Consider the following 144,179-nt stretch of genomic DNA (forward strand, 5'->3'; position numbering starts at 1 on the left):
AGAGTTTCACCTTTGATGCTCCTTTACCAGAGGTCAGATCCTGCACTGGTTTCCATTCTCTACTTTGCCTTTTCCTGCTTACGGTTTTTCTGAGGCCTCATCATGTCTTTGGATGTAACAGACCACTCTTACTCAAGTGTCCTGTGCCAAGGGCTGGGTGAGTGTGTGTTTACAATATTTGGTGTATGGTGTCTAGTGAGAGCAGTTTGCACTTGTTCTCTTCCTACTGGGCATCGACAAATCAACACATTTCACAAATAATTCACAGAAATTGGATATTAGTTTCGCTCCTTTTTCTTTACCGCCATGGACGGATGATTTGTCCTAAGACTCCAGCTTTGACATTATATTGATAGGACAGTTGCAGTCTTTAAGAAGGTTAATAGAATCGATTTACGTATTTTGGGATTTATATGAAAGTGAAGTTAGTTTTCGAAAATAACCAAATGAACCTAGAAACCAGACTTGACAATTTTTGTAAGATTTTGTCAGCTCTAAGGAAAAAACAGACAGTCTCAATGTAAAATAGCAGTCCAAATGTTTGAAGGGGACATGCCAACTCTTTTCTCTTGAAGCCTCCAACAACAAAAGGAACAATGAAATACCTATTGGAACCATGAAATAACCCACAACATTGTTTCCCTTGTGCACCAGGTGCCCTTTACTCCCAATGACACATACTAGGCAATGTTGTCATTTAAAAGGTATAACATTCCTCTCTAGGAATATACAAGAAAATCTAAACAGAATATACACATTTAGGCTTGATTCAAAAAGCAATTAGAGGCATTTAACTATGAGAAACCTGCTGCAGATATCCTAGGCTATAGAAAACCAGGTGCTTTTCTATCAGTGCTGAGAAGGCTTAATCATCCGATCATGTTGGGTAAAACAATTTAACACAACCAAGTCTGCACCTCCAAGATATAGTGCACCCGGGGCTTGACGGAAGTGAATGACTGTCCACATAACCTGTGTCTATAATGTGTTTTCGACTTTTACAGTACAGTTCACTATCGGACTTCTAATATTATCCTGTAGTGTCTTGAAAAACTGAGGCCTAATACATATTCAAGTTCATTCAAAGATTCCCCTCACTTCCCACACTCCTTTCAGCCCAAAGAATACATAACCCCAGCATTTCCTTAATCTAGGGGAAGGTCATCATTTCTTTGTGTGAGCTAAGTATTCAATTCCTATCTATTTCAATCGAGAGTATTTGAATATTAAGGAGTTCACAGTTGTTCACCGCGTGTGAATGAGGAGGAACTCTGAATCTAGTAGGGGCTTGCTCTCCTCCTCCTGGATTCATTGCAGCTCAGGTTCTGATCCTTTGAAATGGATGCCTGAGTGGAGTGGAGGGAAGAGCATGTGATTGATAGCTAGGCACAAACGTGGGAATAGGCTTACCTGTGCTTGGTGCATTTCGGTCTGAATGATTCATAAATGCCTATTTGGGTGTGTGGATTCTCACGACCTCTTCCAAGAATATGAGCGCTTTATCATCTCTGCCATCTCTTCTCTTTTAGACGTCAGGAATCTTGGACCCGTTCTTGGAGCAGAGAATCGAGTAACTTTCTCAAGGGCACGTTGACTCTCCGTATGTTTCTGCCAGTATCAGCGAGGTTCAGTAGGTCTCATGAAAGTCTTTCGAGCCTGGTATTCTCTAGAGATGTCTCCATGCCGATATTCTCCACTGTGGCAGAACAACTTTCATCAATGTGTCCGCACATCTCCTCAATCCATGCAGCCAGTGTTTCTGCCAGCTTCTCTTCGTGTCTCCCATAAAGTCCACGTCAACAGGAATGGGCAAGTCTGAAGATACTTCGGAGCCTAACCAGTAAGCTGATGACAGGCAGATCTTCCACTGTCTGCCCTTTCAGATTCTGGAAACTGACCCGTGAACTCAGGTCTTTGGGCAGCAGCAGTATCTCGAACTTACTCAGCTTCCCGAACAAAAGACCTAAGCCAATCTCCACATAGGGCAGCAGACCCACCATCAAACTGATCCACCCACAGAATTCTGTCCAGTTACCTTGGATCCACCAGCCGCAACAAGCCTCGTGATACACACCAACATTCCACCTGGAATCCAACCGGTAACTGCCATCCACAGTGGTTGATGCATCAAGTCAGTGTTGGAGGTGATGCTGCATTAGACCAGAGTTTCCTAAGGGAAATGTGATTCTATCCACAAGGGTCCAATTTTCCTTTTCTCTTCCCTGTTTCCTTTTTTTCAAATCTATATACACAGTACAAACTGAGGGAAGTGTGTCCATGTTCAGTTTATGGATTCACACCTATTTAAACTTTCTAACAATTCACATTACAAAGACACCCACTCAAGGAAACTCATGTTTGTGTAATATCCATTCACCCAGATTACATATCCTTCTGTTGCTTTCTGCTGAAACACCCACACTCTCAGAACATGGATCCATTTGTTTCATGGGGGCTGAAATTCCTAGAAATGAAACCAATCCCAACGTGCACTTTCCAGTCTGTCTCTTTTACACTTAGTTCAGTTTTGCAGAGCTACTTGTCTTTGTTATAGGCTTATGCCATTTCTTCTCTACGTAGGGTAGAATAAGGCATTCGTTCATCCTGTTTGAAGACTTCTAAGACTATATCCCGTTCTATGACCCACTCTTATTCAAAACCGTCATATGGGTTGGCTCACGATGTGCACTTCTGGATCAGTATCTATGAATACTAATGCACGCGTCTGTTTTCTGAATACAAGTGTGTTGAGTACATGCTAACAGCGATAATAGGTCGATGCGTGCTGAATGAAACTTGACATCACTTTGAGTATTTTGTCTTGAATAATCATGGTTGTTTGGTATATGTCAGACAACTGTAACCTTTTGGTGTATGTCTGTTTGTCTGATTGTTTATTTTGCAAACACATTAGGCCATGCATCCCTCCTTTTGCTTCAGACAGACAGTCATGTAAGCTGATTCACTTAAGATAGTGCTTAAAATCACCTATGATTTCCTGCTACCCTCTCCCATCTTTAGGATTTTGATGTCCTCCTTGCCTTCTTCTTCTTACTTCTTTGCAACTCAGGCTCTTCTTGCATTTGCAATAATGGTTTTGTTATTTCCATTTCATCTTGCTACTTTTCTACTCAGGGTAGGATTCTCAATTTTTGTTTTAGGATCAGTCTCAAACTGCTGAATTCTTTTAAGGTTTGCCGGTCAGTGAATTTCCCTAGCTCTGCCGTTGTTATAAATGGCGGTCATTTGGCATAGGCTACCCTAGATTGCAGCTTTTTCTCATTCAGGATATGGTCGATGTCCTGGCACTCCTCCCCTTGTTGCAAATTTTCTGCCGAGATATCAGCTGAACCCCCTCTGGAGGTACTTTTGTGACTAAGTTTCTTTCCTCGAGGTGAATTTTACATCACTGGGATGATCATGAAATTTGTTTATTTGAATTCTACTGCTTCTTGTTGGTCTATTGGTATTCCACCTCTTTTGGACGCTGTGTACTTCCTGAATTCGTATAGATGATACTTTCTTGGATTTCAGCAAGTTTCATTCTGATTTTTCTACAAATTCCTTTTCAGAATGTACTAGTTTATCAATTGTTTTCCATTTGGGAATCCTATCAGTCCTATTCTTACCTGTTTGGCCTTAACCCAGGATTCAACAGTGATGTTAGCGTTGGTTTGCACTCGCTTTTCTGTGTCTTCTTCTGATGGAGGGATTTCTGTTCCCCTGTCCTCTAAGCCATTCACGATTCCTTCTGCATTAATTAGTCTGCTTAGGATTGACTTTAGCCCAGTTTTTATCTCATCCATTGTGTTTTCTTATACTATTGGTTTCTTCTTTAGAGTTTCTCTTCCCCTTTTCTGGTATTCTGCCTTTTGTGATTCTGAGGCACTGTGGTTCATCATTGTTTTCCTCACCTCCATTTTCAGAGCTTGCTCTGGTAACGTTTTGCCGTCTAGTTGTTTGAAAGCTTATTTTTTGGGCCTTCAATCTCTTTGGAACTGAAAATGGTACTTCCTGTTTCTTTTACTATACTTCTTTTACCCTATAGTTCAGGTAATATCATGTATCTAATATAGACAAATTGGGCTTGGATAAGTGCAAACTTTAGACTTTTTGGTGTACGCATTTCCAAGGTATTTCTGTGAGGACAATTTTCCCTAGACCTTGATGCCATGCCCTGTTCCTGTGTGTGTTGTCTGGTATATCTCTAAATCCTGGTGTTGTCTTTGTTGTGATGAACACACCATACTGTTTCAGTTAGTTGATCCTCTTTTTTATTACATTTATCTCACAATTCTGAAAGTGCGCAGGGCACTTCCTCTAGTGGAAATGAAGCTTCTATAGGTTTTCAGCTCTGCATTCTTCTGTATGTCATTTTGAAGTGTCTCCAAAACAGCCAACAGAGAGTGCGCTTGTACTTTCTACTGCCATGGGAATGTCCCAATGTTACCAGTTCTTCCCAGAGCTTCTGTGTCTACAAAAACAACAGTGGAAGCATATGTATGGATGTCATACTTCAGGGCCTGCTGGGATGATCCCGCAGGCCGACCTATGTGTCCTCGGTGCAGTACCCTGTCAGTGCCGTCCAAAATGTAGCATCTGCATTTGGGTGATAATGCTGTAAGAAATGCTTCATCTTCTCGTACTGTGGACTTTGACCACTCTTCCTATTTCGCTCATTCTTGAGTAATGGGTTCACGAAGGCAACCACAGAGCTGTTCCGCATCCTCTGCCTCAAACCAGAGTGTAATCCCTATCCAGGTTTGGAATGTAGCAGATCCTAAATCTTTTAATACTGATTTCAAACCCAACGCCCCCTGGAACCCTCAGTCCAGATGCATGATACCTCTGATTGAGCCCCACGTGTGCTCTATTGGCAAAATGTCAAATTGGACCCTGGTCCTGCAGATGCAGTGGATGTGGCCATAGGACATATCGATAAACTCAAACTCACGTGCCAGTGCTGTTCCTGTCTCACTGAATTCACAGTTTCCTTTGCTCTCTTGAAAGAACCCACCAAAACCCACAATGCATTCGAGATCCCTGAGTTCTGCGAGAGCAATCATCCTTAGCCCTATCCCTCTTTTTCCGCTGCCTCTGCTAGCTCAGATTTGGCAGCTCGGATCTTGGTCTCAGATTCAATTGTGGGGATATTTTGAACTGATTTCTTTGAGTTCTGTCAGCCAAGCTTCTGCTGTGCACTCTTCTAACACTCAGCACATCACCTTCAATCCCATGCCTGCTGCCCGCTTGAGAGTGTGCTTCCACGGAAAACAGAGTTTCACCTTTGATGCTCCTTTACCAGAGGTCAGATCCTGCACTGGTTTCCATTCTCTACTTTGCCTTTTCCTGCTTACGGTTTTTCTGAGGCCTCATCATGTCTTTGGATGTAACAGACCACTCTTACTCAAGTGTCCTGTGCCAAGGGCTGGGTGAGTGTGTGTTTACAATATTTGGTGTATGGTGTCTAGTGAGAGCAGTTTGCACTTGTTCTCTTCCTACTGGGCATCGACAAATCAACACATTTCACAAATAATTCACAGAAATTGGATATTAGTTTCGCTCCTTTTTCTTTACCGCCATGGACGGATGATTTGTCCTAAGACCCCAGCTATGACATTATATTGATAAGACAGTTGCAGTCTTTAAGAAGGTTAATAGAATCGATTTACGTATTTTGGGATTTATATGAAAGTGAAGTTAGATTTTGAAAATAACCAAATGAACCTAGAAACCAGACTTGACAATTTTTGTAAGATTTTGTCAGCTCTAAGGAAAAAACAGACAGTCTCAATGTAAAATAGCAGTCCAAATGTTTGAAGGGGACATGCCAACTCTTTTCTCTTGAAGCCTCCAACAACAAAAGGAACAATGAAATACCTATTGGAACCATGAAATAACCCACAACATTGTTTCCCTTGTGCACCAGGTGCCCTTTACTCCCAATGACACATACTAGGCAATGTTGTCATTTAAAGGTATAACATTCCTCTCTAGGAATATACAAGAAAATCTAAACAGAATATACACATTTAGGCTTGATTCAAAAAGCAATTAGAGGCATTTAACTATGAGAAACCTGCTGCAGATATCCTAGGCTATAGAAAACCAGGTGCTTTTCTATCAGTGCTGAGAAGGCTTAATCATCCGATCATGTTGGGTAAAACAATTTAACACAACCAAGTCTGCACCTCCAAGATATAGTGCACCCGTGGCTTGACGGAATTGAATGACTGTCCACATAACCTGTGTCTATAATGTGTTTTCGAATTTTACAGTACAGTTCACTATCGGACTTCTAATATTATCCTGTAGTGTCTTGAAAAACTGAGGCCTAATACATATTCAAGTTCATTCAAAGATTCCCCTCACTTCCCACACTCCTTTCAGCCCAAAGAATACATAACCCCAGCATTTCCTTAATCTAGGGGAATGTCATCATTTCTTTGTGTGAGCTAAGTATTCAATTCCTATCTATTTCAATCGAGAGTATTTGAATATTAAGGAGTTCACAGTTGTTCACCGCGTGTGAATGAGGAGGAACTCTGAATCTAGTAGGGGCTTGCTCTCCTCCTCCTGGATTCATTGCAGCTCAGGTTCTGATCCTTTGAAATGGATGCCTGAGTGGAGTGGAGGGAAGAGCATGTGATTGATAGCTAGGCACAAACGTGGGAATAGGCTTACCTGTGCTTGGTGCATTTCGGTCTGAATGATTCATAAATGCCTATTTGGGTGTGTGGATTCTCACGACCTCTTCCAAGAATATGAGCACTTTATCATCTCTGCCATCTCTTCTCTTTTAGACGTCAGGAATCTTGGACCCGTTCTTGGAGCAGAGAATCGAGTAACTTTCTCAAGGGCACGTTGACTCTCCGTATGTTTCTGCCAGTATCACCGTTGTTCAGTAGGTCTCATGAAAGTCTTTCGAGCCTGGTATTCTCTAGAGATGTCTCCATGCCGATATTCTCCACTGTGGCAGAACAACTTTCATCAATGTGTCCGCACATCTCCTCAATCCATGCAGCCAGTGTTTCTGCCAGCTTCTCTTCGTGTCTCCCATAAAGTCGACGTCAACAGGAATGGGCAAGTCTGAAGATACTTCGGAGCCTAACCAGTAAGCTGATGACAGGCAGATCTTCCACTGTCTGCCCTTTCAGATTCTGGAAACTGACCCGTGAACTCAGGTCTTTGGGCAGCAGCAGTATCTCGAACTTACTCAGCTTCCCGAACAAAAGACCTAAGCCAATCTCCACATAGGGCAGCAGACCCACCATCAAACTGATCCACCCACAGAATTCTGTCCAGTTACCTTGGATCCACCAGCCGCAACAAGCCTCGTGATACACACCAACATTCCACCTGGAATCCAACCGGTAACTGCCATCCACAGTGGTTGATGCATCAAGTCAGTGTTGGAGGTGATGCTGCATTAGACGAGAGTTTCCTAAGGGAAATGTGATTCTATCCACAAGGGTCCAATTTTCCTTTTCTCTTCCCTGTTTCCTTTTTTTCAAATCTATATACACAGTACAAACTGAGGGAAGTGTGTCCATGTTCAGTTTATGGATTCACACCTATTTAAACTTTCTAACAGTTCACATTACACAGACACCCACTCAAGGAAACTCATGTTTGTGTAATATCCATTCACCCAGATTACATATCCTTCTGTTGCTTTCTGCTGAAACACCCACACTCTCAGAACATGGATCCATTTGTTTCATGGGGGCTGAAATTCCTAGAAATGAAACCAATCCCAACGTGCACTTTCCAGTCTGTCTCTTTTACACTTAGTTCAGTTTTGCAGAGCTACTTGTCTTTGTTATAGGCTTATGCCATTTCTTCTCTACGTAGGGTAGAATAAGGCATTCGTTCATCCTGTTTGAAGACTTCTAAGACTATATCCCGGTCTATGACCCACTCTTATTCAAAACCGTCATTTGGGTTGGCTCACGATGTGCACTTCTGGATCAGTATCTATGAATATTAATGCACGCGTCTGTTTTCTGAATACAAGTGTGTTGAGTACATGCTAACAGCGATAATAGGTCGATGCGTGCTGAATGAAACTTGACATCACTTTGAGTATTTTGTCTTGAATAATCATGGTTGTTTGGTATATGTCAGACAACTGTAACCTTTTGGTGTATGTCTGTTTGTCTGATTGTTTATTTTGCAAACACATTAGGCCATGCATCCCTCCTTTTGCTTCAGACAGACAGTCATGTAAGCTGATTCACTTAAGATAGTGCTTAAAATCACCTATGATTTCCTGCTACCCTCTCCCATCTTTAGGATTTTGATGTCCTCCTTGCCTTCTTCTTCTTACTTCTTTGCAACTCAGGCTCTTCTTGCATTTGCAATAATGGTTTTGTTATTTCCATTTCATCTTGCTACTTTTCTACTCAGGGTAGGATTCTCAATTTTTGTTTTAGGATCAGTCTCAAACTGCTGAATTCTTTTAAGGTTTGCCGGTCAGTGATTTTCCCTAGCTCTGCCGTTGTTGTAAATGGCGGTCATTTGGCATAGGCTACCCTAGATTGCAGCTTTTTCTCATTCAGGATATGGTCTATGTCCTGGCACTCCTCCCCTTGTTGCAAATTTTCTGCCGAGATATCAGCTGAACCCCCTCTGGAGGTACTTTTGTGACTAAGTTTCTTTCCTCGAGGTGAATTTTACCTCACTGGGATGATCATGAAATTTGTTTATTTGAATTCTACTGCTTCTTGTTGGTCTATTGGTATTCCACCTCTTTTGGACGCTGTGTACTTCCTGAATTCGTATAGATGATACTTTCTTGGATTTCAGCAAGTTTCATTCTGATTTTTCTACAAATTCCTTTTCAGAATGTACTAGTTTATCAATTGCTTTCCATTTGGGAATCCTATGAGTCCTATTCTTACCTGCTTGGTCTTAACCCAGGATTCAACAGTGATGTTAGCGTTGGTTTGCACTCGCTTTTCTGTGTCTTCTTCTGATGGAGGGATTTCTGTTCCCCTGTCCTCTAAGCCATTCACGATTCCTTCTGCATTAATTAGTCTGCTTAGGATTGACTTTAGCCCAGTTTTTATCTCATCCATTGTGTTTTCTTATACTATTGGTTTCTTCTTTAGAGTTTCTCTTCCCCTTTTCTGGTATTCTGCCTTTTGTGATTCTGAGGCACTGTGGTTCATCATTGTTTTCCTCACCTCCATTTTCAGAGCTTGCTCTGGTAACGTTTTGCCGTCTAGTTGTTTGAAAGCTTATTTTTTGGGCCTTCAATCTCTTTGGAACTGAAAATGGTACTTCCTGTTTCTTTTACTATACTTCTTTTACCCTATAGTTCAGGTAATATCATGTATCTAATATAGACAAATTGGGCTTGGATAAGTGCAAACTTTAGACTTTTTGGTGTACGCATTTCGAAGGTATTTCTGTGAGGACAATTTTCCCTAGACCTTGATGCCATGCCCTGTTCCTGTGTGTGTTGTCTGGTATATCTCTAAATCCTGGTGTTGTCTTTGTTGTGATGAACACACCATACTGTTTCAGTTAGTTGATCCTCTTTTTTATTACATTTATCTCACAATTCTGAAAGGGCGCAGGGCACTTCCTCTAGTGGAAATGAAGCTTCTATAGGTTTTCAGCTCTGCATTCTTCTGTATGTCATTTTGAAGTGTCTCCAAAACAGCCAACAGAGAGTGCGCTTGTACTTTCTACTGCCATGGGAATGTCCCAATGTTACCAGTTCTTCCCAGAGCTTCTGTGTCTACAAAAACAACAGTGGAAGCATATGTATGGATGTCATACTTCAGGGCCTGCTGGGATGATCCCGCAGGCCGACCTATGTGTCCTCGGTGCAGTACCCTGTCAGTGCCGTCCAAAATGTAGCATCTGCATTTGGGTGATAATGCTGTAAGAAATGCTTCATCTTCTCGTACTGTGGACTTTGACCACTCTTCCTATTTCGCTCATTCTTGAGTAATGGGTTCACGAAGGCAACCACAGAGCTGTTCCGCATCCTCTGCCTCAAACCAGAGTGTAATCCCTATCCAGGTTTGGAATGTAGCAGATCCTAAATCTTTTAATACTGATTTCAAACCCAACGCCCCCTGGAACCCTCAGTCCAGATGCATGATACCTCTGATTGAGCCCCACGTGTGCTCTATTGGCAAAATGTCAAATTGGACCCTGGTCCTGCAGATGCAGTGGATGTGGCCATAGGACATATCGATAAACTCAAACTCACGTGCCAGTGCTGTTCCTGTCTCACTGAATTCACAGTTTCCTTTGCTCTCTTGAAAGAACCCACCAAAACCCACAATGCATTCGAGATCCCTGAGTTCTGCGAGAGCAATCATCCTTAGCCCTATCCCTCTTTTTCCGCTGCCTCTGCTAGCTCAGATTTGGCAGCTCGGATCTTGGTCTCAGATTCAATTGTGGGGATATTTTGAACTGATTTCTTTGAGTTCTGTCAGCCAAGCTTCTGCTGTGCACTCTTCTAACACTCAGCACATCACCTTCAATCCCATGCCTGCTGCCCGCTTGAGAGTGTGCTTCCACGGAAAACAGAGTTTCACCTTTGATGCTCCTTTACCAGAGGTCAGATCCTGCACTGGTTTCCATTCTCTACTTTGCCTTTTCCTGCTTACGGTTTTTCTGAGGCCTCATCATGTCTTTGGATGTAACAGACCACTCTTACTCAAGTGTCCTGTGCCAAGGGCTGGGTGAGTGTGTGTTTACAATATTTGGTGTATGGTGTCTAGTGAGAGCAGTTTGCACTTGTTCTCTTCCTACTGGGCATCGACAAATCAACACATTTCACAAATAATTCACAGAAATTGGATATTAGTTTCGCTCCTTTTTCTTTACCGCCATGGACGGATGATTTGTCCTAAGACCCCAGCTATGACATTATATTGATAAGACAGTTGCAGTCTTTAAGAAGGTTAATAGAATCGATTTACGTATTTTGGGATTTATATGAAAGTGAAGTTAGATTTTGAAAATAACCAAATGAACCTAGAAACCAGACTTGACAATTTTTGTAAGATTTTGTCAGCTCTAAGGAAAAAACAGACAGTCTCAATGTAAAATAGCAGTCCAAATGTTTGAAGGGGACATGCCAACTCTTTTCTCTTGAAGCCTCCAACAACAAAAGGAACAATGAAATACCTATTGGAACCATGAAATAACCCACAACATTGTTTCCCTTGTGCACCAGGTGCCCTTTACTCCCAATGACACATACTAGGCAATGTTGTCATTTAAAGGTATAACATTCCTCTCTAGGAATATACAAGAAAATCTAAACAGAATATACACATTTAGGCTTGATTCAAAAAGCAATTAGAGGCATTTAACTATGAGAAACCTGCTGCAGATATCCTAGGCTATAGAAAACCAGGTGCTTTTCTATCAGTGCTGAGAAGGCTTAATCATCCGATCATGTTGGGTAAAACAATTTAACACAACCAAGTCTGCACCTCCAAGATATAGTGCACCCGTGGCTTGACGGAATTGAATGACTGTCCACATAACCTGTGTCTATAATGTGTTTTCGAATTTTACAGTACAGTTCACTATCGGACTTCTAATATTATCCTGTAGTGTCTTGAAAAACTGAGGCCTAATACATATTCAAGTTCATTCAAAGATTCCCCTCACTTCCCACACTCCTTTCAGCCCAAAGAATACATAAACCCAGCATTTCCTTAATCTAGGGGAATGTCATCATTTCTTTGTGTGAGCTAAGTATTCAATTCCTATCTATTTCAATCGAGAGTATTTGAATATTAAGGAGTTCACAGTTGTTCACCGCGTGTGAATGAGGAGGAACTCTGAATCTAGTAGGGGCTTGCTCTCCTCCTCCTGGATTCATTGCAGCTCAGGTTCTGATCCTTTGAAATGGATGCCTGAGTGGAGTGGAGGGAAGAGCATGTGATTGATAGCTAGGCACAAACGTGGGAATAGGCTTACCTGTGCTTGGTGCATTTCGGTCTGAATGATTCATAAATGCCTATTTGGGTGTGTGGATTCTCACGACCTCTTCCAAGAATATGAGCGCTTTATCATCTCTGCCATCTCTTCTCTTTTAGACGTCAGGAATCTTGGACCCGTTCTTGGAGCAGAGAATCGAGTAACTTTCTCAAGGGCACGTTGACTCTCCGTATGTTTCTGCCAGTATCAGCGAGGTTCAGTAGGTCTCATGAAAGTCTTTCGAGCCTGGTATTCTCTAGAGATGTCTCCATGCCGATATTCTCCACTGTGGCAGAACAACTTTCATCAATGTGTCCGCACATCTCCTCAATCCATGCAGCCAGTGTTTCTGCCAGCTTCTCTTCGTGTCTCCCATAAAGTCGACGTCAACAGGAATGGGCAAGTCTGAAGATACTTCGGAGCCTAACCAGTAAGCTGATGACAGGCAGATCTTCCACTGTCTGCCCTTTCAGATTCTGGAAACTGACCCGTGAACTCAGGTCTTTGGGCAGCAGCAGTATCTCGAACTTACTCAGCTTCCCGAACAAAAGACCTAAGCCAATCTCCACATAGGGCAGCAGACCCACCATCAAACTGATCCACCCACAGAATTCTGTCCAGTTACCTTGGATCCACCAGCCGCAACAAGCCTCGTGATACACACCAACATTCCACCTGGAATCCAACCGGTAACTGCCATCCACAGTGGTTGATGCATCAAGTCAGTGTTGGAGGTGATGCTGCATTAGACGAGAGTTTCCTAAGGGAAATGTGATTCTATCCACAAGGGTCCAATTTTCCTTTTCTCTTCCCTGTTTCCTTTTTTTCAAATCTATATACACAGTACAAACTGAGGGAAGTGTGTCCATGTTCAGTTTATGGATTCACACCTATTTAAACTTTCTAACAGTTCACATTACACAGACACCCACTCAAGGAAACTCATGTTTGTGTAATATCCATTCACCCAGATTACATATCCTTCTGTTGCTTTCTGCTGAAACACCCACACTCTCAGAACATGGATCCATTTGTTTCATGGGGGCTGAAATTCCTAGAAATGAAACCAATCCCAACGTGCACTTTCCAGTCTGTCTCTTTTACACTTAGTTCAGTTTTGCAGAGCTACTTGTCTTTGTTATAGGCTTATGCCATTTCTTCTCTACGTAGGGTAGAATAAGGCATTCGTTCATCCTGTTTGAAGACTTCTAAGACTATATCCCGTTCTATGACCCACTCTTATTCAAAACCGTCATTTGGGTTGGCTCACGATGTGCACTTCTGGATCAGTATCTATGAATATTAATGCACGCGTCTGTTTTCTGAATACAAGTGTGTTGAGTACATGCTAACAGCGATAATAGGTCGATGCGTGCTGAATGAAACTTGACATCACTTTGAGTATTTTGTCTTGAATAATCATGGTTGTTTGGTATATGTCAGACAACTGTAACCTTTTGGTGTATGTCTGTTTGTCTGATTGTTTATTTTGCAAACACATTAGGCCATGCATCCCTCCTTTTGCTTCAGACAGACAGTCATGTAAGCTGATTCACTTAAGATAGTGCTTAAAATCACCTATGATTTCCTGCTACCCTCTCCCATCTTTAGGATTTTGATGTCCTCCTTGCCTTCTTCTTCTTACTTCTTTGCAACTCAGGCTCTTCTTGCATTTGCAATAATGGTTTTGTTATTTCCATTTCATCTTGCTACTTTTCTACTCAGGGTAGGATTCTCAATTTTTGTTTTAGGATCAGTCTCAAACTGCTGAATTCTTTTAAGGTTTGCCGGTCAGTGAATTTCCCTAGCTCTGCCGTTGTTGTAAATGGCGGTCATTTGGCATAGGCTACCCTAGATTGCAGCTTTTTCTCATTCAGGATATGGTCGATGTCCTGGCACTCCTCCCCTTGTTGCAAATTTTCTGCCGAGATATCAGCTGAACCCCCTCTGGAGGTACTTTTGTGACTAAGTTTCTTTCCTCGAGGTGAATTTTACCTCACTGGGATGATCATGAAATTTGTTTATTTGAATTCTACTGCTTCTTGTTGGTCTATTGGTATTCCACCTCTTTTGGACGCTGTGTACTTCCTGAATTCGTATAGATGATACTTTCTTGGATTTCAGCAAGTTTCATTCTGATTTTTCTACAAATTCCTTTTCAGAATGTACTAGTTTATCAATTGTTTTCCATTTGGGAATCCTATCAGTCCTATTCTTACCTGTTTGGCCTTAACCCAGGATTCAACAGTGATGTTAGCGTTGGTTTGCACTCGCTTTTCTGTGTCTTCTTCTGATGGAGGGATTTCTGTTCCCCTGTCCTCTAAGCCATTCACGATTCCTTCTGCATTAATTAGTCTGCTTAGGATTGACTTTAGCCCAGTTTTTATCTCATCCATTGTGTTTTCTTATACTATTGGTTTCTTCTTTAGAGTTTCTCTTCCCCTTTTCTGGTATTCTGCCTTTTGTGATTCTGAGGCACTGTGGTTCATCATTGTTTTCCTCACCTCCATTTTCAGAGCTTGCTCTGGTAACGTTTTGCCGTCTAGTTGTTTGAAAGCTTATTTTTTGGGCCTTCAATCTCTTTGGAACTGAAAATGGTACTTCCTGTTTCTTTTACTATACTTCTTTTACCCTATAGTTCAGGTAATATCATGTATCTAATATAGACAAATTGGGCTTGGATAAGTGCAAACTTTAGACTTTTTGGTGTACGCATTTCGAAGGTATTTCTGTGAGGACAATTTTCCCTAGACCTTGATGCCATGCCCTGTTCCTGTGTGTGTTGTCTGGTATATCTCTAAATCCTGGTGTTGTCTTTGTTGTGATGAACACACCATACTGTTTCAGTTAGTTGATCCTCTTTTTTATTACATTTATCTCACAATTCTGAAAGTGCGCAGGGCACTTCCTCTAGTGGAAATGAAGCTTCTATAGGTTTTCAGCTCTGCATTCTTCTGTATGTCATTTTGAAGTGTCTCCAAAACAGCCAACAGAGAGTGCGCTTGTACTTTCTACTGCCATGGGAATGTCCCAATGTTACCAGTTCTTCCCAGAGCTTCTGTGTCTACAAAAACAACAGTGGAAGCATATGTATGGATGTCATACTTCAGGGCCTGCTGGGATGATCCCGCAGGCCGACCTATGTGTCCTCGGTGCAGTACCCTGTCAGTGCCGTCCAAAATGTAGCATCTGCATTTGGGTGATAATGCTGTAAGAAATGCTTCATCTTCTCGTACTGTGGACTTTGACCACTCTTCCTATTTCGCTCATTCTTGAGTAATGGGTTCACGAAGGCAACCACAGAGCTGTTCCGCATCCTCTGCCTCAAACCAGAGTGTAATCCCTATCCAGGTTTGGAATGTAGCAGATCCTAAATCTTTTAATACTGATTTCAAACCCAACGCCCCCTGGAACCCTCAGTCCAGATGCATGATACCTCTGATTGAGCCCCACGTGTGCTCTATTGGCAAAATGTCAAATTGGACCCTGGTCCTGCAGATGCAGTGGATGTGGCCATAGGACATATCGATAAACTCAAACTCACGTGCCAGTGCTGTTCCTGTCTCACTGAATTCACAGTTTCCTTTGCTCTCTTGAAAGAACCCACCAAAACCCACAATGCATTCGAGATCCCTGAGTTCTGCGAGAGCAATCATCCTTAGCCCTATCCCTCTTTTTCCGCTGCCTCTGCTAGCTCAGATTTGGCAGCTCGGATCTTGGTCTCAGATTCAATTGTGGGGATATTTTGAACTGATTTCTTTGAGTTCTGTCAGCCAAGCTTCTGCTGTGCACTCTTCTAACACTCAGCACATCACCTTCAATCCCATGCCTGCTGCCCGCTTGAGAGTGTGCTTCCACGGAAAACAGAGTTTCACCTTTGATGCTCCTTTACCAGAGGTCAGATCCTGCACTGGTTTCCATTCTCTACTTTGCCTTTTCCTGCTTACGGTTTTTCTGAGGCCTCATCATGTCTTTGGATGTAACAGACCACTCTTACTCAAGTGTCCTGTGCCAAGGGCTGGGTGAGTGTGTGTTTACAATATTTGGTGTATGGTGTCTAGTGAGAGCAGTTTGCACTTGTTCTCTTCCTACTGGGCATCGACAAATCAACACATTTCACAAATAATTCACAGAAATTGGATATTAGTTTCGCTCCTTTTTCTTTACCGCCATGGACGGATGATTTGTCCTAAGACCCCAGCTATGACATTATATTGATAAGACAGTTGCAGTCTTTAAGAAGGTTAATAGAATCGATTTACGTATTTTGGGATTTATATGAAAGTGAAGTTAGATTTTGAAAATAACCAAATGAACCTAGAAACCAGACTTGACAATTTTTGTAAGATTTTGTCAGCTCTAAGGAAAAAACAGACAGTCTCAATGTAAAATAGCAGTCCAAATGTTTGAAGGGGACATGCCAACTCTTTTCTCTTGAAGCCTCCAACAACAAAAGGAACAATGAAATACCTATTGGAACCATGAAATAACCCACAACATTGTTTCCCTTGTGCACCAGGTGCCCTTTACTCCCAATGACACATACTAGGCAATGTTGTCATTTAAAGGTATAACATTCCTCTCTAGGAATATACAAGAAAATCTAAACAGAATATACACATTTAGGCTTGATTCAAAAAGCAATTAGAGGCATTTAACTATGAGAAACCTGCTGCAGATATCCTAGGCTATAGAAAACCAGGTGCTTTTCTATCAGTGCTGAGAAGGCTTAATCATCCGATCATGTTGGGTAAAACAATTTAACACAACCAAGTCTGCACCTCCAAGATATAGTGCACCCGTGGCTTGACGGAATTGAATGACTGTCCACATAACCTGTGTCTATAATGTGTTTTCGAATTTTACAGTACAGTTCACTATCGGACTTCTAATATTATCCTGTAGTGTCTTGAAAAACTGAGGCCTAATACATATTCAAGTTCATTCAAAGATTCCCCTCACTTCCCACACTCCTTTCAGCCCAAAGAATACATAACCCCAGCATTTCCTTAATCTAGGGGAATGTCATCATTTCTTTGTGTGAGCTAAGTATTCAATTCCTATCTATTTCAATCGAGAGTATTTGAATATTAAGGAGTTCACAGTTGTTCACCGCGTGTGAATGAGGAGGAACTCTGAATCTAGTAGGGGCTTGCTCTCCTCCTCCTGGATTCATTGCAGCTCAGGTTCTGATCCTTTGAAATGGATGCCTGAGTGGAGTGGAGGGAAGAGCATGTGATTGATAGCTAGGCACAAACGTGGGAATAGGCTTACCTGTGCTTGGTGCATTTCGGTCTGAATGATTCATAAATGCCTATTTGGGTGTGTGGATTCTCACGACCTCTTCCAAGAATATGAGCACTTTATCATCTCTGCCATCTCTTCTCTTTTAGACGTCAGGAATCTTGGACCCGTTCTTGGAGCAGAGAATCGAGTAACTTTCTCAAGGGCACGTTGACTCTCCGTATGTTTCTGCCAGTATCAGCGAGGTTCAGTAGGTCTCATGAAAGTCTTTCGAGCCTGGTATTCTCTAGAGATGTCTCCATGCCGATATTCTCCACTGTGGCAGAACAACTTTCATCAATGTGTCCGCACATCTCCTCAATCCATGCAGCCAGTGTTTCTGCCAGCTTCTCTTCGTGTCTCCCATAAAGTCGACGTCAACAGGAATGGGCAAGTCTGAAGATACTTCGGAGCCTAACCAGTAAGCTGATGACAGGCAGATCTTCCACTGTCTGCCCTTTCAGATTCTGGAAACTGACCCGTGAACTCAGGTCTTTGGGCAGCAGCAGTATCTCGAACTTACTCAGCTTCCCGAACAAAAGACCTAAGCCAATCTCCACATAGGGCAGCAGACCCACCATCAAACTGATCCACCCACAGAATTCTGTCCAGTTACCTTGGATCCACCAGCCGCAACAAGCCTCGTGATACACACCAACATTCCACCTGGAATCCAACCGGTAACTGCCATCCACAGTGGTTGATGCATCAAGTCAGTGTTGGAGGTGATGCTGCATTAGACGAGAGTTTCCTAAGGGAAATGTGATTCTATCCACAAGGGTCCAATTTTCCTTTTCTCTTCCCTGTTTCCTTTTTTTCAAATCTATATACACAGTACAAACTGAGGGAAGTGTGTCCATGTTCAGTTTATGGATTCACACCTATTTAAACTTTCTAACAGTTCACATTACACAGACACCCACTCAAGGAAACTCATGTTTGTGTAATATCCATTCACCCAGATTACATATCCTTCTGTTGCTTTCTGCTGAAACACCCACACTCTCAGAACATGGATCCATTTGTTTCATGGGGGCTGAAATTCCTAGAAATGAAACCAATCCCAACGTGCACTTTCCAGTCTGTCTCTTTTACACTTAGTTCAGTTTTGCAGAGCTACTTGTCTTTGTTATAGGCTTATGCCATTTCTTCTCTACGTAGGGTAGAATAAGGCATTCGTTCATCCTGTTTGAAGACTTCTAAGACTATATCCCGTTCTATGACCCACTCTTATTCAAAACCGTCATTTGGGTTGGCTCACGATGTGCACTTCTGGATCAGTATCTATGAATATTAATGCACGCGTCTGTTTTCTGAATACAAGTGTGTTGAGTACATGCTAACAGCGATAATAGGTCGATGCGTGCTGAATGAAACTTGACATCACTTTGAGTATTTTGTCTTGAATAATCATGGTTGTTTGGTATATGTCAGACAACTGTAACCTTTTGGTGTATGTCTGTTTGTCTGATTGTTTATTTTGCAAACACATTAGGCCATGCATCCCTCCTTTTGCTTCAGACAGACAGTCATGTAAGCTGATTCACTTAAGATAGTGCTTAAAATCACCTATGATTTCCTGCTACCCTCTCCCATCTTTAGGATTTTGATGTCCTCCTTGCCTTCTTCTTCTTACTTCTTTGCAACTCAGGCTCTTCTTGCATTTGCAATAATGGTTTTGTTATTTCCATTTCATCTTGCTACTTTTCTACTCAGGGTAGGATTCTCAATTTTTGTTTTAGGATCAGTCTCAAACTGCTGAATTCTTTTAAGGTTTGCCGGTCAGTGATTTTCCCTAGCTCTGCCGTTGTTGTAAATGGCGGTCATTTGGCATAGGCTACCCTAGATTGCAGCTTTTTCTCATTCAGGATATGGTCTATGTCCTGGCACTCCTCCCCTTGTTGCAAATTTTCTGCCGAGATATCAGCTGAACCCCCTCTGGAGGTACTTTTGTGACTAAGTTTCTTTCCTCGAGGTGAATTTTACCTCACTGGGATGATCATGAAATTTGTTTATTTGAATTCTACTGCTTCTTGTTGGTCTATTGGTATTCCACCTCTTTTGGACGCTGTGTACTTCCTGAATTCGTATAGATGATACTTTCTTGGATTTCAGCAAGTTTCATTCTGATTTTTCTACAAATTCCTTTTCAGAATGTACTAGTTTATCAATTGCTTTCCATTTGGGAATCCTATGAGTCCTATTCTTACCTGCTTGGTCTTAACCCAGGATTCAACAGTGATGTTAGCGTTGGTTTGCACTCGCTTTTCTGTGTCTTCTTCTGATGGAGGGATTTCTGTTCCCCTGTCCTCTAAGCCATTCACGATTCCTTCTGCATTAATTAGTCTGCTTAGGATTGACTTTAGCCCAGTTTTTATCTCATCCATTGTGTTTTCTTATACTATTGGTTTCTTCTTTAGAGTTTCTCTTCCCCTTTTCTGGTATTCTGCCTTTTGTGATTCTGAGGCACTGTGGTTCATCATTGTTTTCCTCACCTCCATTTTCAGAGCTTGCTCTGGTAACGTTTTGCCGTCTAGTTGTTTGAAAGCTTATTTTTTGGGCCTTCAATCTCTTTGGAACTGAAAATGGTACTTCCTGTTTCTTTTACTATACTTCTTTTACCCTATAGTTCAGGTAATATCATGTATCTAATATAGACAAATTGGGCTTGGATAAGTGCAAACTTTAGACTTTTTGGTGTACGCATTTCGAAGGTATTTCTGTGAGGACAATTTTCCCTAGACCTTGATGCCATGCCCTGTTCCTGTGTGTGTTGTCTGGTATATCTCTAAATCCTGGTGTTGTCTTTGTTGTGATGAACACACCATACTGTTTCAGTTAGTTGATCCTCTTTTTTATTACATTTATCTCACAATTCTGAAAGGGCGCAGGGCACTTCCTCTAGTGGAAATGAAGCTTCTATAGGTTTTCAGCTCTGCATTCTTCTGTATGTCATTTTGAAGTGTCTCCAAAACAGCCAACAGAGAGTGCGCTTGTACTTTCTACTGCCATGGGAATGTCCCAATGTTACCAGTTCTTCCCAGAGCTTCTGTGTCTACAAAAACAACAGTGGAAGCATATGTATGGATGTCATACTTCAGGGCCTGCTGGGATGATCCCGCAGGCCGACCTATGTGTCCTCGGTGCAGTACCCTGTCAGTGCCGTCCAAAATGTAGCATCTGCATTTGGGTGATAATGCTGTAAGAAATGCTTCATCTTCTCGTACTGTGGACTTTGACCACTCTTCCTATTTCGCTCATTCTTGAGTAATGGGTTCACGAAGGCAACCACAGAGCTGTTCCGCATCCTCTGCCTCAAACCAGAGTGTAATCCCTATCCAGGTTTGGAATGTAGCAGATCCTAAATCTTTTAATACTGATTTCAAACCCAACGCCCCCTGGAACCCTCAGTCCAGATGCATGATACCTCTGATTGAGCCCCACGTGTGCTCTATTGGCAAAATGTCAAATTGGACCCTGGTCCTGCAGATGCAGTGGATGTGGCCATAGGACATATCGATAAACTCAAACTCACGTGCCAGTGCTGTTCCTGTCTCACTGAATTCACAGTTTCCTTTGCTCTCTTGAAAGAACCCACCAAAACCCACAATGCATTCGAGATCCCTGAGTTCTGCGAGAGCAATCATCCTTAGCCCTATCCCTCTTTTTCCGCTGCCTCTGCTAGCTCAGATTTGGCAGCTCGGATCTTGGTCTCAGATTCAATTGTGGGGATATTTTGAACTGATTTCTTTGAGTTCTGTCAGCCAAGCTTCTGCTGTGCACTCTTCTAACACTCAGCACATCACCTTCAATCCCATGCCTGCTGCCCGCTTGAGAGTGTGCTTCCACGGAAAACAGAGTTTCACCTTTGATGCTCCTTTACCAGAGGTCAGATCCTGCACTGGTTTCCATTCTCTACTTTGCCTTTTCCTGCTTACGGTTTTTCTGAGGCCTCATCATGTCTTTGGATGTAACAGACCACTCTTACTCAAGTGTCCTGTGCCAAGGGCTGGGTGAGTGTGTGTTTACAATATTTGGTGTATGGTGTCTAGTGAGAGCAGTTTGCACTTGTTCTCTTCCTACTGGGCATCGACAAATCAACACATTTCACAAATAATTCACAGAAATTGGATATTAGTTTCGCTCCTTTTTCTTTACCGCCATGGACGGATGATTTGTCCTAAGACTCCAGCTTTGACATTATATTGATAAGACAGTTGCAGTCTTTAAGAAGGTTAATAGAATCGATTTACGTATTTTGGGATTTATATGAAAGTGAAGTTAGTTTTCGAAAATAACCAAATGAACCTAGAAACCAGACTTGACAATTTTTGTAAGATTTTGTCAGCTCTAAGGAAAAAACAGACAGTCTCAATGTAAAATAGCAGTCCAAATGTTTGAAGGGGACATGCCAACTCTTTTCTCTTGAAGCCTCCAACAACAAAAGGAACAATGAAATACCTATTGGAACCATGAAATAACCCACAACATTGTTTCCCTTGTGCACCAGGTGCCCTTTACTCCCAATGACACATACTAGGCAATGTTGTCATTTAAAGGTATAACATTCCTCTCTAGGAATATACAAGAAAATCTAAACAGAATATACACATTTAGGCTTGATTCAAAAAGCAATTAGAGGCATTTAACTATGAGAAACCTGCTGCAGATATCCTAGGCTATAGAAAACCAGGTGCTTTTCTATCAGTGCTGAGAAGGCTTAATCATCCGATCATGTTGGGTAAAACAATTTAACACAACCAAGTCTGCACCTCCAAGATATAGTGCACCCGGGGCTTGACGGAAGTGAATGACTGTCCACATAACCTGTGTCTATAATGTGTTTTCGACTTTTACAGTACAGTTCACTATCGGACTTCTAATATTATCCTGTAGTGTCTTGAAAAACTGAGGCCTAATACATATTCAAGTTCATTCAAAGATTCCCCTCACTTCCCACACTCCTTTCAGCCCAAAGAATACATAACCCCAGCATTTCCTTAATCTAGGGGAAGGTCATCATTTCTTTGTGTGAGCTAAGTATTCAATTCCTATCTATTTCAATCGAGAGTATTTGAATATTAAGGAGTTCACAGTTGTTCACCGCGTGTGAATGAGGAGGAACTCTGAATCTAGTAGGGGCTTGCTCTCCTCCTCCTGGATTCATTGCAGCTCAGGTTCTGATCCTTTGAAATGGATGCCTGAGTGGAGTGGAGGGAAGAGCATGTGATTGATAGCTAGGCACAAACGTGGGAATAGGCTTACCTGTGCTTGGTGCATTTCGGTCTGAATGATTCATAAATGCCTATTTGGGTGTGTGGATTCTCACGACCTCTTCCAAGAATATGAGCACTTTATCATCTCTGCCATCTCTTCTCTTTTAGACGTCAGGAATCTTGGACCCGTTCTTGGAGCAGAGAATCGAGTAACTTTCTCAAGGGCACGTTGACTCTCCGTATGTTTCTGCCAGTATCACCGTTGTTCAGTAGGTCTCATGAAAGTCTTTCGAGCCTGGTATTCTCTAGAGATGTCTCCATGCCGATATTCTCCACTGTGGCAGAACAACTTTCATCAATGTGTCCGCACATCTCCTCAATCCATGCAGCCAGTGTTTCTGCCAGCTTCTCTTCGTGTCTCCCATAAAGTCGACGTCAACAGGAATGGGCAAGTCTGAAGATACTTCGGAGCCTAACCAGTAAGCTGATGACAGGCAGATCTTCCACTGTCTGCCCTTTCAGATTCTGGAAACTGACCCGTGAACTCAGGTCTTTGGGCAGCAGCAGTATCTCGAACTTACTCAGCTTCCCGAACAAAAGACCTAAGCCAATCTCCACATAGGGCAGCAGACCCACCATCAAACTGATCCACCCACAGAATTCTGTCCAGTTACCTTGGATCCACCAGCCGCAACAAGCCTCGTGATACACACCAACATTCCACCTGGAATCCAACCGGTAACTGCCATCCACAGTGGTTGATGCATCAAGTCAGTGTTGGAGGTGATGCTGCATTAGACGAGAGTTTCCTAAGGGAAATGTGATTCTATCCACAAGGGTCCAATTTTCCTTTTCTCTTCCCTGTTTCCTTTTTTTCAAATCTATATACACAGTACAAACTGAGGGAAGTGTGTCCATGTTCAGTTTATGGATTCACACCTATTTAAACTTTCTAACAGTTCACATTACACAGACACCCACTCAAGGAAACTCATGTTTGTGTAATATCCATTCACCCAGATTACATATCCTTCTGTTGCTTTCTGCTGAAACACCCACACTCTCAGAACATGGATCCATTTGTTTCATGGGGGCTGAAATTCCTAGAAATGAAACCAATACCAACGTGCACTTTCCAGTCTGTCTCTTTTACACTTAGTTCAGTTTTGCAGAGCTACTTGTCTTTGTTATAGGCTTATGCCATTTCTTCTCTACGTAGGGTAGAATAAGGCATTCGTTCATCCTGTTTGAAGACTTCTAAGACTATATCCCGTTCTATGACCCACTCTTATTCAAAACCGTCATTTGGGTTGGCTCACGATGTGCACTTCTGGATCAGTATCTATGAATATTAATGCACGCGTCTGTTTTCTGAATACAAGTGTGTTGAGTACATGCTAACAGCGATAATAGGTCGATGCGTGCTGAATGAAACTTGACATCACTTTGAGTATTTTGTCTTGAATAATCATGGTTGTTTGGTATATGTCAGCCACCTGTAACCTTTTGGTGTTTGTTTGTTTGTCTGATTGTTTATTTTGCAAACACATTAGGCCATGCATCCCTCCTTTTGCTTCAGACAGACAGTCATGTAAGCTGATTCACTTAAGATAGTGCTTAAAATCACCTATGATTTCCTGCTACCCTCTCCCATCTTTAGGATTTTGATGTCCTCCTTGCCTTCTTCATCTTACTTCTTTGCAACTCAGGCTCTTCTTGCATTTGCAATAATGGTTTTGTTATTTCCATTTCATCTTGCTACTTTTCTACTCAGGGTAGGATTCTCAATTTTTGTTTTAGGATCAGTCTCAAACTGCTGAATTCTTTTAAGGTTTGCCGGTCAGTGAATTTCCCTTGCTCTGCCGTTGTTATAAACGGCGGTCATTTGGCATAGGCTACCCTATATTGCAGCTTTTTCTCATTCAGGATATGGTCTATGTCCTGGCACTCCTCCCCGTGCTGCAAAATTTCTGCCGAGATATCAGCTGAACCCCCTCTGGAGGAACTTTTGTGACTAAGTTGCTTTCCTTGAGGTGCATTTTACATCACTGGGATGATCATGAATTTTGTTTATTTGAATTCTACTGCTTCTTGTTGGTCTACTGGTATTCCACCATTTTGGACGCTGTGTACTTCCTGAATTAGTATAGATGATACTTTCTTGTCTTTTAGGAAGTTTCATTGTGTTTTTTCTACAAATTTCTTTTCCGAATATACAATTTTTCACTTGCTTTTACATTTGGGAATCCTATGAGTCCTATACTTACCTTCTTTGTCTTAACCCAGGATTCAACATTGTTGTTAGCTTTGGTTTGCACTCGCTTTTCTGTGTCTTCTTCTGATGGAGGGATTTCTGTTCCCCTGTCCTCTCATCCATTCATGAGTCCATCTGCATTAAGTAGTCTGCTTAGGATTGATTTTAGCCAAGTTTTTATCTCATCAATTGAGTTTTCTGATACTATTTGGTTCTTCTTTAGACTTTCTCTTCCCCTTTTCTGGTATTCTGCTTTTTGTGATTCTGAGGCACTGTGGTTCATCAGTGTTTTCCTCACCTCCATTTTCAGAGCTTGCTCTGGTATCGTTTTGTCGTCTAGTTGTTTGAAAGCTTATTTTTTGGGCCTTAAATCTTTTTGGAACTGAAAATGGTACTTCCTGTTTCTTTTACTATACTTCTTTACTCTACATTTCAGGTACAATCATGTATCTAATATAGACTAATAGGTCTTGGTTAAGTGCATTCTTTTGTCTTTTTGGTGTACAGAATTCCATGGTATTTCTGTGAGGACAATTTTCCCTAGACCTTGATGCCATGCCCTGTTCCTGTGTGTGTTGTCTGGTATATCTCTAAATCCTGGTGTTGTCTTTGTTGTGATGTACACACCGTACTCTTTCAGTTAGTAGAACCTCATTTTTATTACACTAATCTCACAATTCTGTCATGGCACAGGGCACTTCCTCTAGTGGAAATGAAGCTTCTTTAGGTTTTCAGCTCTGCATTCTTCTGTATGTCATTTTGAAGTGTCTCCAAAACAGCCAAAAGAGAGTGCGCTTGTACTTTCTACTGCCATGGGAATGTCCCAATGTTACCAGTTCTTCCCAGAGCTTCTCTGTCTACAGAAACACCAGTGGAAGCATATGTATGGATGTCATAATTCAGGGTCTGCTGGGGTGATCCCGCAGGCCGACCTATGTGTCCTCGGTGCAGTACCCTGTCAGTGCCGTCCAAAATGTAACATCTGCATTTGGGTGATAATGCTATAAGAAATGCTTCATCCTCTCATGCTGTGGACTTTGACCACTCTTCCTATTTCTCTCATTCTTGAGTTATGGGATCACGAAAGCAACCACAGAGCTGTTCCCCATCCTCTGCCTCAAACCAGATTGTAATCCCTATCCAGGATATTAATGTAGCAGATCCTAAATCTTTTAATACTTATTTCAAACCCAACGCACACAAGAACACTCAGTCCAGATGCATGATAACTCTGATTGAGCCCCACACGTGCTCTATTGTCAGAATGTAAAATTGGACCCTGAACCTGCAGATGCAGTTGATGTGGCCTTATTACATATCGATTAACTCAACTTCAAGAGCCAGTGCGTTTGCTGTCTCACTGAGTTCACAGCTCTTTTGCTCTCTTGAAAGTACCCACCAAAACCCACAAGGCACTCTAGATCCCTGAGTTGTGCGAGAGCCATCATCCGCCGTCCTACCACTCTTTTTCCGCTAACTCTGCTAGCTCAGATTTGGCAGCTCGTATCTTGGTCTCAGATTCAATTGTGGGGATATTTTGAGCTGATTTCTTTGAGTTCTGTCAGCCAAGAATCTGCTGTGCACTCTGCTAATACTCAGCGCATCACCTTCAATCCCATGCCTGCTGCCGGCTTGAGAGTGTGCTTCCAAGTAAAACAGAGTTTCACCTTTAATGCTGCATTACCAGAAGTCAGATCCTGCACTGGTTACATTTTCTACTTTGCCTTTTCCTGCTTCCATTTTATCTTAGGCCTCATCCTCTCTTTGTAAGTAACAGACCACTCTTAGGAAAGTATCCTTGCCAAGGGCTGGGTGAGTGGTTGTTTACAATATTTTGTGTATGGTAGCTAGTGAGAGCCTTTTGTACTGCTCCTCCTCCTACTGGGCATCGAGAAATCAACACTTTTCACAGATAATTCACAGAAATTGGATATATGTTCCGCTCCGATTTTTTATAGCCATCGTCTGAGGGTTTTTCCGAAGACTCCAGCTTTGACCTTATGTTGACAAGGCAGTTGCAGACTTTAAGAAAGTTAACAGTATCGATTTACATGTTTTGGGATTTATATGAAAGTGAAGGTAGATTTTGAAAATTACCAAAACAACCTAGAAGCCAGACTTGACAATTTCTGTAAGATTTTGTCAGGTCTAAAGAAAAAACAGACAGTCTCAATGTAAAATAACAGTCCAAAAGTTTGAAGGGGACATGCCAACTCTTTTCACTTGAAGCCTCCAACAACAAAAGGAACAATGAAATACCTATTGGAACCATGAAATAAACCCCATCCTGGGTTTCCCTTGTGCACCTTGTGCCCTTTACACCCAATGACACATACTAGGCAATGTTGCCATTTCAAGGTGTAACATTCCTCTCTAGAAATACACTGGAAAATCTAAACAGAATATACACATTTAGACTTGATTCCAAATGCACCTAGAGGCATTTAACTATGAGAAACCTGCTGCAGATATGCTAGGCTATTGAGAAGCAGGTGCTCTTCTATCAGTGCTGAGAAGTCTTAATCATCCGATCATGATGGGTAAAGCAATTTAACACAATCAAGTCTGAACCTCCAAGATACAGTGCACCCGGTGATTGACGGAAGTGAATGACTGTCCACATAACCTGTGTCTATAATGTGTTTGGCTACTTTTACAGTTCAGTTCACTATCTGACTTCTAATATTTTCCTGTAGTGTCCTGAAAATCTGAGGCCTAATACATATTCAAGATCATTCAAAGTTTCCCGTCACTTCCCACACCCTTTTCAGCCCAAAGAATACATAACCCCAGAATTTCCTGAATCTAGGGGAATGTCATCATTTCTTTTTGTGAGCTAAGTATTCAATTCCTATCTATTTCAGTCGAGGGTATTTGACCATTATGGAATTCTATTTGTTCACCGCGTGTGAAGTTGGAGGAACTATGTTTCTAGTAGGAGCTTGCTCTCCTCCTACTGGATTCATTGCAGCTCAGGTTCTGATCCTTTAAAATGGATGTCTGAGTGGAGTGGAGGGAAGAGCATGTGATCAGTAGCGAGGCACCTACCTGGGAATAGGCTTACGTGGGCTTGGTTCATTTCGCTCTGAATAATTCGTAAATGCCTCTTGGGATGTGTGGATTCCCACGACCTCTTCCAAGAACATGAGCGCGTTTATCATCTCTGCCATCTCTTCATTTTTAGACGTCAGGAATCTTGGACCCGTTCTTGGAGAAGTGAATCGAGTAAATTTCCAAGGGCACGTTGACTCTCCGTAAGTTTCTGCCAGTATTAGCGAGGTTCTGTAGCTCTCATGAGTGTCTTTTGAGCCTGGTATGCTCTAGAGATGTCTCCATGACGATATTCTCCACTGTAGCAGAACAGCTTTCATCAATGTGTTCACACATCTCCTCAATCCATGCAGCCAGTTTTTCTGGCAGCTTCTCTTCGTGTCTCCCATAAAGTCGACGTCAACAGGAATGGGCAAGTCTAAAAATACTTCGGAGCCTCACCAGTAAGCTGATGACAGGCAGATCTTCCACTGTCTACCCTTTCAGATTCTGGAAAATGACCCGTGAACTCAGGTCTTGGGGCAGCAGCAGTATCTCGAACTTAATCAGTTTCCCTAAAAAAATACTTAAGCCAATCTCCACATAGGGCAGCAGACCCACCATCAAACTGATCCACCCACAGAATTCTGCCCAGTTACCTTGGATCCACCAGCCGCAACAAGCCTCGTGTTACACAGCAACATTCCACCTGGAATCCAACCGGTAACTGCCATCCCCTGTGGTGGATGCAGCAAGTTCGGGTTGGAGGTGATGCTGCATTAGACGAGAGTTTCCTAAGGGAAATGTGATTCTATCCTGAAGGGTCCTATGGTCCTTTTCTCTTCCCTCTTTCCTTTTGTTCAGATCTGTATACAAAGTACAAACGGAGGGAAGTGTGTCCATGTTCAGTTTATGGATTCACACCTCTTTAAACTTTCTAACAGTTCACAGTACACAGAGACCCACTCAAGGAAACTCATGTTTGTGTAATATCCATTCACCCAGATTACATATTCGTCTGTTGATTTCTGCTGTAACACCCACACTCTCAGCACATGGATCCATTTGTTTCATGGGGGCTGAAATTCCTAGAAATGAAACCAATCCCAACGTGCACTTTCCTGTCTGCCTCTTTTGCACTTAGTACTTTTTCGCAGAGCTAATTGTCTTTTTTATAGGCTTATGCCATTTCTTCCTTACGAAGCGTAGTATATGGCCTTCATTCATCTTGTTGGAAAACTTGTAAGACTATATCCAGTTCGATGACCCACACTTATTCAAAACCATCATTTGGGTTCGCTCACGATATGCACTTCTGGATCAGTATCTATGAATAGTAATGCACACATCTGTTTTCTGAATACAAGTGTGCTGAGTACATGCTAGCCGCGATAATGGGTCGATGCGTGCTGAATGATCCTTGAAAACACTTTGAGTATATTCTTTTGAATATTCATGGTTGTTTGGTATATGTAAGCCAACTGTAACCTTTTGGTGTTTGTTTGTTTGTCTGATATTTTGTATGTTTTGCAAAAACATTAGGCCATACATCTCTCATTTTGCTTCAGACAGACAGTCATGTAAGCTGATTCACTTAAGATACTGCTTAAAATCACCTATGATTTCCTGCTACCCTCTCCCATCTTTAGGATTTTGATGTCCTCCTTGCCTTCTTCTTCTTACTTCTTTGCAACTCAGGCTCTTCTTGCATTTGCAATAATGGTTTTGTTATTTCCATTTCATCTTGCTACTTTTCTACTCAGGGTAGGATTCTCAATTTTTGTTTTAGGATCTGTCTAAAAGTGCTGAATTCTTTTAAGGTTTGCAGGTCAGTGAATTTCCCTAGCTCTGCCGTTGTTATAAACGGCGGTCATTTGGAATAGGCTACCCTAGATTGCAGCTTTTTCTCATTCAGGATATGGTCTATGTCCTGGCACTCCTCCCCGTGCTGCAAAATTTCTGCCGAGATATCAGCTGAAACCCCTCTGGAGGTTCTGTTCTGACTAAGTCGATTTCCTCGAGGTGCATTTTACATCACTGGGATGATCATGAATTTTGTTTATTTGAATTCTACAGCTTCTTGTTCGTCTATTTGTATTCCACCTCTTTTGAACGATGTGTACATCCTGAATTCGTATAGATGATACTTTCCTGGCTTTAAGCAAGTTTCATTCTGATTTTCCTACAAATTCCTTTTCAGAATTTATAATTTTATCTCTTGCTTTTCCATTTGGGAATCCTATGAGTCTTATTCTTACCTGCTTTGTCTTAACCCGTGTTTCAACAGTGATGTTAGCGTTGGTATGCACTTGTTTTCTGTGTCTTCTTCTGATCGGGGGTTTTCTCTTCCCCTGTCCTCTCAGTCATTCACGAGTCCCATGCATTAAGTAGTCTGCTTAGGATTGACTTTAGTCAAGTTTTTATCTCATCCATTGAGTTTTCTGATACTCTTGGGTTCTTCTTTAGAGTTTCTCTTCCCCTTTTCTGGTATTCTGCCTTTTGTGATTCTGAGGCATGGTGGTTCATCAGTGTTTTCCTCACCTCCATTTTCAGAGCTTGCTCTGGTATCGTTTTGCCGTCTAGTTGTTTGAAAGCTTATTTTTTGGGCCTTCAATCTCTTTGGAACTGGAAATGGTACTTCCTGTTTATTTTACTATACTTCTTTTACTCTTCATGTCAGGTACTATCATGTGTCTAATACAGACTTTTAGGGCTTGGTTAAATGCAAACTTTAAACTCTTTAGTGTATGCAATTCCAAGTTATTTCTGTGAGGACAATTTTCCCTAGACCTTGATGCCATGCCCCGTACCTGTGTGTGTTGTCTGGTATATCTCTAATTCCTGGTGTTGCCTTTGATGTGATGAACACATCATACTGTTTCAGTTAGTAAAACCTCGTTTTTATTACACTAATCTCACAATTCTGAAAGGGCACAGGGCACTTCCTCTACTTGAAATGAAGCTTCTATAGGTTATCAGCTCTGCATTCTTCTGTATGACTTTTGAAGTGTCTCCAAAACAGCCAACATGGAGTGCGCTTGTAATTTCTACTGCCATGGTAAAGTCCCAATATTACCAGTTCTTCCCAGAGCTCCTCTGTCTACAGAAACAACAGTGGAACCTTATGTATGGATGTCATACTTCAGGGCCTGCTGGGATGATCCCGCAAACCTACCTATGTGTCCTTGGTGCAGAAACTTGTCAGTGCCCTCCAAAATGTAGCATCAGTTTTTGGGTGATAATGCTGTAAGAAATGCTTCATCTTCTCATGCTGTGGACTTTGACCACTCTTGCTAGTTCTCTCACGCATGAATCATGAGTTCACGAAGGCAACCACAGAGCTGTTCCGCATCTTCTGCCTGAAACCTGACTGGAATCCCAATCCAGGTTAAGAATGTTGCGGATCCTAAATCTTTTAATACTGCTTTCAAACCCAACGCCCCCTGGAACCCTCAGACCAGATGGATGATTCCTCTGAGTCCCACATGTGCTCTATTGGCAAAATGTCAAATTGGACCCTGGTCCTGCAGATGCAGTGGATGTGGCCATAGGACATATCGATAAACTCAACCTCACGAGCCAGTGCGGTTGCTGTCTCACTGAGTTCACAGTTATATTTGCTCTCTTGATAGTACACACCAAAACCCACAACGCACTCTAGATCCCTGAGTTCTGTGAGAGCCATCATCCGTAGCCCTATCCCTCTTTTTCCGCTGCCTCTGCTATCTCAGATTTGGCAGCTCAGATCTTGGTCTCAGAAACAATTGTGGGGATATTTTGTGCTGATTTCTTTGAGTTCTGTCAGCCAAGCATCTGCTGTGTACTCTTCTAACACTCAGCGCATCTCCTTCAATCCCATGCCTGCTGCCCGCTTGAGAGTGTGCTTCCAAGGATAACAGAGTTACACCTTTGATGCTCCATTACCACAGGTCAGACCCTGCACTGGTTTCCATTCTCTACTTTGCCTTTTACTGCTTCCAGGTTTTCTGAGGCCTCATCCTGTCTTTGGATGTAACAGACCACTCTTCGGCAAGTGTCCTGTGCCAAGGGCTGGTTGATTGGATGTTTACAAAATTTTGTGTATGGGAGCGAGTGAGAGCAGTTTGCACTGGTTCTCTGGCTACTGGGCATAGATAAATCAACACTTTTCACAAATAATTCACAGAAATTGGATATTAGTTTAGTTCCGTTTTGTTTACAGCCATGGTCAGAGGGTTTGTCCGAAGACCCCATCTTTGACATTAGGTTGATATGGCAGTTGTAGTCTTTAAGAAGATTAATAGTATCGATTTACGTGTTGTGGGATTTATATGAAATTGAAGTTAGTTTTTGAAAATTACCAAATCAACAGAAAGCCTGACTTGTCAATTTCTGTAATATTTTGTCTGCTCTAAGTAAAAAACAGACAGACTCAATGTAATATAGCAGTCCAAAAGCTTGAAGGGGTCATGCCAAGTCTATTTCTGAAGCCTCCAAAAACAAAAGGAACAATGAAATAACTATTGGAACCAAGAAATAACGCCCTACCTGTGTTTCACTTATGCACGTGGTGCCCTTTACTCCCAATGACACATACTAGGCAATGTTGGCATTTCAAGGGGTAACATTATTCTCTAGGGATATACAAGAAAATCTAAACAGAATATATATATTTAGGCTTGATTCCAAAAGCACCTAGAGGCATTTAACTATGAGAAACCTGCCTCAGCTATGCTAGGCTATTGAGAACCAGGTGTTCTTCTATCAGTGCTGAGAAGTCTTAATCATCCGATCATGTTGGGTAAAGCAATTTAACACAACCAAGTCTGCACCTCCAAGATATAGTGAACCCGGGTCTTGACGGAAGGGAACGACGGTCCACAAACCTGTGTCTTTAATGAGTTTGGCGACTTTTACGGTTCAGTTCACTATCTGACTTCGAATATTTTCCTGTACTGTCTTGAGAAACTGAGGCCTAATATATTTTCAAGTTCAGTCAAAGATTCCCCACACTTCCCACACTCCTTCAGCCCAAAGAATACATAAACCCCGCATTTGCTGAATCTAGGGGAAGGTCATCATTTCTTTGTGTGAGCTAAGTATTGAATTCTTATCTATTTCAGTCGAGAGTTTTTGACATTTAAGGAGTTCAATGATGTTCACCGAGTGTGAAGTAGCAGGAACTCTGATTCTAGTAGGGGCCTGCTCTCCTCCTACTGGATTCATTGCAGCTCAGGTTCTGATCCTTTGAAATGGATGTCTGAGTGGAGTGGAGGGAAGAGCATGTGATTAGTAGCGAGGCACCTACCTGGGAATAGGCTTACGTGGGCTTGGTTCATTTCGCTCTGAATAATTCGTAAATGCCTCTTGGGATGTGTGGATTCCCACGACGTCTTCCAAGAACATGAGCGCGTTTATCATCTCTGCCATCTCTTCTTTTTTAGACGTCAGGAATCTTGGACCCGTTCTTGGAGAAGTGAATCGAGTAAATTTCCAAGGGCACGTTTACTCTCCGTAAGTTTCTGCCAGTATTAGCGAGGTTCTGTAGCTCTCATGAATGTCTTTCGAGCCTGGTATGCTCTAGAGATGTCTCCATGACGATATTCTCCACTGTAGCAGAACAGCTTTCATCAATGTGTTCACACATCTCCTCAATCCATGCAGCAAGGTTTTCTGGCAGCTTCTCTTCGTGTCTCCCATAAAGTCGACGTCAACAGGAATGGGCAAGTCTGAAGATACTTCGGAGCCTCACCAGTAAGCTGATGACAGGCAGATCTTCCACTGTCTACCCTTTCAGATTCTGGAAAATGACCCGTGAACTCAGGTCTTGGGGCAGCAGCAGTATCTCGAACTTACTCAGTTTCCCTAAAAAAATACTTAAGCCAATCTCCACATAGGGCAGCAGACCCACCATCAAACTGATCCACCCACAGAATTCTGCCCAGTTACCTTGGATCCACCAGCCGCAACAAGCCTCGTGTTACACAGCAACATTCCACCTGGAATCCAACCGGTAACTGCCATCCCCTGGGGTGGATGCAGCAAGTTCGGGTTGGAGGTGATGCTGCATTAGACGAGAGTTTCCTAAGGGAAATGTGATTCTATCCAGAAGGGTCCTATGGTCCTTTTCTCTTCCCTCTTTCCTTTTGTTCAGATCTGTATACAAAGTACAAACGGAGGGAAGTGTGTCCATGTTCAGTTTATGGATTCACACCTCTTTAAACTTTCTAACAGTTCACAGTACACAGAGACCCACTCAAGGAAACTCATGTTTGTGTAATATCCATTCACCCAGATTACATATCCGTCTGTTGATTTCTGCTGTAACACCCACACTCTCAGCACATGGATCCATTTGTTCCATGGGGGCTGAAATTCCTAGAAATGAAACCAATCCCAACGTGCACTTTCCTGTCTGCCTCTTTTGCACTTAGTACTATTTCGCAGAGCTAATTGTCTTTTTTATAGGCTTATGCCATTTCTTCCTTACGAAGCGTAGTATATGGCCTTCATTCATCTTGTTGGAAAACTTGTAAGACTATATCCAGTTCTATGACCCACACTTATTCAAAACCATCATTTGGGTTCGCTCACGATATGCACTTCTGGATCAGTATCTATGAATAGTAATGCACACATCTGTTTTCTGAATACAAGTGTGCTGAGTACATGCTAGCCGCGATAATGGGTCGATGCGTGCTGAATGATCCTTGAAAACACTTTGAGTATATTCTTTTGAATATTCATGGTTGTTTGGTATATGTAAGCCAACTGTAACCTTTTGGTGTTTGTTTGTTTGTCTGATATTTTGTATGTTTTGCAAAAACATTAGGCCATACATCTCTCATTTTGCTTCAGACAGACAGTCATGTAAGCTGATTCACTTAAGATACTGCTTAAAATCACCTATGATTTCCAGCTACCCTCTCCCATCTTTAGGATTTTGATGTCCTCCTTGCCTTCTTCTTCTTACTTCCTTGCAACTCAGGCTCTTCTTGCATTTGCAATAATGGTTTTGTTATTTCCATTTCATCTTGCTACTTTTCTACTCAGGGTAGGATCTCAATTTCTGTTTTAGGATCTGTCTAAAAGTGCTGAATTCTTTTAAGGTTTGCAGGTCAGTGAATTTCCCTAGCTCTGCCGTTGTTATAAACGGCGGTCATTTGGCATAGGCTACCCTATATTGCAGCTTTTTCTCATTCAGGATATGGTCTATGTCCTGGCACTCCTCCCCGTGCTGCAAAATTTCTGCCGAGATATCAGCTGAAACCCCTCTGGAGGTTCTGTTCTGACTAAGTCGATTTCCTCGAGGTGCATTTTACATCACTGGGATGATCATGAATTTTGTTTATTTGAATTCTACAGCTTCTTGTTCGTCTATTTGTATTCCACCTCTTTTGAACGATGTGTACATCCTGAATTCGTATAATTGATACTTTCCTGGCTTTAAGCAAGTTTCATTCTGATTTTCCTACAAATTCCTTTTCAGAATTTATAATTTTATCTCTTGCTTTTCCATTTGGGAATCCTATGAGTCTTATTCTTACCTGCTTTGTCTTAACCCGTGTTTCAACAGTGATGTTAGCGTTGGTATGCACTTGTTTTCTGTGTCTTCTTCTGATCGAGGGTTTACTCTTCCCCTGTCCTCTCAGTCATTCACGAGTCCCATGCATTAAGTAGTCTGCTTAGGATTGACTTTAGTCAAGTTTTTATCTCATCCATTGAGTTTTCTGATACTCTTGGGTTCTTCTTTTGAGTTTCTCTTCCCCTTTTCTGGTATTCTGCCTTTTGTGATTCTGAGGCATGGTGGTTCATCAGTGTTTTCCTCACCTCCATTTTCAGAGCTTGCTCTGGTATCGTTTTGCCGTCTAGTTGTTTGAAAGCTTATTTTTTGGGCCTTCAATCTCTTTGGAACTGGAAATGGTACTTCCTGTTTATTTTACTATACTTCTTTTACTCTTCATGTCAGGTACTATCATGTGTCTAATACAGACTTTTAGGGCTTGGTTAAATGCAAACTTTAAACTCTTTAGTGTATGCAATTCCAAGTTATTTCTGTGAGGACAATTTTCCCTAGACCTTGATGCCATGCTCCGTACCTGTGTGTGTTGTCTGGTATATCTCTAAATCCTGGTGTTGCCTTTGATGTGATGAACACATCATACTGTTTCAGTTAGTAAAACCTCGTTTTTATTACACTAATCTCACAATTCTGAAAGGGCACAGGGCACTTCCTCTACTGGAAATGAAGCTTCTATAGGTTATCAGCTCTGCATTCTTCTGTATGACTTTTGAAGTGTCTCCAAAACAGCCAACAGGGAGTGCGCTTGTAATTTCTACTGCCATGGTAAAGTCCCAATATTACCAGTTCTTCCCAGAGCTCCTCTGTCTACAGAAACAACAGTGGAACCTTATGTATGGATGTCATACTTCAGGGCCTGCTGGGATGATCCCGCAAACCTACCTATGTGTCCTTGGTGCAGAAACCTGTCAGTGCCCTCCAAAATGTAGCATCAGTTTTTGGGTGATAATGCTGTAAGTAATGCTTCATCTTCTCATGCTGTGGACTTTGACCACTCTTCCTAGTTCTCTCACGCTTGAGTCATGAGTTCACGAAGGCAACCACAGAGCTGTTCCGCATCTTCTGCCTGAAACCTGACTGGAATCCCAATCCAGGTTAAGAATGTAGCGGATCCTAAATCTTTTAATACTGCTTTCAAACCCAACGCCCCCTGGAACCCTCAGACCAGATGGATGATTCCTCTGAGTCCCACATGTGCTCTATTGGCAAAATGTCAAATTGGACCCTGGTCCTGCAGATGCAGTGGATGTGGCCATAGGACATATCGATAAACTCAACCTCACGAGCCAGTGCGGTTGCTGTCTCACTGAGTTCACAGTTATATTTGCTCTCTTGATAGTACACACCAAAACCCACAACGCACTCTAGATCCCTGAGTTCTGTGAGAGCCATCATCCATAGCCCTATCCCTCTTTTTCCGCTGCCTCTGCTATCTCAGATTTGGCAGCTCAGATCTTGGTCTCAGAAACAATTGTGGGGATATTTTGTGCTGATTTCTTTGAGTTCTGTCAGCCAAGCATCTGCTGTGCACTCTTCTAACACTCAGCGCATCTCCTTCAATCCCATGCCTCCTGCTCGCTTGAGAGTGTGCTTCAAAGGATAACAGAGTTACACCTTTGATGCTCCATTACCACAGGTCAGACCCTGCACTGGTTTCCATTCTCTACTTTGCCTTTTACTGCTTCCAGGTTTTCTGAGGCCTCATCCTGTCTTTGGATGTAACAGACCACTCTTCGGCAAGTGTCCTGTGCCAAGGGCTGGTTGATTGGATGTTTACAAAATTTTGTGTATGGGAGCGAGTGAGAGCAGTTTGCACTGGTTCTCTGGCTACTGGGCATAGATAAATCAACACTTTTCACAAATAATTCACAGAAATTGGATATTAGCTTAGTTCCGTTTTGTTTACAGCCATGGTCAGAGGGTTTGTCCGAAGACCCCATCTTTGACATTAGGTTGATATGGCAGTTGTAGTCTTTAAGAAGATTAATAGTATCGATTTACGTGTTGTGGGATTTATATGAAATTGAAGTTAGTTTTTGAAAATTACCAAATCAACAGAAAGCCTGACTTGTCAATTTCTGTAACATTTTGTCTGCTCTAAGTAAAAAACAGACAGACTCAATGTAATATAGCAGTCCAAAAGCTTGAAGGGGTCATGCCAAGTCTATTTCTGAAGCCTCCAAAAACAAAAGGAACAATGAAATAACTATTGGAACCAAGAAATAACGCCCTACCTGTGTTTCACTTATGCACGTGGTGCCCTTTACTCCCAATGACACATACTAGGCAATGTTGGCATTTCATGGGGTAACATTATTCTCTAGGGATATACAAGAAAATCTAAACAGAATATATATATTTAGGCTTGATTCCAAAAGCACCTAGAGGCATTTAACTATGAGAAACCTGCCTCAGCTATGCTAGGCTATTGAGAACCAGGTGTTCTTCTATCAGTGCTGAGAAGTCTTAATCATCCGATCATGTTGGGTAAAGCAATTTAACACAACCAAGTCTGCACCTCCAAGATATAGTGAACCCGGGTCTTGACGGAAGGGAACGACGGTCCACAAACCTGTGTCTTTAATGAGTTTGGCGACTTTTACGGTTCAGTTCACTATCTGACTTTGAATATTTTCCTGTACTGTCTTGAGAAACTGAGGCCTAATATATTTTCAAGTTCAGTCAAAGATTCCCCACACTTCCCACACTCCTTCAGCCCAAAGAATACATAAACCCCGCATTTGCTGAATCTAGGGGAAGGTCATCATTTCTTTGTGTGAGCAAAGTATTGAATTCCTATCTATTTCAGTCGAGAGTTTTTGACATTTAAGGAGTTCAATGATGTTCACCGAGTGTGAAGTAGCAGGAACTCTGATTCTAGTAGGGGCCTGCTCTCCTCCTACTGGATTCATTGCAGCTCAGGTTCTGATCCTTTGAAATGGATGTCTGAGTGGAGTGGAGGGAAGAGCATGTGATTGATAGCTAGGCACAAACGTGGGAATAGGCTTACCAGGGCTTGGCGCATTTCGGTCTGTATGATTCGTAAATGCCCCTTGGGATGTGTGGATTCTCACGACCCCTTCCAAGACCATGAGTGCTTTTATCATCTCTGCCATCTCTTCTCTTTTAGACGTCAGGAATCTTGGACCAGTTCTTGGAGCTGAGAATCGAGTAACTTTCTCAAGGGCACGTTGAAACTCCGTATGTTTCTGCCAGTATCACCGTTGTTCAGTAGCTCTCATGAATGACTTTCGAGCCTGGTATTCTCTAGAGATGTCTCCATGCCGATATTCTCCACTGTAGCAGAACAAGTTTCATCAATGTGTTCGCACATCTCCTCAATCCATGCAGCCAGTTTTTCTGAAAGCTTCGCTTCGTTTCTCCCATAAAGTCGACATCAACAGTAATGGGCAAGGCTGAAAATACCACGGAGCCTCACCAGTAAGCTGATGACAGGCAGATCTTCCACTGTCTACCCTTTCAGATTCTGGAAAATGACCCGTGAACTCACGTCTTGGGGCAGCAGCAGTATCTCGAACTTACTCAGATTCCCGAACAAAAGACCTAAGCCAATCTCCACATAGGGCAGCAGACCCACCATCAAACTGATCCACCCACAGAATTCTGCCCAGTTACCTTGGATCCACCAGCCGCAACAAGCCTCGTGGTACACACCAACATTCCACCTGGAATCCAAGCTGTAACTGCCATCCCCTGTGGTTGATGCAGCAAGTTCGTGTTGGAGGTGATGCTGCATTAGACGAGAGCTTCCTAAGGGAAATGTGATTCTATCCAGAAGGGTCCCATGGTCCTTTTCTCTTCCCTCTTTCCTTTTGTTCAGATCTGTATACACAGTACAAACGGAGGGAAGTGTGTCCATGTTCAGTTTAAGGATTCACACCTCTTTAAACTTTCTAAAAGTTCACAGTACACAGAGACCCACTCAAGGAAACTCATGTTTGTGTAATATCCATTCACTCAGATTACATATACATCTGTTGTTTTCAGCTGTAACACCCACACTCTCAGCACATGGATCCATTTGTTTCATGGGGGCTGAAATTCCTAGAAATGAAACCAATCCCAACGTGCACTTTCTGTCTGTCTCTTTTGCACTTAGTACTATTTCGCAGAGCTAATTGTCTTTGTTATAGGCTTATGCAATTTCTTCCCTGCGAAGCATAGTATATGGCATTCATTCGTCTTGTTGGAAACCTTGTAAGACTATATCCCGTTCTATGACCCACACTTATTCAAAACCGTCATTTGTGTTGGCTCACGATATGCACTTCTGGATCAGTATCTATGAATAGTAATGCACCCATCTGTTTTCTGAATACAAGTGTGTTGAGTACATGCTAGACACGATAATGGGTCGATGCGTGCTGAATGATACTTGACATCACTTTGAGTATAGTGTTTTGAATATTCATTGTTGTTTGGTATATGTAAGCCAACTGTAACCTTTTGGTGTTTGTTTGTTTGTCTGATATTTTGTATGTTTTGCAAAAACATTAGGCCATACATCTATCATTTTGCTTCAGACAGACAGTCATGTAAGCTGATTCACTTAAGATAGTGCTTAAAATCACCTATGATTTCCTGCTACCCTCTCCCATCTTTAGGATTTTGATGTCCTCCTTGCCTTCTTCTTCTTACTTCTTTGCAACTCAGGCTCTTCTTGCATTTGCAATAATGGTTTTGTTATTTCCAATTCATCTTGCTACTTTTCTACTCAGGGTAGGATTCTCAATTTTTGTTTTAGGATCAGTCTCAAACTGCTGAATTCTTTTAAGGTTTGCCGGTCAGTGAATTTCCCTAACTCTGCCGTTGTTGTAAATGGCGGTCATTTGGCATAGGCTACCCTAGATTGCAGCTTTTTCTCATTCAGGATATGGTCGATGTCCTGGCACTCCTCCCCGTGCTGCAAAATTTCTGCCGAGATATCAGCTGAAACCCCTCTGGAGGTTCTGTTCTGACTAAGTTGATTTCCTCGAGGTGCATTTTACATCACTGGGATGATCATGAATTTTGTTTATTTGAATTCTACAGCTTCTTGTTCGTCTATTTGTATTCCACCTCTTTTGAACGATGTGTACATCCTGAATTCGTATAGATGATACTTTCCTGGCTTTAAGCAAGTTTCATTCTGATTTTCCTACAAATTCCTTTTCAGAATTTATAATTTTATCTCTTGCTTTTCCATTTGGGAATCCTATGAGTCTTATTCTTACCTGCTTTGTCTTAACCCGTGTTTCAACAGTGATGTTAGCGTTGGTATGCACTTGTTTTCTGTGTCTTCTTCTGATCGGGGGTTTACACTTCCCCTGTCCTCTCAGTCATTCACGAGTCCCATGCATTAAGTAGTCTGCTTAGGATTGACTTTAGTCAAGTTTTTATCTCATCCATTGAGTTTTCTGATACTATTGGGTTCTTCTTTAGAGTTTCTCTTCCCCTTTTCTGGTATTCTGCCTTTTGTGATTCTGAGGCATGGTGGTTCTTCAGTGTTTTCCTCACCTCCATTTTCAGAGCTTGCTCTGGTATCGTTTTGCCGTCTAGTTGTTTGAAAGCTTATTTTTTGGGCCTTCAATCTCTTTGGAACTGGAAATGGTACTTCCTGTTTATTTTACTATACTTCTTTTACTCTTCATATCAGGTACTATCATGTGTCTAATACAGACTTTTAGGGCTTGGTTATATGCAAACTTTAAACTCTTTAGTGTATGCAATTCCAAGTTATTTCTGTGAGGACAATTTTCCCTAGACCTTGATGCCATGCCCCGTACCTGTGTGTGTTGTCTGGTATATCTCTAAATCCTGGTGTTGCCTTTGATGTGATGAACACATCATACTGTTTCAGTTAGTAAAACCTCGTTTTTATTACACTAATCTCACAATTCTGAAAGGGCACAGGGCACTTCCTCTACTGGAAATGAAGCTTCTATAGGTTATCAGCTCTGCATTCTTCTGTATGACTTTTGAAGTGTCTCCAAAACAGCCAACATGGAGTGCGCTTGTAATTTCTACTGCCATGGTAAAGTCCCAATATTACCAGTTCTTCCCAGAGCTCCTCTGTCTACAGAAACAACAGTGGAACCTTATGTATGGATGTCATACTTCAGGGCCTGCTGGGATGATCCCGCAAACCTACCTATGTGTCCTTGGTGCAGAAACCTGTCAGTGCCCTCCAAAATGTAGCATCAGTTTTTGGGTGATAATGCTGTAAGTAATGCTTCATCTTCTCATGCTGTGGACTTTGACCACTCTTCCTAGTTCTCTCACGCTTGAGTCATGAGTTCACGAAGGCAACCACAGAGCTGTTCCGCATCTTCTGCCTGAAACCTGACTGGAATCCCAATCCAGGTTAAGAATGTAGCGGATCCTAAATCTTTTAATACTGCTTTCAAACCCAACGCCCCCTGGAACCCTCAGACCAGATGGATGATTCCTCTGAGTCCCACATGTGCTCTATTGGCAAAATGTCAAATTGGACCCTGGTCCTGCAGATGCAGTGGATGTGGCCATAGGACATATCGATAAACTCAACCTCACGAGCCAGTGCGGTTGCTGTCTCACTGAGTTCACAGTTATATTTGCTCTCTTGATAGTACACACCAAAACCCACAACGCACTCTAGATCCCTGAGTTCTGTGAGAGCCATCATCCATAGCCCTATCCCTCTTTTTCCGCTGCCTCTGCTATCTCAGATTTGGCAGCTCAGATCTTGGTCTCAGAAACAATTGTGGGGATATTTTGTGCTGATTTCTTTGAGTTCTGTCAGCCAAGCATCTGCTGTGTACTCTTCTAACACTCAGCACATCTCCTTCAATCCCATGCCTGCTGCCCGCTTGAGAGTGTGCTTCCAAGGATAACAGAGTTACACCTTTGATGCTCCATTACCACAGGTCAGACCCTGCACTGGTTTCCATTCTCTACTTTGCCTTTTACTGCTTCCAGGTTTTCTGAGGCCTCATCCTGTCTTTGGATGTAACAGACCACTCTTCGGCAAGTGTCCTGTGCCAAGGGCTGGTTGATTGGATGTTTACAAAGTTTTGTGTATGGGAGCGAGTGAGAGCAGTTTGCACTGGTTCTCTGGCTACTGGGCATAGATAAATCAACACTTTTCACAAATAATTCACAGAAATTGGATATTAGTTTAGTTCCGTTTTGTTTACAGCCATGGTCAGAGGGTTTGTCCGAAGACCCCATCTTTGACATTAGGTTGATATGGCAGTTGTAGTCTTTAAGAAGATTAATAGTATCGATTTACGTGTTGTGGGATTTATATGAAATTGAAGTTAGTTTTTGAAAATTACCAAATCAACAGAAAGCCTGACTTGTCAATTTCTGTAACATTTTGTCTGCTCTAAGTAAAAAACAGACAGACTCAATGTAATATAGCAGTCCAAAAGCTTGAAGGGGTCATGCCAAGTCTATTTCTGAAGCCTCCAAAAACAAAAGGAACAATGAAATAACTATTGGAACCAAGAAATAACGCCCTACCTGTGTTTCACTTATGCACGTGGTGCCCTTTACTCCCAATGACACATACTAGGCAATGTTGGCATTTCAAGGGGTAACATTATTCTCTAGGGATATACAAGAAAATCTAAACAGAATATATATATTTAGGCTTGATTCCAAAAGCACCTAGAGGCATTTAACTATGAGAAACCTGCCTCAGCTATGCTAGGCTATTGAGAACCAGGTGTTCTTCTATCAGTGCTGAGAAGTCTTAATCATCCGATCATGTTGGGTAAAGCAATTTAACACAACCAAGTCTGCACCTCCAAGATATAGTGAACCCGGGTCTTGACGGAAGGGAACGACGGTCCACAAACCTGTGTCTTTAATGAGTTTGGCGACTTTTACGGTTCAGTTCACTATCTGACTTCGAATATTTTCCTGTACTGTCTTGAGAAACTGAGGCCTAATATATTTTCAAGTTCAGTCAAAGATTCCCCACACTTCCCACACTCCTTCAGCCCAAAGAATACATAAACCCCGCATTTGCTGAATCTAGGGGAAGGTCATCATTTCTTTGTGTGAGCTAAGTATTGAATTCCTATCTATTTCAGTCGAGAGTTTTTGACATTTAAGGAGTTCAATGATGTTCACCGAGTGTGAAGTAGCAGGAACTCTGATTCTAGTAGGGGCCTGCTCTCCTCCTACTGGATTCATTGCAGCTCAGGTTCTGATCCTTTGAAATGGATGTCTGAGTGGAGTGGAGGGAAGAGCATGTGATTAGTAGCGAGGCACCTACCTGGGAATAGGCTTACGTGGGCTTGGTTCATTTCGCTCTGAATAATTCGTAAATGCCTCTTGGGATGTGTGGATTCCCACGACGTCTTCCAAGAACATGAGCGCGTTTATCATCTCTGCCATCTCTTCTTTTTTAGACGTCAGGAATCTTGGACCCGTTCTTGGAGAAGTGAATCGAGTAAATTTCCAAGGGCACGTTGACTCTCCGTAAGTTTCTGCCAATATTAGCGAGGTTCTGTAGCTCTCATGAATGTCTTTCGAGCCTGGTATGCTCTAGAGATGTCTCCATGACGATATTCTCCACTGTAGCAGAACAGCTTTCATCAATGTGTTCACACATCTCCTCAATCCATGCAGCAAGGTTTTCTGGCAGCTTCTCTTCGTGTCTCCCATAAAGTCGACGTCAACAGGAATGGGCAAGTCTGAAAATACTTCGGAGCCTCACCAGTAAGCTGATGACAGGCAGATCTTCCACTGTCTACCCTTTCAGATTCTGGAAAATGACCCGTGAACTCAGGTCTTGGGGCAGCAGCAGTATCTCGAACTTACTCAGTTTCCCTAAAAAAATACTTAAGCCAATCTCCACATAGGGCAGCAGACCCACCATCAAACTGATCCACCCACAGAATTCTGCCCAGTTACCTTGGATCCACCAGCCGCAACAAGCCTCGTGTTACTCAGCAACATTCCACCTGGAATCCAACCGGTAACTGCCATCCCCTGGGGTGGATGCAGCAAGTTCTTGTTGGAGGTGATGCTGCATTAGACGAGAGTTTCCTAAGGGAAATGTGATTCTATCCAGAAGGGTCCTATGGTCCTTTTCTCTTCCCTCTTTCCTTTTGTTCAGATCTGTATACAAAGTACAAACGGAGGGAAGTGTGTCCATGTTCAGTTTATGGATTCACACCTCTTTAAACTTTCTAACAGTTCACAGTACACAGAGACCCACTCAAGGAAACTCATGTTTGTGTAATATCCATTCACCCAGATTACATATCCGTCTGTTGATTTCTGCTGTAACACCCACACTCTCAGCACATGGATCCATTTGTTCCATGGGGGCTGAAATTCCTAGAAATGAAACCAATCCCAACGTGCACTTTCCTGTCTGCCTCTTTTGCACTTAGTACTTTTTCGCAGAGCTAATTGTCTTTTTTATAGGCTTATGCCATTTCTTCCTTACGAAGCGTAGTATATGGCCTTCATTCATCTTGTTGGAAAACTTGTAAGACTATATCCAGTTCTATGACCCACACTTATTCAAAACCATCATTTGGGTTCGCTCACGATATGCACTTCTGGATCAGTATCTATGAATAGTAATGCACACATCTGTTTTCTGAATACAAGTGTGCTGAGTACATGCTAGCCGCGATAATGGGTCGATGCGTGCTGAATGATCCTTGAAAACACTTTGAGTATATTCTTTTGAATATTCATGGTTGTTTGGTATATGTAAGCCAACTGTAACCTTTTGGTGTTTGTTTGTTTGTCTGATATTTTGTATGTTTTGCAAAAACATTAGGCCATACATCTCTCATTTTGCTTCAGACAGACAGTCATGTAAGCTGATTCACTTAAGATACTGCTTAAAATCACCTATGATTTCCAGCTACCCTCTCCCATCTTTAGGATTTTGATGTCCTCCTTGCCTTCTTCTTCTTACTTCCTTGCAACTCAGGCTCTTCTTGCATTTGCAATAATGGATTTGTTATTTCCATTTCATCTTGCTACTTTTCTACTCAGGGTAGGATCTCAATTTCTGTTTTAGGATCTGTCTAAAAGTGCTGAATTCTTTTAAGGTTTGCAGGTCAGTGAATTTCCCTAGCTCTGCCGTTGTTATAAACGGCGGTCATTTGGCATAGGCTACCCTATATTGCAGCTTTTTCTCATTCAGGATATGGTCTATGTCCTGGCACTCCTCCCCGTGCTGCAAAATTTCTGCCGAGATATCAGCTGAAACCCCTCTGGAGGTTCTGTTCTGACTAAGTCGATTTCCTCGAGGTGCATTTTACATCACTGGGATGATCATGAATTTTGTTTATTTGAATTCTACAGCTTCTTGTTCGTCTATTTGTATTCCACCTCTTTTGAACGATGTGTACATCCTGAATTCGTATAGATGATACTTTCCTGGCTTTAAGCAAGTTTCATTCTGATTTTCCTACAAATTCCTTTTCAGAATTTATAATTTTATCTCTTGCTTTTCCATTTGGGAATCCTATGAGTCTTATTCTTACCTGCTTTGTCTTAACCCGTGTTTCAACAGTGATGTTAGCGTTGGTATGCACTTGTTTTCTGTGTCTTCTTCTGATCGAGGGTTTTCTGTTCCCCTGTCCTCTCAGTCATTCACGAGTCCCATGCATTAAGTAGTCTGCTTAGGATTGACTTTAGTCAAGTTTTTATCTCATCCATTGAGTTTTCTGATACTATTGGGTTCTTCTTTAGAGTTTCTCTTCCCCTTTTCTGGTATTCTGCCTTTTGTGATTCTGAGGCATGGTGGTTCATCAGTGTTTTCCTCACCTCCATTTTCAGAGCTTGCTCTGGTATCGTTTTGCCGTCTAGTTGTTTGAAAGCTTATTTTTTGGGCCTTCAATCTCTTTGGAACTGGAAATGGTACTTCCTGTTTATTTTACTATACTTCTTTTACTCTTCATGTCAGGTACTATCATGTGTCTAATACAGACTTTTAGGGCTTGGTTAAATGCAAACTTTAAACTCTTTAGTGTATGCAATTCCAAGTTATTTCTGTGAGGACAATTTTCCCTAGACCTTGATGCCATGCCCCGTACCTGTGTGTGTTGTCTGGTATATCTCTAAATCCTGGTGTTGCCTTTGATGTGATGAACACATCATACTGTTTCAGTTAGTAAAACCTCGTTTTTATTACACTAATCTCACAATTCTGAAAGGGCACAGGGCACTTCCTCTACTGGAAATGAAGCTTCTATAGGTTATCAGCTCTGCATTCTTCTGTATGACTTTTGAAGTGTCTCCAAAACAGCCAACATGGAGTGCGCTTGTAATTTCTACTGCCATGGTAAAGTCCCAATATTACCAGTTCTTCCCAGAGCTCCTCTGTCTACAGAAACAACAGTGGAACCTTATGTATGGATGTCATACTTCAGGGCCTGCTGGGATGATCCCGCAAACCTACCTATGTGTCCTTGGTGCAGAAACCTGTCAGTGCCCTCCAAAATGTAGCATCAGTTTTTGGGTGATAATGCTGTAAGAAATGCTTCATCTTCTCATGCTGTGGACTTTGACCACTCTTCCTAATTCTCTCACGCTTGAGTCATGTGTTCACGAAGGCAACCACAGAGCTGTTCCGCATCTTCTGCCTGAAACCTGACTGGAATCCCAATCCAGGTTAAGAATGTAGCGGATCCTAAATCTTTTAATACTGCTTTCAAACCCAACGCCCCCTGGAACCCTCAGACCAGATGGATGATTCCTCTGAGTCCCACATGTGCTCTATTGGCAAAATGTCAAATTGGACCCTGGTCCTGCAGATGCAGTGGATGTGGCCATAGGACATATCGATAAACTCAACCTCACGAGCCAGTGCGGTTGCTGTCTCACTGAGTTCACAGTTATATTTGCTCTCTTGATAGTACACACCAAAACCCACAAAGCACTCTAGATCCCTGAGTTCTGTGAGAGCCATCATCCGTAGCCCTATCCCTCTTTTTCCACTGCCTCTATTAGCTCAGAGTTGGCAGCTCAGATCTTGGTCTCAGAAACAATTGTGGGGATATTTTGTGCTGATTTCTTTGAGTTCTGTCAGCCAAGCATCTGCTGTGCACTCTTCTAACACTCAGCGCATCTCCTTCAATCCCATGCCTGCTGCCCGCTTGAGAGTGTGCTTCCAAGGATAACAGAGTTACACCTTTGATGCTCCATTACCACAGGTCAGACCCTGCACTGGTTTCCATTCTCTACTTTGCCTTTTACTGCTTCCAGGTTTTCTGAGGCCTCATCCTGTCTTTGGATGTAACAGACCACTCTTCGGCAAGTGTCCTGTGCCAAGGGCTGGTTGATTGGATGTTTACAAAGTTTTGTGTATGGGAGCGAGTGAGAGCAGTTTGCACTGGTTCTCTGGCTACTGGGCATAGATAAATCAACACTTTTCACAAATAATTCACAGAAATTGGATATTAGTTTAGTTCCGTTTTGTTTACAGCCATGGTCAGAGGGTTTGTCCGAAGACCCCATCTTTGACATTAGGTTGATATGGCAGTTGTAGTCTTTAAGAAGATTAATAGTATCGATTTACGTGTTGTGGGATTTATATGAAATTGAAGTTAGTTTTTGAAAATTACCAAATCAACAGAAAGCCTGACTTGTCAATTTCTGTAACATTTTGTCTGCTCTAAGTAAAAAACAGACAGACTCAATGTAATATAGCAGTCCAAAAGCTTGAAGGGGTCATGCCAAGTCTATTTCTGAAGCCTCCAAAAACAAAAGGAACAATGAAATAACTATTGGAACCAAGAAATAACGCCCTACCTGTGTTTCACTTATGCACGTGGTGCCCTTTATTCCCAATGACACATACTAGGCAATGTTGGCATTTCAAGGGGTAACATTATTCTCTAGGGATATACAAGAAAATCTAAACAGAATATATATATTTAGGCTTGATTCCAAAAGCACCTAGAGGCATTTAACTATGAGAAACCTGCCTCAGCTATGCTAGGCTATTGAGAACCAGGTGTTCTTCTATCAGTGCTGAGAAGTCTTAATCATCCGATCATGTTGGGTAAAGCAATTTAACACAACCAAGTCTGCACCTCCAAGATATAGTGAACCCGGGTCTTGACGGAAGGGAACGACGGTCCACAAACCTGTGTCTTTAATGAGTTTGGCGACTTTTACGGTTCAGTTCACTATCTGACTTCGAATATTTTCCTGTACTGTCTTGAGAAACTGAGGCCTAATATATTTTCAAGTTCAGTCAAAGATTCCCCACACTTCCCACACTCCTTCAGCCCAAAGAATACATAAACCCCGCATTTGCTGAATCTAGGGGAAGGTCATCATTTCTTTGTGTGAGCTAAGTATTGAATTCCTATCTATTTCAGTCGAGAGTTTTTGACATTTAAGGAGTTCAATGATGTTCACCGAGTGTGAAGTAGCAGGAACTCTGATTCTAGTAGGGGCCTGCTCTCCTCCTACTGGATTCATTGCAGCTCAGGTTCTGATCCTTTGAAATGGATGTCTGAGTGGAGTGGAGGGAAGAGCATGTGATTAGTAGCGAGGCACCTACCTGGGAATAGGCTTACGTGGGCTTGGTTCATTTCGGTCTGAATAATTCGTAAATGCCTCTTGGGATGTGTGGATTCCCACGACGTCTTCCAAGAACATGAGCGCGTTTATCATCTCTGCCATCTCTTCTTTTTTAGACGTCAGGAATCTTGGACCCGTTCTTGGAGAAGTGAATCGAGTAAATTTCCAAGGGCACGTTGACTCTCCGTAAGTTTCTGCCAGTATTAGCGAGGTTCTGTAGCTCTCATGAATGTCTTTCGAGCCTGGTATGCTCTATAGATGTCTCCATGACGATATTCTCCACTGTAGCAGAACAGCTTTCATCAATGTGTTCACACATCTCCTCAATCCATGCAGCAAGGTTTTCTGGCAGCTTCTCTTCGTGTCCCCATAAAGTCGACGTCAACAGGAATGGGCAAGTCTGAAAATACTTCGGAGCCTCACCAGTAAGCTGATGACAGGCAGATCTTCCACTGTCTACCCTTTCAGATTCTGGAAAATGACCCGTGAACTCAGGTCTTGGGGCAGCAGCAGTATCTCGAACTTACTCAGTTTCCCTAAAAAAATACTTAAGCCAATCTCCACATAGGGCAGCAGACCCACCATCAAACTGATCCACCCACAGAATTCTGCCCAGTTACCTTGGATCCACCAGCCGCAACAAGCCTCGTGTTACACAGCAACATTCCACCTGGAATCCAACCGGTAACTGCCATCCCCTGTGGTGGATGCAGCAAGTTCGTGTTGGAGGTGATGCTGCATTAGACGAGAGTTTCCTAAGGGAAATGTGATTCTATCCAGAAGGGTCCTATGGTACTTTTCTCTTCCCTCTTTCCTTTTGTTCAGATCTGTATACAAAGTACAAACGGAGGGAAGTGTGTCCATGTTCAGTTTATGGATTCACACCTCTTTAAACTTTCTAACAGTTCACAGTACACAGAGACCCACTCAAGGAAACTCATGTTTGTGTAATATCCATTCACCCAGATTACATATCCGTCTGTTGATTTCTGCTGTAACACCCACACTCTCAGCACATGGATCCATTTGTTCCATGGGGGCTGAAATTCCTAGAAATGAAACCAATCCCAACGTGCACTTTCCTGTCTGCCTCTTTTGCACTTAGTACTATTTCGCAGAGCTAATTGTCTTTTTTATAGGCTTATGCCATTTCTTCCTTACGAAGCGTAGTATATGGCCTTCATTCATCTTGTTGGAAAACTTGTAAGACTATATCCAGTTCTATGACCCACACTTATTCAAAACCATCATTTGGGTTCGCTCACGATATACACTTCTGGATCAGTATCTATGAATAGTAATGCACACATCTGTTTTCTGAATACAAGTGTGCTGAGTACATGCTAGCCGCGATAATGGGTCGATGCGTGCTGAATGATCCTTGAAAACACTTTGAGTATATTCTTTTGAATATTCATGTTTGTTTGGTATATGTAAGCCAACTGTAACCTTTTGGTGTTTGTTTGTTTGTCTGATATTTTGTATCTTTTGCAAAAACATTAGGCCATACATCTCTCATTTTGCTTCAGACAGACAGTCATGTAAGCTGATTCACTTAAGATACTGCTTAAATTCACCTATGATTTCCTGCTACCCTCTCCCATCTTTAGGATTTTGATGTCCTCCTTGCCTTCTTCTTCTTACTTCCTTGCAACTCAGGCTCTTCTTGCATTTGCAATAATGGTTTAGTTATTTCCATTTCATCTTGCTACTTTTCTACTCAGGGTAGGATCTCAATTTCTGTTTTAGGATCTGTCGAAAAGTGCTGAATTCTTTTAAGGTTTGCAGGTCAGTGAATTTCCCTAGCTCTGCCGTTGTTATAAACGGCGGTCATTTGGCATAGGCTACCCTAGATTGCAGCTTTTTCTCATTCAGGATATGGTCTATGTCCTGGCACTCCTCCCCGTGCTGCAAAATTTCTGCCGAGATATCAGCTGAAACCCCTCTGGAGGTTCTGTTCTGACTAAGTCGATTTCCTCGAGGTGCATTTTACATCACTGGGATGATCATGAATTTTGTTTATTTGAATTCTACAGCTTCTTGTTCGTCTATTTGTATTCCACCTCTTTTGAACGATGTGTACATCCTGAATTCGTATAGATGATACTTTCCTGGCTTTAAGCAAGTTTCATTCTGATTTTCCTACAAATTCCTTTTCAGAATTTATAATTTTATCTCTTGCTTTTCCATTTGGGAATCCTATGAGTCTTATTCTTACCTGCTTTGTCTTAACCCGTGTTTCAACAGTGATGTTAGCGTTGGTATGCACTTGTTTTCTGTGTCTTCTTCTGATCGAGGGTTTACTCTTCCCCTGTCCTCTCAGTCATTCACGAGTCCCATGCATTAAGTAGTCTGCTTAGGATTGACTTTAGTCAAGTTTTTATCTCATCCATTGAGTTTTCTGATACTATTGGGTTCTTCTTTAGAGTTTCTCTTCCCCTTTTCTGGTATTCTGCCTTTTGTGATTCTGAGGCATGGTGGTTCATCAGTGTTTTCCTCACCTCCATTTTCAGAGCTTGCTCTGGTATCGTTTTGCCGTCTAGTTGTTTGAAAGCTTATTTTTTGGGCCTTCAATCTCTTTGGAACTGGAAATGGTACTTCCTGTTTATTTTACTATACTTCTTTTACTCTTCATGTCAGGTACTATCATGTGTCTAATACAGACTTTTAGGGCTTGGTTAAATGCAAACTTTAAACTCTTTAGTGTATGCAATTCCAAGTTATTTCTGTGAGGACAATTTTCCCTAGACCTTGATGCCATGCCCCGTACCTGTGTGTGTTGTCTGGTATATCTCTAAATCCTGGTGTTGCCTTTGATGTGATGAACACATCATACTGTTTCAGTTAGTAAAACCTCGTTTTTATTACACTAATCTCACAATTCTGAAAGGGCACAGGGCACTTCCTCTACTGGAAATGAAGCTTCTATAGGTTATCAGCTCTGCATTCTTCTGTATGACTTTTGAAGTGTCTCCAAAACAGCCAACATGGAGTGCGCTTGTAATTTCTACTGCCATGGTAAAGTCCCAATATTACCAGTTCTTCCCAGAGCTCCTCTGTCTACAGAAACAACAGGAACCTTATGTATGGATGTCATACTTCAGGGCCTGCTGGGATGATCCCGCAAACCTACCTATGTGTCCTTGGTGCAGAAACCTGTCAGTGCCCTCCAAAATGTAGCATCAGTTTTTGGGTGATAATGCTGTAAGAAATGCTTCATCTTCTCATGCTGTGGACTTTGACCACTCTTCCTAATTCTCTCACGCTTGAGTCATGTGTTCACGAAGGCAACCACAGAGCTGTTCCGCATCTTCTGCCTTAAACCTGACTGGAATCCCAATCCAGGTTAAGAATGTAGCGGATCCTAAATCTTTTAATACTGCTTTCAAACCCAACGCCCCCTGGAACCCTCAGACCAGATGGATGATTCCTCTGAGTCCCACATGTGCTCTATTGGCAAAATGTCAAATTGGACCCTGGTCCTGCAGATGCAGTGGATGTGGCCATAGGACATATCGATAAACTCAACCTCACGAGCCAGTGCGGTTGCTGTCTCACTGAGTTCACAGTTATATTTGCTCTCTTGATAGTACACATCAAAACCCACAAAGCACTCTAGATCCCTGAGTTCTGTGAGAGCCATCATCCGTAGCCCTATCCCTCTTTTTCCGCTGCCTCTGCTAGCTCAGATTTTGCAGCTCAGATCTTGGTCTCAGAAACAATTGTGGGGATATTTTGTGCTGATTTCTTTGAGTTCTGTCAGCCAAGCATCTGCTGTGCACTCTTCTAACACTCAACACATCTCCTTCAATCCCATGCCTGCTGCCCGCTTGAGAGTGTGCTTCCAAGGATAACAGAGTTACACCTTTGATGCTCCATTACCACAGGTCAGACCCTGCACTGGTTTCCATTCTCTACTTTGCCTTTTACTGCTTCCAGGTTTTCTGAGGCCTCATCCTGTCTTTGGATGTAACAGACCACTCTTCGGCAAGTGTCCTGTGCCAAGGGCTGGTTGATTGGATGTTTACAAAGTTTTGTGTATGGGAGCGAGTGAGAGCAGTTTGCACTGGTTCTCTGGCTACTGGGCATAGATAAATCAACACTTTTCACAAATAATTCACAGAAATTGGATATTAGTTTAGTTCCGTTTTGTTTACAGCCATGGTCAGAGGGTTTGTCCGAAGACCCCATCTTTGACATTAGGTTGATATGGCAGTTGTAGTCTTCAAGAAGATTAATAGTATCGATTTACGTGTTGTGGGATTTATATGAAATTGAAGTTAGTTTTTGAAAATTACCAAATCAACAGAAAGCCTGACTTGTCAATTTCTGTAACATTTTGTCTGCTCTAAGTAAAAAACAGACAGACTCAATGTAATATAGCAGTCCAAAAGCTTGAAGGGGTCATGCCAAGTCTATTTCTGAAGCCTCCAAAAACAAAAGGAACAATGAAATAACTATTGGAACCAAGAAATAACGCCCTACCTGTGTTTCACTTATGCACGTGGTGCCCTTTATTCCCAATGACACATACTAGGCAATGTTGGCATTTCAAGGGGTAACATTATTCTCTAGGGATATACAAGAATATCTAAACAGAATATATATATTTAGGCTTGATTCCAAAAGCACCTAGAGGCATTTAACTATGAGAAACCTGCCTCAGCTATGCTAGGCTATTGAGAACCAGGTGTTCTTCTATCAGTGCTGAGAAGTCTTAATCATCCGATCATGTTGGGTAAAGCAATTTAACACAACCAAGTCTGCACCTCCAAGATATAGTGAACCCGGGTCTTGACAGAAGGGAACGACGGTCCACAAACCTGTGTCTTTAATGAGTTTGGCGACTTTTATGGTTCAGTTCACTATCTGACTTCGAATATTTTCCTGTACTGTCTTGAGAAACTGAGGCCTAATATATTTTCAAGTTCAGTCAAAGATTCCCCACACTTCCCACACTCCTTCAGCCCAAAGAATACATAAACCCCGCATTTGCTGAATCTAGGGGAAGGTCATCATTTCTTTGTGTGAGCTAAGTATTCAATTCCTATCTATTTCAGTCGAGAGTTTTTGACATTTAAGGAGTTCAATGATGTTCACCGAGTGTGAAGTAGCAGGAACTCTGATTCTAGTAGGGGCCTGCTCTCCTCCTACTGGATTCATTGCAGCTCAGGTTCTGATCCTTTGAAATGGATGCCTGAGTGGAGTGGAGGGAAGAGCATGTGATTGATAGCTAGGCACAAACGTGGGAATAGGCTTACCAGGGCTTGGTGCATTTCGGTCTGTATGATTCGTAAATGCCCCTTGGGATGTGTGGATTCTCACGACCCCTTCCAAGACCATGAGTGCTTTTATCATCTCTGCCATCTCTTCTCTTTTAGACGTCAGGAATCTTGGACCAGTTCTTGGAGCTGAGAATCGAGTTACTTTCTCAAGGGCACGTTGAAACTCCGTATGTTTCTGCCAGTATCACCGTTGTTCAGTAGGTCTCATGAATGACTTTCGAGCCTGGTATTCTCTAGAGATGTCTCCATGCCGATATTCTCCACTGTAGCAGAACAAGTTTCATCAATGTGTTCGCACATCTCCTCAATCCATGCAGCCAGGTTTTCTGGCAGCTTCGCTTCGTGTCTCCCATAAAGTCGACATCAACAGTACTGGGCAAGGCTGAAAATACCACGGAGCCTCACCAGTAAGCTGATGACAGGCAGATCTTCCACTGTCTACCCTTTCAGATTCTGGAAAATGACCCGTGAACTCACGTCTTGGGGCAGCAGCAGTATCTCGAACTTACTCAGATTCCCGAACAAAAGACCTAAGCCAATCTCCACATAGGGCAGCAGACCCACCATCAAACTGATCCACCCACAGAATTCTGCCCAGTAACCTTGGATCCACCAGCCGCAACAAGCCTCGTGGTACACACCAACATTCCACCTGGAATCCAAGCTGTAACTGCCATCCCCTGTGGTTGATGCAGCAAGTTCGTGTTGGAGGTGATGCTGCATTAGACGAGAGTTTCCTAAGGGAAATGTGATTCTATCCAGAAGGGTCCCATGGTCCTTTTCTCTTCCCTCTTTCCTTTTGTTCAGATCTGTATACACAGTACAAACGGAGGGAAGTGTGTCCATGTTCAGTTTAAGGATTCACACCTCTTTAAACTTTCTAAAAGTTCACAGTACACAGAGACCCACTCAAGGAAACTCATGTTTGTGTAATATCCATTCACCCAGATTGCATATACGTCTGTTGTTTTCAGCTGTAACACCCACACTCTCAGCACATGGATCCATTTGTTCCATGGGGGCTGAAATTCCTAGAAATGAAACCAATCCCAACGTGCACTTTCTGTCTGTCTCTTTTGCACTTAGTACTATTTCGCAGAGCTAATTGTCTTTGTTATAGGCTTATGCCATTTCTTCCCTGCGAAGCATAGTGTATGGCATTCATTCATCTTGTTGGAAAACTTGTAAGACTATATCCCGTTCTATGACCCACACTTATTCAAAACCGTCATTTGTGTTGGCTCACGATATGCACTTCTGGATCAGTATCTATGAATAGTAATGCACGCATCTGTTTTCTGAATACAAGTGTGTTGAGTACATGCTAGCCACGATAATGGGTCGATGCGTGCTGAATGATACTTGACATCACTTTGAGTATAGTGTTTTGAATATTCATTGTTGTTTGGTATATGTAAGCCAACTGTAACCTTTTGGTGTTTGTTTGTTTGTCTGATATTTTGTATGTTTTGCAAAAACATTAGGCCATACATCTCTCATTTTGCTTCAGACAGACAGTCATGTAAGCTTATTCACTTAAGATAGTGCTTAAATTCACCTATGATTTCCTGCTACCCTCTCCCATTTTTAGGATTTTGATGTCCTCCTTGCCTTCTTCTTCTTACTTCTTTGCAACTCAGGCTCTTCTTGCATTTGCAATAATGGTTTTGTTATTTCCATTTCATCTTGCTACTTTTCTACTCAGGGTAGGATTCTCAATTTTTGTTTTAGGATCAGTCTCAAAGTGCTGAAATCTTTTAAGTTTTGCCGGTCAGTGAATTTCCCTAGCTCTGCCGTTGTCATAAACGGCAGTCATTTGGCATAGGCTACCCTAGATTGCAGCTTTTTCTCATTCAGGATATGGTCTATGTCCTGGCACTCCTCCCCGTGCTGCAAAATTTCTGCCGAGATATCAGCTGAAACCCCTCTGGAGGTTCTGTTCTGACTAAGTCGATTTCCTCGAGGTGCATTTTACATCACTGGGATGATCATGAATTTTGTTTATTTGAATTCTACAGCTTCTTGTTCGTCTATTTGTATTCCACCTCTTTTGAACGATGTGTACATCCTGAATTCGTATAGATGATACTTTCCTGGCTTTAAGCAAGTTTCATTCTGATTTTCCTACAAATTCCTTTTCAGAATTTATAATTTTATCTCTTGCTTTTCCATTTGGGATTCCTATGAGTCTTATTCTTACCTGCTTTGTCTTAACCCATGATTCAACAGTGATGTTAGCGTTGGTATGCACTTGCTTTTCTGTGTCTTCTTCTGATCGAGGGTTTTCTGTTCCCCTGTCCTCTCAGTCATTCACGAGTCCCATGCATTAAGTAGTCTGCTTAGGATTGACTTTAGTCAAGTTTTTATCTCATCCATTGAGTTTTCTGATACTATTGGGTTCTTCTTTAGAGTTTCTCTTCCCCTTTTCTGGTATTCTGCCTTTTGTGATTCTGAGGCATGGTGGTTCATCAGTGTTTTCCTCACCTCCATTTTCAGAGCTTGCTCTGGTATCGTTTTGCCGTCTAGTTGTTTGAAAGCTTATTTTTTGGGCCTTCAATCTCTTTGGAACTGGAAATGGTACTTCCTGTTTATTTTACTATACTTCTTTTACTCTTCATGTCAGGTACTATCATGTGTCTAATACAGACTTTTAGGGCTTGGTTAAATGCAAACTTTAGACTCTTTGGTGTACGCAATTCCAAGTTATTTCTGTGAGGACAATTTTCCCTAGACCTTGATGCCATGCCCCGTACCTGTGTGTGTTGTTTAGTATATCTCTAAATCCTGGTGATGCCTTTGATGTGATGAACACATCATACTGTTTCAGTTAGTAAAACCTCGTTTTTATTACACTAATCTCACAATTCTGAAAGGGCACAGGGCACTTCCTCTACTGGAAATGAAGCTTCTATAGGTTATCAGCTCTGCATTCTTCTGTATGACTTTTGAAGTGTCTCCAAAACAGCCAACAGGGAGTGCGCTTGTAATTTCTACTGCCATGGTAAAGTCCCAATGTTACCAGTTCTTCCCAGAGCTCCTCTGTCTACAGAAACAACAGTGGAACCATATGTATGGATGTCATACTTCAGGGCCTGCTGGGATGATCCCGCAAACCTACCTATGTTTCCTTGGTGCAGAAACCTGTCAGTGTCCTCCAAAATGTAGCATCAGTTTTTGGGTGATAATGCTGTAAGAAATGCTTCATCTTCTCATGCTGTGGATTTGACCACTCTTCCTAGTTCTCTCACGCTTGAGTCATGAGTTCACGAAGGCAACCACAGAGCTGTTCCGCATCTTCTGCCTGAAACCTGACTGGAATCCCAATCCAGGTTAAGAATGTTGCGGATCCTAAATCTTTTAATACTGCTTTCAAACCCAACGCCCCCTGGAACCCTCAGACCAGATGCATGATTCCTCTGAGCCCCACATGTGCTCTATTGGCAAAATGTCAAATTGGACCCTGGTCCTGCAGATGAAGTGGATGAGGCCATAGGACATATCGATAAACTCAACCTCACGAGCCAGTGCGGTTGCTGTCTCACTGAGTCCACAGTTATATTTGCTCTCTTGATAGTACCCACCAAAACCCACAACGCACTCTAGATCCCTGAGTTCTGTGAGAGCCATCATCCGTAGCCCTATCCCTCTTTTTCCGCTGCCTCTATTAGCTCAGAGTTGGCAGCTCAGATCTTGGTCTCAGAAACAATTGTGGGGATATTTTGTGCTGATTTCTTTGAGTTCTGTCAGCCAAGCATCTGCTGTGCACTCTTCTAACACTCAGCGCATCTCCTTCAATCCCATGCCTGCTGCCCGCTTGAGAGTGTGCTTCCAAGGATAACAGAGTTACACCTTTGATGCTCCATTACCACAGGTCAGACGCTGCACTGGTTTCCATTCTCTACTTTGCCTTTTACTGCTTCCAGGTTTTCTGAGGCCTCATCCTGTCTTTGGATGTAACAGACCACTCTTCGGCAAGTGTCCTGTGCCAAGGGCTGGTTGATTGGATGTTTACAAAGTTTTGTGTATGGGAGCGAGTGAGAGCAGTTTGCACTGGTTCTCTGGCTACTGGGCATAGATAAATCAACACTTTCCACAAATAATTCACAGAAATTGGATATTAGTTTAGCTCCGTTTTGTTTACAGCCATGGTCAGAGGGTTTTTCTGAAGACCCCATCTTTGACATTAGGTTGATATGGCAGTTGTAGTCTTTAAGAAGATTAATAGTATCGATTTACGTGTTGTGGGATTTATATGAAATTGAAGTTAGTTTTTGAAAATTACCAAATCAACAAAAGCCTGACTTGTCAATTTCTGTAATATTTTGTCAGTTCTAAGTAAAAAACTGACAGACTCAATGTAATATAGCATTCCAAAAGCTTGAAGGGGTCATGCCAAGTCTTTTTCTGAAGCCTCCATAAACAAAAGGAACAATGAAATAACTATTGGAACCATGATATTACGCCCAACCTGCGTTTCACTTATGCACGTGGTGCCCATTACTCCCAATGACACATACTAGGCAATGTTGGCATTTCAAGGGGTAACATTATTCTCTAGGGATATACAGGAAAATCTAAACAGAATATACACATTTAGGCTTGATTCCAAAAGCACCTAGAGGCATTTAACTATGAGAAACCTGCCTCAGCTATGCTAGGCTATTGAGAACCAGGTGTTCTTCTATCAGTGCTGAGAAGTCTTAATCATCCGATCATGTTGGGTAAAGCAATTTAACACAACCAAGTCTGCACCTCCAAGATATAGTGAACCCGGGTCTTGACGGAAGGGAACGACGGTCCACAAACCTGTGTCTTTAATGAGTTTGGCGACTTTTACGGTTCAGTTCACTATCTGACTTCGAATATTTTCCTGTACTGTCTTGAGAAACTGAGGCCTAATATATTTTCAAGTTCAGTCAAAGATTCCCCACACTTCCCAAACTCCTTCAGCCCAAAGAATACATAAACCCCGCATTTGCTGAATCTAGGGGAAGGTCATCATTTCTTTGTGTGAGCTAAGTATTGAATTCCTATCTATTTCAGTCGAGAGTATTTGACATTAAAGGAGTTCAATGATGTTCACCGAGTATGAAGGAGGAGGAACTCTGATTCTAGTAGGGGCCTGCTCTCCTCCTACTGGATTCATTGCAGCTCAGGTTCTGATCCTTTGAAATGGATGTCTGAGTGGAGTGGAGGGAAGAGCATGTGATTGATAGCTAGGCACAAACGTGGGAATAGGCTTACGTGGGCTTGGTTCATTTCGGTCTGAATGATTCGTAAATGCCTCTTGGGATGTGTGGATTCTCACGACCCCTTCCAAGACCATGAGTGCTTTTTTCATCTCTGCCATCTCTTCTATTTTAGACGTCAGGAATCTTGGACCAGTTCTTGGAGCTGAGAATCGAGTAACTTTCTCAAGGGCACGTTGACTCTCCGTATGTTTCTGCCAGTATCACCGTTGTTCAGTAGGTCTCATGAATGACTTTCGAGCCTGGTATGCTCTAGAGATGTCTCCATGCCGATATTCTCCACTGTAGCAGAACAAGTTCATCAATGTGTTCGCACATCTCCTCAATCCATGCAGCCAGGTTTTCTGGCAGCTTCGCTTCGTGTCTCCCATAAAGTCGACATCAAAAGTACTGGGCAAGGCTGAAAATACCACGGAGCCTCACCAGTAAGCTGATGACAGGCAGATCTTCCACTGTCTGCCCTTTCAGATTCTGGAAAATGACCCGTGAACTCACGTCTTGGGGTAGCAGCAGTATCTCGAAATTACTCAGCTTCCCGAAAAAAAGACTTAAGCCAATCTCCACATAGGGCAGCAGACAAACATTAAAATGATCCACCCACAGAATTCTGCCCAGTTACCTTGGATCCACCAGCCGCAACAAGCCTCGTGGTACACACCAACATTCCACCTGGAATCCAAGCTGTAACTGCCATCCCCTGTGGTTGATGCAGCAAGTTCGTGTTGGAGGTGATGCTGCATTAGACGAGAGTTTCCTAAGGGAAATGTGATTCTATCCAGAAGGGTCCCATGGTCCTTTTCTCTTCCCTCTTTCCTTTTGTTCAGATCTGTATACACAGTACAAATTGAGGGAAGTGTGTCCATGTTCAGTTTAAGGATTCACACCTCTTTAAACTTTCTAAAAGTTCACAGTACACAGAGACCCACTCAAGGAAACTCATGTTTGTGTAATATCGATTCACCCAGATTACATATACATCTGTTGTTTTCAGCTGTAACACCCACACTCTCAGCACATGGATCCATTTGTTTCATGGGGGCTGAAATTCCTAGAAATGAAACCAATTCCAACGTGCACTTTCTGTCTGTCTCTTTTGCACTTAGTACTATTTCGCAGAGCTAATTGTCTTTGTTATAGGCTTATGCCATTTCTTCCCTACGAAGCATAGTATATGGCATTCATTCATTTTGTTGGAAAACTTGTAAGACTATATCCCGTTCTATGACCCACACTTATTCAAAACCGTCATTTGTGTTGGCATACAATATGCACTTCTGGATCAGTATCTATGAATAGTAATGCACGCATCTGTTTTCTGAATACAAGTGTGTTGAGTACATGCTAGACACGATAATGGGTCGATGCGTGCTGAATGATCCTTGACATCACTTTGAGTATAGTGTTTTGAATATTCATGGTAGTTTGGTATATGTAAGCCAACTGTAACCTTTTGGTTTTTGTTTGTTTGTCTGATATTTTGTATGTTTTGCAAAAACATTAGGCCATACATCTCTCATTGTGCTTTAGACAGACAGTCATGTAAGCTGATTCACTTAAGATAGTGCTTAAAATCACCTATGATTTCCTGCTACCCTCTCCCATCTTTAGGATTTTGATGTCCTCCTTGCCTTCTTCTTCTTACTTCTTTGAATCTCAGGCTCTTCTTGCATTTGCAATAATGGTTTTGTTATTTCCATTTCATCTTGCTACTTTTCTACTCAGGGTAGGATTCTCAATTTTTGTTTTAGGATCAGTCTCAAAGTGCTGAATTCTTTTAAGGTTTGCCGGTCAGTGAATTTCCCTAGCTCTGCCGTTGTCATAAACGGCAGTCATTTGGCATAGGCTACCCTAGATTGCAGCTTTTTCTCATTCAGGATATGGTCTATGTCCTGGCACTCCTCCCCGTGCTGCAAAATTTCTGCCGAGATATCAGCTGAAACCCCTCTGGAGGTTCTGTTCTGACTAAGTCGATTTCCTCGAGGTGCATTTTACATCACTGGGATGATCATGAATTTTGTTTATTTGAATTCTACAGCTTCTTGTTCGTCTATTTGTATTCCACCTCTTTTGAACGATGTGTACATCCTGAATTCGTATAGATGATACTTTCCTGGCTTTAAGCAAGTTTCATTCTGATTTTCCTACAAATTCCTTTTCAGAATTTATAATTTTATCTCTTGCTTTTCCATTTGGGAATCCTATGAGTCTTATTCTTACCTGCTTTGTCGTAACCCATGATTCAACTGTGATGTTAGCGTTGGTATGCACTTGCTTTTCTGTGTCTTCTTCTGATCGAGGGTTTTCTGTTCCCCTGTCCTCTCAGTCATTCACGAGTCCCATGCATTAAGTAGTCTGCTTAGGATTGACTTTAGTCAAGTTTTTATCTCATCCATTGAGTTTTCTGATACTATTGGGTTCTTCTTTAGAGTTTCTCTTCCCCTTTTCTGGTATTCTGCCTTTTGTGATTCTGAGGCATGGTGGTTCAACAGTGTTTTCCTCACCTCCATTTTCAGAGCTTGCTCTGGTATCGTTTTGCCGTCTAGTTGTTTGAAAGCTTATTTTTTGGGCCTTCAATCTCTTTGGAACTGGAAATGGTACTTCCTGTTTTTTTTACTATACTTCTTTTACTCTACATGTCAGGTACTATCATGTGTCTAATACAGACTTTTAGGGCTTGGTTAAATGCAATCTTTAGACTCTTTGGTGTACGCAATTCCAAGTTATTTCTGTGAGGACAATTTTCCCTAGACCTTGATGCCATGCCCCGTACCTGTGTGAGTTGTCTGGTATATCTCTAAATCCTGGTGTTGCCTTTGATGTAATGAACACATCATACTGTTTCAGTTAGTAAAACCTCGTTTTTATTACACTAATCTCACAATTCTGAAAGGGCACAGGGCACTTCCTCTACTGGAAATGAAGCTTCTATAGGTTATCAGCTCTGCATTCTTCTGTATGTCATTTTGAAGTGTCTCCAAAACAGCCAACAGAGAGTGCGCTTGTACTTTCTACTGCCATGGTAAAGTCCCAATATTACCAGTTCTTCCCAGAGCTCCTCTGTCTACAGAAACAACAGTGGAACCATATGTATGGATGTCATACTTCAGGGCTGCTGGGATGATCCCGCAAATCTACCTATGTGTCCTTGGTGCAGAAACCTGTCAGTGCCCTCCAAAATGTAGCATCAGTTTTTGGGTGATAATGCTGTAAGAAATGCTTCATCTTCTCATGCTGTGGACTTTGATCACTCTTCCTAGTTCTCTCACGCTTGAGTCATGAGTTCACGAAGGCAACCACAGAGCTGTTCCCCATCCTCTGCCTCAAACCAGTCTGTAATCCCAATCCAGGTTATGAATGTAGCAGTTCCTAAATCTTTTAATACTGATTTCAATCCCATCGCACCCAGGAACCCTCAGTCCAGATGCATGATACCTCTGATTGAGCCCCACACGTGCTCTATTGGCAAAATATCCAATTGGGCCCTGGTCCTGCAGATGCAGTTGATGTGGCCTAAGGACATATCGATAATCTCGAACTCACGAGGCAGTGCAGTTGCTGTCTCACTGAGTTCACACTACCCTTTGATCTCTTGAAATTACCCACCAAAATCCACAACGCACTCTAGAACCCTGATTTGTGCGAGAGACATCATCCTTCGCCCAACCTCTCTTTTTCCGCTGCCTCTGCTTGCTCAGATTTGGCAGCACGGATCTTGGTCTCAGATTCAATTGTGGGGATATTTTGAGCTGATTTCTTTGAGTTCTGTCACCCAAGCATCTGCTGTTCACTCTGCTAATACTCAGCGCATCACCTTCAATCCCATGATTGCTGCCCGCTTGAGAGTGTGCTTCCAAGTAAAACAGAGTTTCTCCTTTGATGCTGCATTACCAGAGGTCAGATCCTGCACTAGTTTCCATTCTCTACTTTGCCTTTTCCTGCTTCCGGTTTATCTGAGGCCTCACCCTGTCTTTGGAAGTAACAGACCACTCTTAGGAAAGTATCCTTGCCAAGGGCTGGGTGAGAGGGTGTTTACAATATTTTGTGTATGGTAGCTAGTGAGAGCAGTTTGCACTGGTTCTCCTCCTAATGGGCATCGACAAATCAACACTTTTCACAAATATTCACAGAAATTGGATATTTCTTTCGCTCCGTTTTTTACAGCCATCGTTGGAGGGTTTTTCTGAAGACTCCAGCATTGACCATAAGTTGACAAGGCAGTTGCAGTCTTTAAGAAAGTTAACAGTATCGATTTACATGTTTTAGGATTTATATGAATGTGAAGTTAGTTTTTGAAAATTACCAAATCAACCTAGAAGCCAGACTTGACAATTTCTGTTAGATTTTGTCAGCTCTAAGGAAAAAACAGACAGACTCAATATAAAATAGCAGTCCAAAAGTTTGAAGGGGACATGCCAACTCTTTTCTCTTGAAGCCTCCAACAACTAAAGGAACAATGAAATACCTATTGGAACCATGAAATAACCCCCATCCTGGGTTTTACTTTTGCACCTGATGCCCTTTAATCCCAATGACACATAACAGGCAATGTTGGCATTTCAAGGGGTAATATTCCTCTCTAGGAATATAAGAGAAAATCTAAACAGAATGTACACATTTAGGCTTGATTCCAAAAGCACCTAGAGGCATTTAACTATGAGAATCCTGCTGCAGCTATGCTAGTCTATTGAGGACCAGGTGCTCTTCTATCAGTGCTGAGATGGCTTAATCATCAGATCATGATGGGTAATGCAATTTAACACAACGAAGTCTGCACCTCCAAGATATAGTGATCCCGGGGCTTGACGGAAGTGAATGACTCTCCACATAACCTGTGTCTTTAATGTGTTTGGCGAATTTTACAGTTCAGTTCACTATCTGACTTCTAATATTTTCCTGTATTGTCTTGAAAAACTGAGGCCTAATACATATTCAAGTTCATTCAAAGATTCCCCTCACTTCCACACTCTATTCAGCCCAAAGATTACATAAACCCAGCTTTTAATGAATCTAGGGGAAGGTCATCATTCTTTGTGTGAGCTAAGTATTCAATTCCTATCTATTTCAGTCGAGATTATTTTACTTTATGGAGTTCAATTTGTTCACCAATTGTGAAGGAGGAGGAACTATGATACTAGTAGGGGCTTGCTCTCCTCCTAATGGATTCAATGCAGCTCAGGTTCTGATCCTTTGAAATGGATGCCTGAGTGGAGTGGAGGGAAGACCTTGTGATTGATAGCTAGGCACAAACGTGGGAATAGGCTTACCTGGACTTGGTGCGTTTCGGTCTGAATGATTCGTAAATGCCCCTTGGGATGTGTGGGTTCTCATGACCTCTTCCAAGAACATGAGCGCTTCTATCATCTCTGCCATGTCTTCTCTTTTAGACGTCAGGAATCTTGGACCCGTTCTTGGAGCAGGGAATCGAGTAAATTTCTCAATTGCACGTTGACACTCCGTATGTTTCTACCAGTATCAGCGAGGTACTGTAGCTCTCATGAATGTCTTTCGAGCCTGGTATGCTCTAGAGATGTCTCCATGCCAATATTCTCCACTGTAGCAGAACAAATTTCATCAATGTGTCTGCACATCTCCTCAATCCATGCAGCCAGGTTTTCTGCCAGCTTCTCTTCGTGTCTCCCATAAAGTCAACGTCAACAGGACTGGGCAAGTCTAAAAATACCTCGGAGCCTCACCAGTAAGCTGATGACAGGCAGATCTTCCACTGTCTGCCCTTTCAGATTCTGGAAACTGACCCGTGAACTCAGGTCTTTGGGCAGCAACAGTATCTCGAACTTACACAACTTCCTGAAAAAAAGACCTAAGCCAATCTCCACATAGGGCAGAATACCCACCATCAAACTGATCCACCCACAGAATTCTGTCCAGTTACCTTGGATCCACCAGCCGAAACAAGCCTCGTGGTATACACCAACATTCCACCTATATTCCAAAGGGTAACTGCCATCCCCAGTGGTTGATGCATCAAGATCGTGTTGGAGGTGATGCTACATTAGACGAGAGTTTCCTAAGGGAAATGTGATTCTATCCAGAAGGGTCCCATGGTCCTTTTCTCTTCCCTCTTTCCTTTTATTCAGATCTATATACACAGTAAAACCGGAGGGAAGTGTGTCCATGTTCAGTTTATGGATTCACACCTCTTTGAACTTTCTAACAGTTCACAGTACACATAGACCCACTCAAGGAAACTCTTGTTTGTTTAATATCCATTCACCCAGATTACATATCCGTCTGTTGCTTTCTGCTGAAATACCCACACTCTCAGAACATGGATCCATTTAATTCATGGGGGCTGAAATTCCTAGAAATGAAAAAAATCCCAACGTGCACTTTCCTGTCTGTCTCTTTTGCACTTAGTAATACTTTGGAGAGCTAATTGTCTTTGTTATAGGCTTATGCCATTTCTTCCCTACGAAGCATAGTATATGGCATTCATTCACTTGTTGGAAAACTTGTAAGGCTATATCCCGTTCTATGACCCACACTTATTCAAAACCGTCATTTGGGTTGGCTCACGATATGCACTTCTGGATCAGTATCTATGAATAGTAATGCACGCATCTGTTTTCTGAATACAAGTGTGTTGAGTACATGCTAGCCGCGATAATGGGTCGAAGCGTCCTGAATGATCCTTGACATCACTTTGAGTATATTTTTTTGAATATTCATGGTAGTTTGGTATATGTAAGCCAACTGTAACCTTTTGGTGTTTGTTTGTTTGTCTGATATTTTGTATGTTTTGCAAAAACATTAGGCCATACATCTCTCATTTTGCTTCAGACAGACAGTCATGTAAGCTGATTCACTTAAGATAGTGCTTAAAATCACCTATGATTTCCTGCTACCCTCTCCCATCTTTAGGATTTTGATGTCCTCCTTGCCTTCTTCTTCTTACTTCTTTGCAACTCAGGCTCTTCTTGCATTTGCAATAATGGTTTTGTTATATCCATTTCATCATGCTACTTTTCTACTCAGGGTAGGATTCTCAATTTTTGTTTTAGGATCAGTCTCAAAGTGCTGAATTCTTTTAAGGTTTGCTGGTCAGTGAATTTCCCTATCTCTGCCGTTGTTATAAATGGCAGTCATTTGGCATAGGCTACCCAAGATTGCAGCTTTTTCTCATTCAGGTTATGGTCTATGTCCTGGCACTCCTTCCCATGCTGCAAAATTTCTGCCGAGATATCAGCTGAAACCACTCTGGAGGTTCTGTTTTGACTAAGTCGATTTCCTCGAGGTTCATTTTACATCACTGGGATGAACATGAATTTTGTTTATTTGAGTTCTACAGCTTCTTGTACGTCTATTTCTATTCCACCTCTTTTGAAAGATGTGTACATCCTGAATTCGTATAGATGATACTTTTTTGGCTTTCAGCAAGTTTCATTCTGATTTTCCTACAAATTCCTTTTCAGAATTTATAATTTTATCTCTTGCTTTTCCATTTGGGAATCCTATGAGTCTTATTTTTACCTGCTTTGTCTTAACCCAGGATTCAACAGTGATGTTAGCGTTGGTATGCACTTGCTTTTCTGTGTCTTCTTCTGATCGAGGATTTTCTGTTCCCCTGTCCTCTCAGTCTTTCACGAGTCCCATGCATTAAATAGTCTGCTTAGGATTGACTTTAGTCAAGTTATTATCCCATCCATTGTGTTTTCTGATACTATTGGTTTCTTCTTTAGATTTTCTCTTCCCCTTTTCTGGTATTCTACCTTTTGTGATTCTGAGGCATGGTGGTTCATCAGTGCTTTCCTCATCTCCATTTTCAGAGCTTGCTCTGGAATCGTTTTGCCGTCTAGTTGTTTGAAAACTTATTTTTTGGGCCTTCAATCTCTTTGGAACTGGAAATGGTACTTCCTGTTTCTTTTACTATATTTCTTTTAATCTACAGATCAGGTACTATCATGTATCTATGATAGACATTTAGGGCTTGGATAAGTGCAAACTTTAGACTCTTTGATGTACGCAATTCCAAGTTATTTCTGTGAGGACAATTTTCCCTAGTCTTTGATGCCATGCCCTGTTCCAGTGTATGTCTTGTCTGGTATATCTCTAAATCCTGGTGTTGTCTTTGTTGTGATGAACACACCATACTCTTTCATTTAGTAGATCCTCATTTTTATTACGCTAATCTCACAATTCTGAAAGGGCACAGGGCACTTCCTCTAGTGGAAATGAAGCTTCTATAGGTTTTCAGCTCTGCATTCTTCTGTATGTCATTTTGAAGTGTCTCCAATACAGCCAACAGAGAGTGCGCTTGTACTTTCTACTGCCATGGGAATGTCCCAATGTTACCAGTTCTTCCCAGAGCTTCTCTGTCTACAGAAACACCAGTGGAAGCATATGTATGGATATCATACTTCAGGGCCTGCTGGGATGATCCCGCATACCGACCTCTGTGTCCTCGTTGCAGTACCCTGTCAGTGAAGTCCAAAATATAGCATCTGCATTTGGGTGGTAATGCTGTAAGAAATGCTTCATCTTCTCATGCTGTGGACTTTGACCACTCTTCCTAGTTCTCTCATTCTTGAGTTATGGAATCACGAAGGCAACCACAGAGCTGTTCCCCATCCTCTGCCTCAAACCAGTCTGTAATCCCAATCCAGGTTATGAATGTAGCAGTTCCTAAATCTTTTAATACTTATTTCAATCCCAACGCACCCAGGAACCCTCAGTCCAGATGCATGATACCTCTGATTGAGACCCACACGTGCTCTATTGGCAAAATGTCCAATTGGGCCCTGGTCCTGCAGATGCAGTTGATGTGGCCTAAGGACGTATTGATAATGTCAAACTCACGAGCCAGTGCGGTTGCTGTCTCACTGAGTTCACAGTTCTCTTTGCTCTCTTGAACGTACCCACCAAAACCCACAACGCACTCTAGATCCCTGAGTTGTGCGAGAGCCATCATCTGTCGCCCTACTTCTCTTTTTCCGCTGCCTCTGCTAGCTCAGATTTGGCAGCTCGGATCTTGGTCTCAGATTCAATTGTGGGGATATTTTGAGCTGATTTCTTTGAGTTCTGTCAGCCAAGCATCTGCTGTTCACTCTGCTAATACTCAGCGCATCACCTTCAATCCCATGCCTGCTGCCCGCTTGAGAGTGTTCTTCCAAGTAAAACAGAGTTTCACCTTTGATGCTGCATTACCACAGGTCAGACCCTGCACTAGTTTCCATTCTCTACTTTGCCTTTTCCTGCTTCCAGGTTTTCTGAGGCCTCATCCTGTATTTGGAAGTAACAGACCACTCTTCGGCAATTGTCCTGTGCCAAGGGCTGTTTGATTGAATGTTTACAAAGTTTTGTGTATGGGAGCGAGTGAGAGCAGTTTGCACTGGTTCTCTGCCTACTGGGCATCGATAAATCAACACTTTCCACAAATAATTCACAGAAATTGGATATTAGATTAGCTCCGTTTTGTTTACAGCCATGGTCGGAGGGTTTGTCCGAAGACCCCATCTTTGACATTAGGTTGATATGGCATTTGCAGTCTTTAAGAAGGTTAATAGTATCGATTTACATGTTTTAGGATTTATATGAAATTGAAGTTAGTTTTTGAAAATTACCAAATCAACAAAAGCCAGACTTGACAATTTTTGTAACATTTTGTCAGCTCTAAGGAAAAAACAGACAGACTCAATGTAAAATAGCACTCCAAAAGCTTGAAGTGGTCATGTCAAGTCTTTTCTCATGAAGCCTCCAACAACAAAAGGAACAATGAAATACCTATTGGAACCATGAAATAACGCCCAACCTTCGTTTCCCTTATGCAGGTGGTGGCCTTTACTCCCAATGACACATACTAGGCAATGTTGGCATTTCAAGGGGTAACATTATTCTCTAGGAATATACAAGAAAATCTAAACAGAATATATAAATTTAGGCTTGATTCCAAAAGCACCTAGAGGCATTTAACTATGAGAAACCTGCTGCAGCTTTGCTAGGCTATTGAGAACCAGGTGTTCTTCTATCAGTGCTGAGAAGACTTAATCATCCGATCATGTTGGGTAAAGCAATTTAACACAACCAAGTCTGCACCTCCAAGATATAGTGAACCCGGGGCTTGACGGAAGGGAACGACGGTCCACAAAACCTGTGTCTTTAATGTTTTTGGCTAATTTTACATTTCAGTTCACTATCTGACATCTAATATTTTCCTTTACTGTCTTGAATAACTGAGGCCTAATACGAAGTCACGTTCAGTCAAAGATTCCCCACACTTCCCACACTCCTTTCAGCCCAAAGTATACATAAACCCAGCATTTGCTGAATCTAGGAGAAGGTCATCATTTCTTTGTGTGAGCTAAGTATTCAATTCCTATCTATTTTACTCGAGAGTATTTGACCTTTAAGGTGTTCACTGTTGTTCACCGTGTGTGAAGGAATAGGAACTCTGATTCTAGTAGGGGCTTGCTTTCCTCCTAACGGATTCATTGCAGCTCAGGTTCTGATCCTTTGAAATGGATGACTGAGTGGAGTGGAGGGAAGACCATGTGATTGATAGCTAACAACAAACCTGTTAATAGGCTTACCTGGGCTTGGTGCATTTCGGTGTGAATGATTTGTAAATGCCCCTTGGGATGTGTGGATTCCCACGACCTCTTCCAAGGACATGAGCGCTTTTATCATCTCTGCCATCTCTTCTCTTTTAGATGTCAGGAATCTTGGACCCGTTCTTGGAGCAGTGAATCGAGTAACTTTCTCAAGGGCACGTTGACACTCTGTATGTTTCTGCCAGTATCAGCGAGTTTCAGTAGGTCTCATGAATGTCTTCCGAGCCTGGTATGCTCTAGAGATGTCTCCATGCCGATATTCTCCACTGTAGCAGAACAACTTTCTTCAATGTGTTCGCACATCTCCTCAAACAATGCAGCCAGTTTTTCTGCCAGCTTCTCTTCGTGTCTCCCATAAAGTCGACGTCAACAGGAATGGGCAAGTCTGAAATTACCTCGGAGCCTCACCAGTAAGCTGATGACAGGCAGATCTTCCACTGTCTGCCCTTTCAGATTCTGGAAACTGACCCGTGAACTGAGGTCTTTGGGCAGCAGCAGTATCTCAAACTTACTCATCTTCCCGAACAAAAGACGTAAGCCAATCTCCACATAGGGCAGCAGAACCACAATCAAACTGATCCACCTATAGAATTCTGCCCAGTTACCTTGGATCCACCAGCCGCAACAAGCCTCGTGGTACACAACAACATTCCACCTGGAATCCAACCGGTACCTGCCATCCCCAGTGGTTGATGCATCAAGTCAGTGTTGGGGGTGATGCTGCATTTGACGAGATTTTCCTAAGGGAAATGTGATTCTATCCAGAAGGGTCCCGTGGTCTTTTTCTCTTCTCTCTTTCCTTTTTGTTCAAATCTGTATACACTGTACAAATGGAGGGAAGTGTATCCATGTTCAGTTTATGGATTCACACCTCTTTAAACTTTCTAACAGTTCACAGTACACAGAGACACACTCAAGGAAACTCATGTTTGTGTAATATCCATTCACCCAGATTACATATCCGTCTTTTGCTTTCTGCTGAAATACCCACACTCTCAGAACATGGATCCATTTGATTCATGGTTGCTGAAATTCCTAGAAATGTAACGAATCCCAACGTGCACATTCCTGTCTGTCTCTTTTGCACTTAGTACAATTTTGCAAAGCTACTTTTCTTTGTTATAGGATTATGCCATTTCTTCCCTACGAAGCATAGAATATGGCATTCATTCTTCCTTTTGGAAGACTTGTAAGACTATATCCCGTTCTATGACTCACTCTTATTCAAAACCGTGATTTGGGTAGGCTCACAATATGCACTTGTGGATCAGTATCTATGAATATTAATGCGCGCATCTGTTTTCTTAATACAAGTTTCTTGAGTACATGCTAGCCGCAATACTGGGTCGATGCGTGTTGAATGATCCTTGTCATCAATTTGATCATTTGGTTTTGAATAATCATGTTTGTATTGTATATGTCAGCCAACTGTAACCTTTTGGTGTTTGTTTGTTTGTCTGATTGTATTGCAAACACATTATGCCATGCATCTCTCCTTTTGCTTCAGACAGTCATGTAAGCTGATTCACTGACGATAGTGCTTATAATCACCTGTGATTTCATGCTATCCTCTCCCATCTTTAAGATTTTGATTTCCTCCTTGCCTTATTCTTGTTACTTCTTTGCAAATGAGACTCTCCTTGCATTTACAATAATGGTTTTGTTATATCAATTTCTTCTTGCTTCTTTTCTACTCAGGGTAGGAATCTCAATTTTTGTTTTAGTATCAGTCTCAAACTGCTGAATTCTTTTAAGGTTTCAAGATCAGTGAAATTCCCTAGCTCTGCCGTTGTTATAAATGGCGGTCATTTGGCATAGGCTACCCTAGATTGCAGCTTTTTCTCATTCAGGTTATGGCCTATTTCCTTGCACTCCTCCCAGTGCTGCAAATTTTCTGCCGTGATATCAGCTGAAACCCCTCTGGAGGTTCTGTTGTGACTAAGTTGCTTTCCTCGAGGTGCATTTTACATCACTGGGATGATCATGAACTTTGTTTATTTGAATTCTACAGCTGCTTGTTGGTCTATTGGGATTCCACCTATTTTGGACGCTGTGTACTTCCTGAATTCGTATAGATGATACTTTCTTGGCTTTCAGCAAATTTCTTTCTGATTTTTCTACAAATTCCTCTTCAGAATTTTTTATTTTATCACTTGCTTTTCCATTTGGGAATCCTATGAGTCCTATTCTTACCTGCTTACACTTAATCCATGATTCAACAGTGATGTTAGCATTGGATTGCACTTGCTTTTCTGTGCCATTTTCTGATCAAGGGATTTCTGTTCCCCTGTCCTCGCAGTCATTCACGAGTCCCTCTGCATTATGTAGTCTGCTTAGGATTGACCTTAGCCCAGTTTTTATCGCATCCATTGACTTTTCTGATTTTATTGGTTATTCTTTAGACTTTCTCTTCCCCTTTTCTGGTATTTTGCTTTTGTGATTCTGAGGCACTGTTGTTCATCAGTGTTTTCCTCACATCTATTTTCAGAGCTTGCTCTGGTAACGTTTTGCCGTCTAGTTGTTTGAAAGCTTATTTTTTGGGCCTTCAATCTCTTTGGAACTGAAAATGGTACTTCCTGTTTCTTTTACTATACTTCTTTTACCCTATAGTTCAGGTAATATCATGTATCTAATATAGACAAATTGGGCTTGGATAAGTGCAAACTTTAGACTTTTTGGTGTACGCATTTCCAAGGTATTTCTGTGAGGACAATTTTCCCTAGACCTTGATGCCATGCCCTGTTCCTGTGTGTGTTGTCTGGTATATCTCTAAATCCTGGTGTTGTCTTTGTTGTGATGAACACACCATACTGTTTCAGTTAGTTGATCCTCTTTTTTATTACATTTATCTCACAATTCTGAAAGGGCACAGGGCACTTCCTCTAGTGGAAATGAAGCTTCTATAGGTTTTCAGCTCTGCATTCTTCTGTATGTCATTTTGAAGTGTCTCCAAAACAGCCAACAGAGAGTGCGCTTGTACTTTCTACTGCCATGGGAATGTCCCAATGTTACCAGTTCTTCCCAGAGCTTCTCTGTCTACAGAAACACCAGTGGAAGCATATGTATGGATATCATACTTCAGGGCCTGCTGGGATGATCCCGCAGACCGACCTATGTGTCCTCGTTGCAGTACCCTGTCAGTGAAGTCCAAAATATAGCATCTGCATTTGGGTGGTAATGCTGTAAGAAATGCTTCATCTTCTCATGCTGTGGACTTTGACCACTCTTCCTAGTTCTCTCATTCTTGAGTTATGGAATCACGAAGGCAACCACAGAGCTGTTCCCCATCCTCTGCCTCAAACCAGTCTGTAATCCCAATCCAGGTTATGAATGTAGCAGTTCCTAAATCTTTTAATACTTATTTCAATCCCAACGCACCCAGGAACCCTCAGTCCAGATGCATGATACCTCTGATTGAGACCCACACGTGCTCTATTGGCAAAATGTCCAATTGGGCCCTGGTCCTGCAGATGCAGTTGATGTGGCCTAAGGACGTATTGATAATGTCAAACTCACGAGCCAGTGCGGTTGCTGTCTCACTGAGTTCACAGTTCTCTTTGCTCTCTTGAACGTACCCACCAAAACCCACAACGCACTCTAGATCCCTGAGTTGTGCGAGAGCCATCATCTGTCGCCCTACTTCTCTTTTTCCGCTGCCTCTGCTAGCTCAGATTTGGCAGCTCGGATCTTGGTCTCAGATTCAATTGTGGGGATATTTTGAGCTGATTTCTTTGAGTTCTGTCAGCCAAGCATCTGCTGTTCACTCTGCTAATACTCAGCGCATCACCTTCAATCCCATGCCTGCTGCCCGCTTGAGAGTGTTCTTCCAAGTAAAACAGAGTTTCACCTTTGATGCTGCATTACCACAGGTCAGACCCTGCACTAGTTTCCATTCTCTACTTTGCCTTTTCCTGCTTCCAGGTTTTCTGAGGCCTCATCCTGTATTTGGAAGTAACAGACCACTCTTCGGCAATTGTCCTGTGCCAAGGGCTGTTTGATTGAATGTTTACAAAGTTTTGTGTATGGGAGCGAGTGAGAGCAGTTTGCACTGGTTCTCTGCCTACTGGGCATCGATAAATCAACACTTTCCACAAATAATTCACAGAAATTGGATATTAGATTAGCTCCGTTTTGTTTACAGCCATGGTCGGAGGGTTTGTCCGAAGACCCCATCTTTGACATTAGGTTGATATGGCATTTGCAGTCTTTAAGAAGGTTAATAGTATCGATTTACATGTTTTAGGATTTATATGAAATTGAAGTTAGTTTTTGAAAATTACCAAATCAACAAAAGCCAGACTTGACAATTTTTGTAACATTTTGTCAGCTCTAAGGAAAAAACAGACAGACTCAATGTAAAATAGCACTCCAAAAGCTTGAAGTGGTCATGTCAAGTCTTTTCTCATGAAGCCTCCAACAACAAAAGGAACAATGAAATACCTATTGGAACCATGAAATAACGCCCAACCTTCGTTTCCCTTATGCAGGTGGTGGCCTTTACTCCCAATGACACATACTAGGCAATGTTGGCATTTCAAGGGGTAACATTATTCTCTAGGAATATACAAGAAAATCTAAACAGAATATATAAATTTAGGCTTGATTCCAAAAGCACCTAGAGGCATTTAACTATGAGAAACCTGCTGCAGCTTTGCTAGGCTATTGAGAACCAGGTGTTCTTCTATCAGTGCTGAGAAGACTTAATCATCCGATCATGTTGGGTAAAGCAATTTAACACAACCAAGTCTGCACCTCCAAGATATAGTGAACCCGGGGCTTGACGGAAGGGAACGACGGTCCACAAAACCTGTGTCTTTAATGTTTTTGGCTAATTTTACATTTCAGTTCACTATCTGACATCTAATATTTTCCTTTACTGTCTTGAATAACTGAGGCCTAATACGAAGTCACGTTCAGTCAAAGATTCCCCACACTTCCCACACTCCTTTCAGCCCAAAGTATACATAAACCCAGCATTTGCTGAATCTAGGAGAAGGTCATCATTTCTTTGTGTGAGCTAAGTATTCAATTCCTATCTATTTTACTCGAGAGTATTTGACCTTTAAGGTGTTCACTGTTGTTCACCGTGTGTGAAGGAATAGGAACTCTGATTCTAGTAGGGGCTTGCTTTCCTCCTAACGGATTCATTGCAGCTCAGGTTCTGATCCTTTGAAATGGATGACTGAGTGGAGTGGAGGGAAGACCATGTGATTGATAGCTAGGCACAAACCTGGGATTCGGCTTACTTGGGCTTGGTGCATTTTGGTCTGAATGATTTGTAACTGCCCCTTGGTATGTGTGTATTCTCATGAAATCTTCCAATAACATGAGCGCTTTTATCATCTCTACCATCTCTTCTCTTTAGACATTAGTAATCATGGACCCATTCTTGGAGCAGAGAATCGAGTAAATTTCCCAAGTACAAGTTCACACTCAGTATGTTTCTGCCAGTATCAGCGAGGTTCAGTAGCTCTCATGAATTTCTTTCGAGCCTGGTATGCTCTAGAGATGTCTCCATGACGATATTCTTCACTGTAGCAGAAAAACTCTCATCAATGTGTTCGCACGTCTCCTCAGTCCGTGTAGCCAGATTTTCTGCCAACTTCTCTTCGTGTCTCCCATTAAGTCGACGTCAACAAGAATGTGCAATTCTGAACGTACATCGGAGCCTCAGCTTTAAGCTGATGACAAGTAGTTCTTCTACTGTATGCCCTTACAGATTCTGGAAACTGACCCGTGAACTCAGGTCTTTGGGCAGCAGCAGTATCTCCAAGTTACACAGCTTCCCGAAACAAAGACTTAAGACAATCTCCAAATAGGGTGGCAGCCACACCATCACACTGATCCACCAACAGAATTCTGCCCAGTTACCTTGGATCCACCAGCCCCAACAAGCCTCGAGGTACACACCAACATTCCACCTGGAATCCAACCGGTAAATGACATTCACAGTGGTTGATGCATTAAGTCAGTGTTGGGGGAGAGGCTGCTTTAGACGAGAGGTACCTAAGAGAAATGTGATTATATCAACAAGGGTAACATGGTCTTTTCTCTTTCTTCTTTCCTTTTTTTCAGATCTGTATACACAGTAAAAACGGAGGGAAGTGTGCCCATGTTCAGTTTATCGATTGACAGCTCTTTAAACTTTCTAACAGTTCACAGTACACAGAGACCCACTACAGGAAACTCATGTTTGTGTAATATCCATTCACCCAGAATACATATCCGTCTGTTGCTTTCTGCTGAAACACCCACACTCTCAGTACATGGATCCGTTTTTTTCATGGGGGCTGAAATTCCTAGAAATGAAACCAATCCCAACGTGCACTTTCCTGTATGTCTATTTTGCTCTTAGTACAGTTTTGCAGAGCTACTTGTCTTTGTTATAGGCTTATGCCATTACTTCTCTACCTAGGTTAGAATATGGCATTCATTCATCCTGTTGGAATTCTTGTAAGTCTATATTCCTTACTATGACCCACTCTTGTTGAAAACCGTCATTTGTTTGGGTCAAGATATGCACTTCTGGATCAGTATCTATGAATATTAATGCACGCGTCTGTGTTCTGAATACAAGAGTTTTGAGTACATGCTAGCCGCGATACAGGGTCATTGCGTAATGAATGATCCTTGACATCACTTTGAGTATTTTGTTTTGAATAATCATGGTTGTTTGGTATATGTCAGCCAACTGTAACTTTTTGGTATTTGTTTGTCTGATTGTTTTTTTGTTTTGCAAACACATTAGGCCATGCATCTCTCCTTTTGCTTCAGACAGACAGTCATATAAGCTGATTAACTTAAGATAGTGCTTAAATCACCTATGATTTCCTGCTACCCTCTCCCATCTTTAGGATTTTGATGTCCTCCTTGCCTTCTTCTTCTTACTTCTTTGCAACTCAGACTCTTCTTGCATTTGCAATAATGGTTTTGTTATATCCATTTCATCATGCTACTTTTCTACTCAGTGTAGGATTCTCAATTTTTGTTTTAGGATCAGTCTCAAAGTGCTGAATTCTTTTAAGGTTTGCCGGTCAGTGAAATTCCCTAGCTCTGCCGTTGTTATAAACGGCGGTCATTTGGCATAGGCTACCCTAGATTGCAGCTTTTTCTCTTTCAGGATATGATCTATGTCCTGGCACTCCTCCCCGTGCAGCAAAATTTCTGCTGAGATATCAGCTGAAACCCCACTGGATGTTCTGTTGTGACTAAGTTGATTTCCTCAAGGTGCATTTTACATCACTGGGATGATCATGAAATTTGTTTATTTGAATTTTACAACTCCTTGTAGTTCTATTGGGATTACACCTCATTTGGATGCTGTGTACTTACTGAATTCTTATAGATGATCCTTTCTTGGCTTTCAGCAAGTTTCATTCTGATTTTTGTACAAATTCCTTTTCAGAATTTTTTATTTTTTCTCTTGCTTTTCCATTTGGGAAACCTATAAGTCCTATTCTTTCCGGCTTTGTCTTAACCCATGATGCAACAGCGATGTTTACGTTGGTTTACACTTGCTTTTCTGTGTCTTCTACTGATCGATTGATTTCTGTTCCCATGTCATCACAGTCATTCACGAGTCCCTCTGCATTATGTAGTCTGCATAGGACTGACTTTAGCCCAGTTATTATCTCACCCATTGAGTTTTCTGTCATTATTGGGTTCTTCTTTAGGCTTTCTCTTCCCCTTTTCTGGTATTCTGCCTTTTGTTATTCAGAGACCCTGCTGTTTATCAGTGTTTTCCTCACTTCCATTTTCAGTGCTTTCTCTGGTAGCGTTTTGCTGTCTAGTTGTTTGAAAGCTTATTTTTTGGGCCTTCAATCACTTTGGAACAGAAAATGGCACTTCCTGTTTTTTTTACTATACTTCTTTTTCTCTACTCTTCAAGTACTCTCAGGTATGTAGTGTAGAATTATATGGCTTGGATTTATGAAAACTTTAGAGTATTTGGTGTAAGCAATTCCATGCATTTCTGAGAGGACAATTTTCCCTAGACCTTGATGCCATGCCCTGTTCCTGTGTGTGTTGTCTGTTATATCTCTAATTGCTGGTGTTCCCTTTGTTGTGATGAACACACCATATTATATCAGTTAGTAGAACCTCATTTTTATTACGCTAATCTCACAGTTCTGAAAGCGCACAATTCACTTCCTCTACTGGAAATGAAGCTTCTATAAGTTTTCTGGTCTGCATTCCTCTGTATGTCATTTTATAGTGTCTCCAAAAGAGCCTACAGAGAGTGCGCTTGTACTTTCTACTGCCATGGGAATTTCCCAATGTTACCAGTTCTTCCCAGAACTTCTCTGTCTACAGAAACATCAGTGGAAGCATATGTATGGATGTCATACTTCAGGGCCTGCTGGGATGATCCCGCAGACCGACCTATGTGTCCTCGGTGCAGTACAATGTCAGTGCCCTCCAAAATGTAGCATCTGCATTTGGGAGATAATGCTGTAAGAAATGCTTCATCTTCTCATGCTGTGGACTTTGACCACTCTTCCTTGTTCTCTCATCCTTGAGTCATGGTTTCATGAAAGCAAACACAGAGCTGTTCCGCATCCTCTGCCTCAAAGCAGACCTTTATCCAAGTCTAGGTTACGAATATAGCAGATCCTAAAACTTTTAATATTGATTTCAAACCCAACGCCCCCTGGAACCCTCAGACCAGATGCATGATATTTCTGATTGATCCCCACATGTGCTGTATTCGCAAATTATCAAATTGGTCCCTTGTCCTGCAGATGCATTGGATGTGGCCATAGGACATATCGATAAACTCAACCTCACGCTCCAGTGCGGTTGCTGTCTCACTGAGGTCACAGTTCTCTTTGCTCTCTTGAAAGTACCCACCAATACCCACAACGCACTCTAGATCCCTGAGTTCTGCGTGGGCCATCATCCGCAGCCCTATCCCTCTTTTTCCGCTGCCTCTGCTAGCTCAGATTTGGCAGCTCGTATCTTGGTCTCAGATTCAATTGTGGGGATATTTTGTGCTAATTTTTTGAGTTCTGTCAGCGAAGCATCTGCGGTGCACTCTTCTAACTCTCAGCGCATCACCTTCAATCCCATGCTTGCTGCCTTCTTGAAAGTGTGCTTCCAAGGTAAACAGTGTTTCATCTTTGATGCTCCATTACCAGAGGTCAGATCCTGCACTGGTTTCCATTCTCTACTTTGCCTTCTCCTTCTCCCAGGTTTTCTGAGGCCTCATCCTGTCTTTGGAATAACAGACCACTCTTCGGCAAGTGTCCTGTGCCAAGGCCTGGGTGAGTGGATGTTTACAATGCTGTGTGTATGGGAGCGAGTGAGAGCAGTTTGCACTGGTTCTCTGCCTACTGGGCATCAATAAATCAACACTTTCCACGTATAATTCACAGAAATTGGATGTTTGTTTAGCTCCATTTTCTATACAGCCATTGTCCGAGCTTTTGTCTGAAGACTCCTGCTCTGAGGCTAGGGGAGGCTGGGTCACACGTTTCCCTCCATCCCCAGCCCTGCTGGAAGCCTGAAAGATGCCCAGGTCAGCCCTTGGCCCATTTTCAGCCCTGCTCCACCCTAGCCTGTCCAAATGCCACATGGCCCTGTCACACATCTTGCTGGCAAGTGTTCCTTGTGGTAGAGCATCTATCCCCTCTTCTCCGCATTTGCCCCCTGCCTGGTGCCCCTCTTTATCTGCCCTCCTGCTCTCCCGGCCTTTCAGCGCCATCTCCCCTCCTCCTCCCCATAGTGTCTCAGCGTATTCCTGCCTTTGGTGAGATGGGGCCATTTCTCTCAAGGGTCGTTTTAAATATTCAGATTTTTAAATTTTTATTTTATTGAATTATAGTCAGTTTACAATTTTGTGTCAATTTCTGGTGTACAGCTCAATGCTTCAGTCATACAATAACATTCGTATATTCATTTTCATGTCCTTTCTCAACATGAGCTACTACAAGATTTTGACTATGGTTCCCTGTGCTGTGTGGTATAAACTTGTTGCTTTATTTTATATTTACCACTCACTGTCTGCAAATCTCGAACTCCCAGTCTATCCTTTCCCACCCTGTTCCCCTCTGATTACCATGAGTTTGTTTTCTAAGTCTGTTTAATTTTAGATTCCACATGAGTGTTGTCATATGGTGTTTTTCTTTCTTTCTGGCTTACTTCACTTAGAATGATGTTTTCCAGGGCCATCCATGTTGCTCCAAATGGCATGATATTATTTTTTATGGCTGAGTAGTATTCCATTGTATACATGACACGGCTTCTGTATCCAGTCATCTGTTGTTGGACATTTAAGCTGTCTCCATGTCTTGGCTATTGTAAATAGTGCTGTGAACATTGGGGTGCTGGTGTCTTTCTGTATTAATGCTTCCTTTGGATATATGCCCAGGAGTGGGATTATTGTATCATATAGTAAGTGTATTTTTAGTTTTTTGAGGACTCTCCATACCATTTTCCATAACTGCTGTACCAAACTACATTCCCACCGACAGTGTACAAGGGTTCACTGTTTTCCACACCCTCTCTAGCATTTACCATTTGAATATTCATGCTTTAATTATTTTATTGCAGCAGCAACATGTAAGAATGAAAAAGTGGCATCCTGGTGGCTGGGGGATGAGACTGTGTGTGTGTCCCTGTGCATGTGTGTATGTTCCTGTATGTGTGTACATGTCACTGTGTGTACATGTGTGCCCTCCATGTGCCTGCATGGGGGTGGGGAGTGGGGCTGGAGCCTGTGTGTGTGACTGACATCTCAGGCACGTGGGCCTGGAGGGGTGTGCGAGGCTGTGATGCTGGGCTGAGAGGCTGTGACCTGACCAAGGCCTCACAAACCATCTTGGGGCCCAGGGCCCCACCCTTGCTTCCAGGCCTGTCACCAATCAGCTGGGGTGTCCCCTGTTGTGACACAGGGCTTGGAGTCCTGACCCTAAGGGCCCCACAACTTCCCTCAGGAGGAGGGGTCTCTGGGGCAGGAGGAGGTGGCTGGGCTTGGCATGAGGAGGGGGGAGCAGGGAATCCAATGGGGTGAGCATGGCTCTGGAGTTTGGGGGTGACCATCAGCAGTGAGGTGAGGGGAGTAAGAAGGGCCTCCTCACCAGGACTGAGTTTGTCACCCCGGCCAAGGGAGTCGCTCTTCTGCACAAGGGCCAATTTAGAAAAATGTGGAAAACCAAGTTTCAGGCTCCATGGTAGATAAGTCCCATTCCAGACGGAAATAGCAGGATGTGACCCCATAAAAAGTGGTGAGCGCATGTGAGCCATCGCCTCGCCCAGAAAGGAATTCCCCCGAGAGCCAGAGCTCACCCCACACCCACCCAGGTGCCTGGGAGGCCTGGAGTGATGGCCCTGCTGGGGTCCCACTACTCAGGAAGATAGGGAGAAGAGCCTCTGGTCATACAGTCGAGGCCCAAGGAGGGGAAGAGACCTGCCCAGGTCACCCAGCACAGGAGGGCAGTCGGGTGGGACCCAGGACTTCGGGCTTGTCACAGGCCCCCTTCTTAGGAAAGGGGCACAGGCCTGCCTGGGAAAGAAGCATCTGGTAAGTGAATAACCCTGCAGACAGGGCCAAGTTGGCTGGCTGGCCGAGCATCAGTTTCCCCTCTGTGGAAAAGGGTACTGGAAGGCGCCTGCTCACAGGGTCTCTGTGAAGCTAGAGATGGTGCTGCTGTGGTGCTGGGAAGATCCCTCCTGGTCCTCCTTACCTTGGAAGTGGCCGGAGGGCCCTTCCTGAGGGCCGATGGTGCCTGTCTAGTTGGGCGGGCTGCTGGTCCCTGCGGCCCTGACAGTGGCAGCTACACGGCTTGGTGAAGGATGGACCAACTCCCCTTCCCAGGCACCCTGGCCCATCGTCCCCCACCACGCACCCTGGGCTGGCTCCCTCTTTCCTTCCTGCCTCCTCTTGTCTCTGCTTCCCCCCACCAGGTGTCCCTCTCTTGTCACCTCCTGTCCCTCTCTAGGACTTGACCCCCACCTTTCTCTCTCTCACTCACACACTGTCTCTCCCTGCGTGTGTCTTTCTCTGACTCTCCCCCAGGCCCTCAGACCCTGAGCTCAGGTCTAGCCCTGTCCAGGGCCACAGAGCCACAGGGCCATATGTATCCCAGCACTCCCACCCTCACAGCGATGTTCCAGCCCCAGCTCTGCTCACAGTGGAGGAGCCCGGTTACAGAGCTGCTCCTGCTGGCATTTGCTGCTGCATCGCTGATCCCCCCCACTTCCTGGGCAGCGCAGCAGTCTCACCTTGACCTGTTTGTGGCCCAGCCTTGACCCCAGAGCTGCTGCAGGGCTGGCTGCCTCCCCCACCTGGAAGGAGGGAGGGCCCCGTGGGCTCCAGGGACAGCTGGTGCAGAGTGGAGTGGACTTTTTTTATGCCCAACACCTTCTCCCTGGCAGTGGTGGCACCCCAACCACTGACCCTGCCCCGCCCACCTCAGAGTCAGGAGGCTGTGGGAGGATGAAGGGCTCTCATGGGGCCCACTGAGAGCACTGCCACCCTCAGCCCCCCTCAGGGTCTGCCTGGAGCCGGGGCTGCCGGGCAGCAGATGCGGGTTGGGGGCACAGGCCTGGTCAGTGAAGGGCCTCTCACTGGACGCCCATGGCCTCCCTGCACCTCATCCGTTCCTCACCATGAGACACAGCCACTTCATTCTGGTCCTCTAGCTCATGACCGGACACCCGTGTGACTGACAGGCCCCATATGCCCAGTGAGTGTTTACTGACTGAGGCAGCACAGCCATCACTAGATCTAGACACAGGCTGTACCCACCACCCAGGAGGAGCCCCGGGGCCCCTGTGGTCACTGCTGCCCTGAAGGGGTAACCTTGCATCTGCCCTGTCATCTTAGTTCCTGCTGGTTTGTGAGTTGTGTGCCCGTGAATCACTGCGTGCCCTCAAGAGGGTGTGACCACTAGTCCTCCAGGAAGCAGACACTGACACAGAGAGAACTGTGACAATTTCATTAGGGGTGACAATAGGAGAGAACAGCAGAGGGGGCAGGTTGGAGCAGGGAAACATTCGGGCCGTAATGCACCTCTGACATCTTCTCTAAACACATCATTGCCACAGCTGAGGGGCCCCTTCAGTTGGCAAATGGACTGTGCTGTAAGGCAAAAAGAGTTATTTAATAGGATCTTATTTTTTCCTGATTTTGTCTTCTCTAATGTATGTATGGCCTCTGACAGACACTGTAGTCTGTGTGTGCATCTCCGTGTCTATATAGAATGAAAATAATTATTTTCACATCTCAGACACAGATCTCAAAATGTGCACATTCTCATTATTATATTTCCTTCTTTAACTAGTAAGACCTAAGATTTAATAGAAGAAAGGGACCTTTTGCCTTATCTTTAAAGCAGAGAATGGTAAGCTCTGGGCCTGAGCTCTTATAACTTCAGTTTAATTTAATGTACTTCCTAAGGTCTCTTTTGATGATTCTGTGTGCAGACACTTTCTTTTAAACTATGAGAATGCTGAGTGAGAAATATGTCCCAGTCATTTTGCAAAACAATGTGTGTGCTTGACCCAACCCTCCTCACAATGACGTCAGGGACCAGCGTTACCCCTGGCTCACAGAGAACAATGCTGAGACCCTGTGGGGGCCCCACTGAGTCTTGGTGTTAGGGGATGAACTGCAAGAACTCAAAGAATCAGAAATTGGATCTTGTGACATAAATGTGGAGATGCCAAGCTGACAGTGGGCATGGTGACAGGAGGGAGCAGGGGTGTAGGGACAGGGGTCCTACAGGGTGTCTCCTGATCACACCTGACTTCCCCCAAAGAACCTGCCTCATGTTGAAGGGCAAGGCACCTGCTCAGCTGATCTAAATCCTGCCTGCTCTTTTCAAATCACTGGGGCAAAAGAAAACTTCAGCCACACAAATTACCCTGAAAAAAACAAGCTAAATTTCAGTTTCTCTGATATCCAGAGATTTCATGCAGACCCAGAACTTTCAGAAACCCAAGAGAACAATCATCTTTATATGAGGTTGTGAACTGAGGGCTTTCTGGAGGCACTGGGTTCTGAAGGGGATACGTGCATGGCTGCACTGAGTCCCCTGCACACACATGTGGCTCTGAGTGGACCTCACGCTGCATTCACACGGCCCGCCTGAGCTGCCCACCCTGCCAGGAGTGACATTCCAGCTCCATCTGAGTGAACCCAACAAACGCCCACTGGGCAGCCCTTCAATTTTTTTCTTCCCCTCCACACCCTCTTATTCACTCCTGTGTGGCTCACGTGTCCCTCTTCTGCACTCTGAGGCCCTGCACGGGCACATCTGCTATGGTGACAAGCTGTCTGCTGTGAATGTCTCTCTCCCTCACTCGCTCCCTTACCCCTCGAGGCAACCCCATGAGCCCCTGAAGTTAGGGGTGTGCTTCACCCCTCACAGAGCACATCACATGGTCCATGCAAGAGGCACATCTGCCAAACTGGGACTTCAAATTCATTTGATATTCTGTCAAAAGTCTCTTCTGTTCTATACAAGAGACATCTGCTTCCCAGGTCAGGATGGGGAAATGACACAGTCCATCAGATGTGTGTGCTGGGAAGCTAGACAGACGTCACAATGTCCCAAGTCAGATTTCCTCAGGCATCGCAAGGCCCTGGAGTGCCATCTCCCCTTCTGCAAAGACTCGACAAGGGAGCAGAAGCACATGCTCTCATCTTACCGAGTGCTGTAACTGGTGGTGGTGGGGGTGGTGGTGTGTGAGAACACATAGGCCACAACAGAGGTGGGGGTGGCGGTGATGAATAGCCTCTGAGAAGTGACGCTGGGTGTCCCATCGGGTGAGGCACACCAAGTGGTCCTGCACAAGTACTGGGACATCGGGAATCCACAGTGACCTGCAGAACAGAAGAGAGAGCTGTGTTGGATGACAGACAAAAGGAACAACACCTACAGAACCTGAAACCCAATGCAGCAGCTGTCAGCACCGGGCACCCTCCCCTCCACCGGGTGCCCAGACAGCAGCACAGTGCCACATACTCAACCTTGGGGATAAAACACAGTTGCCACACGACACCGCCGGTGTCTGTAAGTGGAGAAAGGCGAGAGTCCTGCCTGAGACAATGTACAGAGGTTCCAGCAAATTGATAAATTAGGACCTCCAAAACAGGAAGCCTCTCTGTGCAGGACAACCCACCCTGACACCTTCCCCAGCTCCACAGAAGCATGGTCTGCATGAACCAGAAACACAGAGAAAGAAAGGCAGTGAAGGCCTGGTTTTCCACATAGAATCAGAGCCGCACCTGGGTACTTGCTCTGTCTGCAGGACCCTGCCAGACTCTCTCTACTCCATGATCACAAAGGGCCCTCCTATGCCAGCAGGAGCTTCCCCTGGGCGCAATGAGCTCTGAGGAGCTGGGCATCCCGCAGTCCTGTGGGGGAGCTGGCAAAGTGCTTCTGAGGGGACAAGGCTGTCCTCAGAAGGGAGTCAGTCTCCGCTACAATCATCCTTATTCGCAGTGATGTCTGGATTTTAAGTTCGCTAGGAAAAGCACACTACGTTTGTCATATGGGAAAGGGAAGGGGGAAGTCTCAATCCTGCAAATAACACCAACGGGATTTTAGCTCATGTGGAAAATCCCAAGGTGTGTGATGAGACAGAGAAGAAGCTCTAACAGCTTCCAGGGCAGAACCGACACACCGCGGGATGGAGAACATGATGCCAGGACTTTGGTGCAAATTGGTCCTGCAGGGAAGTAGGCATTTTCATGGCGGGCACTTGCCCTTCTAGCCTAAATTCCCTACTACAAATGCACCATCTCTGAGAGTCAGGCTTTTCTGCCCAAGAGTACAACTGGAGGCAGCGGGGAAGGCACCTTTACCTCCCCAGAAGAGACAGTGATGGTCTGTGATATTTACCATAACCAGGAAGACTCAAAGTTGCACAAACACCACGGTGTAAGGCTGGAGGTGTGGCTTAGCTCAGTTTTCAGTTACAAGGAATTGAATGGGCATTCTACAAAGGAGAAACCCACAGCCTGAGCAAGGAAACCATTCAAAGAATGACAACAGGAACCGGTCTCAGTGAAACAGGAGCAATCCCAAGAGAAGGAGGAAAAAAGGAGTTAGCCGAGCCAGGAGAATTCAGTATGGAGCAAGGGCTCACCATTCTTATGCTATTTTAAGAAAAACAGAGTCAAAACTTGAGGTCTTCAGCCCTCATGCACTCCCTCGCTGATGGCTTCTGCAAGTAACACTCAAGGTGACAGGGGGAGAGGAAAAGCCAATGGAAACTGGGCAAGAGTTTGAATTTGAAAACAAAAAGACATGACAGTCCCATAACAGAACACACAGTCTGCAGACGAGCCACAAGAGGCTGCTGCAAAAACAAAAGGATAAATATCCCAGAAAGACATCAACCGAAAATGACCACCCAATTTATCTAGGCCTATGTGGTCGCCTCAGGAGGGTGGGAGCTACCGGGGAACACAGGAGACACACGAGGTTCTGAATCGAAAAAAAAACACAGAAAGGATGGAGGATTAGGCTTATCAGAGCAGAATATACTCAAGGAAAACAAAAATTTGAGACTTCTTTCCCATATGACAATCGCTCTCATATCACACCGAGTGGGAGACAGGTCACAGGACCCTTGACTGAAGAGACCACAGGCCCCGGGTTCGGGTGTGTCTTCCATAACCGAACATCGGCTATGGAAGGTCAGGGTCCCACTCGCTGCAGACAGTCATAGGGGCGGGCTTGTCCTCCAGGGAGCCAGGAACGAGGTGACTGTTGAATGTCAGTGTGCAGAACTGACACGTCTGCCTCCGTCAGAGGACCATCTTTCCCTCTACAACAGACACATCCCTCCGCAGGGCAGGACGGGGAAGACGCGGTCCATCAAGTGCGTCTGCTAAGGGACCAGAGGGACAAGGCCGTGAGCCCAGTCATGGCCGCCCGTGCACGGGGAAGCCCAAGAGAGCGATCTGCCCTTCTTCTGCAGTGACTCAAGGAAGAAACACAGGACTATGCTTTCCTTTTACCGAGCGGAGCAGCTGGCGGCGGGGTGCGAGGTTGCACAGGGCAGCAATGGGGACCAGGTGCAGGTGCCCAGCTGGGCGACGATGGGCTGCACCCGGGGCGGGCCACGCAGGCAGGTCCTCGGAAACTTTGGGGCCCTCCGGCCCACGGGGTGACCTGCAGGACAGAAGGGAGGGCTGGGTTGGATGACAGACAAAAGCGCCATCACCGACAAGAGCCGAAACCCAACGCAGCAGCTGTGGGCACAGGGCACCCTCACCTCCACCGGGTTCCCAGAGAGCAGCACGGTGCCACATGCTCCGCCCAGTCCTCTGGGTCCTGCCTGCAACCTGGGCCACACAGGGGGACACGGGGATACGACCCTGACACCGCTCGTTGCCGCCGCCGCTGTCTCCAAGTGGAGGAAGCCAAGGGTCTTCCTGCCCGAGAAGCTGCACACAGAGATTCCAGCACACGGGTAAACTAGCGCCTTCCCAACAGCCAGCCGCTCTGGGCGGGGCGGCCCTCCCCGCCACGTTCCCCAGCTCCACGAAAGATTGCCCGGCGCGGACCAGGAACACGGAAATGGGAAGCACGTGAAGAGCTCATTCTCCACACGAGCAAGCAGAGCCGCACCAGGGTCACCGCTCTGCCTGCAGGGATTTGCCTGCAGGGCTCTGCCTGCAGGACCTTGCCAGGCCCTCTCTGCCCCTCCTCACAAAGGGCCCTCCTCCACCACGCAGGGGCTGCCACTGGGCGCAAAGGGCCCTGGGGATCTGGGCATCACGGATTCCTGTGGCGGAGGAGGCCAAGGGCTCCTGAGGGGCAAGGCTGTCCTCAGAAGGGAGTCAGGCTCCGCTACAATCAACCCTATCCTCAAGGACGTCTTGATTTTAGGTTCGCTACGGAACGCACCCTAACTGCGTGCTACGGGAGAGTGACGTGGGGAGTCTCAATCACACACCTGACACAAAATGGACTGTAAGAGCTCGTGCGCAAAACCCCACGGTGTGCCATGAGACCGATGAGCAGCTCTGACAGCTTCCAGGGCAGGCCCAACCCGGCGCAGGTTGGGGGACAAACAAAACGTACGCACACTGGTGCGCATCGGAATTCCCCACAGGGAAAGAGGCATTTTCACAGCGGGCTGTTTCCCTTCCAGTCTCTATTTCCTACTACAAACGCACAATCTCCGAGAGCCAGGCTTTTCTGCCCAGAATACAACTGGAGGCAGCGGCCAAGACACATTTACCTCCTGAGAAAAGACAGTGACGGGTTGTGAAGTTTACCACACCTAGGAAGACTCAAAGTTGCACAAAGCACACCATACAAAGCTGGAGGGAGGGCTTTGCCCCTTTTCAAGTTACCAGGATCTGAATGGACATTCTAAACAGGAGAATCACCTGGCCTGAGCCGGGAAACCAGTCAAAAGAACGACGACACTGAAATCCGTCTCAGTGAACCCAGGAGCAACCCTAGGTGCAGGAGGTCAGGAAGGAGTCAGCCGAGCCAGGAGAATTCAGTGTGGAGAAAGGGCTCACTCTCCTCACGCTGTTTTGAGAAACCCACAGTCAAAGTATGTGGGCCCCGGCTCCTAAGCACTCCCTCATGGCTCCTGCAGGCACCAGCCAAGGCGACGGGCTCCCGGGAGAAGCAGCCCACTGGCTCCTGGGCAAGAGTTTTGAGTCTGAAAAAGGCAGCGACACACCACGCCAGACCCGTCACAGGACACACAGTCTGCAGACGAGGCCAGGAACGGCTGCCGGGACAACGTGAAGATCACCATTCCCAGGACGAGGTCAAACAGAGCATGACCACCACACTTACCTGGGCCTCCGGGGACGCCGAAGGTGGGCGGGCGCTGCCGGGCCACACCGGAGCCGCGCCAAGTCCCGTGTCGGCTAAAAACCACAGAAAAGTATGGAGGATTAGGCTTTCGTGCGAAGAAACTGCTGAAGCGAAACAAAACCTTTGCGCCTTCCTTCTTCCTTCCTTCCTTACACGTATCACAGTCCTTTCTTGGAGGAACTGGATACTGACCCCAGGAACTCCTGCATGCTAAGCCCGCATTCTCTCTACTGCTGAGCTATATATACCCTTCTCCCCAGAGCACACTAGTTTCTAGGCAAAGAGAACAAGAAATGCCAGCCACGTTCACTAACTTACCCAGTGTATAATAAGCTCCGTGTGCTCCACCAACAGAGGTCAGTGTTTTATGATCCGTCAGCTCCTGCGGAGCCACTTCTACAGTCACACTAGCGTATTCCGGTTTTGTATTTTCGGGCTTAGTCGCCCCTTCCTAGGAACACAAAACAAGATAAATCAGGAACCGAACTTCAGATAATGTGCATACGCTTAGTCAGTCAGGTAGGCAACAGTTATTTACCGAAGTTATCAGAACATAAGCCCTATCTTGGGAGAAGCTGGTGGTACAAATAAAAGGCAGATTCTCCTCTCTGTTCTGCCAGAGGCACAGGATCCATGAAATCAAATCAGAACAGAAAATTTTCAACAGCTCTACAACTGAGGTGAACGGGTACAGTAACGCCACAAAGCACAGGAGAGTCTGCTGCACGTGGATAGCTCAGGGAATGCTGGGAAGACCGCACAGTTTTGTAAAAGGGAGATCCAGCGCAGAGGGGGGATGTGAAGGGGCTTTGGGGAAGGGCAGCCTGAGTAAAAGGAGCAGGTGGGAAACAGCGTAAGGCATTAAGGAAACTAGACCAATGTTACTGGCGGTGGAATGGGAAGAAAAACATGCTGACTTGAAAATGAAACATGACTTAATTAATTTCAAGTGAGGACAGCTAAAACAAGAACCAACGCCAAGATACACCTAACTGTCCCAGGGATGAATTTCTTTTCAATATCTTCTAATGAACTGTAAGGGAAAGACCCTGAAAAATAGAATGCCCTTAAAGACACTGGCTTCATTAGGTGAGTCTGGAAAATGAACAGCAGTGCATTATACAGTCCTACGGCATTAAGCACAGAATCATATCCTAAATTGTAAGTTAAAAAAGTAAGTCAAAAATTCTCATCAGCAGATGCATCCCTGAAAATGCAAAGTCATACCAACCCCCGGTTTATGTCTCAGAATCCCCTTGTCCTTATATAGTCACACATGGACATTAACAACAAGAGACTTTACCTCATCCCAGGAAGATTCTCTTCCTCTCCCTTCCGTAAAGTGGCGCAATGACACACCATTTGTAAAATGTAGTTACAGGTACATTAATGAGAATATACACGAATGTATATTTAAACCACCATGTGCGTCTATCTCCGTTCGTGGATGTATCAAAACAAAAGTGGCAGAAAAGACTTTCAACGAGTTAGAGCATTTTCTGAAAAAAAAGCTTAAGTCACGGTTGGGATATATTTCAAAACAAGTAGTAAAAGTAAAACACGTAATAAGGATGGATATGGAAGTTGGGTTTGCGCACTATGTATTTCTAACATTTGAAGTTTGCTCTTGTTTTAGTTTTTTTTTTTCTTCTGTTTTTAATTGGAGGAACCGGGAATGAGCACACGGAATTCGGTATGCTAAGCAAGCATTCTATTTACCACTAACCTATGTCCTTCCCCGAGTCAACTAGCTTTTCGGCATAGATAAAATAAAACACAAAACACTCTTTCACGGTTCACTGCCTTACAAAACATGTTAGTTTGCTGAAGCGCAAAAGATCTTTGAGGCCTTATTCCCCGTATCACACTAAGTCTCACATCAGACCGAGTGGGAGACAGGTCTCCGGACACTTGACAGAAGAGACCACAGGCCCCGGGTTCTGGTGTTTCTTCCATAATCGATCATCGGCTGTGGAAGTTCAGGGCTCCACTCACTGCAGACAGTGACAGGGGCTGGCTTGTCCTCCAGGGAGCCCGGAACGTGGTGTCTGTTGAAGGCCCGTGTGCAGAACCGACACGTCTGCCCTCCGTCAGAGGACCCTCTTTCCCTCTACAACAGACTCCTCCCTCCCCAGGGCAGGACGGGGAAGGCGCGGTACATCATGTGTGTCTGCTAAGGGACAAGAGGGACACGGCCGTGAGGCCAGTCACGGCGGCCCGTGCACGGGGAAGCACCGGAGAGTGATCTGCACTTCTTCTGCAGTGACTCAAGGAAGAAACAGAAGACTATGCTTTCCCCTTACCGAGCGGAGTAGCTGGTGTTGGTTTCCGAGTTTGCATAGGGCACATGTTTGTACCAGGTGCAGGTGCCCAGCAGGGCGACGAATGGCCGCACCCGGTTCAGGCCACGCAGGCTGGTCCTCGGAAAGTTTTGGGCCCTCCGGCCCATGGGGTGACCTGCAGGACAGAAGGGAGGGCTGGGTTGGATGACAGACGAAATCGCCAACACTGAAAAGAGCCGAAACCCAACGCAGCAGCTGTCGGCAACGGGCACCCTCCACTCCACCGGGTGCCCAGAGAACAGCACGGTGCCACACATTTCGCCCAGTCCTCTGGGGCCTTCCTGCAGCGTGGGCTATACAGGGTGACACGGGGATACGACCCTGACACCGCACGTTGCCGCCGCCGCTGTCTCCAAGTGGAGGAAGCCAAGGGTCCTCCTGCCCGAGATGCTGCACGCAGAGATTCCAGCACACGGGCAAACAAGCGCATTCCCAACAGCCAGCCGCTCTGGGCGGGACGGCACTCCCCGTCAACTTCCCCAGCTCCACGCAAGCTTGCCCGGCACGGACCAGGAACACGGAGAATGGACGGAATTGAAAAACTCATTCTACACACGAGCAAGCAGAGCCGCACCAGTCTCACCCCTCTGTCTGAAGGGATCTGCCTACAGGGCTCTGCCTGCAGGACCCTGACAGGCCCTCTCTGCCCCTCCTCACAAAGGGCACTCCTCCACCACGCAGGGGCTGCTCCTGGGCGCAAAGGGCCCTGGGGAGCTGGGCATCCCGGAGTCCAGCTGCGGAGCTGGCCAAGGTCTCCTGAGGGGACAAGGCTGTCCTCAGAATGGAGTCAGGCTCCGCTACAATCATCCCTATTCTCAGGGACGTCTGGATTTTACGTTCGATATGGAACGCACCCTACCTGCGTTCTACGGTAGAGTGACGTGGGGAGTCTCAACCACACACCTGACACCAAAGGGACTGTACCAGCTCGTGCGCAAAACCCCACGGTGTGCCATGAGACCGACGAGCATCTCTGACAGCTTCCAGGGCAGGCCCTACCCGGCACAGAGTGGGGGACAAACACAACGTACCCAGTCTGGTGCGCATCGGAATTCCCCCGCAGGAAAAGAGGCATTTTCACGGCGGGCTCTATCAATTTCAGCCTCTATTCCCTACTACAAACGCACCATTTCCGAGAGCCAGGCTTTTCTGCCCAGAGTACAACTGGAGGCAGCGGCCAAGACACACTTACCTCCCGAGAAATGACAGTGAAGGGCTGTGACGTTTACCACACCCAGGAAGACTCAAAGTTTCAAAAAGCACACTGTAAAAAGCTGGAGGGAGGGCTTTGCCCCTTTTCCAGTTACCAGGAACTGAATGGACATTCTAAACAGGAGAAATTACTGGCCTGACCCTGGAAACCAGTCAAAGGAATGACAACACAGAAATGCATTTCAGTGACCCAGGAGCAACCCCAGGTGCAGGAGGTCAGGAAGGATTCAGCCGAGCCAGGAGAAGTCAGTGTGGAGCGAGGGCTCACCCTCCTCACGCTGTTTCGAGAAACCCACAGTCAATGTCTGCGGGCCCCGGCTCCTAAGCACTCCCTCATGGCTCCTGCAGGCACCAGCCAAGGCATCGGGCTCCAGGGAGAAGCAACCCACTGGCTCCTGGGCAAGAATTTTGAGTCTGAATAAGGCAGCGACACGCCACGCCAGACCCGTCACAGGACACACAGTCTGCAGACGAGGCCAGGAATGGCTGCCGGGAGAACTTGAATATCACCTTTCCCAGGACGAGGCCCAACAGAGCATGACCACCCCACTTCCCTGGGCCTCCGGGGACGCCGCAGGTGGGCGGGCCCTGCCGGGCCACACCGGAGCCGCCCCAGGTCCCTCATCGACTAAAAACCACAGAAAAAGATGGAGGACTAGGCTTTCCTGCAAAGAAACTGCTGAATCGAACAAAATCTTTGCGCCTTCCTTCCTTCCTTCCTTCTTTCCGGGTTTCACACTCGTTTCTAGGAGGAACTGGATACTGACCGCAGGAACTCCTGCATGCTAAGCCAGCATTCTCTCTACTGCTGAGCTACATATACCCTTCCCCCCAGAGCACACTAGTTTCTAGGCACAGAGAACAAGAAATGCCAGCCACGTTCACTAACTTACCTAGTGTATAATAAGCTCCGTGTGCTCCACCAACAGAGGTCAGTGTTTTATGATCCGTCAGCACCTGCGGAGCCACTTCTACAGTCCCAGTAGCGTACTCCGGTTTTGTAATTTCGGGCTTTGTCGCCCCTTTCTAGGAACACAAAACAAGATAAATCAGGAACCGAAATTCAGACCATGTGCCTACGCTTAGTCAGTCAGGTAGACAACAGTAATTTACCGAAGCTATCAGAACATAAGCCCTATCCTGGGAGAAGCTGGCGGTACAAATAAAAGGCAGATTCTCCTCTCTGTTCTGCCAGAGGCACAGGATCCATGAAAACAAATCAGCACAGAAAAGTTTCAAAAGCTCTACAAATGAGGTGAACGGGTACAGTAACGCCACAAAGCACAGGAGAGTCCGCTGCACGTGGATAGCTCAGGGAATGCTGGGAAGACCTCACTGTTTTGTAAAAGAGAGATCCAGCGCAGAGGGGGGATGTGGAGGGGCTTTGGGGAAGGGCAGCCTGAGTAAAATGAGCAGGTGGGAAACAGCGTAAGGCATTAAGGAAACTAGACCACTGTTACTGGCGGTGGAATGGGAAGAAAAACATGCTGACTTGAAAATGAAACATGACTTAATTAATTTCAAGTGAGGACAGCTAAAACAAGAACCAACGCCAAGATACACCTAACTGTCCCAGGGATGAATTTCTTTTCAATATCTTCTAATGAACTGTAAGGGAAAGACCCTGAAAAATAGAATGCCCTTAAAGACACTGGCTTCATTAGGTGAGTCTGGAAAATGAACAGCAGTGCATTATACAGTCCTACGGCATTAAGCACAGAATCATATCCTAAATTGTAAGTTAAAAAAGTAAGTCAAAAATTCTCATCAGCAGATGCATCCCTGAAAATGCAAAGTCATACCAACCCCCGGTTTATGTCTCAGAATCCCCTTGTCCTTATATAGTCACACATGGACATTAACAACAAGAGACTTTACCTCATCCCAGGAAGATTCTCTTCCTCTCCCTTCCGTAAAGTGGCGCAATGACACACCATTTGTAAAATGTAGTTACAGGTACATTAATGAGAATATACACGAATGTATATTTAAACCACCATGTGCGTCTATCTCCGTTCGTGGATGTATCAAAACAAAAGTGGCAGAAAAGACTTTCAACGAGTTAGAGCATTTTCTGAAAAAAAAGCTTAAGTCACGGTTGGGATATATTTCAAAACAAGTAGTAAAAGTAAAACACGTAATAAGGATGGATATGGAAGTTGGGTTTGCGCACTATGTATTTCTAACATTTGAAGTTTGCTCTTGTTTTAGTTTTTTTTTTTCTTCTGTTTTTAATTGGAGGAACCGGGAATGAGCACACGGAATTCGGTATGCTAAGCAAGCATTCTATTTACCACTAACCTATGTCCTTCCCCGAGTCAACTAGCTTTTCGGCATAGATAAAATAAAACACAAAACACTCTTTCACGGTTCACTGCCTTACAAAACATGTTAGTTTGCTGAAGCGCAAAAGATCTTTGAGGCCTTATTCCCCGTATCACACTAAGTCTCACATCAGACCGAGTGGGAGACAGGTCTCCGGACACTTGACAGAAGAGACCACAGGCCCCGGGTTCTGGTGTTTCTTCCATAATCGATCATCGGCTGTGGAAGTTCAGGGCTCCACTCACTGCAGACAGTGACAGGGGCTGGCTTGTCCTCCAGGGAGCCCGGAACGTGGTGTCTGTTGAAGGCCCGTGTGCAGAACCGACACGTCTGCCCTCCGTCAGAGGACCCTCTTTCCCTCTACAACAGACTCCTCCCTCCCCAGGGCAGGACGGGGAAGGCGCGGTACATCATGTGTGTCTGCTAAGGGACAAGAGGGACACGGCCGTGAGGCCAGTCACGGCGGCCCGTGCACGGGGAAGCACCGGAGAGTGATCTGCACTTCTTCTGCAGTGACTCAAGGAAGAAACAGAAGACTATGCTTTCCCCTTACCGAGCGGAGTAGCTGGTGTTGGTTTCCGAGTTTGCATAGGGCACAAGTTTGTACCAGGTGCAGGTGCCCAGCAGGGCGACGAATGGCCGCACCCGGTTCAGGCCACGCAGGCTGGTCCTCGGAAAGTTTTGGGCCCTCCGGCCCATGGGGTGACCTGCAGGACAGAAGGGAGGGCTGGGTTGGATGACAGACGAAATCGCCAACACTGAAAAGAGCCGAAACCCAACGCAGCAGCTGTCGGCAACGGGCACCCTCCACTCCACCGGGTGCCCAGAGAACAGCACGGTGCCACACATTTCGCCCAGTCCTCTGGGGCCTTCCTGCAGCGTGGGCTATACAGGGTGACACGGGGATACGACCCTGACACCGCACGTTGCCGCCGCCGCTGTCTCCAAGTGGAGGAAGCCAAGGGTCCTCCTGCCCGAGATGCTGCACGCAGAGATTCCAGCACACGGGCAAACAAGCGCATTCCCAACAGCCAGCCGCTCTGGGCGGGACGGCACTCCCCGTCAACTTCCCCAGCTCCACGCAAGCTTGCCCGGCACGGACCAGGAACACGGAGAATGGACGGAATTGAAAAACTCATTCTACACACGAGCAAGCAGAGCCGCACCAGTCTCACCCCTCTGTCTGAAGGGATCTGCCTACAGGGCTCTGCCTGCAGGACCCTGACAGGCCCTCTCTGCCCCTCCTCACAAAGGGCACTCCTCCACCACGCAGGGGCTGCTCCTGGGCGCAAAGGGCCCTGGGGAGCTGGGCATCCCGGAGTCCAGCTGCGGAGCTGGCCAAGGTCTCCTGAGGGGACAAGGCTGTCCTCAGAATGGAGTCAGGCTCCGCTACAATCATCCCTATTCTCAGGGACGTCTGGATTTTACGTTCGATATGGAACGCACCCTACCTGCGTTCTACGGTAGAGTGACGTGGGGAGTCTCAACCACACACCTGACACCAAAGGGACTGTACCAGCTCGTGCGCAAAACCCCACGGTGTGCCATGAGACCGACGAGCATCTCTGACAGCTTCCAGGGCAGGCCCTACCCGGCACAGAGTGGGGGACAAACACAACATACCCAGTCTGGTGCGCATCGGAATTCCCCCGCAGGAAAAGAGGCATTTTCACGGCGGGCTCTATCAATTTCAGCCTCTATTCCCTACTACAAACGCACCATTTCCGAGAGCCAGGCTTTTCTGCCCAGAGTACAACTGGAGGCAGCGGCCAAGACACACTTACCTCCCGAGAAATGACAGTGAAGGGCTGTGACGTTTACCACACCCAGGAAGACTCAAAGTTTCAAAAAGCACACTGTAAAAAGCTGGAGGGAGGGCTTTGCCCCTTTTCCAGTTACCAGGAACTGAATGGACATTCTAAACAGGAGAAATTACTGGCCTGACCCTGGAAACCAGTCAAAGGAATGACAACACAGAAATGCATTTCAGTGACCCAGGAGCAACCCCAGGTGCAGGAGGTCAGGAAGGATTCAGCCGAGCCAGGAGAAGTCAGTGTGGAGCGAGGGCTCACCCTCCTCACGCTGTTTCGAGAAACCCACAGTCAATGTCTGCGGGCCCCGGCTCCTAAGCACTCCCTCATGGCTCCTGCAGGCACCAGCCAAGGCATCGGGCTCCAGGGAGAAGCAACCCACTGGCTCCTGGGCAAGAATTTTGAGTCTGAATAAGGCAGCGACACGCCACGCCAGACCCGTCACAGGACACACAGTCTGCAGACGAGGCCAGGAATGGCTGCCGGGAGAACTTGAATATCACCTTTCCCAGGACGAGGCCCAACAGAGCATGACCACCCCACTTCCCTGGGCCTCCGGGGACGCCGCAGGTGGGCGGGCCCTGCCGGGCCACACCGGAGCCGCCCCAGGTCCCTCATCGACTAAAAACCACAGAAAAAGATGGAGGACTAGGCTTTCCTGCAAAGAAACTGCTGAATCGAACAAAATCTTTGCGCCTTCCTTCCTTCCTTCCTTCTTTCCGGGTTTCACACTCGTTTCTAGGAGGAACTGGATACTGACCGCAGGAACTCCTGCATGCTAAGCCAGCATTCTCTCTACTGCTGAGCTACATATACCCTTCCCCCCAGAGCACACTAGTTTCTAGGCACAGAGAACAAGAAATGCCAGCCACGTTCACTAACTTACCTAGTGTATAATAAGCTCCGTGTGCTCCACCAACAGAGGTCAGTGTTTTATGATCCGTCAGCACCTGCGGAGCCACTTCTACAGTCCCAGTAGCGTACTCCGGTTTTGTAATTTCGGGCTTTGTCGCCCCTTTCTAGGAACACAAAACAAGATAAATCAGGAACCGAAATTCAGACCATGTGCCTACGCTTAGTCAGTCAGGTAGACAACAGTAATTTACCGAAGCTATCAGAACATAAGCCCTATCCTGGGAGAAGCTGGCGGTACAAATAAAAGGCAGATTCTCCTCTCTGTTCTGCCAGAGGCACAGGATACATGAAAACAAATCAGCACAGAAAAGTTTCAAAAGCTCTACAAATGAGGTGAACGGGTACAGTAACGCCACAAAGCACAGGAGAGTCCGCTGCACGTGGATAGCTCAGGGAATGCTGGGAAGACCTCACTGTTTTGTAAAAGAGAGATCCAGCGCAGAGGGGGGATGTGGAGGGGCTTTGGGGAAGGGCAGCCTGAGTAAAATGAGCAGGTGGGAAACAGCGTAAGGCATTAAGGAAACTAGACCACTGTTACTGGCGGTGGAATGGGAAGACAAAACATGCTGCCTTGAAAATGAAACATCACTTAATTAATTTCAAGTGAGGACGGCTAAAACAAGAACCAACACCAAGATGCACCTAACTTTCCCAGGGATGAATTTCTTTTCAAAATCCTCTAATGAACTCTAAGGGAAGGTCCCTGAAAACAAGAATGCCCATACAGACACTGGCTTCTCTAGGTGAGTCTGGAAACTGAACACAAGTGCATTATCCAGTCCTACGGCATTAAGCACAGAATCACATCCTAAACTGTAAGTTAAAAGCATAAGTCAAAAATTCTCATCAGCAGATGCAAACGTGAAAATGCACACTCACACCAACCCCAGGTATATGTCTCAGAATCCCCTGGTACTTATATAGTCACACAAGGACATTAACAACAAGAGACTGTACCTCATCCCAGGAAGATTCTCTTCCTCTCTCTTCTGTAAAGTGGCGCACTGACACACCATCTGTAAAATGTATTTACAGGTACATTAATGAGAATATCCACGAATGTATATTAAAACCACCATGTGCATCTATCTCCGTTCGTGGATGTGTCAAAACAAAAGTGGCAGAAAAGACTTTCAAAGAGTTAGAGCATTTTCTGAAAAAAATGCTTAAGTCACGGTTGGGATATATTTCAAACCAAGTAGTAAGAGGAAAACACGTAAAAAGAATGGATATGGAATTTGGGTTTGCGCACTATGTATTTCTAACATTTGAAGTTTGCTCTTGTTTTTGTTTTTTGTTTTATTCTGTATTTAAATGGAGGTACCGGGAATGAGCAAACGGATTTCGGCATGCTAATCAAGCATTCTATTTAAAACTAACCTATGTCCTTCCCCGAGACAACTAGCTTCTCGGCATAGATAAAATAATGTACAAAACACTCTTTCACGGTTCACTGCCTTACAAAACATGTTAGTTTGCTGAAGCACAAAAGAACTTTGAGGCCTTCTTCCCCGTATCACACTAAGTCTCACATCAGACCGAGTGGGAGACAGGTCACAGGACCCTTGACTGAAGAGACCACAGGCCCCGGGTTCGGGTATGTCTCCCATAACCGAACTTCGGCTGTGGAAGTTCAGGGCTCCACTCGCTGCAGACAGTAACAGGGGCGGGATTGTCTTCCAGGGAGCCCAGAACGTGGTGTCTGTTGAAGGCCCGTGTGCAGAACCGACATGTCTGCCCTCAGTCCGAGGACCCTCTTTCCCTCTACAACAGACACCTCCCTACCCAGGGCAGGACGGGGAAGGCGCGGTCCATCAAGTGCGTCTTCTAAGGGAACAGAGGGACACGGCCGTGAGCCCAGTCACAGCCGCCCGTGCACGGGGAAGCCCCGGTGAGCGATCTGCCCTTCTTCTGCAGTGACTCAAGGAAGAAACAGAGGACTATGCTTTCCTCTTACCGAGCGGAGCAGGTGGCCGTGGGGGCGATGTTGCACAGGGCTCCAAGAGGGACCAGGTGCACGTGTCCAGCTGGGCGACGACAGGCCGCACCCAGTGCAGGCCACGCAGTCTGGTCCTCGGAAAGGTTGGGGCCCTCCGGCCCACGGGGTGACCTGCAGGACAGAAGGGAGGGCTGGGTTGGATGACAGACAAAAGCGCCAACACCAACATGAGCCAAAACAAAACACAGCAGCCGTCGGCACCGGGCACCCTCCCCTCCACCGGGTGCCCAGAGAGTAGCACTGTGCCACAGGCTCCGCCCAGCCCTCTGGGGTCTGCCTGCAGCCTGGGCCGCACAGGGGGACACGGGGATACGACCCTGATGCCGCACGTCCCCGCCGCCGCTGTCTCCAAGTGGAGGAAGCCAAGGGTCCTCCTGCCTGAGAGGCTGCACAAAGAGCTTACAGCCCACGGGCAATCTAGCGCCTTCCCAATAGCCAGCCGCTCTGGGCGGGACGAACCTCCGCGCCACCTTCCCCAGCTCCAAGCAAGCTTGCCCGGCGCGGACGAGGAACACGGAAACGGGACGGACGTGAAGAGCTCATTCTCCACACGAGCAAGCAGAGCCGCACCAGGGACACCACTCTGCCTGCAGGGCTCTGACTGCAGGGCTCTGCCTGCAGGACCGTGCCAGGCCCTCAATTCCCCCACCTCAAAAAGGGCCCTCCTCCTCCACGCAGGGGCTGCCCCTGGGCGCAAAGAGCCCTGGGGAGCTGGGCATCCAGGAGACCTGCGGCGGAGCTTGCCAAGGGCTCCCGAGGGGATAAGGCTGTCCTCAGAAGGGACTCAGGCTCCGCTACAATCATCCCAATCCTCAGGGTCGTCTGGATTTTACGTTCGCTATGGAACGCACCCTACATGCGTGCTACGGGATAGTGACGTGGGGAGTGTCAACCCCACAGCTGACACCAAAGGGACTGTACCAGCTCGTGGGCAAAACCCCACCGTGTGCCATGAGACCGACGAGCATCTCTGACAGCTTCCAGGGCAGGCCCGACCCGGCGCAGGGTGGGGGACAAACACAACGTACGCACTCTGGTGCGCATCGGAATTCCCTCGCAGGGAAGGAGGTATTTTCATGGCGGGCTCTTTCCCTTCCAGCCTCTATTCCCTACTACAAACGCACCATCTCCGAGAGCCAGGCTTTTCTGCCCAGAGTACAACTGGAGGCAGTGGCCAAGTCACAATTACATCCCGAGAAAAGACAGTGTCGTGCTGTGACGTTTACCACACCCAGGAAGACTCCAAGTTGCACAAGGCACACTGTACAAAGCTGGAGGGAGGGCTTTGCCCCTTTTCCAGTTACCAGGATCTGAATGGACATTCTAAACAGGAGAATCACCTGGCCTGAGCCGGGAAACCAGTCAAAAGAACGACGACACAGAAATCCATCTCAGTGACCCAGGAGCAACCCCAGGTTCAGGAGGTCAGGAAGGAGTCAGCCGAGCCAGTAGAAGTCAGTGTGGAGTGAGGGCTCACACTCCTCACGCTGTTTCGAGAATCCCACAGTCAAAGTATGCGGGCCCCGGCTCCTAAGCACTCCCTCATGTCTCCTGCAGGCACCAGCCAAGGCGACGGTCTCCCGGGAGAAGCAGCCCACTGGCTCCTGGGCAAGAGTTTTCAGTATGAAAAAGGCAGCGACACACCACGCCAGACCCGTCACAGAACACACAGTCTGCAGACGAGTCCAGGAACGGCTGCCGGGAGAACGGGAAGATCACCTTTCACAGGACGAGGCCCAACAGAGCATGACCACCCCACTTCCCTGGGCCTCCGGGGCCGCCGAAGGTGGGCGGGCTCTGCCGGGCCACACCAGAGCCGCGCCAAGTCCCGCGTCGGCTAAAAACCACAGAAAAGGATGGAGGATTAAGATTTCCTGCGAAGACACTGCTGAAGCGAAACAAAAGCTTTGCGCCTTCCTTCCTTCCTTTCTTCCTTCCGGGTTTCACACTCGTTTCTAGGAGGAACTGGATACTGACCCCAGGAACCCCTGCATGCTAAGCCAGCATTCTCTCTACTGCTGAGCTACATATACCCTTCCCCCCAAGAGCACACTAGTTTCTAGGCACAGAGAACAAGAAATGCCAGCCACGTTCACTAACTTACCTAGTGTATAATAAGCTCCGTGTGCTCCACCAACAGAGGTCAGTGTTTTATGATCCGTCAGCACCTGCGGAGCCACTTCTACAGTCCCAGTAGCGTACTCCGGTTTTGTAATTTCGGGCTTTGTCGCCCCTTTCTAGGAACACAAAACAAGATAAATCAGGAACCGAAATTCAGACCATGTGCCTACGCTTAGTCAGTCAGGTAGACAACAGTTATTTACCGAAGCTATCAGAACATAAGCCCTATCCTGGGAGAAGCTGGCGGTACAAATAAAAGGCAGATTCTCCTCTCTGTTCTGCCAGAGGCACAGGATCCATGAAAACAAATCAGCACAGAAAAGTTTCAAAAGCTCTACAAATGAGGTGAACGGGTACAGTAACGCCACAAAGCACAGGAGAGTCCGCTGCACGTGGATAGCTCAGGGAATGCTGGGAAGACCTCACTGTATTGTAAAAGAGAGATCCAGCGCAGAGGGGGGATGTGGAGGGGCTTTGGGGAAGGGCAGCCTGAGTAAAATGAGCAGGTGGGAAACAGCGTAAGGCATTAAGGAAACTAGACCACTGTTACTGGCGGTGGAATGGGAAGACAAAACATGCTGCCTTGAAAATGAAACATCACTTAATTAATTTCAAGTGAGGACGGCTAAAACAAGAACCAACACCAAGATGCACCTAACTTTCCCAGGGATGAATTTCTTTTCAAAATCCTCTAATGAACTCTAAGGGAAGGTCCCTGAAAACAAGAATGCCCATACAGACACTGGCTTCTCTAGGTGAGTCTGGAAACTGAACACAAGTGCATTATCCAGTCCTACGGCATTAAGCACAGAATCACATCCTAAACTGTAAGTTAAAAGCATAAGTCAAAAATTCTCATCAGCAGATGCAAACGTGAAAATGCACACTCACACCAACCCCAGGTATATGTCTCAGAATCCCCTGGTACTTATATAGTCACACAAGGACATTAACAACAAGAGACTGTACCTCATCCCAGGAAGATTCTCTTCCTCTCTCTTCTGTAAAGTGGCGCACTGACACACCATCTGTAAAATGTATTTACAGGTACATTAATGAGAATATCCACGAATGTATATTAAAACCACCATGTGCATCTATCTCCGTTCGTGGATGTGTCAAAACAAAAGTGGCAGAAAAGACTTTCAAAGAGTTAGAGAATTTTCTGAAAAAAATGCTTAAGTCACGGTTGGGATATATTTCAAACCAAGTAGTAAGAGGAAAACACGTAAAAAGAATGGATATGGAATTTGGGTTTGCGCACTATGTATTTCTAACATTTGAAGTTTGCTCTTGTTTTTGTTTTTTGTTTTATTCTGTATTTAAATGGAGGTACCGGGAATGAGCAAACGGATTTCGGCATGCTAATCAAGCATTCTATTTAAAACTAACCTATGTCCTTCCCCGAGACAACTAGCTTCTCGGCATAGATAAAATAATGTACAAAACACTCTTTCACGGTTCACTGCCTTACAAAACATGTTAGTTTGCTGAAGCACAAAAGAACTTTGAGGCCTTCTTCCCCGTATCACACTAAGTCTCACATCAGACCGAGTGGGAGACAGGTCACAGGACCCTTGACTGAAGAGACCACAGGCCCCGGGTTCGGGTATGTCTCCCATAACCGAACTTCGGCTGTGGAAGTTCAGGGCTCCACTCGCTGCAGACAGTGACAGGGGCGGGATTGTCTTCCAGGGAGCCCAGAACGTGGTGTCTGTTGAAGGCCCGTGTGCAGAACCGACACGTCTGCCCTCATTCCGAGGACCCTCTTTCCCTCTACAACAGACACCTCCCTACACAGGGCAGGACGGGGAAGGCGTGGTCCATCAAGTGCGTCTTCTAAGGGAACAGAGGGACATGGCCGTGAGCCCAGTCACAGCCGCCCGTTCATGGGGAAGCCCCGGTGAGCGATCTGCCCTTCTTCTGCAGTGACTCAAGGAAGAAACAGAGGACTATTCTTTCCTCTTACCGAGCGGAGCAGGTGGCCGTGGGGGCGATGTTGCACAGGGCTCCAAGAGGGACCAGGTGCACGTGCCCAGCTGGGCGACGACAGGCCGCACCCGGTGCAGGCCACGCAGTCTGGTCCTCGGAAAGGTTGGGGCCCTCCGGCCCACGGGGTGACCTGCAGGACAGAAGGGAGGGCTGGGTTGGATGACAGACAAAAGCGCCAACACCAACATGAGCCGAAACAAAACACAGCAGCCGTCGGCACCGGGCACCCTCCCCTCCACCGGGTGCCCAGAGAGTAGCACTGTGCCACAGGCTCCGCCCAGCCCTCTGGGGTCTGCCTGCAGCCTGGGCCGCACAGGGGGACACGGGGATACGACCCTGATGCCGCACGTCCCCGCCGCCGCTGTCTCCAAGTGGAGGAAGCCAAGGGTCCTCCTGCCTGAGAGGCTGCACAAAGAGCTTACAGCCCACGGGGAATCTAGCGCCTTCCCAATAGCCAGCCGCTCTGGGCGGGACGGCCCTCCGCGCCACCTTCCCCAGCTCCAAGCAAGCTTGCCCGGCGCGGACGAGGAACACGGAAACGGGACGGACGTGAAGAGCTCATTCTCCACACGAGCAAGCAGAGCCGCACCAGGGACACCGCTCTGCCTGCAGGGCTCTGCCTGCAGGGCTCTGCCTGCAGGACCGTGCCAGGCCCTCACTTCCCCCACCTCAAAAAGGGCCCTCCTCCTCCACGCAGGGGCTGCCCCTGGGCGCAAAGAGCCCTGGGGAGCTGGGCATCCCGGAGTCCTGCGGCGGAGCTTGCCAAGGGCTCCCGAGGGGATAAGGCTGTCCTCAGAAGGGACTCAGGCTCCGCTACAATCATCCCTATCCTCAGGGTCGTCTGGATTTTACGTTCGCTATGGAACGCACCCTACATGCGTGCTACGGGATAGTGACGTGGGGAGTGTCAACCCCACAGCTGACACCAAAGGGACTGTACCAGCTCGTGCGCAAAACCCCACCGTGTGCCATGAGACCGACGAGCATCTCTGACAGCTTCCAGGGCAGGCCCGACCCGGCGCAGGGTGGGGGACAAACACAACGTACGCACTCTGGTGCGCATCGGAATTTCCCCGCAGGGAAGGAGGCATTTTCACGGCGGGCTCTTTCCCTTCCAGCCTCTATTCCCTACTAAAAACGCACCATCTCCGAGAGCCAGGCTTTTCTGCCCAGAGTACAACTGGAGGCAGTGGCCAAGTCACAATTACCTCCCGAGAATAGACAGTGTCGGGCTGTGACGTTTACCACACCCAGGAAGACTCAAAGTTGCACAAGGCACACTGTACAAAGCTGGAGGGAGGGCTTTGCCCCTTTTCCAGTTACCAGGATCTGAATGGACATTCTAAACAGGAGAATCACCTGGCCTGAGCCGGGAAACCAGTCAAAAGAATGACGACACAGAAATCCATCTCAGTGACCCAGGAGCAACCCCAGGTTCAGGAGGTCAGGAAGGAGTCAGCCGAGCCAGTAGAAGTCAGTGTGGAGTGAGGGCTCACACTCCTCACGCTGTTTCGAGAATCCCACAGTCAAAGTATGCGGGCCCCGGCTCCTAAGCACTCCCTAATGTCTCCTGCAGGCACCAGCCAAGGCGACGGTCTCCCGGGAGAAGCAGCCCACTGGCTCCTGGGCAAGAGTTTTCAGTATGAAAAAGGCAGCGACACACCACGCCAGACCCGTCACAGAACACACAGTCTGCAGACGAGTCCAGGAACGGCTGCCGGGAGAACGGGAAGATCACCTTTCACAGGACGAGGCCCAACAGAGCATGACCACCCCACTTCCCTGGGCCTCCGGGGCCGCCGAAGGTGGGCGGGCACTGCCGGGCCACACCGGAGCCGCGCCAAGTCCCGCGTCGGCTAAAAACCACAGAAAAGAATGGAGGATTAAGATTTCCTGCGAAGACACTGCTGAAGCGAAACAAAAGCTTTACGCCTTCCTTCCTTCCTTCCTTCCGGGTTTCACACTCGTTTCTAGGAGGAACTGGATACTGACCCCAGGAACTCCTGCATGCTAAGCCAGCATTCTCTCTACTGCTGAGCTACATATACCCTTCCCCCCAGAGCACACTAGTTTCTAGGCACAGAGAACAAGAAATGCCAGCCACGTTCACTAACTTACCTAGTGTATAATAAGCTCCGTGTGCTCCACCAACAGAGGTCAGTGTTTTATGATCCGTCAGCACCTGCGGAGCCACTTCTACAGTCCCAGTAGCGTACTCCGGTTTTGTAATTTCGGGCTTAGTCGCCCCTTTCTAGGAACACAAAACAAGATAAATCAGGAACCGAAATTCAGACCATGTGCCTACGCTTAGTCAGTCAGGTAGACAACAGTTATTTACCGAAGCTATCAGAACATAAGCCCTATCCTGGGAGAAGCTGGCGGTACAAATAAAAGGCAGATTCTCCTCTCTGTTCTGCCAGAGGCACAGGATCCATGAAAACAAATCAGCACAGAAAAGTTTCAAAAGCTCTACAAATGAGGTGAACGGGTACAGTAACGCCACAAAGCACAGGAGAGTCCGCTGCACGTGGATAGCTCAGGGAATGCTGGGAAGACCGCACTGTTTTGTAAAAGAGAGATCCAGCGCAGAGGGGGGATGTGGAGGGGCTTTGGGGAAGGGCAGCCTGAGTAAAATGAGCAGGTGGGAAACAGCGTAAGGCATTAAGGAAACTAGACCACTGTTACTGGCGGTGGAATGGGAAGACAAAACATGCTGCCTTGAAAATGAAACATCACTTAATTAATTTCAAGTGAGGACGGCTAAAACAAGAACCAACACCAAGATGCACCTAACTTTCCCAGGGATGAATTTCTTTTCAAAATCCTCTAATGAACTCTAAGGGAAGGTCCCTGAAAACAAGAATGCCCATACAGACACTGGCTTCTCTAGGTGAGTCTGGAAACTGAACACAAGTGCATTATCCAGTCCTACGGCATTAAGCACAGAATCACATCCTAAACTGTAAGTTAAAAGCATAAGTCAAAAATTCTCATCAGCAGATGCAAACGTGAAAATGCACACTCACACCAACCCCAGGTATATGTCTCAGAATCCCCTGGTACTTATATAGTCACACAAGGACATTAACAACAAGAGACTGTACCTCATCCCAGGAAGATTCTCTTCCTCTCTCTTCTGTAAAGTGGCGCACTGACACACCATCTGTAAAATGTATTTACAGGTACATTAATGAGAATATCCACGAATGTATATTAAAACCACCATGTGCATCTATCTCCGTTCGTGGATGTGTCAAAACAAAAGTGGCAGAAAAGACTTTCAAAGAGTTAGAGCATTTTCTGAAAAAAATGCTTAAGTCACGGTTGGGATATATTTCAAACCAAGTAGTAAGAGGAAAACACGTAAAAAGAATGGATATGGAATTTGGGTTTGCGCACTATGTATTTCTAACATTTGAAGTTTGCTCTTGTTTTTGTTTTTTGTTTTATTCTGTATTTAAATGGAGGTACCGGGAATGAGCAAACGGATTTCGGCATGCTAATCAAGCATTCTATTTAAAACTAACCTATGTCCTTCCCCGAGACAACTAGCTTCTCGGCATAGATAAAATAATGTACAAAACACTCTTTCACGGTTCACTGCCTTACTAAACATGTTAGTTTGCTGAAGCACAAAAGAACTTTGAGGCCTTCTTCCCCGTATCACACTAAGTCTCACATCAGACCAAGTGGGAGACAGGTCACAGGACCCTTGACTGAAGAGTCCACAGGCCCCGGGTTCGGGTGTGTATCCCATAACCGAACATCGGCTGTGGAAGTTCAGTGCTCCACTCGCTGCAGACAGTGACAGGGTTGGGCTTTTCTTCCAGGGAGCCAGGAACGTGGTGTCTGTTGAAGTCCCGTGTGCAGAACCGACACATCTGCCCTGCGTCCGAGGACCCACTTTCCCTCTACAACAGACACCTCCCTCCCCAGGGCAGGACGGGGAATACGCGGTCCATCAAGTGCATCTTCTAAGTGACCAGAGGGACACAGCAGTGAGCCCAGTCACAGCCGCCCGTGCACGGGGAAGCCCCGGAGAGCGATCTGCCCTTCTTCTGCAGTGACTCAAGGAAGAAAGAGAGGACTATGCTTTCCACCTACCGAGCGGAGCAGCTGGCCGTGGGGGGCGAGGTTGCACAGGGCACCAAGTGGGACCAGTTGCAGGTGCCCAGCTGGGCGACGACGGGCCGCACCCGGGGCAGGCCACGCAGGCTGGTCCTCGGAAAATTTGGGGCCCTCCGGCCTACGGGGTGACCTGCAGGACAGAAGGGATGGCTGGTTTGGATGACAGACAAAAGCGCCATCACCGACAAGAGACGAAACCCAACGCAGCAGCCATCGGCACCGGGCACCCTCCACTCCACCGGGTGCCCAGAGAGCTGCACGGTGCCACACGCTCTGCCCAGCCCTCTGGGGCCTGCCTGCAGCCTGGGCCGCACAGGGGGACACGGGGATACGAAGCCGTATGTCGCCGACGATGCTCTCTCCATGTGGAGGAAGCCAAGGGGCCTCCTGTCCGAGAGGCTGCACACAGAGCTTAGAGAACACTGGCAAACTTTCGCCATCCCAACAGCCAGCCGCTTTGGGCGGGACGGCCCTCCACGCCACCTTCCCCAGCTCCACGCAATCTTGCCCGGCGCGGACCAGGAACACGGACACGGGACGGACATGAAGAGCTCATTCTCCACAAGAGCAAGCAGAGCCTCACCAGGGTCACCGATATGCATGCAGGGCTCAGCCTGCAGGGCTCTGCCTGCAGGACCGTGCCAGGCCCTCACTTCCCCCACCTCAAAAAGGGCCCTCCTCCTCCACGCAGGGGCTGCCCCTGGGCGCAAAGAGCCCTGGGGAGCTGGGCATCCCGAAGTCCTGCGGCGGAGCTTGCCAAGGGCTCCCGAGGGGATAAGGCTGTCCTCAGAAGGGACTCAAGCTCCGCTACAATCATCCCTATCCTCAGGGACGTCTGGATTTTACGTACGCTACGGAACGCACCCTACCTGCGTGCTAAGGGAGAGTGACGTGGGGAGTCTCAACCCCACACCTGACACCAAAGGGACTGTACAACCTCGTGCGCAAAACCCCACGGTGTGCCATGAGACCGACGAGCAGCTCTGACAGCTTCCAGGGCAGGCCCGACCCGGCGCAGGGTGGGGGACAAACACAACGTACGCACTCTGGTGCGCATCGGAATTCCCCCGCAGGGAAGGAGGCATTTTCACGGCGGGCTCTTTCCCTTCCAGCCTCTATTCCCTACTACAAACGCACCATCTCCGAGAGCCAGGCTCTTCTGCCCAGAGTACAACTGGAGGCAGCGGCCAAGACACACTAACCTCCCGAGAAAAGACAGTGACGGGCTGTGACGTTTACCACACCCAGGAAGACTCCAATTTGCACAAAGCACACTGTACAAAGCTGGAGGGAGGGCTTTGCCCCTTTTCCAGTTACCAGGATCTGAATGGACATTCTAAACAGGAAAATCACCTGGCCTGAGCCGGGAAACCAGTCAAAAGAACGACGACACAGAAATCCATCTCAGTGACCCAGGAGCAACCCCAGGTTCAGGAGGTCAGGAAGGAGTCAGCCGAGCCAGTAGAAGTCAGTGTGGAGTGAGGGCTCACCCTCCTCACGCTGTTTCGAGAATCCCACAGTCAAAGTATGCGGGCCCCGGCTCCTAAGCACTCCCTCAGGGCTCATGCAGGCACCAGCCAAGGCGACGGTCTCCCGGGATAAGCAGCCCACTGGATCCTGGGCAAGAGTTTTCAGTATGAAAAAGGCAGCGACACACCACGCCCGACCCATCACAGAACACACAGTCTGCAGAAGAGTCAAGGAACGGCTGCCGGGAGAACGGGAAGATCACCTTTCCCAGGACGAGGCCCAACAGAGCATAAACACCCCAATTCCCTGGGCCTCCGGGGCCGCCAAATGTGGGCGGGCGCTGCCGGGCCAAACCGGAGCCGCGCCAGGTCCCACGTCGGCTGAAAACCACAGAAAAGGATGGAGGATTAGGCTTTCCTGTGAAGACACTGCTGAAGCGAAACAAAAGCTTTGCGCCTTCCTTCCTTCCTTCCTTCTGGGTTTCACACTCGTTTCTAGGAGGAACTGGATACTGACCCCAGGAACTCCTGCATGCTAAGCCCGCATTCTCTCTACTGCTGAGCTACATATACCCTTCCCCCCAGAGCACACTAGTTTCTAGGCACAGAGAACAAGAAATGCCAGCCACGTTCATTAACTTACTCAGTGTATAATAAGATCTGTGTGCTCCACAAACAGAGGTCAGTGTTTTATGATCCGTCAGCTCCTACGGAGCCACTTCTACAGTCCCAGTAGCGCACTCCGGTTTTGTAATTTCGGGCTTAGTCGCCCCTTTCTAGGAACACAAAACAAGATAAATCAGGAATCGAACTTCAGATTTGTGCCTATTCTTAGACAGTCAGGTAGACAACAGTTATTTACCGAAGCTATCAGAACATAAGCCCTATCCTGGGAGAAGCTGGCGGTACAAATAAAAGGCAGATTCTCCTGTCTGTTCTGCCAGAGGCACAGGTTCCATGAAAACAAATCAGCACAGAAAATTTTCAACAGCTTTAAAACTGAGGTGAACGGGTACAGTAACGCCACAAAGCACAGGAGAGTCCGCTGCACGTGGATAGAACAGGGAATGCTGTGAATACCGCATTGTTTCGGAAAAGAGAGTTCCAGGGCAGAGGGGGGATGTGGAGGGGCTTTGGGGAAGGGTTACTGAGTAAAAGGAGCAGGTGGGAAACAGCGTAAGGCATTAAGGAAACTAGACCACTGTTACTGGCGGTGGAATGAGAAGACAAAACATGCTGCCTTGAAAATGAAACATCACTTAACTAATTTCAAGTGAGGACGGCTAAAACAAGAACCAACACCAAGATGCACCTAACTTTCCCAGGGATGATTTTCTTTTCAAATCCTCTAATGAAATGTAAGGGAAGGTCCCTGAAAACAAGAATGGCCATACAGACACTGGCTTCTCTAGGTGAGTCTGGAAAATGAACACAAGTGCATTATCCAGTCCTACGGCATTAAGCACAGAATCACATCCTAAACTGTAAGTTAAAAGCATAAGTCAAAAATTCTCTTCAGCAGATGCAAACGTGAAGATGCACACTCACACCAACCCCAGGTTTATGTCTCAGAATCCCCTGGTACTTATATAGTCACACAAGGACATTAACAACAAGAGACTGTACCTCATCCCAGGAAGATTCTCTTCCTCTCTCTTCTGTAAAGTGGCGCACTGACACACCATATGTAAAATGTAGTTACAGGTACATTAATGAGAATATCCACGAATGTATATTAAAACCAACATGTGCATCTATCTCCGTTCGTGGATGTGTCAAAACAAAAGTGGCAGAAAAGACTTTCAAAGAGTTAGAGCATTTTCTGAAAAAAATGCTTAAGTCACGGTTGGGATATATTTCAAACCAAGTAGTAAGAGGAAAACACGTAAAAAGAATGGATATGGAATTTGGGTTTGCGCACTATGTATTTCTAACATTTGAAGTTTGCTCTTGTTTTTGTTTTTTGTTTTATTCTGTATTTAAATGGAGGTACCGTGAATGAGCAAACGGATTTCGGCATGCTAAGCAAGCATTCTATTTACCACTGTCCTATGTCCTTCCCCAAGTCAACTAGCTTCTCGGCATAGATAAAATAATGTACAAAACACTCTTTCACGGTTCACTGCATTACAAAACATGTTAGTTTGCTGAAGCACAAAAGACCTTTGAGGCTTTCTTCCCCGTATCACACTAAGTCTCATATAAGACCGAGTGGGAGACAGGTCACAGGACCCTTGACTGAAGAGACCACAGGCCCCGGGTTCGGGTGTGTCTCCCATAACCGGTCATCGGCTGTGGAAATTCAGGGCTCCACTCGTTGCAGACAGTGACAGGGGCGGGCTTGTCTTCCAGGGAGCCCAGAACGTGGTGTCTGTTGAAGGCCCGTGTGCAGAACCGACACGTCTGCCCTCAGTCCGAGGACCCTCTTTCCCTCTACAACAGACACCTCCCTACACAGGGCAGGACGGGGAAGGCGCGGTCCATCAAGTGCGTCTTCTAAGGGACCAGAGGGACACGGCCGTGAGCCCAGTCACAGCCGTCCGTGCACGGGGAAGCCCCAGAGAGCGATCTGCCCTTCTACTGCAGTGACTCAAGGAAGAAACAGAGGACTATGCTTTCCTCTTACCGAGCGGAGCAGGTGGCCGTGGGGGGCGATGTTGCACAATGCTCCAAGTGGGACCAGGTGCACGTTCCCAGCTGGGCGACGACAGGCCGCACCCAGTGCAGGCCACGCAGGCTGGTCCTCGGAAATGTTGGGGCCCTCCGGCCCACGGGGTGACCTGCAGGACAGAAGGGAGGGCTGGGTTGGATGACAGACAAAAGCGCCAACACCAACATGAGCCGAAACCCAACATAGCAGACGTCGGCCCCGGGCACCCTCCCCTCAACCGGGTGCCCAAAGAGTAGAACAGTGCCACAGGCTCCGCCCAGCCCTCTAGGGTCTGCCTGCAGCCTGGGCCGCACAGGGGGACACGGGGATACGACCCTGATGCCGCACGTCCCCGCCGCCGCTGTCTCCAAGTGGAGGAAGCCAAGGGTCCTCCTGCCTGAGAGGCTGCACAAAGAGCTTCCAGCCCACGGGCAATCTAGCGCCTTCCCAATAGCCAGCAGCTCTGGGCGGGACGGCCCTCCCAGCCACCTTCCCCAGCTCCAAGCAAGCTTGCCCGGCGCGGACCAGGAACACGGACACGGGACGGAAGTGAAGAGCTCATTCTCCACAAGAGCAAGCAGAGCCGCACCAGGGACACCGCTCTGCCTGCAGGGCTCTGCCTGCAGGGCTCTGCCTGCAGGGCTCTGCCTGCAGGGCTCTGCCTGCAGGACAGTGCCAGGCCCTCACTTCCCCCACCTCAAAAAGGGCCCTCCTCCTCCACGCAGGGGCTGCCCCTGGGCGCAAAGAGCCCTGGGGAGCTGGGCATCCAGGAGTCCTGCGGCGGCGCTTGCCAAGGGCTCCCGAGGGGATAAGGCTGTCCTCAGAAGGGACTCAAGCTCCGCTACAATCATCCCTATCCTCAGGGACGTCTGGATTTTACGTTCGCTACGGAACGCACCCTACCTCCGTGCTACGGGAGAGTGACGTGGGGAGTCTCAACCCTACACCTGACACCAAAGGGACTGTACCACCTCGTGCGCAAAACCCCACGGTGTGCCATGAGACCGACGAGCAGCTCTGACAGCTTCCAGGGCAGGCCCGACCCGGCGCAGGGTGGGGGACAAACACAACCTACGCACTCTGGTGCGCATCGGAATTCCCCCGCAGGGAAGGAGGCATTTTCACGGCGGGCTCTTTCCCTTCCAGCCTCTATTCCCTACTACAAACGCACCATCTCCGAGAGCCAGGCTCTTCTGCCCAGAGTACAACTGGAGGCAGCGGCCAAGACACACTAACCTCCCGAGAAAAGACAGTGACGGGCTGTGACGTTTACCACACCCAGGAAGACTCCAATTTGCACAAAGCACACTGTACAAAGCTGGAGGGAGGGCTTTGCCCCTTTTCCAGTTACCAGGATCTGAATGGACATTCTAAACAGGAGAATCACCTGGCCTGAGCCGGGAAACCAGTCAAAAGAACGACGACACAGAAATCCATCTCAGTGACCCAGGAGCAACCCCAGGTTCAGGAGGTCAGGAAGGAGTCAGCCGAGCCAGTAGAAGTCAGTGTGGAGTGAGGGCTCACCCTCCTCACGCTGTTTCGAGAATCCCACAGTCAAAGTATGCGGGCCCCGGTTCCTAAGCACTCCCTCAGGGCTCATGCAGGCACCAGACAAGGCGACGGTCTCCCGGGAGAAGCAGCCCACTGGATCCTGGGCAAGAGTTTTCAGTATGAAAAAGGCAGCGACACAACACGCCCGACCCTTCACAGAACACACAGCCTGCAGAAGAGGCAAGGAACGGCTGCCGGGAGAACGGGAAGATCACCTTTCCCAGGACGAGGCCCAACAGAGCATGACCACCCCACTTCCCTGGGCCTCCGGGGCCGCCAAAGGTGGGCGGGCGCTGCCGGGCCACACCGGAGCCGCGCCAGGTCCCACGTCGGCTAAAAACCACAGAAAAGAATGGAGGATTAGGCTTTCCTGTGAAGACACTGCTGAAGCGAAACAAAAGCTTTGCGCCTTCCTTCCATCCTTCCTTCCTTCCTTCCGGGTTTCACACTCGTTTCTAGGAGGAACTGGATACTGACCCCAGGAACTCCTGCATGCTAAGCCCGCATTCTCTCTACTGCTGAGCTACATATACCCTTCCCCCCAGAGCACACTAGTTTCTAGGCACAGAGAACAAGAAATGCCAGCCACGTTCACTAAATTACCCAGTGTATAATAAGTTCCGTGTGCTCCACAAACAGAGGTCAGTGTTTTATTATCCGTCAGCTCCTACGGAGCCACTTCTACACTTCCAGTAGCGTACTCCGGTTTTGTAATTTCGGGCTTAGTCGCCCCTTTCTAGGAACACAAAACAAGATAAATCAGGAACCGAACTTCAGATTTGTGCCTACGCTAAGTCAGTCAGGTAGACAACAGTTATTTATCGAAGCTATCAGAACATAAGCCCTATCCTGGGAGAAGCTGGCGGTACAAATAAAAGGCAGATTCTCCTGTCTGTTCTGCCAGAGGCACAGGTTCCATGAAAACAAATCAGCACAGAAAATTTTCAACAGCTTTACAACTGAGGTGAACGGGTACAGTAACGCCACAAAGCACAGGAGAGTCCGCTGCACGTGGATAGCACAGGGAATGCTGTGAATACCGCGCTGTTTCAGAAAAGAGAGATCCAGGGCAGAGGGGGGATGTGGAGGGTCATTGGGGAAGGGTTACTGAGTAAAAGGAGCAGGTGGGAAACAGGGTAAGGCATTAAGGATACTAGACCACAGTTACTGGCGGTGGAATGAGAAGACAAAACATGCTGCCTTGAAAATGAAACATCACTTAATTAATTTCAAGTGAGGACGGCTAAAACAAGAACCAACACCAAGATGCACCTAACTTTCCCAGGGATGATTGTCTTTTCAAAATCCTCTAATGAACTGTAAGGGAAGGTCCCTGAAAACAAGAATGCCCATACAGACACTGGCTTCTTTGGTGAGTCTGGAAAATGAACACAAGTGCATTATCCAGTCCTACGGCATTAAGCACAGAATCACATCCTAAACTGTAAGTTAAAAGCATAAGTAAAAAATTCTCTTCAGCAGATGCAAACGTGAAGATTCACACTCACACCAACCCCAGGTTTATGTCTCAGAATCCCCTGGTACTTATATAGTCACACAAGGACATTAACAACAAGAGACTGTACCTCATCCCAGGAAGATTCTCTTCCTCTCTCTTCTGTAAAGTGGCGCACTGACACACCATCTGTAAAATGTAGTTACAGGTACATTAATGAGAATATCCACGAATGTATATTAAAACCACCATGTGCATCTATCTCCGTTCGTGGATGTGTCAAAACAAAAGTGGCAGAAAAGACTTTCAAAGAGTTAGAGCATTTTCTGAAAAAAATGCTTAAGTCACGGTTGGGATATATTTCAAACCAAGTAGTAAGAGGAAAACACGTAAAAAGAATGGATATGGAATTTGGGTTTGCGCACTATGTATTTCTAACATTTGAAGTTTGCTCTTGTTTTTGTTTTTTGTTTTATTCTGTATTTAAAAGGAGGTACCGGGAATGAGCAAACGGATTTCGGCATGCTAAGCAAGCATTCTATTTACCACTAACCTATGTCCTTCCCCGAGTCAATTAGCTTCTCGGCATAGATAAAATAATGTACAAAACACTCTTTCACGGTTCACTGCCTTACAATACATGTTAGTTTGCTGAAGCGCAAAAGAACTTTGAGGCCTTCTTCCCCGTATCACACTAAGTCTCACATCAGACCTAGTGGGAGACAGGTCACAGGACCCTTGACTGAAGAGACCACAGGCCCCGGGTTCGGGTGTGTATCCCATAATCGAACATCGGCTGTGGAAGTTCAGGGCTCCACACGCTGCAGACTGTGACAGGGGCGGGCTTGTCTTCCAGGGAGCCCGGAACGTGGTGTCTATTGAATGCACGTGTGCAGAACCGACACATCTGCCCTGCGTCCGAGGACCCACTTTCCCTCTACAACAGACACCTCCCTCCCCAGGGCAGGACGGGGAAGACGCGGACCATCACGGGCGTCTTCTAAGGGACCAGAAGGACACGGCAGTGAGCCCATTCACAGCCGCCCGTGCACGGGGAAGCCCCAGAGAGCGATCTGCCCTTCTTCTGCAGTGACTCAAGGAAGAAACAGAGGACTATGCTTTCCTCTTACAGAGTGGAGCAGCTGGTGGTGGGGGGCGAGGTTGCACAGGGCACCAAGGGTGGAACATGTGCAGGTGCCAAGCTGGGCGACGACCGGCCGCACGCAGGGCAGGCCACGCAGGCTGGTCCTCGGAAAGTTTGGGGCCCTCCGGCCCACGGGGTGACCTGCATGACAGAAGGGTTGGCTGGGTTGGATGACAGACAAAAGCGCCAACACCGACAAGAGCCGAAACCCAACGCAGCAGCCGTCGTCACCGGGTACCCTCCACTCAACCGGGTGCCCAGATAGCAGCACGGTGCCACACGCTCTGCCCAGCCCTCTGGGGCCTGCCGGCAGCCTGGGCCGCACAGGGGGACACGGGGATACGACCCTGACGCCGTACATCACTGCCGACGCTCTCTCCTAGTGGAGGAAGCCAAGGGACCTCCTGCCCGAGATGCTGCACACAGAGCTTAGAGCACACGGGCAAACTTGCGCCATCCCAACAGCCAGCCGCTCTGGGCGGGACGGCCCTCCCCGCCACCTTCCCCAGCTCCACGCAAGCTTGCCCGGAGCGGACCAGGAACACGGACACGGGACGGACGTGAAGAGTTCATTCTACACACGAGCAAGCAGAGCCGAACCAGGGTCACCGCTCTGCCTGCAGATCTCTGCCTGCAGGACCCTGCCAGGCCCTCTCTGCCCCCTCCTCACAAAGGGCCCTCCTCCTCCACGCAGGGGCTGTCCCTGGGTGCAAACAGCCCTGGGGAGCTGGGCATCCAAGAGACCTGCGGCGGAGCTGGCCAAGGGCTCCCGAGGGGACAAGGCTGTTCTCAGAATGGACTCAGGCTCTGCTACAATCATCCCTATCCTCAGGGACGTCCTGATTTTACGATCGATACGGAACGCACCCTACCTGCGTGCTACGTGAGAGTGACGTGGGGAGTCTCAACCCCACACCTGACACCAAAGGGACTGTACAAGCTCGTGCGCAAAACCCCACGGTGTGCCATGAGACCGACGAGCAGATCTGACAGCTTCCATGGCAGGCCTGACCCGGCGCAGGGTGGGGGACAAACACAACGTACGCACTCTGGTGGGCATCGGAATTCCCCCGCAGTGAAGGAGGCATTTTCACGGCGGGCTCTTTCACTTCCAGCCTCTATTCCCTACTACAAACGCACCATTTCCAAGAGCCAGGCTTTTCTGCCCAGAGTACAACTGGAGGCAGCGGCCAAGACACACTTACCCACCGAGAAAAGACAGTGACGGGCTGTGACGTTTACCACACCCAGGAAGACTCCAAGTTGCACAAAGCACACCGTACAAAGCTGGAGGGAGGGCTTTGCCCTTTTCCAGTTACCAGGATCTGAATGGACATTCTAAACAGGAGAATCACCTGGCCTGAGCCGGGAAACCAGTCAAAAGAACGACGACACAGAAACCAGTCTAAGTGACCCAGGAGCAACCACAGGTGCAGGAGGTCAGGAAGGATTCAGCCGAGCCAGGAGAAGTCAGTGTGGAGCGAGGGCTCACCCTCCTCACGCTGTTTCGAGAAACCCACATTCAAAGTCTGCGGGCCCCGGCTCCTAAGCACTCCCTCAGGGCTCATGCAGGCACCATCCAAGGCGACGGTCTCCCGGGAGAAGCAGCCCACTGGCTCCTGGACAAGAGTTTTGAGTCTGAAAAAGGCAGCGACACGCCACACCAGACCCGTCACAGGACACACAGTCTGCAGACGAGGCCAGGAACGGCTGCCGGGAGAACGGGAAGATCACCTTTCCCAGGACGAGGCCCAACAGAGCATGACCACCCCACTTTCCTGGGCCTACGGGGCCGCCAAAGGTGGGCGGGCGCTGCCGGGCCACACAGGACCCATGCCAGTTCCCGCGTCGGCCAAAAACCACAGAAAAAGATGGAGGATTATTCTTTCCTGCGAAGACCCTGCTGAAGCGAAACAAAAACTTTGCGCCTTCCTTCCTTCCTTCCTTACGGGTATCACACTCGTTTCTTGGAGGAACTGGATACTGACCCCAGGAACTCCTGCATGCTAAGCCCGCATTCTCTCTACTGCTGAGCTACATATACCCTTCCCCCCAGAGCACACTAGTTTCTAGGCACAGAGAACAAGAAATGCCAGCCACGTTCACTAACTTACCCAGTGTATAATAAGCTCAGTGTGCTCCACCAACAGAGGTCAGTGCTTTATGATCCGTCAGCCCCTGCGGAGCTACTTCTACAGTCCCAGTAGCGAACTCCGGTTTTGTAATTTCGGGCTAAGTCGCCCCTTCCTAGGAACATAAAACAAGATAAAGCAGGAACCGAACTTCAGATCATGTGCCTACGCTTAGTCAGTCAGGTAGACAACAGTTATATACCGAAGCTATCAGAACATAAGCCCTATCCTGGGAGAAGCTGGTGGTACAAATAAAAGGCAGATTCTCCTCTCTGTTCTGCCAGAGGCACAGGATCCTTGAAAACAAACCAGCAAAGAAAAGTTGTAACAGCTCTACAACTGAGGTGAACGGGTACAGAAACGCCACAAAGCACAGGAGATTCCGCTGAATTTGGATAGCTCAGGGAATGCTGGGAAGACCGCACTGTTTCGTAAAAGAGAGATCCAGCGCAGAGGGGGGATGTGGAGGGGATTTGGGGAAGGGCAGCCAGAGTAAAATGCAGGTGGGAAACAGCGTAAGGCTCTAAGGAAACTAGACCACTGTTACTGGCGGTGGAATGGGAAGACAAAACATGCTGCCTTGGAAATGAAACATCACTTAATTAATTTCAAGTGAGGACGGCTAAAACAAGAACCAACACCAAGATGCACCTAACTTTCCCAGGGATGAATTTCTTTTCAATATCCTCTGATGAACTGTAAGGGAAAGACCCTGAAAACAAGAATGCCCATACAGACACTGGCTTCAATAGGTGAGTCTGGAAAATGAACACAAGTGCTTTATCCAGTCCTACGGCATTAAGCACAGAATCACATGCTAAACTGTAAGTTAAAAGCATAAGCCAAAAATTCTCATCAGCAGATGAAAACGTGAAGATGCACACTCACACCAACCCCCGGTTTATGTCTCAGAATCCCCTGGTACTTATATAGTCACACAAGGACATTAACAACAAGAGACTGTACCTCATCCCAGGAAGATTCTCTTCCTCTCTCTTCTGTAAAGTGGCGCACTGACACATCATCTCTAAAATGTAGTTACAGGTACATTAATGAGAATATTCACGAATGTATATTAAAACCACCATGTGCGTCTATCTCCGTTCGTGGATGTGTCAAAACAAAAGTGGCAGAAAAGACTTTCAAAGAGTTAGAGCATTTTCTGAAAAAAGTGCTTAAGTCAAGGTTGGGATATATTTCAAACCAAGTAGTAAGAGGAATACACGTAAAAAGAATGGATATGGAATTTGGGTTTGCGCACTATGTATTTCTAACATTTGAAGTTTGCTCTTGTTTATGTTTTTTCTTTTCTTCTGTATTTAAACGGAGGTACCGGGAATGAGCACACGGAATTCGGCATGCTAAGCAAGCATTCTGTTTACCACTAAATTATGTCCTTCCCCGAGTCAATTAGCTTCTCGGCATAGATAAAATAAAGTACAAATCACTCTTTCATGGTTCACTGACTTACAAAACTTCTTAGTTTGCTGAAGAGCAAAAGAACTTTGATGCCTTCTTCCCCATATCACACTAAGTCTCACATCAGACCGAGTGGGAGACAGGTCACATTACCCTTGACTGTAGAGACCACAGGCCCCGGGTTCGGGTGTGTCTCCCATAACCGATCATCGGCTGTGGAAGGTCAGGGCTCCACTCGCAGCAGACAGTGACAGGGGCGGGCTTGTCTTCCAGGGAGCCCGGAACGTGGTGTCTGTTGAAGGCCCGTGTGCAGAACCGACACGTCTGCCCTCCGTCCGAGGACCCTCTTTCCCTCTACAACAGACACCTCCCTCCCCAGGGCAGGACGGGGAAGACGCGGTCCATCAAGTGCGTCTTCTAAGGGACCAGAGGGACACGGCAGTGAGCCCATTCACAGCCGTCCGTGCACGGGGAAGCCCCGGAGAGCGATCTGCCCTTTTCTGCAGTGACTCAAGGAAGAAACAGAGGACTATGCTTTCCTCTTACCGAGCGGAGCAGCTGGCCGTGGGGGGCGAGGTTGCACAGGGCACCAAGGGGGACCAGGTTCAGGTGCCCAGCTGGGCGACGACAGGCCGCACCCGGGGCAGGCCACGCAGCCTGGTCCTCGGAAAGTTTGGGGACCTCCGGCCCACGGGGTGACCTGCAGGACAGAAGGGAGGGCTGGGTTGGATGACAGACAAAAGCGCCAACACCGACAAGAGCCGAAACCCAATGCAGCAGCCGTCGGCACCGGGCACCCTCCCCTCCCCCGGGTGCCCAGAGAGCAGCATTTTGCCACACGCTCCGCCCAGCCCTCTGGGGCCTGCCTGCAGCCTGGGCCACACAAGGGGACACGGGGATACGACCCTGATGCCACACGTCCCCGCCGCCGCTGTCTCCAAATGGAGGAAGCCAAGGGTCCTCCTTCCCGAGAGGCTGCACACAGAGCTTCCGGCCCACGGGCAATCTAGCGCCTTCCCAACAGCCAGCCGCTCTGGGCGGAACGGCCCTCCCTGCCACCTTCCCCAGCTCCACGCAAGCTTGCCCGGCGCGGACCAGGAACACGGACACGGGACGGACGTGAAGAGCTCATTCTCAACACGAGCAAGCAGAGCCGCACCAGGGTCACCGCTCTGCCTGCAGGGCTCTGCCTGCAGGGCTCTACCTGCAGTGCCCTGCCTGCAGGACCCTACCAGGCCCTCTCTGCCCCCTCCACACAAAGGGCCCTCCTCCTCCACGCAGGGGCTGCCCCTGGGAGCAAAGAGCCCTGGGGAGCTGGGCATCCAGGAGACCTGCGGCGGAGATGGCCAAGGGCTCCTGAGGGGACAAGGCTGTCCTCAGAAGGGACTCAGGCTCCGCTACAATCATCCCTATCCTCAGGGACTTCTGGATTTTACGTTCGCTACAGAACACACCCTAACTGCGTGCTATGGGAGAGTGACGTGGGGAGTCTCAACCCCACACCTGACACCAAAGGGACTGTAAGAGCTCGTGCGCAAAACACCACGGTGTGCCATGAGACCGACGAGCAGCTCTGACAGCTTCCAGGGCAGGCCCGACCCGGCACAGAGTGGGGGACAAACACAACGTACGCACTCTGGTGCGCATCAGAATTCCCTCGCAGGGAAGGAGGCATTTTCACGGCCGCCTCTTTCCCTTCCAGCCTCTATTCCCTACTACAAACGCAACATCTCCGAGAGCCAGGCTTTTCTGCCCAGAGTACAACTGGAGGCAGCGGCCAAGACACACTTACCCCCCGAGAAATGACGTCACAGTGACGGGCTGTGACGTTTACCACACCCAGGAAGACTCCAAGTTGCACAAAGCACACCGTACAAAGCTGGAGGGAGGGCTTTGCCCCTTTTCCATTTACCAGGATCTGAATGGACATTCTAAACAAGAGAATCACATGGCCTGAGCCGGGAAACCAGTCAAAAGAACGACGACACAGAAACCCGTCTAAGTGACCCAGGAGCAACCCCAGGTGCAGGAGGTCAGGAAGGAGTCAGCCGAGCCAGGAGAAGTCAGTGTGGAGCGAGGGCTCACTCTCCTCACGGTGTTTCGAGAAACCAACAGCCAAAGTCTGCGGGCCCCGTCACCTAAGCACTCCCTCATGGATCCTGCAGGCACCAGCCAAGGCGACGGGCTCCCGGGAGAAGCAGCCCACTGGCTCCTGGGCAAGAGTTTTGAGTCTGAAAAAGGCAGCGACATGCCACGCCAGACCCGTCACAGGACACACAGTCTGCAGACGAGGCCAGGAATGGTTGCCGGGAGAACAGGACGATCACCATTCCCAGGACGAGGCCCAACAGAGCATGACCACCCCACTTCCCTGGGTCTCCGGGGCCGCCGCAGGTGGGTGGGCGCTGCCGGGCCACACCGGAGCCGCGCCAGGTCCCACGTCGGCTAAAAACCACAGAAAAGAATGGAGGATTAGGCTTTCCTGCGAAGACCCTACTGAAGCGAAACAAAATCTTTGCGCCTTCCTTCCTTCCTTCCTTCTCCGTATCACACTCGTTTCTTGGAAGAACTGGATACTGACCCCAGGAACTCCTGCATGCTAAGCCCGCATTCTCTCTACTGCTGAGCTACATATACCCTTCCCCCCAAGAGCACACTAGTTTCTAGGCACAGAGAACAAGAAATGCCAGCCACGTTCACTAACTTACCCAGTGTATAATAAGATCCATGTGCTCCACCAACAGAGATCAGTGTTTTATCATCCGTCAGCTCCTGCGGAGCCACTTCTACAGTCCCAGTAGCGTACTCCGGTTTTGTAATTTCGGGCTTAGTCGCCCCTTCTTGGAACAAAAAACAAGATAAAGCAGGAACCGAAATTCAGATCATGTGCCTACACTTAGTCAGTCAGGTAGACAACAGTTATTTACCGAAGCTATCAGAACATAAGCCCTATCCTGGGAGAAGCTGGTGATACAAATAAAAGGCAGATTCTCCTCTCTGTTCTGCCAGAGGCACAGGATCCATGAAAACAAATCAGCACAGAAAACTTTCAACAGCACTACAATTGAGGTGAACGGGTACAGTAACGCCACAAATCACAGGAGAGTCCGCTGAACGTGGATAGCTCAGGGAATGCTGGGAAGACCGCACTGTTTCGTAAAAGAGAGATCCAGCGCAGAGGGGGGATGTGGAGGGGCTTTGGGGAAGGGCAGCCTGAGTAAAAGAGCAGGTGGGAAACAGCGTAAGGCACTAAGGAAACTAGACCACTGTTACTGGCGGTGGAATGGGAAGACAAATCATGCTGCCTTGAAAATGAAACATCACTTAATTAATTACAAGTGAGGACGGCTAAAACAAGAACCAACACCAAGATGCACCTAACTTTCCCAGGAATGAATTTTTTTCGATATCCTCTAATGAACTGTAAGGGAAAGACCCTGAAAACAAGAATGCCCATACAGACACTGGCTTCACTAGGTGAGTCTGGAAAATGAACACAAGTGCATTATCCAGTCCTACGGCATTAAGCACAGAATCACATCCTAAACTGTAAGTTAAAAGCATAAGTCAAAAATTCTCATCAGCAGATGAAAACGTGAAGATGCACACTCACACCAACCCCAGGTTTATGTCTCAGAATCCCCTGGTACTTATATAGTCACACAAGGACATTAACAACAAGAGACTGTACCTCATCCCAGGAAGATTCTCTTCCTCTCTCTTCTGTAAAGTGGCGCACTGACACACCATCTGTAAAATGTAGTTACAGGTACATTAATGAGAATATTCACGAATGTATATTAAAACCACCATGTGCGTCTATCTCCGTTGGTGGATGTGTCAAAACAAAAGAGGCAGAAAAGACTTTCAAAGAGTTAGAGCATTTTCTGAAAAAAATGCTTAAGTCATGGTTGGGATATATTTCAAACCAAGTAGTAAGAGGAAAACACGTAAAAAGAATGGATATGGAATTTGGGTTTGCGCACTATGTATTTCTAACATTTGAAGTTTGCTCTTGTTTTTGTTTTTTCTTTTCTTCTGTATTTAAAGGGAGGTACCGGGAATGAGCACACGGAATTCGGCATGCTAAGCAAGCATTCTGTTTACCACTAAATTATGTCCTTCCCCGAGTCAATTAGCTTCTCGGCATAGATAAAATAAAGTACAAATCACTCTTTCATGGTTCACTGACTTACAAAACTTCTTAGTTTGCTGAAGAGCAAAAGAACTTTGATGCCTTCTTCCCCATATCACACTAAGTCTCACATCAGACCGAGTGGGAGACAGGTCACATTACCCTTGACTGTAGAGACCACAGGCCCCGGGTTCGGGTGTGTCTCCCATAACCGATCATCGGCTGTGGAAGGTCAGGGTTTAACTCGTTGCAGACAGTGACAGGGGCGGGCTTGTCTTCCAGGGAGCCCGGAACGTGGTGTCTGTTGAAGGCCCGTGTGCAGAACCGACACGTCTGCCCTCCGTCCGAGGACCCTCTTTCCCTCTACAACAGACACCTCCCTCCCCAGGGCAGGACGGGGAAGACGCGGTCCATCAAGTGCGTCTTCTAAGGGACCAGAGGGACACGGCAGTGAGCCCAGTCACAGCCGCCCGTGCAGGGGGAAGCCCCGGAGAGCGATCTGCCCTTCTTCTGCAGTGACTCAAGGAAGAAACAGAGGACTATGCTTTCCTTTTACCGAGCGGAACAGCTGGTCGTGGGGGGCGAGGTTGCACAGGGCACCAAGGGGGACCAGGTGCAGGTGCCCAGCTGGGCGACGACAGTCCGCACCTGGGGCAGGCCACGCAGGCTGGTCCTCGGAAATTTTGTGGACCTCCGGCCCACGGGGTGACCTGCAGGACAGAAGGGAGGGCTGGGTTGGATGACAGACCAAAGCGCCAACACCGGCAAGTGCAGAAACCCAACGCAGCAGCCGTCGGCACCGGGCACCCTCAACTCCACCGGGTTCCCAGAGAGTAGCACAGTGCCACACGCGCCGCCCAGCCCTCTGGGGACTGCTTGCAGCCTGGGCCACACAGGGGGACACGGGGATACGACCCTGATGCCACACGTCCCCGCCGCCGCTGTCTCCAATTGGAGGAAGCCAAGGGTCCTCCTTCCCGAGAGGCTGCACACAGAGCTTCCGGCCCACGGGCAAACTAGCGCCTTCCCAACAGCCAGCCGCTCTGGGCGGGACGGCCCTCCCTGCCACCTTCCCCAGCTCCACGCAAGCTTGCCCGGCGCGGACCAGGAACACGGACACGGGACGGACGTGAAGAGCTCATTCTCAACACGAGCAAGCAGAGCCGCACCAGGGTCACTGCTCTGCCTGCAGGGCTCTGCCTGCAAGGCTCTGCCTGCAGTGCCCTGCCTGCAGGACCCTACCAGGCCCTCTCTGCCCCCTCCACACAAAGGGCCCTCCTCCTCCACGTGGGGGCTGCCCCTGGGCGCATAGAGGCCTGGGGAGCTGGGCATCCAGGAGACCTGCGGCGGAGCTGGCCAAGGGCTCCTGAGGGGACAAGGCTGTCCTCAGAAGGGACTCAGGCTCCGCTACAATCATCCCTATCCTCAGGGACGTCTGGATTTTACGTTCGCTAGAGAACGCTCTCTAACTGCGTGCTATGGGAGAGTGACGTGGGGAGTCTCAACCCCACACCTGACACCAAAGGGACTGTAACAGCTCGTGCGCAAAACCCCACGGTGTGCCTTGAAACCGACGAGCAGCTCTGACAGCTTCCAGGGCAGGCCCGACCCGGCACAGAGTGGGGGACAAACACAACGTACGCACTCTGGTGCGCATCAGAATTCCCTCGCAGGGAAGGAGGCATTTTCACGGCCGCCTCTTTCCCTTCCAGCCTCTATTCCCTACTACAAACGCAACATCTCCGAGAGCCAGGCTTTTCTGCCCAGAGTACAACTGGAGGCAGCGGCCAAGACACACTTACCCCCCGAGAAATGACGTCACAGTGACGGGCTGTGACGTTTACCACACCCAGGAAGACTCCAAGTTGCACAAAGCACACCGTACAAAGCTGGAGGGAGGGCTTTGCCCCTTTTCCATTTACCAGGATCTGAATGGACATTCTAAACAAGAGAATCACATGGCCTGAGCCGGGAAACCAGTCAAAAGAACGACGACACAGAAACCCGTCTAAGTGACCCAGGAGCAACCCCAGGTGCAGGAGGTCAGGAAGGAGTCAGCCGAGCCAGGAGAAGTCAGTGTGGAGCGAGGGCTCACTCTCCTCACGGTGTTTCGAGAAACCAACAGCCAAAGTCTGCGGGCCCCGTCACCTAAGCACTCCCTCATGGATCCTGCAGGCACCAGCCAAGGCGACGGGCTCCCGGGAGAAGCAGCCCACTGGCTCCTGGGCAAGAGTTTTGAGTCTGAAAAAGGCAGCGACATGCCACGCCAGACCCGTCACAGGACACACAGTCTGCAGACGAGGCCAGGAATGGTTGCCGGGAGAACAGGACGATCACCATTCCCAGGACGAGGCCCAACAGAGCATGACCACCCCACTTCCCTGGGTCTCCGGGGCCGCCGCAGGTGGGTGGGCGCTGCCGGGCCACACCGGAGCCGCGCCAGGTCCCACGTCGGCTAAAAACCACAGAAAAGAATGGAGGATTAGGCTTTCCTGCGAAGACCCTACTGAAGCGAAACAAAATCTTTGCGCCTTCCTTCCTTCCTTCCTTCTCCGTATCACACTCGTTTCTTGGAAGAACTGGATACTGACCCCAGGAACTCCTGCATGCTAAGCCCGCATTCTCTCTACTGCTGAGCTACATATACCCTTCCCCCCAAGAGCACACTAGTTTCTAGGCACAGAGAACAAGAAATGCCAGCCACGTTCACTAACTTACCCAGTGTATAATAAGATCCATGTGCTCCACCAACAGAGATCAGTGTTTTATCATCCGTCAGCTCCTGCGGAGCCACTTCTACAGTCCCAGTAGCGTACTCCGGTTTTGTAATTTCGGGCTTAGTCGCCCCTTCTTGGAACAAAAAACAAGATAAAGCAGGAACCGAAATTCAGATCATGTGCCTACACTTAGTCAGTCAGGTAGACAACAGTTATTTACCGAAGCTATCAGAACATAAGCCCTATCCTGGGAGAAGCTGGTGATACAAATAAAAGGCAGATTCTCCTCTCTGTTCTGCCAGAGGCACAGGATCCATGAAAACAAATCAGCACAGAAAACTTTCAACAGCACTACAATTGAGGTGAACGGGTACAGTAACGCCACAAATCACAGGAGAGTCCGCTGAACGTGGATAGCTCAGGGAATGCTGGGAAGACCGCACTGTTTCGTAAAAGAGAGATCCAGCGCAGAGGGGGGATGTGGAGGGGCTTTGGGGAAGGGCAGCCTGAGTAAAAGAGCAGGTGGGAAACAGCGTAAGGCACTAAGGAAACTAGACCACTGTTACTGGCGGTGGAATGGGAAGACAAATCATGCTGCCTTGAAAATGAAACATCACTTAATTAATTACAAGTGAGGACGGCTAAAACAAGAACCAACACCAAGATGCACCTAACTTTCCCAGGAATGAATTTTTTTCGATATCCTCTAATGAACTGTAAGGGAAAGACCCTGAAAACAAGAATGCCCATACAGACACTGGCTTCACTAGGTGAGTCTGGAAAATGAACACAAGTGCATTATCCAGTCCTACGGCATTAAGCACAGAATCACATCCTAAACTGTAAGTTAAAAGCATAAGTCAAAAATTCTCATCAGCAGATGAAAACGTGAAGATGCACACTCACACCAACCCCAGGTTTATGTCTCAGAATCCCCTGGTACTTATATAGTCACACAAGGACATTAACAACAAGAGACTGTACCTCATCCCAGGAAGATTCTCTTCCTCTCTCTTCTGTAAAGTGGCGCACTGACACACCATCTGTAAAATGTAGTTACAGGTACATTAATGAGAATATTCACGAATGTATATTAAAACCACCATGTGCGTCTATCTCCGTTGGTGGATGTGTCAAAACAAAAGAGGCAGAAAAGACTTTCAAAGAGTTAGAGCATTTTCTGAAAAAAATGCTTAAGTCATGGTTGGGATATATTTCAAACCAAGTAGTAAGAGGAAAACACGTAAAAAGAATGGATATGGAATTTGGGTTTGCGCACTATGTATTTCTAACATTTGAAGTTTGCTCTTGTTTTTGTTTTTTCTTTTCTTCTGTATTTAAAGGGAGGTACCGGGAATGAGCACACGGAATTCGGCATGCTAAGCAAGCATTCTGTTTACCACTAAATTATGTCCTTCCCCGAGTCAATTAGCTTCTCGGCATAGATAAAATAAAGTACAAATCACTCTTTCATGGTTCACTGACTTACAAAACTTCTTAGTTTGCTGAAGAGCAAAAGAACTTTGATGCCTTCTTCCCCATATCACACTAAGTCTCACATCAGACCGAGTGGGAGACAGGTCACATTACCCTTGACTGTAGAGACCACAGGCCCCGGGTTCGGGTGTGTCTCCCATAACCGATCATCGGCTGTGGAAGGTCAGGGTTTAACTCGTTGCAGACAGTGACAGGGGCGGGCTTGTCTTCCAGGGAGCCCGGAACGTGGTGTCTGTTGAAGGCCCGTGTGCAGAACCGACACGTCTGCCCTCCGTCCGAGGACCCTCTTTCCCTCTACAACAGACACCTCCCTCCCCAGGGCAGGACGGGGAAGACGCGGTCCATCAAGTGCGTCTTCTAAGGGACCAGAGGGACACGGCAGTGAGCCCAGTCACAGCCGCCCGTGCAGGGGGAAGCCCCGGAGAGCGATCTGCCCTTCTTCTGCAGTGACTCAAGGAAGAAACAGAGGACTATGCTTTCCTTTTACCGAGCGGAACAGCTGGTCGTGGGGGGCGAGGTTGCACAGGGCACCAAGGGGGACCAGGTGCAGGTGCCCAGCTGGGCGACGACAGTCCGCACCTGGGGCAGGCCACGCAGGCTGGTCCTCGGAAATTTTGTGGACCTCCGGCCCACGGGGTGACCTGCAGGACAGAAGGGAGGGCTGGGTTGGATGACAGACCAAAGCGCCAACACCGGCAAGTGCAGAAACCCAACGCAGCAGCCGTCGGCACCGGGCACCCTCAACTCCACCGGGTTCCCAGAGAGTAGCACAGTGCCACACGCGCCGCCCAGCCCTCTGGGGACTGCTTGCAGCCTGGGCCACACAGGGGGACACGGGGATACGACCCTGATGCCACACGTCCCCGCCGCCGCTGTCTCCAATTGGAGGAAGCCAAGGGTCCTCCTTCCCGAGAGGCTGCACACAGAGCTTCCGGCCCACGGGCAAACTAGCGCCTTCCCAACAGCCAGCCGCTCTGGGCGGGACGGCCCTCCCTGCCACCTTCCCCAGCTCCACGCAAGCTTGCCCGGCGCGGACCAGGAACACGGACACGGGACGGACGTGAAGAGCTCATTCTCAACACGAGCAAGCAGAGCCGCACCAGGGTCACTGCTCTGCCTGCAGGGCTCTGCCTGCAAGGCTCTGCCTGCAGTGCCCTGCTTGCAGGACCCTACCAGGCCCTCTCTGCCCCCTCCACACAAAGGGCCCTCCTCCTCCACGTGTGGGCTGCCCCTGGGCGCATAGAGGCCTGGGGAGCTGGGCATCCAGGAGACCTGCGGCAGAGCTGGCCAAGGGCTCCTGAGGGGACAAGGCTGTCCTCAGAAGGGACTCAGGCTCCGCTACAATCATCCCTATCCTCAGGGACGTCTGGAATTTACGTTCGCTAGAGAACGCTCTCTAACTGCGTGCTATGGGAGAGTGACGTGGGGAGTCTCAACCCCACACCTGACACCAAAGGGACTGTAACAGCTCGTGCGCAAAACCCCACGGTGTGCCTTGAAACCGACGAGCAGCTCTGACAGCTTCCAGGGCAGGCCCGACCCGGCACAGAGTGGGGGACAAACACAACGTACGCACTCTGGTGCGCATCAGAATTCCCTCGCAGGGAAGGAGGCATTTTCACGGCCGCCTCTTTCCCTTCCAGCCTCTATTCCCTACTACAAACGCAACATCTCCGAGAGCCAGGCTTTTCTGCCCAGAGTACAACTGGAGGCAGCGGCCAAGACACACTTACCCCCCGAGAAAAGACGTCACAGTGACGGGATGTGACGTTTACCACACCCAGGAAGACTCCAAGTTGCACAAAGCACACCGTACAAAGCTGGAGGGAGGGCTTTGCCCCTTTTCCATTTACCAGGATCTGAATGGACATTCTAAACAAGAGAATCACATGGCCTGAGCCGGGAAACCAGTCAAAAGAACGACGACACAGAAACCCGTCTAAGTGACCCAGGAGCAACCTCAGGTGCAGGAGGTCAGGAAGGAGTCAGCCGAGCCAGGAGAATTCAGTGTGGAGCGAGGGCTCACTCTCCTCACGGTGTTTCGAGAAACCAACAGCCAAAGTCTGCGGGCCCCGTCTCCTAAGCACTCCCTCATGGATCCTGCAGGCACCAGCCAAGGCGACAGGCTCCCGGGAGAAGCAGCCCACTGGCTCCTGGGCAAGAGTTTTGAGTCTGAAAAAGGCAGCGACATGCCACGCCAGACCCGTCACAGGACACACAGCCTGCAGACGAGGCCAGGAACGGTTGCCGGGAGAACAGGACGATCACCATTCCCAGGACGAGGCCCAACAGAGCATGACCACCCCACTTCCCTGGGTCTCCGGGGCCGCCGCAGGTGGGTGGGCGCTGCCGGGCCACACCGGAGCCGCACCAGGTCCCACGTCGGCTAAAAACCACAGAAAAGAATGGAGGATTAGGCTTTCCTGCGAAGACCCTACTGAAGCGAAACAAAATCTTTGCGCATTCCTTCCTTCCTTCCTTCCCCGTATCACACTCGTTTCTTGGAAGAACTGGATACTGACCCCAGGAACTCCTGCATGCTAAGCCCGCATTCTCTCTACTGCTGAGCTACATATACCCTTCCCCCCAAGAGCACACTAGTTTCTAGGCACAGAGAACAAGAAATGCCAGCCACGTTCACTAACTTACCCAGTGTATAATAAGATCCATGTGCTCCACCAACAGAGATCAGTGTTTTATCATCCGTCAGCTCCTGCGGAGCCACTTCTACAGTCCCAGTAGCGTACTCCGGTTTTGTAATTTCGGGCTTAGTCGCCCCTTCTTGGAACACAAAACAAGATAAAGCAGGAAACGAAATTCAGATCATGTGCCTACACTTAGTCAGTCAGGTAGACAACAGTTATTTACCGAAGCTATCAGAACATAAGCCCTATCCTGGGAGAAGCTGGCGATACAAATAAAAGGCAGATTCTCCTCTCTGTTCTGCCAGAGGCACAGGATCCATGAAAACAAATCAGCACAGAAAATTTTCAACAGCACTACAACTGAGGTGAACGGGTACAGTAACGCCACAAAGCACAAGAGAGTCCGCTGAACGTGGATAGCTCAGGGAATGCTGGGAAGACCGCACTGTTTCGTAAAAGAGAGATCCAGCGCAGAGGGGGGATGTGGAGGGGCTTTGGGGAAGGGCAGCCTGAGTAAAAGTGCAGGTGGGAAACAGCGTAAGGCACTAAGGAAACTAGACCACTGTTACTGGTGGTGGAATGGGAAGACAAACATGCTGCCTTGAAAATGAAACATCACTTAATTAATTTCAAGTGAGGACGGCTAAAACAAGAACCAACACCAAGATTCACCTAACTTTCCCAGGGATGAATTTCTTTTCGATATCCTCTAATGAACTGTAAGGCAAAGACCCTGAAAACAAGAATGCCCATACAGACACTGGCTTCACTAGGTGAGTCTGGAAAATGAACACAAGTGCATTATCCAGTCCTACGGCATTAAGCACAGAATCACATCCTAAACTGTAAGTTAAAAGCATAAGCCAAAAATTCTCATCAGCAGATGAAAACGTGAAGATGCACACTCACACCAACCCCCGGTTTATGTCTCAGAATCCCCTGGTACTTATATAGTCACACAAGGACATTAACAACAAGAGACTGTACCTCATCCCAGGAAGATTCTCTTCCTCTCTCTTCTGTAAAGTGGCGCACTGACACACCATCTGTAAAATGTAGTTACAGGTACATTAATGAGAATATTCACGAATGTATATTAAAACCACCATGTGCGTCTATCTCCGTTCGTGGATGTGTCAAAACAAAAGTGGCAGAAAAGACTTTCAAAGAGTTAGAGCATTTTCTGAAAAAAGTGCTTAAGTCAAGGTTGGGATATATTTCAAACCAAGTAGTAAGAGGAAAACACGTAAAAAGAATGGATATGGAATTTGGGTTTGCGCACTATGTATTTCTAACATTTGAAGTTTGCTCTTGTTTTTGTTTTTTCTTTTCTTCTGTATTTAAAGGGAGGTACCGGGAATGAGCACACGGAATTCGGCATGCTAAGCAAGCATTCTGTTTACCACTAAACTATGTCCTTCCCCGAGTCAATTAGCTTCTCGGCATAGGTAAAATAAAGTACAAAACACTCTTTCATGGTTCACTGACTTACAAAACATCTTAGTTTGCTGAAGAGCAAAAGAACTTTGATGCCTTCTTCCCCATATCACACTAAGTCTCACATCAGACCGAGTGGGAGACAGGTCACATTACCCTTGACTGTAGAGACCACAGGCCCCGGGTTCGGGTGTGTCTCCCATAACCGATCATCGGCTGTGGAAGGTCAGGGCTCCACTCGCTGCAGACAGTGACAGGGGCGGGCTTGTCTTCCAGTGAGCCCGGAACGTGGTGTCTGTTGAAGGCCCGTGTGCAGAACCGACACGTCTGCCCTCCGTCCGAGGACCCTCTTTCCCTCTACAACAGACACCTCCCTCCCCAGGGCAGGACGGGGAAGACATGGTCCATCAAGTGCGTCTTCTAAGGGACCAGAGGGACACGGCAGTGAGCCAGGTCACAGCCGCCCGTGCACGGGGAAGCCCCGGAGAGCGATCTGCCCTTCTTCTGCAGTGACTCAAGGAAGAAACAGAGGACTATGCTTTCCTATTACAGAGCGGAACAGCTGGTCGTGGGGGGCGAGGTTGCACAGGGCACCAAGGGGGACCAGGTGCAGGTGCCCAGCTGGGCGACGACAGTCCGCACCTGGAGCAGGCCACGCAGGCTGGTCCTCAGAAATTTTGTGGACCTCCGGCCCACGGGGTGACCTGCAGGATAGAAAGGAGGGCTGTGTTGGACGACAGACAAAAGCGCCAAAACCGACAAGTGCCGAAACCCAACGCAGCAGCCGTCGGCACCGGGCACCCTCAACTCCACCGGGTTCCCAGAGAGTAGCACAGTGCCACACGCTCCGCCCAGCCCTCTGCTGTCTGCTTGCAGCCTGGGCCACACAGGGGGACACGGGGATACGACCCTGATGCCACACGTCCCCGCCGCCGCTGTCTCCAATTGGAGGAAGCCAAGGGTCCTCCTTCCTGAGAGGCTGCACACAGAGCTTCCAGGCCACGGGCAATCTAGCGCCTTCCCAATAGCCAGCCGCTCTGGGCGGGACGGCCCTCCCTGCCACCTTCCCCAGCTCCACGCAAGCTTGCCCGGCGCGGACCAGGAACACGGATACGGGACGGACGTGAAGAGCTCATTCTCAACAAGAGCAAGCAGAGCCGCACCAGGGTAACCGCTCTGCCTGCAGGGCTCTACCTGCAGTGCCCTGCCTGCAGGACCCTACCAGGCCCTCTCTGCCCCCTCCACACAAAGGGCCCTCCTCCTCCACGCGGGGGCTGCCCCTGGGCGCAAAGAGCCCTGGGGAGCTGGGCATCCAGGAGACCTGCGGCGGAGCTGGCCAAGGGCTCCTGAGGGGACAAGGCTGTCCTCAGAAGGGACTCAGGCTCCGCTACAATCATCCCTATCCTCAGGGACGTCTGGATTTTACGTTCGCTAGAGAACGTACCCTAACTGCGTGCTATGGGAGAGTGACGTGGGGAGTCTCAACCCCACACCTGACACCAAATGGACTGTAACAGCTCGTGCGCAAACCCCACGGTGTGCCATGAAACCGACGAGCAGCTCTGACAGCTTCCAGGGCAGGCCAGACCCGGCGCAGAGTGGGGGACAAACATAACGTACGCACTCTGGTGCGCATCGGAATTCCCTCGCAGGGAAGGAGGCATTTTCACGGCGGGCTCTTTCCCTTCCAGCCTCTATTCCCTACTATAAACGCAACATCTCCGAGAGCCAGGCTTTTCTGCCCAGAGTACAACTGGAGGCAGCGGCCAAGACACACTTACCCCCCGAGAAAAGACGTCACAGTGACGGGATGTGACGTTTACCACACCCAGGAAGACTCCAAGTTGCACAAAGCACACCGTACAAAGCTGGAGGGAGGGCTTTGCCCCTTTTCCAGTTACCAGGAACTGAATGGACATTCTAAACAAGAGAATCACATGGCCTGAGCCGGGAAACCAGTCAAAAGAACGACGACACAGAAACCCGTCTAAGTGACCCAGGAGCAACCCCAGGTGCAGGAGGTCAGGAAGGAGTCAGCCGAGCAAGGAGAAGTCAGTGTGGAGCGAGGGCTCACTCTCCTCACGATGTTTCGAGAAACCCACAGTCAAAGTCTGCGGGCCCCGGCTAATAAGCACTCCCTCATGGCTCCTGCAGGCACCAGCCAAGGCGACGGTCTCCCGGGAGAAGCAGCCTACTGGCTCCTGGGCAAGAGTTTTGAGTCTGAAAAAGGCAGCGACACGCCACGCCAGACCCGTCACAGGACACACAGTCTGCAGACGAGGCCAGGAACGGTTGCCGGGAGAACAGGACGATCACCATTCCCAGGACGAGGCCCAACAGATCATGACCACCCCACTTCCCTGGGTCTCCGGGGCCGCCGCAGGTGGGCGGGCGCTGCCGGGCCACACCGGATCCGCGCCAGGTCCCGCGTCGGCTAAAAACCACAGAAAAGAATGGAGGATTAGGCTTTCCTGCGAAGACCCTACTGAAGAGAAACAAAACCTTTGCGCCTTCCTTACTTCCTTACTTCCCCGTATCACACTCGTTTCTTGGAGGAACTGGATACTGACCCCAGGAACTCCTGCATGCTAAGCCCGCATTCTCTCTACTGCTGAGCTACATATACCCTTCCCCCCAAGAGCACACTAGTTTCTAGGCACAGAGAACAAGAAATGCCAGCCATGTTCACTAACTTACCCAGTGTATAATAAGATCCGTGTGCTCCACCAACAGAGGTCAGTGTTTTATCATCCGTCAGCTCCTGCGGAGCCACTTCTACAGTCCCAGTAGCGTACTCCGGTTTTGTAATTTCGTGCTTAGTCGCCCCTTCTTGGAACACAAAACAAGATAAAGCAGGAACCGAAATTCAGATCATGTGCCTAAGCTTAGTCAGTCAGGTAGACAACAGTTATATACCGAAGCTATCAGAACATAAGCCCTACCCTGGGAGAAGCTGGTGATAAAAATAAAAGGCAGATTCTCCTCTCTGTTCTGCCAGAGGCACAGGATCCATGAAAACAAATCAGCACAGAAAATTTTCAACAGCACTACAACTGAGGTGAACGGGTACAGTAACGCCACAAAGCACAGGAGATTCCGCTGAACGTGGATAGCTCAGGGAATGCTGGGAAGACCGCACTGTTTCGTAAAAGAGAGATCCAGCGCAGAGGGGGGATGTGGAGGGGCTTTGGGGAAGGGCAGCCTGAGTAAAAGTGCAGGTGGGAAACAGCGTAAGGCACTAAGGAAACTAGACCACTGTTACTGGCGGTGGAATGGGAAGACAAAACATGCTGCCTTGAAAATGAAACATCACTTAATTAATTTCAAGTGAGGACGGCTAAAACAAGAACCAACACCAAGATTCACCTAACTTTCCCAGGGATGAATTTCTTTTCGATATCCTCTAATGAACTGTAAGGGAAAGACCCTGAAAACAAGAATGCCCATACAGACACTGGCTTCACTAGGTGAGTCTGGAAAATGAACACATGTGCATTATCCAGTCCTACGGCATTAAGCACAGAATCACATCCTAAACTGTAAGTTAAAAGCATAAGCCAAAAATTCTCATCAGCAGATGAAAACGTGAAGATGCACACTCACACCAACCCCCGGTTTATGTCTCAGAATCCCCTGGTACTTATATAGTCACACAAGGACATTAACAACAAGAGACTGTACCTCATCCCAGGAAGATTCTCTTCCTCTCTCTTCTGTAAAGTGGCGCACTGACACACCATCTGTAAAATGTAGTTACAGGTACATTAATGAGAATATTCACGAATGTATAATAAAACCACCATGTGCGTCTATCTCCGTTCGTGGATGTGTCAAAACAAAAGTGGCAGAAAAGACTTTCAAAGAGTTAGAGCATTTTCTGAAAAAAGTGCTTAAGTCAAGGTTGGGATATATTTCAAACAAAGTAGTAAGAGGAAAACACGTAAAAAGAATGGATATGGAATTTGGGTTTGCGCACTATGTATTTCTAACATTTGAAGTTTGCTCTTGTTTTTGTTTTTTCTTTTCTTCTGTATTTAAAGGGAGGTACCGGGAATGAGCACACGGAATTCGGCATGCTAAGCAAGCATTCTGTTTACCACTAAAATATGTCCGTCCCCGAATCAATTAGCTTCTCGGCATAGATAAAATAAAGTACAAAACACTCTTTCATGGTTCACTGACTTACAAAACATCTTAGTTTGCTGAAGAGCAAAAGAACTTTGATGCCTTCTTCCCCATATCACACTAAGTCTCACATCAGACCGAGTGGGAGACAGGTCACATTACCCTTAACTGTAGAGACCACAGGCCCCGGGTTCGGGTGTGTCTCCCATAACCGATCATCGGCTGTGGAAGGTCAGGGCTCCACTCGCTGCAGACAGTGACAGGGGCGGGCTTGTCTTCCAGTGAGCCCGGAACGTGGTGTCTGTTGAAGGCCCGTGTGCAGAACCGACACGTCTGCCCTCCGTCCGAGGACCCTCTTTCCCTCTACAACAGACACCTCCCTCCCCAGGGCAGGACGGGGAAGACATGGTCCATCAAGTGCGTCTTCTAAGGGACCAGAGGGACACGGCAGTGAGCCAGGTCACAGCCGCCCGTGCACGGGGAAGCCCCGGAGAGCGATCTGCCCTTCTTCTGCAGTGACTCAAGGAAGAAACAGAGGACTATGCTTTCCTATTACAGAGCGGAACAGCTGGTCGTGGGGGGCGAGGTTGCACAGGGCACCAAGGGGGACCAGGTGCAGGTGCCCAGCTGGGCGACGACAGTCCGCACCTGGAGCAGGCCACGCAGGCTGGTCCTCAGAAATTTTGTGGACCTCCGGCCCACGGGGTGACCTGCAGGATAGAAAGGAGGGCTGTGTTGGACGACAGACAAAAGTGCCAAAACCGACAAGTGCCGAAACCCAACGCAGCAGCCGTCGGCACCGGGCACCCTCAACTCCACCGGGTTCCCAGAGAGTAGCACAGTGCCACACGCTCCGCCCAGCCCTCTGCTGTCTGCTTGCAGCCTGGGCCACACAGGGGGACACGGGGATACGACCCTGATGCCACACGTCCCCGCCGCCGCTGTCTCCAATTGGAGGAAGCCAAGGGTCCTCCTTCCTGAGAGGCTGCACACAGAGCTTCCAGGCCACGGGCAATCTAGCGCCTTCCCAATAGCCAGCCGCTCTGGGCGGGACGGCCCTCCCTGCCACCTTCCCCAGCTCCACGCAAGCTTGCCCGGCGCGGACCAGGAACACGGATACGGGACGGACGTGAAGAGCTCATTCTCAACAAGAGCAAGCAGAGCCGCACCAGGGTAACCGCTCTGCCTGCAGGGCTCTACCTGCAGTGCCCTGCCTGCAGGACCCTACCAGGCCCTCTCTGCCCCCTCCACACAAAGGGCCCTCCTCCTCCACGCAGGGGCTGCCCCTGGGCGCAAAGAGCCCTGGGGAGCTGGGCATCCAGGAGACCTGCGGCGGAGCTGGCCAAGGGCTCCTGAGGGGACAAGGCTGTCCTCAGAAGGGACTCAGGCTCCGCTACAATCATCCCTATCCTCAGGGACGTCTGGATTTTACGTTCGCTAGAGAACGTACCCTAACTGCGTGCTATGGGAGAGTGACGTGGGGAGTCTCAACCCCACACCTGACACCAAATGGACTGTAACAGCTCGTGCGCAAACCCCACGGTGTGCCATGAAACCGACGAGCAGCTCTGACAGCTTCCAGGGCAGGCCAGACCCGGCGCAGAGTGGGGGACAAACATAACGTACGCACTCTGGTGCGCATCGGAATTCCCTCGCAGGGAAGGAGGCATTTTCACGGCGGGCTCTTTCCCTTCCAGCCTCTATTCCCTACTATAAACGCAACATCTCCGAGAGCCAGGCTTTTCTGCCCAGAGTACAACTGGAGGCAGCGGCCAAGACACACTTACCCCCCGAGAAAAGACGTCACAGTGACGGGATGTGACGTTTACCACACCCAGGAAGACTCCAAGTTGCACAAAGCACACCGTACAAAGCTGGAGGGAGGGCTTTGCCCCTTTTCCAGTTACCAGGAACTGAATGGACATTCTAAACAAGAGAATCACATGGCCTGAGCCGGGAAACCAGTCAAAAGAACGACGACACAGAAACCCGTCTAAGTGACCCAGGAGCAACCCCAGGTGCAGGAGGTCAGGAAGGAGTCAGCCGAGCAAGGAGAAGTCAGTGTGGAGCGAGGGCTCACTCTCCTCACGATGTTTCGAGAAACCCACAGTCAAAGTCTGCGGGCCCCGGCTAATAAGCACTCCCTCATGGCTCCTGCAGGCACCAGCCAAGGCGACGGTCTCCCGGGAGAAGCAGCCTACTGGCTCCTGGGCAAGAGTTTTGAGTCTGAAAAAGGCAGCGACACGCCACGCCAGACCCGTCACAGGACACACAGTCTGCAGACGAGGCCAGGAACGGTTGCCGGGAGAACAGGACGATCACCATTCCCAGGACGAGGCCCAACAGATCATGACCACCCCACTTCCCTGGGTCTCCGGGGCCGCCGCAGGTGGGCGGGCGCTGCCGGGCCACACCGGATCCGCGCCAGGTCCCGCGTCGGCTAAAAACCACAGAAAAGAATGGAGGATTAGGCTTTCCTGCGAAGACCCTACTGAAGAGAAACAAAACCTTTGCGCCTTCCTTACTTCCTTACTTCCCCGTATCACACTCGTTTCTTGGAGGAACTGGATACTGACCCCAGGAACTCCTGCATGCTAAGCCCGCATTCTCTCTACTGCTGAGCTACATATACCCTTCCCCCCAAGAGCACACTAGTTTCTAGGCACAGAGAACAAGAAATGCCAGCCATGTTCACTAACTTACCCAGTGTATAATAAGATCCGTGTGCTCCACCAACAGAGGTCAGTGTTTTATCATCCGTCAGCTCCTGCGGAGCCACTTCTACAGTCCCAGTAGCGTACTCCGGTTTTGTAATTTCGTGCTTAGTCGCCCCTTCTTGGAACACAAAACAAGATAAAGCAGGAACCGAAATTCAGATCATGTGCCTAAGCTTAGTCAGTCAGGTAGACAACAGTTATATACCGAAGCTATCAGAACATAAGCCCTACCCTGGGAGAAGCTAGTGATAAAAATAAAAGGCAGATTCTCCTCTCTGTTCTGCCAGAGGCACAGGATCCATGAAAACAAATCAGCACAGAAAATTTTCAACAGCACTACAACTGAGGTGAACGGGTACAGTAACGCCACAAAGCACAGGAGATTCCGCTGAACGTGGATAGCTCAGGGAATGCTGGGAAGACCGCACTGTTTCGTAAAAGAGAGATCCAGCGCAGAGGGGGGATGTGGAGGGGCTTTGGGGAAGGGCAGCCTGAGTAAAAGTGCAGGTGGGAAACAGCGTAAGGCACTAAGGAAACTAGACCACTGTTACTGGCGGTGGAATGGGAAGACAAAACATGCTGCCTTGAAAATGAAACATCACTTAATTAATTTCAAGTGAGGACGGCTAAAACAAGAACCAACACCAAGATTCACCTAACTTTCCCAGGGATGAATTTCTTTTCGATAACCTCTAATGAACTGTAAGGGAAAGACCCTGAAAACAAGAATGCCCATACAGACACTGGCTTCACTAGGTGAGTCTGGAAAATGAACACATGTGCATTATCCAGTCCTACGGCATTAAGCACAGAATCACATCCTAAACTGTAAGTTAAAAGCATAAGCCAAAAATTCTCATCAGCAGATGAAAACGTGAAGATGCACACTCACACCAACCCCCGGTTTATGTCTCAGAATCCCCTGGTACTTATATAGTCACACAAGGACATTAACAACAAGAGACTGTACCTCATCCCAGGAAGATTCTCTTCCTCTCTCTTCTGTAAAGTGGCGCACTGACACACCATCTGTAAAATGTAGTTACAGGTACATTAATGAGAATATTCACGAATGTATAATAAAACCACCATGTGCGTCTATCTCCGTTCGTGGATGTGTCAAAACAAAAGTGGCAGAAAAGACTTTCAAAGAGTTAGAGCATTTTCTGAAAAAAGTGCTTAAGTCAAGGTTGGGATATATTTCAAACCAAGTAGTAAGAGGAAAACACGTAAAAAGAATGGATATGGAATTTGGGTTTGCGCACTATGTATTTCTAACATTTGAAGTTTGCTCTTGTTTTTGTTTTTTCTTTTCTTCTGTATTTAAAGGGAGGTACCGGGAATGAGCACACGGAATTCGGCATGCTAAGCAAGCATTCTGTTTACCACTAAAATATGTCCGTCCCCGAATCAATTAGCTTCTCGGCATAGATAAAATAAAGTACAAAACACTCTTTCATGGTTCACTGACTTACAAAACATCTTAGTTTGCTGAAGAGCAAAAGAACTTTGATGCCTTCTTCCCCATATCACACTAAGTCTCACATCAGACCGAGTGGGAGACAGGTCACATTACCCTTGACTGTAGAGACCACAGGCCCCGGGTTCGGGTGTGTCTCCCATAACCGATCATCGGCTGTGGAAGGTCAGGGTTTAACTCGTTGCAGACAGTGACAGGGGCGGGCTTGTCTTCCAGGGAGCCCGGAACGTGGTGTCTGTTGAAGGCCCGTGTGCAGAACCGACACGTCTGCCCTCCGTCCGAGGACCCTCTTTCCCTCTACAACAGACACCTCCCTCCCCAGGGCAGGACGGGGAAGACACGGTCCATCAAGTGCGTCTTCTAAGGGACCAGAGGGACACGGCAGTGTGCCCAGTCACAGCCGTCCGTGCACGGGGAAGCCCCGGAGAGCGATCTGCCCTTCTTCTGCAGTGACTCAAGGAAGAAACAGAGGACTAAGCTTTCCTCTTACCGAGCGGAGCAGCTGGCCGTGGGGGGCGAGGTTGCACAGGGCACCAAGGGGGACCAGGTGCAGGTGCCCTGCTTGGCGACGACAGGCCGCACCCAGGGCAGTACACGCAGCCTGGTCCTCGGAAAGTTTGGGGACCTCCGGCCCACGGGTTGACCTGCAGGACAGAAGGGAGGGCTGGGTTGGATGACAGAAAAAAGCGCCAACACGGACAAGAGCCGAAACCCAATGCAGCAGCCATCAGCACCGGGCACCCTCCCCTCCCCCGGGTGCCCAGAGAGCAGCATTTTGCAACACGCTCCGCCCAGCCCTCTGGGGCCTGCCTGCAGGCTGGGCCACACAGGGGGACACGGGGATACGACCCTGATGCCACACGTCCCCGCCGCCGCTGTCTCCAAATGGAGGAAGCCAAGGGTCCTCCTTCCCGAGAGGCTGCACAAAGAGCTTCCGGCCACGGGCAAACTAGCGCCTCCCCAACAGCCAGCCGCTCTGGGCGGGACGGCCCTCCCTGCCACCTTCCCCAGCTCCACGCAAGCTTGCCCGGCGCGGACCAGGAACACGGACACGGGACGGACGTGAAGAGCTCATTCTCAACACGAGCAAGCAGAGCCGCACCAGGGACACCGCTCTGCCTGCAGGGCTCTGCCTGCAGGGCTCTACCTGCAGTGCCCTGCCTGCAGGACCCTACCAGGCCCTCTCTGCCCCCTCCACACAAAGGGCCCTCCTCCTCCACGCAGGGGCTGCCCCTGGGCGCAAAGAGCCCTGGGGAGCTGGGCATCCAGGAGACCTGCGGCGGAGCTGGCCAAGGGCTCCTGAGGGGACAAGGCTGTCCTCAGAAGGGACTCTGGCTCCACTACAATCATCCCTATCCTCAGGGACTTCTGGATTGTACGTTCGCTACAGAAAGCACCCTAACTGCGTGCTATGGGAGAGTGACGTGGGGAGTCTCAACCCCACACCTGACACCAAAGGGACTGTAACAGCTCGTGCGCAAACCCCACGGTGTGCCATGAGACGGACGAGCAGCTCTGACAGCTTCCAGGGCAGGCCCGACCCGGCGCAGGGTGGGGGACAAACACAACGTACGCACTCTGGTGCGCATCGGAATTCCCTCGCAGGGAAGGAGGCATTTTCACGGAGGGCTCTTTCCCTTCCAGCCTCTATTCCCTACTACAAACGCAACATCTCCGAGAGCCAGGCTTTTCTGCCCAGAGTACAACTGGTGGCAGCGGTCAAGACAAACTTACCCCCGGAGAAAAGACGTCACAGTGACGGGCTGTGAAGTTTACCACACCCAGGAAGACTCCAAGTTGCACAAAGCACACCGTACAAAGCTGGAGGGAGGGCTTTGCCCCTTTTCCATTTACCAGGATCTGAATGGACATTCTAAACAAGAGAATCACATGGCCTGAGCCGGGATACCAGTCAAAAGAACGACGACACAGAAACCCGTCTAAGTGACCCAGGAGCAACCCAAGGTGCAGGAGGTCAGGAAGGAGTCAGCCGAGCCAGGAGAAGTCAGTGTGGAGAGAGGGCTCACTCTCCTCACACTGTTTCGAGAAACACACATTCAAAGTCTGCGGGCCCCGGCTCCTAAGCACTCCTTCATATCTCCTGCAGGCACCAGCCAAGGCGACGCGCTCCCGGGAGAAGCAGCCCACTGGCTCCTGGGCAAGAGTTTTGAGTCTGAAAAAGGCAGCGACACGCCACGCCAGACCCGTCACAGGACACACAGTCTGCAGACGAGGCCAGGAACGGTTGCCAGGAGAACGGGACGATCACCATTCCCAGGACGAGGCCCAACAGATCATGACCACCCCATTTACCTGGGTCTCCGGGGCCGCCGCAGGTGGGCGGGCGCTGCCGGGCCACACCGGAGCCGCGCCAGGTCCCACGTCGGCTAAAAACCACAGAAAAGAATGGAGGATTAGGCTTTCCTGCGAAGACCCTGCTGAAGCGAAACAAAAGCTTTGCGCCTTCCTTCGTTCCTTCCTTCCCCGTATCACACTCGTTTCTTGGAGGAACTGGATACTGACCCCAGGAACTCCTGCATGCTAAGCCCGCATTCTCTCTACTGCTGAGCTACATATACCCTTCCCCCCAGAGCACATTAGTTTCTAGGCACAGAGAACAAGAAATGCCAGCCACGTTCACTAACTTACCCAGTGTATAATAAGCTCCGTGTGCTCCACCAACAGAGGTCAGTGTTTTATGATCCGTCAGCTCCTGCGGAGCCACTTCTACAGTCCCAGTAGCGTACTCCGGTTTTGTAATTTCGTGCTTAGTCGCCCCTTCTTGGAACACAAAACAAGATAAAGCAGGAACCGAAATTCAGATCATGTGCCTACGCTTAGTCAGTCAGGTAGACAACAGTTATATACCGAAGCTATCAGAACATAAGCCCTATCCTGGGAGAAGCTGGCGATACAAATAAAAGGCAGATTCTCCTCTCTGTTCTGCCAGAGACACAGGATCCATGAAAACAAATCAGCACAGAAAATTTTCAACAGCACTACAACTGAGGTGAACGGGTACAGTAACGCCACAAAGCACAGGAGAGTCCGCTGAACGTGGATAGCTCAGGGAATGCTGGGAAGACCGCACTGTTTCGTAAAAGAGAGATCCAGTGCAGAGGGGGGATGTGGAGGGGCTTTGGGGAAGGGCAGCCTGAGTAAAAGTGCAGGTGGGAAACAGCGTAAGGCACTAAGGAAACTAGACCACTGTTACTGGCGGTGGAATGGGAAGACAAAACATGCTGCCTTGAAAATGAAACATCACTTAATTAATTTCAAGTGAGGACGGCTAAAACAAGAACCAACACCAAGATTCACCTAACTTTCCCAGGGATGAATTTCTTTTCGATATCCTCTAATGAACTGTAAGGGAAAGACCCTGAAAACAAGAATGCCCATACAGACACTGGCTTCACTAGGTGAGTCTGGAAAATGAACACAAGTGCATTATCCAGTCCTATGGCATTAAGCACAGAATCACATCCTAAACTGTAAGTTAAAAGCATAAGCCAAAAATTCTCATCAGCAGATGAAAACGTGAAGATGCACACTCACACCAACCCCCGGTTTATGTCTCAGAATCCCCTGGTACTTATATAGTCACACAAGGACATTAACAACAAGAGACTGTACCTCATCCCAGGAAGATTCTCTTCCTCTCTCTTCTGTAAAGTGGCGCACTGACACACCATCTGTAAAATGTAGTTACAGGTACATTAATGAGAATATTCACGAATGTATATTAAAACCACCATGTGCGTCTATCTCCGTTCGTGGATGTGTCAAAACAAAAGTGGCAGAAAAGACTTTCAAAGAGTTAGAGCATTTTCTGAAAAAAGTGCTTAAGTCAAGGTTGGGATATATTTCAAACCAAGTAGTAAGAGGAAAACACGTAAAAAGAATGGATATGGAATTTGGGTTTGCGCAGTATGTATTTCTAACATTTGAAGTTTGCTCTTGTTTTTGTTTTTTCTTTTCTTCTGTATTTAAAGGGAGGTACCGGGAATGAGC

This window comes from Camelus bactrianus, chromosome 3 (assembly GCF_048773025.1).
Source record: "Camelus bactrianus isolate YW-2024 breed Bactrian camel chromosome 3, ASM4877302v1, whole genome shotgun sequence".
Classification (NCBI taxonomy): domain Eukaryota; kingdom Metazoa; phylum Chordata; class Mammalia; order Artiodactyla; family Camelidae; genus Camelus; species Camelus bactrianus.